The sequence below is a fragment of the Gymnodraco acuticeps genome, unplaced genomic scaffold, assembly GCF_902827175.1.
Source record: "Gymnodraco acuticeps unplaced genomic scaffold, fGymAcu1.1, whole genome shotgun sequence".
NCBI lineage: Eukaryota > Metazoa > Chordata > Actinopteri > Perciformes > Bathydraconidae > Gymnodraco > Gymnodraco acuticeps.
Genome location: NW_022990014.1, coordinates 70,087 through 191,982, shown reverse-complemented (window position 1 = coordinate 191,982; position 121,896 = coordinate 70,087). Strand labels below are relative to the sequence as shown.

Genomic DNA, 121,896 nt, shown 5'->3' with positions numbered 1-121,896 from the left:
TCACACACCCATCAATCATTTTACACCAAATGTTAGAGCCTTCCACAAGCCTTTGAGGTGAGATGAGACAAATGGCCTACAACACAGGGCTGTTAAACAGAGGAGAGAGCTTACCAATGGAACATGGCTGCATTTTACAGCAGGACACAGTGTTGAACCCACAAGAACATAATAGTTATATTTTCAACTTGATGAGACAAACAGAAAATCAAGACAATAACTAAATACATTTGGAAAGAAAAAACCTAGAGGCCGCTTTAGAGGAACTTCCACTTTGGCCTTCAAAGTAAACATAAAACCCTAAAACATAAACTTTCATGACAAAGCTGACAATAAATAAGGCGGTTCTCTCGACAAAAGATAAGACCATGCACTCTGCTTTTTGAGAAGAACCAGCTCATGGGAATATGATCAGGAAGAAGGGCTAAATGTACACTAGGGTACACTAAATGCCTCATGATTGACGCTAATGGAAGAGCAGAGTTGATAATGTTTCCCAGGACAGTAAGTCATAAACACCTCTACATCTGTGCTGAGTCACGTTCTCACTTCTTACAGTCATTACATCTCACTTGTGATGAATAAAACAGGCCAAGGATGTTGAAGGGAAGCAGAAATCTGCAAGTTGATTAAGCTATTCGTTTAAACCTCTTTAAGCCTTCCTGGAGCTTTAACTGAGCCGCCCTTTGTGAGAAAGTAAACTGTGCTGCCGTGTATTCTCACACGCTGCCATGACGTGCAGGCACTCACACTTTTCCAGACGTGCATGCACGGCTTCACGCGGCACATGTAGGTAGAGCCTCACATATGCAGAGAGCAGCGCACACATGTGTACAGACACATCTGTGAAACATGTCTTGATTAATGTGTGTGGATTCAAAAGAAGGGGATTGACCCTTTGATATCTGTATATCTGTGTTTCCATTACAAGGCCACCTACTCAGCACTATTTATACTCCGTACAGCAAACATAATCCTCATAGCGGGAGAAACAGGAGGAGGGGAAGAGTCTGGTGAGAAAATAGGGGAAAAAATGTCTGAGAATTTAATTAAAAATGTGGATTAAGGACGGAGAATAATTACACAGTGTTGTGAAAGAGTGAGTTGAAGTGTTTTTTAAAGCTTGCAGCAATGTAAAAGGGCACCTGTGTGCGCTTGTACAGTAGGTGACCTGTGTTTTATGAGTGTTTGTATTTGTCCACCCCCAGAGGAAGGTCTGTGTGTGACCACTCTGTGGCCTGGTGTGGATCAGGTTCGCTGCCTGTGTGTGTCCCTGCCATGGACCCCCTCTGGTGGGCCAGGGTGATGGATGGTGCCTGGAAGCTCTGGAGCCGCTGAGTGTTCGTATGAGTGCCTGTCTTAGCTTTTACCTGACAGTTATAGATGATAGATGCTTTTTAGTTGGTGTGCATGTGTGGATAAGTTTGGGTGTGAATGAGTGACAGGTTACTGATGGCTGTTGTGTTTCGGGTGTTATTCTAGCGTTATTGATTACAAGGTGACAGGTATGTGAAGGAAAGCTATTTAATACTGTAGCAGAGAGTGGTGAAACACACACCTACGCATGCCTCCTCCCTTAAACTTGTGTTTGTTCAAACCCCCAACTTCTCCTATAGAATTACAAACCATATACCAAGGTGGAAAGCCCAGTTTGGGTTACTTGTGACATATCAGCCATAATGAAAAAGTCCATTCATCAATCTACAGTGCGGAAAAGTGTTACTTGACTAAGGTACTAGAAAACGTACCACATTTCACATGGAGAAATGTTTGATGAGAGGAAGGTGATTCTTGGCAAAACCATCTATCTAGCTCAACAATGAGCCTTTGTTTTTACAGGTAAGTGCTCAAGCATGTATCTTAAAAGTCTCTACAGCCACGCAGCAGCTCTGTGAGGTTGAGATAAATGCTAACAAGTGAGAATTGACAATGCTAACAGGTTTTAACAACAGATTAGTGATGAGTAGCTAATGGTGAGTTTTCAAATGTCTTACATGTATGTAAGTGTTAGTGTAAGCTTTGGTTTGTCCGGTGTAGGGTTGGTGTGCCTGTGATAAGAAGCAAATCAAAAGGCCTCAAAATAAAAGTGCACCAAAAACACATTTTGTTCCTCAGTAATTTTTCATCCTTTTTCGTGTTTCTTGTCTTCAAAGGGTCTCCATTTTAATTAAGGGATTTTCCACATAAATAAGAAAAATCGGACACAAAAGACTTACATTCCATCTATTGCTTACTCCCTCCGTCTCTCCTGTCATCTTTCTGGCATTTTTTGGCCCCGAGCCCTCCATTAGTGCCGTTTGATGTCCCATGTTACTATAGTAACTTAATTGGAAAGCACTGTAAATCATCAAGATCCTTCATTTTGTTTTAACGAGATGAGATGCTGAACAAGGCTGTTGATGCCAATTTTCTTTTCTTTTTTTAAGCTAAAAAACCCTGTACTAGCTGATCCATGGCATCCCAAACTGTAAATTAAAGTTACAATAAAGAGAAAAAAAGTTCTGTTGACTGTACATCATATATTCTCGTCTCAACACTAATGGCCTCGTGCAGGGTTGCTAGGTGGTGCAAAAATATTGAAGTGCTTTGGTAGCTGAGCCTGAGTCACATTGCATTTCCAATAATTACAACATCCCAGTTTCGCTTCTTGCCTTGGGTCTTTTGTTGCTAGTTATCCCCCTCTCATCCTGCCCAATTACTATACTCTGTCAAGATCTTTTTTCTAGATTCAGCTGTGACAAAGTGTATGCCTTGATGCTAATCAAAATAGTTATAAATACATGAGGGTGAATGCATGGTAGAGAAAGGGACAGAAGGGGATCAACTCTGAATTTAGACTTGGAAAATGTTCTATTCATAACCAAAGGTCAAACGGGAAATACAATCTGTGACATGTTTTCATTCGGTCAATTGTGTGGGTGAATGCTGAGATTTGGTGTCACACACACAGTCTTTGGGCGTGTCAGCTCTCGGCCACCCCACCCAGACCCCCCTCACCCCACCAGGAACCTACAACTTCCTCCTCTATTCATCTTGCTACGATTTTGTTTTATTTCTCAGGAGTTGTTTTACAAACTCATTTGTCAAGCAGCACAAACGTTTATCGAGCCCCATGAAACCAAGCTTAGGAAAACAGTGGCGGGGAAACTCTCCTTTTTGTACAAAGAGAGGGATTACAGAAACCTCGATCAGGTTTTGAAGTCATTGTATCGAGGCCAACTGCAGCAAACCTCATCCACAATGAGGAACAGAAGTCTCAGTTTCAGGATCAAAGTTGGTTTATAGTGAAAACAGTCCAATGCTGTTCATCTTGTTTGTGTGGGTGTGTGTTTGTGCATTGTCATTATGAATTCCTTTTTATCGCAGCGGGGTGTATGACGTGCTTGTGGTGTAGCTTGAGTGGACGCACAACCTGTCGGAGGAAGAGTTAGAGGAGTTCCAGGGGAGCAGTGGGGGTTTCACTCCCGCCGGGGGAGTAACTGGGGTGTTATGGAGGATGACGAGTACCTCTTGTTAAAGCCAAGATGCTCAGAGGTGGTTGTTGAAAGACATGCAGACATTCGTTTTCACCTCAGGGTGTGAATTGTGTGTGTGTTTCATGGTGAGAGAAACTCCCTGTAAACTGATACCATGCAGAGGTCTATCTGTCTTGCTATCGAGAAAAGAAGAAAATAAGAAGAGCGAGACAGATGTTTTTTTTCTTTTCAGTGACAGACATAAAATAAACACTGATACATTATCAGTGACACGAATAGTTGAACCAACATTTAGTATACAATAGAGGGTCTGTTATGAACAAGGTGAATGCTAATGGGTAATGATGCAGAAATGCAGTGTAACCACAACTGCTGTTGTCTATGACTAAACACGAAACCTTAAAGGTGTCAAAGTCGATTGGTGACGTCATATTTAATTTGTCATCCCTATACAATCTGCTCTTGTGATGCAATATCTAATTATCACAACTTAAACATGAATCAACCTGTTCATTATATTTCATTTCATTTAGCTGAGACGTTTATCCAGTGAGTGCAATAAACCAAGGTGTATGGTTATGCTTAGGCACTCACAGCTTGGTTAATGTTAGGGAATGAGCATGTTAAATAATGAAAAACTCAAATGATGAGACGTCAATTGTTTAGCCTTTTTTACGAGCCCCCAGTCTTCTAACTGTGACAAAAGTGCTTCTACTATGGCTTCCTACACCAGAGAAAGAAAAGTGTCTTGGCAGAAATCAGGTTTTCCTACAAAACTTAATAGAGCAAACAAATCCAGACCATATAAATGTATTAATTTCTAGGAGATTGTTAACAGGGGAGACCAGGGTTTGAATTTGGATCTTTTGTATGAACTGTGAAAATGGTCAAACTCTTTCCCTAAGCCTTATACAGGATTAATGTTTGTTCACCCCCATGACCCTGTAATGGAGTTAGCAGGTGTGGACAATGTGCATACAGTCACATTACAATTATAAATTCAGTTTCCCCTATGATTTAGTTGGGGGAACGCTGACTTGGGGATATTGTTTTACACGGCTTATGTTTGAGCATTCAGATGTTCTAATAACATCTAATAATTTCTAGACGAATCTCAAATATGATGAATTACATCTTTGGCAACATGTAGTATGCTCTGTATAGATTGTAATATGTGGTCAAAAAAGTGGGTGTTGGTCTGTGTTCAAATTGTACATTGCAGTGATTGTGCTGGGAATATCAAAATGTGGAAAAACAAGTGTGAGCTGCATTCATTTTTAAGGCAAAGTCTCTGCTATCAATAGTTTGGGGGATTTCCATGTTTTTACCAGATGGATGGTTAGTTTATTCTACAGAGTTGAAAAAAACAAAACAACCCAGATCTTATTGAACATATATCAATAACATGGGGATGTCATAATGTGAGTTTAGAACAGCCACAATAAAGACCATAGGCGGTGTACTATTACAAAGTCTCACAAACCCCTTTTTTTAGGGAAAAGCCCATGAATGTTGCATGTCTTGAAAAGAAAAAGGACTGAAAAGGCAATTGCAAGTTTATGAAGCTTATTAAATGTGGTTCTGTGGCAGTGATGTCATGTTGACTTGACTGGGACGCCCTGTTTTTGTTTGAATAAACAAGCGTGTTTTTCAGCCACATGCCAGAGTCTGACCCCAGACAGGAACCATAGGAAGACATTTGTCTGCTCAAACACCATCACAGACAAAACATCAGACGCAGCCAAAGATGTGTTGTTTTTTTTTTGTCAGAGAAGCTTAGATTTGAGCTGTCAGACTCTCTGTCAGTTGAGATTAAAGTGTGTCAACACCTTCATTCTACATCATTTTGTTCAAGAAAGGAAAATAAGCTATTATTACCTGCAGTCAGACTGGAAGTGCTCTGAGAAAGTCATTCATTATCCATCTAGGAGAAGTATTTGACAGAGTGAAACACTGTCATCAAAATAACCAAAGTGTGACCTAAAGCAATGTTTTAGCTTAGCTTCTTGTAGATGTTTGAGTGCAGCAAAAGTTATTTATGTTGTGATGTTATGTCTTATAATTAGGGCCGGGACTTTAACGCGTTAATTAAGATTAATTAATTACACAAAAATTAACGCGTTAAAAAAATTAACGCATTTTAATCGCACTTATTTTTGCACCGCGGAACGTTTCTCACTGGATGAGTTTCAGGCGTACCGATTATACTGGAGCACCAACTAACGTTCATGACTTCAGACAACAATAAACCACAGTGAACAACAGTGGGAAATGTTGTTTTAAAAAACGGACGGATGGAAGCGTCGATAAGAGCACGGTTGTGTGCAAATTATGCAAAAAGGAATTCGCATATCACCGCAGCACATCAAGCCTCAAGTATCACCTCAATGCAAAAACATATAGCAGCTAGCGTGGACGTTAGCCTCTTTTATCGCGTTCACACCAAAAAGAGCCGGTACTAAAATTAGTTCATGAGAACCTTTTTACCCCCACGAAAGTGGGGGTACAGAGAGAACAGAGAGAACAGAGAGCTGCTAGAGAGCAGGGACTTTCGTACGGCTCTCTTGTGAGAAAAGAGCTATATGTCTGATTGGCTGGGCGGATTGCAAACCACGCCCCGTAAAACTCCCAAAAAGTTTTGTGAAGCCGCCATTTTATTATCCTCGCATTAGCATTATTAGCATTAGCATTAGCCCAGCGCAGAAACGCAGAGAGACTAACTTATGGCAACACAAAATAAAACATGGGAGCGGTGGAGATGAGGAGGTGTTGGCGTTCTGGCGATTTACTCGGAAGGCTTCAGTAGAAGCTGGGAGTCCCAGCTCCCCAGCTGGGAGTCCCCAGCAGCTTCTACTGAAGCCAGTCCCCGGAGTTGGGAACTGGCTTCAGTACTAGCAGCTTCTACTGAAGCCAGTCCCCAACTCCGGGGACTTCCGGCCGGGGACTTTGGGCGGCAGTATACGCCGTGAAGTGGTTTGCGGCCTGCCAGTAAACCCAAAGCAGAAGAAGAAGAAGTGACGTCAGCGGCTTCATTTGCCTAATCCACCCCCAGGTTCAAAGAGTTCTCATGAACTAAATTCTCATGAACCTTTGTGGGAAAAGTACTGCGGTGTGAATGCGCCTAATGCCTGGTATACTAAAATCCATGTGAAAAAAATTGCTTCTCACTGTTCTCAGGTCAAATATTTATATGTGATTAAAAATGCGATTAATTTCGATTAATTAATTACAAAGCCTCTAATTAATTAGATTAATTTTTTTAATCGAGTCCCGGCCCTACTTATAATCCATTCTCATTAATCACGTACCAGAGACAAATAATACTAAATTCGAAAAGATGACAGATTAGTTATATAAGCAATGGTTGGATGTAAGTATTTATTTCACATGAGGTTATAATGAACCTTCTCCTAACTTCCAACACATTACTGGATGCGTATAAAATGTAGACAGATATCTGAATAACAACACAGGCTAATAGTCTGTATGAATTTGTGTGCCTCTTTAAGCCATAAAGCAGCTGGCTTCTCTTCTCTGACACCCCTCTGAAGTTTCATCAGCGCCTCTGACACGAGCGTGCCGCTGAGCTGATGGAGTGCAGGGTGAACTTAAAGTTGCACATCAGGCTGAGCTCTTAAAGACGACGGGATGGCGGATGAATTAGGTGATGTCTAAACACCGGATCTGTGGCTTGTGCACGGAGTGAGGTATAAATCAGACTCCCCGAATATCAAGCCTTCACAGCCATGTGTGTCCCGCCTATACAGTTACATTTGTGGATCTGGAAGAGATTAGAGCTTTCACACTGACAATAAGCCATGGGATGTTTTATGAGGAGTTGAGTATTATCAGGTATGGGATGGTAGGCATTTCTGCCCATTAGTCATGCTACATGTGAAGTGTATTTCAGAACTCTACATCTGATCTCTGTTTGGTGCATAAATAAGAACCAGTGAAAAAGCTCTAAAAACCCTCTGTACACTTCCTGCCCAGTACAAAACAGCAGACAGGTAGAATTAGCAATAAGCTGGTGAACACAATTGCCAACATCCGGGTCTGAAAAGTGAAGCCATAACAGAGTGCCTTAAACTTGCATTGTCTCTGATGTCTAGCATGAAGTCTGATTTTACAGATGTATACAAGAAAATGATCCAACTTTTCATTTGATGTAGTAGCTCAGTTTCAACTCCCTGTCAAGTTTATCGTAAATATTACTATTTTCAAGTCTTCTTCAATACAGCATGATGTCCATATTGCAAATGATGGTCCCATTTATAATGAAATAGACACTAAAGCAGCATATGCTTTCCGCTCACTAGTCATTGTGAGGTCGGCTGTTGGTCAGGAGCAGTGGCGCCTCAAGAGTCAAGACACTCTGGGGGCCCCAAGCAGAAGGGACATGACACCTCCGACACCCTTCTGGTCCGGGGCCCCAAGCAGCATGCCTGCCATGCCTGTCGGCAAACGGCGCCCCTGTTCAGGAGGAAGAGTTGTTATCCATCAATACAAAGGTTGGTGGTTCAATCCACAGCTCCTGTGGTCTAAGTTTCCTTGGCAAGATACTTTCACATGCAAAGGGTTTTGATTTGAAGAGATGTGTCCTACATGTTTTAAATACCTTGCTCTAAGTGTTCTGCTTGCACATCCAATAAAAACAATGCAAGGTACATTTTTAACAGTAACGTAAAAAATACATTGGAAAAATCTGTATTTGCAGAAACTATTTCCCTAAACCTTCACAGGGTTTCACTAATTCTTAAACAAGAAAATATAGTATGCATGGTTCACTCGGTATCAAAGAACCTCACAGTATCCTTATTAATCCTGAACACAACAACATCAATTCCAGTTCTGGATAGACCGCAGTTTATGTTGATGTATTCCAGTGCACCCAAAGAATCTGCCCTCAATAAAATGTTATCAGGCCTGCACTTGGAAGGTTAAATAAGCTGTGAATGTGTAAATTGACATGTGCCATTGGTGTTGTTTGATCCATATGCATGATAGTCTTTTAAATCTAATTTTTCATTTCCCCTTTGACTGAACATCTGTCTGACATCTGTCCGTACTACTTGTCCTCCTCTCCTGAGGAGAGGGTAGTCATGAAGTGCTAAACTATCCGTATCCTTTAACTTTTTTATATTCACACCAAAAACTTCTCATGAGCACAAGCAGCTGCTGCTTTCTTCCTCTACTTCGTTAATATTTCAAGACCCTTTAAGTCCTCATTTGAAATTCCTGCCAGCCAAACCGAGCGAAGCGAGCACAGGCTTCATTGGGAATTGAACATATTCTAAATGCTTGGAAATGGGCCAGAAGTAATGTAAGTTACTATTATAACAACACATGCATGCCAAGTATGTGTAGCCTAAATATAGTCCGCCATGCAATGTGAGTGTTCTGCTCCGGCAGAGAACATAAAAAAGAACAGTTGTTCTTAATTACTCTCCACCTCTGCACCTCCTTCCCTTTTCCATATTTCATTAGTGTTATCTCTACCAAGCATAAGGTATAGATTATCATCGTGCTGTAAAGCAACACTCCCTAAATCGACATCATCTCTTGCCTATTTCCTATAGTTTATAAATCAAACCAGAAAGATAGCCCCATTAAAAATGTACAGTAACTCATACACAAACCCAGCCATAAGAAAAGTGGTGAATTAGCTGCATAGGAGGATTTTATGTCTAGTTTTGGAACACTAAGCTTTTCGTATCTCACAATTGCTGTAAATCTATCCTCTGGTTTGGATTGGACAGATTGATATGACTGTATGCATTCCAGCTGGTTTCAACCGAAAACTACAAGCATAAAGTGTTATGAGGGGAACCTTTTTACTCCTGTGTTACCACTTTTACATTTTACACAGATTTGATTGTTTGGGTTTGCGTAGGAGACTGGCCCAGTAGTGTGTTTGACACATATTGTACAAGCAACTTATAATAGAAACAGAAGAAAGTCATAACTGGCAAACTGTAAAAGGAAACAAAGCACTTGGCAGCATATGTGCGTGCCAAGCAAAACAAAGGCTGTTCAGTCTTAGAGCAGCAGAAGTGTGTGATACGCTCTGTTCACACAGTATATGTATTGGACATCTATTTTTAGAGTGGAACAGTTTGGAATAAGGCTATGAGATTAAGTCTGATTTGAAATAATAAATACAAATGCTATTGACTTGCATTTAATAGTCTAGTTCAGTGTGTGCATGAGTGTATGTGCATGTGTCAATGTGTATTTGAATACCGCTTCAGGGTGTTATTAGCCTGCTGTAAAGAATACATTGAACAAGCTCTCTTGGAGTCTGGATTACCAACTGCCCCGAGGCCCCAGACTCTCATGAGAAAGCCCTCAGGTTGGCAATTAGGTATTTCGATGGATTGATTATTATAAACTGGAATTGGGTAGGTTTTAAAGGGGAACCTTATTGATTTTATACATTTAAGTCTGTTTACATGTCTAAGGGGCTACTACTACATGTGTGAGAAAATGTGTTTCTAGGCTTTCGTGGCCCCAGAGAGAGCTACACAAAGCTGATGACTTGGAGTCTGTTAGGGCTAAAGTTTGACAATGAAAAATATCTGGAGTTGGAGTGAAAAGAACTTAGCTGTAGCACACTCCTTATCTCTACTCAAGGTTAGCGGCTACATTAGCAGCAACAAGCATAACTCACCCAAATCTCTGACTGAACTGTCGGCAATGGTAAGAGTTGTTTCGTCCATATCATGTGAAATAAAACAGACTATATCTTTGTTTCTACCGCATTGATGTTAAAGGATTCATTCCCCCTTAAAATAACCTTTTGTATATCATAACTCATCGAATGTTATATTGAATTCTTAAAGGTTTTTTTCTCTACGCCTCCACACTGTACAAAGAAGCTCACAGCTGACCTTTTGCCAGAGGGCTAGTGTTAACCTGGCCCGTACTTTGTGAAAAACAAAACAATTGACATTCCAGTGACTACAAAGCCCTTTAATTTACACGTCATCTTGTTTAGTGAGTTACTTTGTGGAAGTTCACTGACCTGAAGCAAACCATCAGCAGGCTGCAACATCAGGAAGAGATTGACGGGGTTTAGGTCAGAGGAGTAGGTCTTGTGTGAGGAAAATCATTCATACAAGAAAAAGGAGCGGGGGGGCTCCTGGTTGCGACAGAGAAGACCACTGCACACCAGGAGCGCTGCAAGATCAAGGCAGTGTCACAGCGGAGAAGGACGGTATCGTCAGCAGATCAATCACTTGGTCTGACCTTTGGAAATCCCTGCACAACTTCCTCATCAGATTAACCTACGCTGTCCAACCAGGTGTTCAGCAAAGAGGGCAGAGCTGCAGGGCTCTTGGAAATACAAACCTTCAACAAACCCTGTTAGCAAGACAGACAAACTGTCTCAAGGGCACCACAGCTGGTGGCGTGACCCGATACTGAAAAGGGAGGCCCAAACACTGGAAATATAGGCAAGAGGTAAAAAAAACTAGAATGAAAAAGTAAAGAGTCACTTGGGACCCAGTTTAACTTTTTATATGTCTTCTTTAAATTGAGAACACAAACAACTCTCTTTAACAGAAAAGTATGTATCCATTTCCTCAGGACAGGAGGGAAGCTGCACCAACTACTCAGGCAAAAGTAAGTTGACCTTTGCAGGGAGATCTCCCAAGAAGATCACCACATCCCTCCGCCTGGACATAGTGGTGGGGTCCTTGGCCACAAAGATTGTCTTCCTCATTGAGCTCATCCTCCCAGAGGAGGAGGAGGAGGGAGAGGCTGCCTAAAGAAACTGAATCATTACTTAGAAATGGCAGCTGATTGCAAGCAGGCCGGCTGGAGGGTTGTCCCATATCCTGAAGATAACAGTAGCATGGTGTTATCCCTCCCACAGGTCAGTAGGTCAAGTACTGGGGTCAAAGGAGAAAATACTGATGAGTTGTTGTCCCTAAGAGACAATTCGTTTTGTGAAAGTGCAACCGACAGCAAAGCAACATTAGTATTACTAATCACTTGTGAATATTTTCTTCTCAGATGCTAGGGGGAAAAAAATACTTTTATGTGAAGCTAACGTATTTTATTCTTGTCTCACTTGATGAGGAATCACATTAATTTATCCTTTTTATACAAGATGTAAGAAAACAACTTAATTTAATGTTTTTCATTGGACCCTGAAAAGTCAGTCTGTGCCTTTAAATCAGCAGGAGTAATATGACAACCGTGACTTGCCTGGAGTACAGTACATGGATCCCATGACAGCTGGGACAAAACACACATGTTATGTTTCAGCTGGATGAGATTGTTTGTTATTTAGGGATTCAATGCAGCAAGTGGAGCAGTAAAAGCACATTCCATTTCAGCTTCTCCAATTCAAACACCTTTTTTGTAGGAAATTTAGGGCATGGAGGACAAAAGATTGTGGGATTAGTTTGACAAGTGCAAAAAAAACGAGGCCACGGGGCAAAACATTTTCTAAAATTTAATATATAACAAAACAGATGTTACACATTACAATACCAAAGGAATGTCTTCGTTCTTGTAGACACATGTTATGTGTCCCAGTCTTTTCTGATGACAAGATGAAATATTTTCAGAGTAAAAACATTAATGTGTAACCAATCTCATGTCAGCATAACAAAAGAACACGTTGCTTCCTACAACAGACAGTGAGTAAACTGTATAACTCCATTTTTATGACATACAACTTCTGGCTGTCAAGCACACACACACACACACACACACACACACACCACACACACACACACACACACACACACCACACACACACACACACACACACACACACACACACACACACACACACACACACACACACACCACACACACCAACAATAATGTAAAACAATGATTTTGTTGTTGCTTGACTGTTACACACCACAGCTGCTGCTTATATTAAAGTAGAGGAACTATTCATTCTGTTATTTGGTCATAAAAGGCCCTTGTGCTGATTTAGGAGGATTCATACATCATGGACATGTGCTCTCCACTATTAGCACTGATGTAAAGTATAGCAACAATATACTGCAGAATATTACGTCATTCTGTAGAAAACAAATAATGTATCTGCTCTTCAAGCTCATTAGTCCCAGCTGACCCCTCCAGACAATGCTTGGAAATATAATATAAGTGAATAATGTGCCGTGAGGACATTGTAAATCATTTGCAAGCACAACACCTCAGCTTTCTAGAAAGAAACAGTTGGACATTTTGGAAGTTTGCTTTTTTTGTTGCATTTTTGCAGAGAGTTACGGCACTATCATGTCTGTATGATAAATATATAACTAGAGCTGACATGTGATTATCTTTAGTTGGCTTGGCGCAAAGACTGGAAGACAACAGAAAGTCACTGCGCCCAAACAGAAATAGCTCAGCACGTTAAACTCTCCCCAAAAAAATCTGTCCTTTGTAAAGATTAACAAATAAATATGCAATGTCAATAAGTGAGCTTTCGAGTTGCCATTATAGATTTTTCTCCCCGTTTCCTGTTCTTATACAAAGCTAAACTTATCAGCAGCTAGTTGTAGCTTCCTATTGAGTGTCCAGGCATGAGAGTTGTATCTCAACATTTCACAAAAAGTAGAAATATTTTCACTATGGAAAAAAGAACGCATGTTTTCTTTTGTGTGAAGGGATCAACTGATATGACATGAGGTTATGGTTTACAATGAGACAGCAGGACTGAAACCCCGAGCCAGTCAGTGGCTCGACTAAATTGATGAAGCAGCTTTGTATGAAGTGAAACACTGAGCAGGCATCAGTGTGTGAAGACTTTCAACATGAAATATTTACAACATGAAAGAGGCCAAACAGTTTGAATGTAAATATATAAATACAAATTGATAAAAACAAAAGATTAACAATACTAATCTGTTCATACTATTGATATTCAATGCCTGTCAGATAAAGCACACCATACACGCAAACACACACAAACATACAGTACATTCCTACATACATATTACAAGCAATACTTTTAAACATTTACGGCTACTGTTTTGGCTTTACAAATGATATTTTTGTGAATTCAGTATCAGCTGTTTTTATAAGACTGCTTTCTAAGTGCTTTTAAATTGATCCATCCACGTTGATATTAGCCTGTCTTCAAGCTTCTCTACATGACTCAAGCAGATTTCTATACATAGGATCCTGTGTGTGGACTGATTATGATAAGAACAAATGAGTTGTAACACATGTTTATATTGCATTACAGTCATTCAGATTTAGAAACAGTGTTCAGGAAATGCTATTTTAGGTATTATATTTCAGATCTGTGGTGGGTTGTCTACAGCTACAGCAGAGTACTCAGTCTCAGACATGTTGGAAGCCTCGATGAGGCGAGCCAAGCCAGTCCTTGTGGAGTATTTAAAGATGAAGGCCTTCATGAGGTCATAGCGGTAGTTTCTGTTGATAAAGTTGTAGAGAATGGGGTTGAAACAGCAGTGGAGCAAGGACAGGCACTGGGTGAGGTGTAAGGCCACATAGATCACATTCTCCATTCCACAGGTCAGAAGCACCAGACCCATCTGAGACAGGGCATCAACCAGGAGGACGCCATGGTAGGGCCCCCAGCAGCCCAGAAACACCACTATGTACGCCAGGATCACCCTGCGGCTCACACGGCGCTCCTGCTCCACTGGGGAAGACGATGAAGAAGAAGAGGAGCGGGAGAAAGCTCTGGCTAGCAGGGCGTAAAACACTGCGATGACGGGGAAGGGGAGAGCGAAGCCCAGCAGGATGAAGCTCAGCTGCACCCCCACCATCCACTCCCTGGGGTTTCCCTCCGGGTACACAGGCCTGCACAGCATGGTGTCCCCATGTGTAGACTTCACAGTGCGTAGGAAGTAGGTGTCAGGCAGGGAGGCAACCAAAGCCAAAAGCCACACTCCCACACACGTTGCGCGGCGTATTAGCTTCCTGCGCGCTCCCCCCTCGTTGTCTCCACTCTTCGTCAAGCTCAGGTAGCGGTCCACACTCATGCAGGCCAGGAAGAAGATGCTGCCGAAGAGGTTGACGGCGAAAAGTAGGTGTGTGAGTTTACACGCCACCTCCCCAAAGGGCCAGTGGCCGTGCTGGGCCAGAGAGCTCACCCACACGGGCAGGGTGGCGCACACGCACAGGTCTGCGACTGCCAGGTGGGCGATGTACATGTGTGTCTCATGGCGAGGCGTGGAGTCTCTTTGTGCACGGATGTTTACCCAGAGGACCAGAGCGTTGGCAGCCAGACCGACAACGAAGATAAACGTGTAGAGGACACACATGGAGTACAGCAGAGCGTTGCGGTTGAAAGCCGAGGCGCACACCATTGTATCCACACTGGATATGTTGCTGAAGGCTTCAGAGAAGTTGAGGTCCCCCAACGACTCCCACAGGTCCTCCAGCTCACTGGTGCTCAGACTCATTTTTCAGCGCAGGGAGAAGACCACAGACCACTGGGAGGTAACACACACGACCTCTGACTGGGATAGAACCTGTAAAAACAAGATAGCACCTCATCATTTCTTGTGGCAAAATGTTATCTGGATAAGGATCCAACAACTACATGCATGCTGGTATCATATTTAAAAGCAATATTTGGTTCATAAAGCATGGCTTGTTTTACCCATGTGGACTCAGACTGCATGAACTAATAAAACAGAAAGCTACTTGTGGTATGCCACCAGATCCTGAAGAATCTTAATGCGGTTAACTTGTTAAAACATTGCTTTCATGAGTTAATAGAGGCTCTCTGTTGCCACGTCACAAACTCTGTGATTGATGTGCAGTCAGGAGCAGTACAATAAATGTTTATATTAGCTCGGCTAGCACAGAGTGCAGATTAGACATAAGGAAGTGGGATCGAGAAATCCAAACAGGGTGTATTTCCGGAACGTTCCGGGCATTCCGAGATAAAACTTGGGTCAGGGTGGGAAATCTGATGTCAATTTAAAATATGTTTTCTTTTAATATGCTTGTTATAGTACAACACAAACAAGAGAAAAACATGTTTCTCTTCTGCTCTTGATGGAGAGGGTGAGAGGGGAGCTGTCACCACCCAGATGATCAAAGAAGGGGCTGCTCATAACCTCAATACGTCATTTTACATCTGAATCTTATAACATAGCCACACATGCACACAATTTTAACTATAGAGTGCAAGAATGCTATGAGTAAGGGGAATGAAGCAATATGCCAGATCACAGAGGTGGTATTCTGGAGCAGAAAGGCATTCCAATAATCTGGCATCTGATGCTTTTGAGCCTAAAGGGCCATTGAAGCCATGCATGGCCTGCACTCCCAATTTCCTTTGCTGTGATGTCTTGCTTAGCTGCCCTAAATGACGGTATGCCACAGCGTGATAGATCAGAGGTGATAGGTAATAGATCAAAACCAGAGCACGAGTGGCTTAACCCCGCTATTGCCCCTCACTGACTTGTACGCCCACAGAGTGAATTGTGTGCAGTGATCAGCAGGAGGCTTGACGCCAGCAAAATGGTCCGACCAAGGTTAAAACGAGGGTCACCGACCACTGGGTGACACAGCACGCTGGAAAATAGTGAAATGTGACCCCGTCAGACATCTGTCTGTGAAGGAGACTTGTGCTGTACACTAATCGGTTAAAAAGTCACAGAGGATGATGAAAGAGTAAGGCAAAGTGAAAAAAAGGATAAACAAGGACACCTGGAACATATTTAGATGTGCAGCTGTCTTGTGTGTGTTATGTCTGGCTTTGTAATCTGTTATCTATTTTTCCAATTTGTATTCCTTTTTTTTCTTATAATTATTATTTGACAGCTACAATAACAGTTACTTAAAGTTTACAGCTTTAAGTATCTGGTTATACATTTAAAAGCATGTGGTTGCATCAATGTGATGTTTGCAGATATGTGTTTCATGGGATTTCAGTTGACTGAAATATAAAATCACACTATAATAGAAGATGTATTACATTTTCTTTGAATTCATCTTCTTGATACAACATGTTGAACGCAGGATCCTGCCTTGTTTTTTTTATCATCTAATACCTAAATAAGGTAATGTCCACCACCGCCTGTAAATAAACCTTCTTTTTTTTAAATCAGAAAACCTATCTTCAAGACAGTGGAAAGTGCTATTCATTGTAATAGGGTGATTTTCTATACTGAGATAATCCTTCACAATGGTCTCTGTCTAATTCCCTCATATTATATGGAAAATACCTGCCAGGTAGCCCCACAGGCTTCAAGCTAATTAACCTCTTAACACCCAAACCAACAGATAACAGAGACATAAGATGTATGTGTATCTCTCTCTCTCTCTCTCTCCTCTCTCTCTCTCTCTCTCTCTCTCTCTCTCTCTCTCTCTCTCTCTCTCTCTCTCTCTCTCTCTCTCTCTCTCTCTCTCTCTCTCTCTCTCTCTCTCTCTCTCTCTCTCCCCTTTTCACCTCGCAAGCATCCAGTTATTACAAATGAGCTGAAAACGTCTTTTGTTACTCAATACACACACAATAAAAGCGATTGAAGGCGATTTTCATGCTAATTACCTCGACAATAAGGTTGCAGGTGCATCGAGTGTGTTAGAAGTTTCTCCTGTCAGTCTCTATCTACAGGCTTAGGTTTGTCATAAAGACCTTTTAATACATAACATCAGGTTTCTTTATAAAGTAAAAGTGTTGCTTTGTGCGTCATTACGCACAAATAGCGAATCCAGCGAAAGAGCCCAGACTGCTGACGGCAAACACATACAATGTCATTGTTGTCATTGTTGATTTATATCAGCTGGGAACAAACTTCTCTTATCAGTCAGTTTGGTATACAGTAGCTTCACTGCGTGCTTGGACTGGGAGGCAAATAAACAGTGTGAAGGCACGCTGGGGAGATAGAGAACTTTTTAAAAAAATCACAAAAGATAATATTTTACTCCTATAAGAAGTTTCTGTTTCAGTAGCAATAGGCCTACTCAGCATGTGTTTTTTTTTATCCCGGTTTGGTATCTGTATTTAAAAAAAACAATACACTTTTAAATAATAATTACGTTATCTTTGTTTATAAAGATAATCAGCGTGGAAATAACTACATTACGTTGTGCAGTTTAGGCTTTTGACAATAACACAGCATTGAATCCTATATTCTTCATGTATCTACACAGTGACTATCGCAGGTATCGAGCATCTCTGGGATCAGTAAATTGTTGGAAAGCCGAGATACTAGCCCTCCATCCTACATTAAATCATACAAGCAGCTTACCTGTCTTTGCTTTCTGCTTCCTCGCTGAAGTATTCTCTTTAAAGGAACAGATGTATGTTTTTCGGTGCTGAAGAACACTTTAACTCCACTACGGTTAACTTGTGTGCGCCACTCTCCGCCTCCTTGAGTGAATCTGAGCCTATTCCTTGTTCTGCACTTGCTGATACTCTGCAGAGCTACGCCTCCGAGGCTGGTCCTAACAGCGCTTTCACATGGCATCGCCCAGGGCGTTCAATAAACAGGCCGGAGAGTTTCGGCTTGGAAAGAAGAACACGTTGAATTTCCGGTTTACGACGCTTGATGTATAATATATTATACAATATGTCCACATTGATGATGGTTTTTATCTGGCATGCAGGTTTATACATGTCCATAATTGTACATGCACAGCAGTGCAATTATATTCTGCTATTATCAAAGCATCATCCAAAGCATGCAAGGAATTAACATTTTAGTGACCATCATGCAAGAAGGCATTAAATAATAATGCAAATAGATATATTGTGTATAGTATTAAAAACGACTTAAGAAATTGAAAATAAAAGCCCTAAGCCTGTTTAGATGCTTTGTTTTACTGGCTGCTATAGTGTTATGGTTATAAATAAATAATTAAATCTAGCTATAAACTTTATGTTGCCAAAAGTTTAAATATGGTATTCGGGTCTGAAATCAGTATACGAGGGCCTGTAATATTGTAACGGCCCGTCCACACGGCTGCGTACGTCGCTTCCCATTCACTTTGAAGGGGGTGCGTCAGGCTTTGCCGAAGTGCATTGTGGTTCCGTTCAAGTTCAACTTTTCAAGCTTCGATGGAAGCGTCAGCCAATCAAATCATATGCCAGTACAAGCGCTACCCAATCAAACCGCATGCTTGTGTGTCCGGGGCGGGAGATTAATGTGATTGGTTGTTGGTCGCATGCCAGACACACCCACCGCCAAGCTTCAACGCACACTGCCGTGTGGACGTACCGTAGCGGTATGTCCACACGGCAGTGTCACTTGCTTCAACGGAGACGCTTCCCATTCACTTTGAATGGGGTGACGTCACGCTTTGCCGAACTGCATTGTGGTTCCGTCGCGTCGCTTTGCCTCCGTTGCTCGCTTCGAAAGTTGAGAAAAGTTCAACTTTTCAAGCGTTGACGGAAGCGCCAGCCAATCAAATCATATGCCAGTACAACCTCTAGCCAATCAAACCGCCTGCTTGTGTGTCCAGGCCGGAGATTAATGTGATTGGTTGTTGGTCGCACGACAGACACGCCCACCGGCAAGCTTCAACGCGACTCTGTCGTGTGGACGTACCGTATGAAAGAAAAAAACATGTATGACATATTGTGCAAACTTAAGAAAAATCTAATTTTTAAATGATTTAGTGACCAACCTTTAATTCACAATAGGACAAATGTAGAAGGAACACTATGCACAATACACATTAACCATATTACAAGGGCAATTCCTCGAGCCTCGCCCCAGACACCCAAATATGAAACCAGAGAGTCAGACAGTCAGTCAACCACATCTTCCACCCAAAACCAACAAACGGGTTAAACCCATCACCAAGTACCACAGGGCCAACTGAAAACACCCTCCGAATAACGAACCACTCCAAAAACCTTATTCCTGTTTCAACCTAAAAAAAACGTTATTAATGCGATGCTTATCTTGAAACTGTGAACAACAACATCAGCTGCAGACCTCTTGTTGTTTCATTGTTGTTTGAGCCTTATTCAGTCTCATTTCAGGCACATCCTCTGGAAGCAGCACAAAGCATGGGGACTCATGTGTTTACTGTAAGCCGTTGAATGCTCACCTGCAACTCTGGTGGCCTCACAGCTGCTCCCACCAGAGCCATTAACCTCAAGTTCAACCCAAAGACGCAGTCACAAAAAGAAGGAAGAAACTGTGGAATTTGTAATAGTATACACATTAATCATGTTTGAAATGTGAAATCATGATAATATACTGTGATAGAACTCAAAACTGAACACGATTATTTTGATGTCACGTCCAATGATTTAAGTATTTGACTTAACATGGTACAATATGTCCAGCATGTTTTTTTAGGAAAAATATATTGTTGACGCACAGGTCACCCCAGTGACGTTTATTATTACTATATGCCCTTTATTCAATGATGAGATGCAGCTAGCAAGGCTACACACTGACCTCATTAAAGAGCAAAGAAGTGAAGTCAGTTTCAATGAGGCTTTAAAGAGAGCTCCCACTATGCACGCATACCCATTGTCCTCCGTATCAGGAGCATCGGGGGGATTTGTAAGCCTTTCTGATAAGCATCCGTAGCTCTGCAGACTGCTGCCAACCTCTGTTTTGCAGTCCTCATTCACAGGGAGGCCGGACTGAGAACAGCAGGGGTGTGTGTGGGTGTATGTGTGTAGTGGAAAAAGGCCATCCAGCTAACATACACCTTCTGCAAGAAACATTTTCTGTGTAACAATCTAATTAGAATTGGATGAAAAAGGATTACTTAATATAAACTGTGTGAGCCATCCAATAGCCATGTAACAAACTTGAACATACTTAAACACAATAACACCAAACAAAGGGATTATACATGAGGGAAAAATGTGTGAAAGTTAAGTGAAATCAAATTCAAAGGAGATTTTCTCTGCACTTCTAAAAAAAAATCACTTGAATTTGCTCTTTATTTCTTTTAGTAAATATTATATCACATACCTTATTTACTTAACCACCAGAGAACTTGTTTAAGAGCCCCACAACTGTGGTTTAAAACAATACCAGTTAACTGCCATGGCTGTCATGCATATCCTAGAAGTAACAGGCAGCTGTTTTCAGTTTTTAAAAAGGCCCTGATAAAACCACTGTATGGTACTTGCCAAACACCAAGCGACAGACGGACAAAGTTAGCGCATGGCTAAAGAGCCAGATATATCACAAAGGTTGGTGGTTACCAGACAGATCTATAAACGAATGAATACTGGACTCATCAAGTGGCTCGAAAAATAACCCCAAACTAATGCTATTGTTGGCTCAGTTGGCTGAATGTGTAGGCAACTGTTTGCTTAGAAGTTCACCTCATAAAGGTGAAAGGTCACTATTGAGCTGAAAACTTGTTTACCAAAGTGACCAAAAGGCCATAGTCTGTCCAGGCTCCATGCAGCTATATGTTTGCATCAAAATGTTTCTGCTCAAATCACATCCAGCAGTTTATTTGTCCACTTGTCAAACAGTGTAGGTCCTTTCAAAGAGGCCTAGTTCATTGCAAACTTTTTCACACACAAGATAAACAGAGTGATCAACAGATAAGGATATGGAAAAGCGTTGGTGACTGCATAAGGGAAACAGGGTGATGATGACGTTACAAAATAAGGAGGGGGGATGGGCGCATGTGAGAAAAGTTGAGAAAAACAGAGGAAGAACGTTTGAGAGTTATTCCTAATGACCATTGCCATTTCTATTGTACTCTAGCCCTGCGTCACGGTGGGGGGTCTGACAGACACAATCTATTTTCGTGCAAATCTCCATTCAGAGGGTCCCCCTCAAACTCATTCTCAATCACATCTTTATCTTCAACAACCGTCCCTCCCGATCTGAGGCTCCCTCTAATTCCTCCTCATTCCCTGCTCTTCTAACCTCACTCATCTTATATTTAATCACCTTTTCATTTACAATTATCTTTAAAGGAGAATTAAGGGCCATGAGTGAAGCTGAAAGCAGTGCTCACAGTGGATGGAGCTTGTGAATTGAGTGTGTGAACACGTAGCAGCCTTCAACAACTCAGAGGACAAAAGGTTGGCGGCTATTTGTTCATGTGGGCTTTGTCTCCAGATTTCAAGCAAGTGTTTTTTTTTTTCTAATGCTGATGTTCTGCTAGTTTGTGATGAGGTGATCTTTTGTGTTTCCCAGGGATATATTCATGCAGGTGCCTGTTTGGCTAAAAGAGCGCGTCCCTGTCAGGGAATGTAGCAACTAAGGCATTCCTCACATTGACAGAGCATCTCTCACACCAGCCCCTCGAATGTCAGTGAAACCTGAGAACTGCTCAAATGTCAAACGTGCAAAAAAGAAGTGGGAAAATACTAAGAGGCTTTGTGTTGAACAGGAATGTCGAAACAATTATTTCTCAAACTAGATTGTTTTGGCCACTTGGGGACAGCATAAGCAAGATGTACAAAATTATCTTTTAAATTCCATCCATCCATCCATCTTCTCCCGCTTATCCGTGGTCGGGTCGCGGGGGTAGCAGTTCCAGCAGAGAGCCCCAAACTTTCTTTTCCCTGGCGACATCAACCAGCTCTGACTGGGGGATCCCAAGGCGCTCCCAGGCCAGCGAAGAGATATAATCCCTCCACCTGGTCCTAGGTCTACCCCTTGGTCTCTTCCCAGCAGTGGCGTTTTCTCCCGGAGGCCAAGGGAAGCCAGGCTTCCCCTGTTTTTTCGGATTGTAGTTATAATTTAAATAAATAAATAAAAACACTTTGTTTTGTTTCGATAATTCTCCTTTGCTGTGTGTTGCTGCCGGCCCGTCTCTCCCCCATTCTCATTGAGTATTTTACAAAGAGTGAAACAAACAGCGCCCCTGTAGATGTTATGGTGAAACAGTAGATTGCACTCACTGTTGCGAGAGGAGGCCAGCCGAATCTGGCTTCCCGTGGTGAAAAAAATTGAGGGATTGACCAATCAGATGAGGCTCACGTGATGCCCCTGCCAACCTGTGATTGGTCAGGGCCATGCCAAGGGAAGCCAGAGGCGGCTGGCTTCCCTTGCCTCACAATCCAATCAAATCGCATCAATTTAGTGTTGCAGTGACGCGTCCTAAAGTCCGGAAGTAAGCTGCGCTCGGTTTCCCTCGACAAAAAAGGAATTGGATTTCTCCATAGGATTTAGGAAAATAGCTCGAAATAAGGTCAGTGGAAAACGAACCTGTTAGATAAATGCACGGTTTGTTCAGTCGGATAATATCCACATGTCTACCCTACTTTTATAATTTTCGAATCATAAATCGAATCGATAGAAGATAGATAGCGTCCCTGCACCACTCTCACCGCCGTTAGAAAGTAGCAAGCAACTGAAGCAAGTGCAATTATGGAGGGTGGAGATTTGGAGTATTCCATCAAAAATAATTGTACTAAACTTCCGCTACAGCACGAACAACAAATACAATCTGATGACAGGCCAATGCCCAAACTGGAGCTGTGTACAGCGAGGAAAAAAGGAGCGAATTGAACGTAAAACGTTAAAGGTCTCCTGATTTAGTTTGTGAATGAATGCTTATTAGAGTTTGGGCTGGAGAGTGCGTGCGGACCTGTCGGTTAGATAACAGGCGTGTGTAAGTCCTGCATCTGATAAAAATGTGTGTAAAATGATACCGGGTGCTGTAATCATTCATCTGGTTACGTTATTACATTGACCACCACACCCCCGACCCAAAAGAAAGGACGTATTATTGGCTTCCCCTAATTGTTTTCCCACGCCACGCTACTGCTTCCCAGCTGGACGTGCCTGGAACACCTCCCTAGGGAGGCGCCCAGGTAGCATCCTAACTAGGTGCCCGAACCACCTCAACTGGCTCCTTTCGACGCGAAGGAGGAGCGGCTCAACTCCGATTCCCTCCCTGATGACCGAACTTCTCACCTTATCCCTAAGGGAGACACCAGCCACCCTGCGGAGAAAACCCATCTCGGACGCTTGTATCCGCGATCTCGTTCTTTCGGTCATGACCCATCCTTCATGACCATAGTTGAGGGTAGGAACGAAAATGGCCCGGTAGACAGAGAGCTTTGCCTTCTGGCTCAGCTCCCTTTTCGTCACAACGGTGCGGTAAAGCGACTCTTTTAAATTGATTTAGTGAACTTTGCTACACTTCCAGCAGCCACAGAGCAACATTAGCATTCATTTGGAGTTGGTTTTCTAGCCATCTGGCGTCAAATATTTACTCTCCTTTTAGTTTTGCATTGTTTGCTCTACCAACTGCTGTACGAATATACAACTGTGTAGCTGCCAACTGCTGCACAAAGTTCATCAGTTAGATGCTAACTGTTTGTCTGCCATTTGGTGTTCGGTAGGTAGCATAATGCTTTTCAGAGATCTGCAAAACCTTTGTATTGCAATGGTCCTTTGTTATTAAACACAATGAAGACGAGTCATGGATGTATTATAAGAACTGGATACCAGACTCAAAGATGATTAGCATTGCTCACCTAGCACAGAGGCCAAATAGTGTTGTAGCTTCTGGGTTTAGGTCCTAGTTACGTGGACCACTGAATATGCGCAGCAGTGTTTCTCTCCTGGCCTCACCTGCAAGTTCCTGCTCGGGCCAATACACTTTACATTGTTGTTACATCACAGATTTTAAGATTGCTTTTCTCGGCTCAAGGAACGTTTCACAAATACTAAACCTCCATGGAGGATTTTTGGGCTGCAATGGGATTTCTTTGTTGCAATGAACTGGAGCTTAATGCTAACATGCTCACAATTATAATGTTAGCTTGTTGATGTAAGGCAGGTATACAGTTAACCATGTCCACTGATGGTAAAACTTGATAAAGAGTCAGGCTATCACAATGTCCTCTGGGCAACATGAATGTCTTTCAATAAAGACCGAAAAAGTCGACCTCAAACTTAGTGGGATCAGCAAAGTAAGTAGGCTACATTGTTTGTCATTTTGTTTTGTCTCATCAATCTTTGTCCTGCCTGTGGCTCAGAGAAGTCACTTCAGCTGTCAAGATATTTCACAGGTAACCACAACTGTCAACCTCAAGGTGGTACTGGAGTAAACATTTATTAACAAGTTCAGTAGGATTCATTATATGGAAACTTTGAAAGCCTTGAAATCCACCAAATGTCATAGCATTTTAAGAAGCCCAGACTACAATTGGTGGATGGACACTGACATCCCTGAAGCTATATCACTAGCATGGCCTAAAAAGGCTGTTAATGGATCTTTATAATCTTGCCTTTTACATAGTCTTTCTCTGGGGGCTTTGTTAACCTATTTTTGTATTTATTCCTTCCTTTCTCTTTCTCTTTCTTTGACTTCTCTGAATCCATTATTGAATTCATGCTTGGCTGTCGACCATGACCGGCTGTGGCTCATACAGTCCATTGACTATGTCTATCATCTCTGCACGCAGCAGTTACTCACTCACAGGTTCCTGTTCACTCCCACTCGTCCTGCTTACAAATACACACCATGTTCATTAGTATGAGCCAGGTCATTGGGATCATGCTCATGCTGAAGAAATGTCTTGCTCCAGGGGACAGTCAGTGTCCACTATGGATTAGTAAATGACATAATCTGTCCACAGGCTGCATGACAAGGTGTCTGTCTCAGGTGTTCCCTTGGGGCTGTAGCTCTAATCTAGTAATCCTATCCAGACAGTCCTGATGTATGCTTCACAAGACAGTCTTTCCATGCCGTTGACATGGAGTTCACAGATAAGGTGGCTAACTTTCACCACTATTGTCCTGTCACGCTATACGTATGAAAAATGGACCCTCAGCACTGCTGGAATGCGCTAGTGTTTTGGAGGAATAGCTTCACGGGCAACAATACCTTTAGGTGTTGCCTTGCTAGCCGATGGCTGTTCAGAGAAAGCCTTCACAGGGATCAAGTTCATGGTTTGAATCGCGTTTTAAAATGTTTTGCATTAGTGGTAAACAGGCCGTTTTAACATAGACAAAGTGACGTTCAATTTACAAACATAAATGTCAAGTTTTGTAAGAGCGTGAGTACTGAAGGAAAACCAAACACGGCAGCCTTTATTGGATATAAAAAAGACTCTACTGCACTCAAACAGTATGATGGAATAAACAATTTAGATAAACATGCTTACAGAATGAAGCCTGTCTCGATTTAATGGAAAAATATCTAAATGGTGATAGCTGTAAATATCATGTCCTTTAAAAATGACCCTGCGGCACAAAATGATCAAAATCACTAGAGCAACATGCGATGGAAAATGACCTCAAGCCATTTTTATCTGTCCCAGGTGGTTTCCATTCATTGGTCTCCACACAAATCGCATGCACACAAGTGAAGACGGCACTGCAGGGGGATTACGGCCAGGATGTGGCAAACCAGGCAGCATCTGGAGCTGAGCGTCCTGTACGCCTAGAGCTTCACGTGAGCACTCCCATTCATCTAGTCTTTCCTTACAGTGTCATTTGTAACCCTGAGCTGCATTGTCATCTCTTAATCACAGACAAAAACACATGAGGCCATTTGTAGTCATTCATTGTTTATGCTGATGGTGTGACAGTGGGAAAAATATTGCAGGGAGATGCATGAAACTAAATCCAAAAAGAAGATTGAACCAGAGATATTTCCCCCCATCTCTCTGTGGTGCAGATAGTAGAGATCTGCTTTTCATTACAATATTGAAAAAGGATTTAGCAAGGGAGTATAATGGCTGACTTCAGTCTTAACCCTGTCACTCTGATGCCCCAAACCACCAAGAGCCTTCCCTGAAACCTCCCAGCTACACTCAAGCCTCGGCTCGTAAATAGGAAACAGCTTTGCTGCCTCACGTCAGCTTCCCAGTACGAGGCACTTCATACATCAGAGCTTGAATGGAGGCCAATAGCGTCATGTCCATCCATTCATCAAAACCATGGTGGCAGGCCTTCCGTGTAAGTGTTTCAAAGTTGCACAGTGCAGGCTGGCTTGGGCCCTATCACTGCCAGGGGAACTGAGTGAAGTGCATGTCAGGATCACGATTTGTGAAAGTGTTTGCTTATATGTGGTAGAAGTCAATTTCCCCAGAGAACTGTGCCTCCAGTGAGCGTTCAAATCCCTAATGAGCTAAAGATGTGTGAAACGTCCCATTGTGGTAAAAGTTTCCTGTGCATTTTCACACTGGTGAGAGGAGAAGACTAACACAAAAGAAGGATGGAGGTGGGGATGAAAAGAGCAAAGCATGAAAGACACATCCTGCTGGGGTTCATGAAAAGAGGAAGGAGGCAGTGATTGTTATTATTTTTTTACCCATGTTTTTATTTCCATTTTGGGACTTTGTATAAAGAGTACTTGGGCTCTATTTGTGATTGTGTTCCTCCACAGCTGTTTTAGTCCACTGTTTCTTATCATTTAATCTGACCAGCTGTTCAGGTTGTGATCACAAAGGGGCCCTGAGAAATGTATCTTTGTGCACATTTTTCAAGATAATGTTTAAAATGCTGAATTTATGAGAAAAAACACAACCATAAAAATACCTGAAACAGTTGTTCTAATGGTACGCAAGTTACTCCCTGAAGTGAAACTATTTAGAAAATGTCAGGGAAAGAGTTGTGTCTTTAACACAGACTGTGGAAACATATTTATTTGCTGCAAGAATACGTTGATTTAAGAGGCAATGTGTTGGTTTCATTTGGGGGATGATTGTGCTCAGATGTCAGAGTGAATTCCTCCATTTCAAAATGATGGGGAACATACAATGGACACTCTGTGGTACGAAGGTAAAGGGGGCAGTTAGAGCTTCAAAAGGGAAACGATAGTGTAGTTATTCATTACAAACCTTTCCTGCTGCCAATCTTAATTCAACTGCCTTGAACTGTGCCTCACTCTCATTACGTATATGTACACATGGACTCACTCTCTCACACCCTCACTCAGGCAAAGTTCAACATGCTGTGGTTTTCGTGGTGGTATAATTAATTGGATTTTAATATAGCCTCTGAAAGAGTGGGAGGATGGTTGGGAACAATAATTTGCTTTCTCTCCCTCTCTTTTTCTGCTCTCGGTTTTGGGTCATTGTGTTTAATGGCAGGCCTGTAGTTAACCTTATGACATCTGGTGCAAACACAGAGACCCTTTTACGGCCTAATCAAACCACCCTAAAGTCAACTCAGAACAATTAATCACATCTGGCTCAGCATCAGTCTTAACCGATCCTATCTTTATGAATATACTTCTCACATGAACATTTTAAAGTTTTTAATAAGCCTTTCAGGAACACTTTGACACTAAGTGGAAAAGATTGATGCTTGGATGAGAAAATCAATACCACTCTATCTGTACGGTAACCATTAATTAGATTTTGTTAGAGCAGGCTAGTTGTATCCACATTTCCAGTCTTTGCACTCAGACAAGCTAAAGGTCAGTGCTAATACAAATCTCCAGGTTCACTTAACCTTCTTCTGAACATTACATTGCTTTTTTATCTGAATGATTGTGTGTATTTGAGCTTCCAGTCAAGCAGCACATTTCCGGCGACTCTCTTCCATATCTGGTACAAAACGGTGCCCACTTCCTCCCATTGAACCAGCCAAAAATGGCCTTCCCTGCAGTCAGTGTGGGAGAACTGGGACAGACAATGGAAAAGCAGGATGGACACAGAGACTGTGGTATAACTCTTACATACACAAACACTCAATGCCCCCAAATCCAGCAATTCAAACAACAGCTTTTTGGTTCTCTGTCTCGGACAATGATGCATATATAAAGGAAAAAAACTCCAAAAGCTTGAGACTGAAAATGTTTGGATTTGTCCATGTTTCTGTTGGGACATACTGATGCAGATTAAGTTAATTGCATAATGATTCACACATTTTAAACACTCAACCCATGACAATGCTCTGTCATCTAAGGCTCCTTTTTATGTGGGAAGTGAGTGTTTAGCTGAGAAGTCTTAACACAATACAACTAGTACATGTGTGGATAAGTATTTCAAAGTGTCTTCTGTTTTGTGAGAACCAAATCAGGAAATTAACATTGTTCCGGCTGCAGAGACAGGTTATTATGAAACTGGACCTGACTGCACACAAACAAACATTGACCTTGGGAAACCTCAGCTGTGAAATATGCACACCGTTGAGTTCCTACATGTCACAAGCTGTGCTCTGGACATCAGAGTGCAATGCCATTTCCTCAAGTGTGGCCCCCCTGCCCCTCCCCCATCTCATTTCCTCCATACCCAAACAAAAGCTGCTTCTCTGGGAAAAGCGTCTGTGTGGAGCCCAAACCTGCTTGCAAGCAGTTTCTTTGGTCGTCAGCATGTCTGTATACACGGTAGAACACTTCAGCCAGACAGCATGCGAGACGATTGATTTGTTCAAAACAGTGCACACAATTCAGCCCACCCAAACATTTAAGTCAAAACTTCCCCAATAAAAAAAAAGTTGCATCCCTGTTACAGATCCACAAAGAATACCGCTCATCACAACCCTCCAGCTTTGATCTGTGGGGCATGAATGGCTTCCCCAGGTGCAAGTTCCCACTATCAGAGCAAATTCTTTGTTCAACAGGTTTCAAATGAGTTTCAGCTGGAAACGATTCTCCCCATAAAGAGGGAAGGAGCGGGGCGTTTCTCCCAAGAGGCCAGGCAGATCTGAAGGATCAGAATGAGGATACTATTCTAGAGATGGGACAAAAATGTGCAGAGCTAGAAAGGCATTATACGAAGACGCATATTTTGAAATTTGTAGGCAACTAAGATCAAAGCATAAAAGTAGTTTGGCGAAGGGAGAATTAGGTCAAAATCACATAGGGTGGACAGTGTTTAAATAAAGGGGTTACTGATTCATTTTGTCAAGGGTCATGACCACATAATTTATTTAGCTTGAAAGGGTCAACGTTAGGAAACTTCAGTGAATAGTTAACTTTGATCTAAGTTTAGTGTGTGTCAATCAGTAAAATCTTTCGCAACAGGAGCTTGATGGACATCATGTCGTTCAAGCAGTCCAAGGGAGTGAAAGCAAGTGGGTTTTCTCCCAGGAGGCCTTGCATGCGTGTGCGCCAGTCCTCCAGCATGGTACCGCGTGCCTCAGAGGGAACGTGAGACGGGGCCCAGAAGATCTGAGGAGCCAGGACCTGGAAGCCACAGTACTGCAGGATACCATTCTGGAGGAAACAGGGAAATAAAATAAGTATTGATGCAGTCACTAAAAAAATGTTTCCTCTGGAACAGCTTTATGATAATCATTCATCCTAATAAAATACCTGCAGTGGCCAAAGGGTGACATTCATGTCTCCATTGATGCCATTTGCACTGAACATGGACTCCTGAGACCCAGTGGTAAAGGAGAGCATGGCCTTCTTGTCCTGTGGAAAAATACCAGATGTAAGTAAGGAGAGATAGCTTAACAATAAGGCAAATCTCTTGATTTGCTTCGTTACCTTGAAGATTCCCTGGCTGTAGCGCTTCTCGTGGGTGAAGGCATAGCCCAATGTGAGCACCCGGTCCATCCAGCCCTTCATGATGGCAGGAACAGTGAACCAGTACATGGGGAACTGAGAAGTAGGGCTTAAGGTTAGTTCATAACAGAGGCATGGCTAAAAAGAATAACACATTTTCATTCTGGCTCTACCTGAAAAATGACGAGGTCAGCCTCAGTGAGTTTGCGTTGTTCTTCAGTGATATCAGCAGTAAGCTTTCCTGCCTCCCATGCCAGTTTGGTCTCCTCTCCGTAACAGAAGTAATCTGCATTCTTAACTTTTCCTGCAGGGAAAGTAAATGTTTGCTGCAAGTCTGAAGACCAAAGCTAAACTATTTATTTTCAGTGAGGTATTTACCAGTGATGTCCTCAGCTGTAGCAGTGGCCTTAAACTTCATGGCATACAGGTCAGATACTTCTACTGTGCAGCCCTTAGCAGTTAAAACTTCCACCGCAGCGTCTTTGGCTGCAGAGTTGAACGAGCCAGAGCTCTGGTGTGCATACACAATCAACACTTTCTTGGATGCTAAAACAACATTCAAATGAGAACATATCAGAACAGAAACATACCTATGAGATTCAACCTTAATCTGAACATGATCTATACACTCAAGCCCTCAGCAAATACAAGAACACAAAGTGAAAACCATACCCATTTTGAAGCAGGAAATTGTAAATGCTGGATTTTACAATTAGACTGTGTGTTGATGGAAAGAGTGGCTCATGCTAGAGCAAACTGAAGAAGCTGCTTTTATACTCCACACCACTCAAAACACTGCCTTCTGGCTAATTTCTCACAGGGAATGTCAATCAGCAATCAATGTCAGTGACCAATCAGCTGGCAACTACCATCAATCAATCAATCAATGTTTATTTATATAGCCCAATATTACAAATGTTACATTTGTCTCAGTGGTCTTCACAGTTTGTACAGAATATCAGTATGACAATACGACACCCTCTGTCCTTAGACCCTCACATCGTACAAGGAAAAACTTCCAGAGAAAACCCCACAGTTTAAAGGGAAAATGGGAGAAACCTCAGGGAGAGCAGCAGAGGAGGGATCCCTCTCCCAGGACGGACAGACGTGCAATAGATGCCGTATGTAAATCGAAAAGATAATACATTTACAACATAGGTAGTCCAAATGTTTGGAAATGCATGTGTCTATAATAAGAAGATGAATCCACGAGGAACACAGCAATCTTGTGGGAGCCATCAGTGAAGTAGTATGGTGAGAGTCTGGCAGGACCGCAGAGACAGGTTCAGCCACGACTCGAAGTCCAGGACTCAGATCCAGTGCTCAGGATAGAGGATCCAGGACACACGACCACAGCAACATGATTAGCCTCGACTCAGGATCCCGGCGTATATATGGACACAAAAAAGAGATTTGGGGGAAACTGGGTTAATCGGAACATGAGAGTACACAGGTACAAACAGCCAGAAAGACGGAGTAAGGTGCTCCCCTCAACAGTCCAAGCCTATAGCAGCTAAACTAACGTGTCTACATACATGCACTCCCTTAGGATAGGTTGAGGGAAAAGGGTAGCAAGTAAGAAGTAGGAAACAGAGGTGGAGAGGCACACACAGGGAAAAAGGTCCCCATTGGAACCTGAATTTGTCAGAGGTAGGAGTGGGTCAGTGACTACGTTCCACACTCCCCGGCCGGGCTAGGCGTTCTCTGCCACCTGTTACCCTCTAATAAACCTCGAGAGGTCATAGAGGGTAGAGGTTTGGATAAAGTTTTAAATATAAGATCTAAGTTTTTAGGATTTAAGTGAAAGAGTAAGAACTAAAGTGTATAGGTGAAGAGGCACAACGTATCTACATCAATGCACTCTTATTAGATTACCAGGACTACTTATTAGATTACCAGGACTCATCAATCTAGTATATCATCTACATGTATTATTCACTGAATTTGGGCAGCATTTCAAATAGGGAGAGGAACTTTTCTACCACTAAAAGCCAAGTATGTGTACATTTTTAATCCAGCTGCAGATTAGCCACTTTTTAACACAGGATACACTTACAATAGTACTCTTGCAAAAACACTCATGTTTGCTTTTTCCCCCCCATTTTAGCCAACCCAGAAAGAGACGCAGCGTAGGTTTTTCTTTATCTCCGTTTACGCGTCTTTTAATACAGAGGCCCTGCAGATCTGAAGGATCAGAACAGGGATACTATTCTAGAGATGGGACAAAAATGTGCAGAGCTACAAAAGGCATTATACGAAGATAAATATTTTGAAAGTTATAGGAAACCAAGATCAAAGCGTAAACGTAATTTGGTGAAGGGAGCATTAGATCAAAAATAACAGGGTTAACAGAAATTAAGTGTTACAGATTAATGTTGTCAAGTCTCCTGACCACAGAAGTTAACTTGAGAAACTTCCGTGAATAGTCAACTTGGCTCCAAGTTTAGCAATCAGTGAAATCTTTCCCTACAGGAGTTTGAGGACGTTGTGTCACAATACTTAACATTGGTAAGCCTAAAGAAAATTGCATACAACCGGTTGCCGTAGCAACATCTTGTGTGCATTTCCATCAAAGCTGAATGAATCAAACTACAGTGTTATATAAATAAATGTACAATGCTGAGAAGTACAGGAAGACCTTTACTTGATTTATTGGCTCCATTTATTGTATATGCAAACCCCAGCCATTTGAACTACAATACAGTTTCCAAGCATTCAACAGAAATTCATAACATATTAACCAGCTTTTATTTATCATCATAAAAAACAACAGTCAGTCACTCTTCAGACTCCAGCTTTCATCTGGTTGTTGGGTGGCAGGGCCTTGCCCAGGTGGATCCCCACAGTCAGTCCAAACTCCTTGGCGGCATGTTTCTCATGGACCTCAGGCTTCAGCTGGTAACCCTTCTCCCCATCAAAGCAGTCCAAGGGAGTGAAAGCAAGTGGGTTTTCTCCCAGGAGGCCTTGCATGCGTGTGCGCCAGCTCTCCAGCATGGTACTGCGTGCCTCAGAGGGAACGTGAGACGGGGCCCAGAAGATCTGAGGAGCCAGAACCTGGAAGCCACAGTAGTGCAGGATGCCATTCTGGAGGAAACAGGGAAATAAAATGAGTGTTGATGCAGTCACTAAAAAAATGTTTCCTCTGGAACAGCTTTTTGATAATCATTCATCTAAATAAAATACCTGCAGTGGCCAAAGAGTGACATTCATGTCTCCATTAATGCCATTTGCACTGAACATGGACTCCTGAGACCCAGTGGTGAAGGAGAGCATGGCCTTCTTGTCCTGTGGAAAAAGACAAGATATACCGTAAGCAAGGAGAGATAGCTTAACAATAAGGCAAACCTCTTGATTTGCTTTGTTACCTTGAAGATTCCCTGGCTGTAGCGCTTCTCGTGGGTGAAGGCAAAGCCCAGTGTGAGCACCCGGTCCATCCAGCCCTTCATGATGGCAGGAACAGTGAACCAGTACATGGGGAACTGAGAAGTAGGGCTTAAGGTTAGTTCATAACAGAGGCATAGCTTAAAAGGATAACACATTTTCATTCTGGCTCTACCTGAAAAATGACGAGGTCAGCCTCAGTGAGTTTGTGTTGTTCTTCAGTGATATCAGCAGTAAGCTTTCCTGCCTCCCATGCCAGTTTGGTCTCCTCTCCGTAACAGAAGTGATCTGCATTCTTAACTTTTCCTGCAGGGAAAGTAAATGTTTACTGCGAGTCTGAAGACCAAAGCTAAACTATTTCTTTTCAGTGAGGTATTTACCAGTGATGTCCTCAGCTGTAGCAGTGGCCTTAAACTTCATGGCATACAGGTCAGATACTTCTACTGTGCAGCCCTTAGCAGTTAAAACTTCCACCGCAGCGTCTTTGGCTGCAGAGTTGAACGAGCCAGAGCTCTGGTGTGCATACACAATCAACACTTTCTTGGATGCTAAAACAACATTCAAATGAGAACACATCAGAAACATACCTATGAGATTCAATCTTAATTTGAACATGATCTATACACTCAAGCCCTCAGCAAATACAAGAACACAAAGTGAAAACCATACCCATTTTGAAGCAGGAAATTGTAAATGCTGGATTTTACAATTCGACTGTGTGTTGATGGAAAGAGTGGCTCATGCTAGAGCAAACTGAAGAAGCTGCTTTTATACTCCACACCACTCAACACACTGCCTTCTGGCTCATTCCTCACAGGTGCTGTCAATCAGCAATTCAATGTCACTGACCAATCAGCTGGCAACTAACAGGACTCATCAATCTAATATCTAATCTACGTATTCACTGAATTTGGGCAGCATTTCAAATAGGGAGAGGAACTTTTCTACCACTAAAAGCCAAGTATGTGTACATTTTTAATACAGCTGCAGATTTAACCTGTTTTTAACACAGGATACACTTACAATAGTACTCTTGCAAAAACATTTTCTCATTTATTTTAATATTTGCTTTTTCCCCGGTTTAGCCAACCCAGAAAGAGAAACTGCGTAGGTTATTCTTTGTCTCCGTTTATGCGTCTAATACAGAGGCCATGCAGATCTGAAAGATCAGAACGAGGATACTATTCTAGAGATGGGACACCAATGTGCAGAGCTACAAAAGGCATTTTAAGAAGATGCATATTTGGAAAGTTATAGGCACCTAAGATCAAAGCATAATAGTTTGGTGATGTGAGGATTAGATCAAAATGACAGGGTTAACAGAAATGAAGTGTTTGAAATGAAGGGTTACAGATTAATGTTGTCAAGTCTCCTGACCACAGAAGTTAACTTGAGAAACTTCCGTGAATAGTCAACTTGGTTCCAAGTTTAGCAATCAGTGAAATCTTTCCCTACAGGAATTTGATGGACATCGTGTCACAATACTTAACATTGGTAAGCCTAAAGAAGATTGTATACTACGGGTTGCCATAGCGACATCTTGTGTGCATTGCCATTAAAGCTGAATGAGTCAAAGTGTTACATAAATAAATGTACAATGCTGAGAAGTACAAGAAGTCCCTTACTTGATTTATTGGCTCCATTTATTGTATATGCAAACCCCAGCCAGTTGAACTACAATACAGTTTCCAAGTATTCAACAGAAATTCAGAACATATTAACCAGCTTTTATTTATCATCATAAAAACACCAACAGTCATTCACTCTTCAGACTCCAGCTTTCATCTGGTTATTGGGTGGCAGGGCTTTGCCCAGGTGGATACCCACGGTCAGTCCAAACTCCTTGGCGGCATGTTTCTCATGGACCTCAGGCTTCAGCTGGTAACCCTTCTCCCCATCAAAGCAGTCCAAGGGAGTGAAAGCAAGTGGGTTTTCTCCCAGGAGGCCTTGCATGCGTGTGCGCCAGCCCTCCAGCATGGTACCACGTGCCTCAGAGGGAACGTGAGACGGGGCCCAGAAGATCTGAGGAGCCAGAACCTGGAAGCCACAGTAGTGCAGGATACCATTCTGGAGAAAAAGAAAAAAAAGGGTGTTGATGCACACAATAAATAAGTTTCCTCTGGAACAGCTTTTTGATAATCATTCGTCGAAATAAAATACCTGCAGTGGCCAAAGAGTGACATTCATGTCTCCATTAATGCCATTTGCACTGAACATGGACTCCTGAGACCCAGTGGTGAAGGAGAGCATGGCCTTCTTGTCCTGTGGAAAAAGACAAGATCTACCGTAAGCAAGGAGAGATAGCTTAACAATAAGGCAAACCTCTTGATTTGCTTTGTTACCTTGAAGATTCCCTGGCTGTAGCGCTTCTCGTGGGTGAAGGCAAAGCCCAGTGTGAGCACCCGGTCCATCCAGCCCTTCATGATGGCAGGAACAGTGAACCAGTACATGGGGAACTGAGAAGTAGGGCTTAAGGTTAGTTCATAACAGAGGCATAGCTTAGAAGAATAACACATTTTCATTCTGGCTCTACCTGAAAAATGACGAGGTCAGCCTCAGTGAGTTTGTGTTGTTCTTCAGTGATATCAGCAGTAAGCTTTCCTGCCTCCCATGCCAGTTTGGTCTCCTCTCCGTAACAGAAGTGATCTGCATTCTTAACTTTTCCTGCAGGGAAAGTAAATGTTTACTGCGAGTCTGAAGACCAAAGCTAAACTATTTCTTTTCAGTGAGGTATTTACCAGTGATGTCCTCAGCTGTAGCAGTGGCCTTAAACTTCATGGCATACAGGTCAGATACTTCTACTGTGCAGCCCTTAGCAGTTAAAACTTCCACCGCAGCGTCTTTGGCTGCAGAGTTGAACGAGCCAGAGCTCTGGTGTGCATACACAATCAACACTTTCTTGGATGCTAAAACAACATTCAAATGAGAACACATCAGAAACATACCTATGAGATTCAATCTTAATTTGAACATGATCTATACACTCAAGCCCTCAGCAAATACAAGAACACAAAGTGAAAACCATACCCATTTTGAAGCAGGAAATTGTAAATGCTGGATTTTACAATTCGACTGTGTGTTGATGGAAAGAGTGGCTCATGCTAGAGCAAACTGAAGAAGCTGCTTTTATACTCCACACCACTCAACACACTGCCTTCTGGCTCATTCCTCACAGGTGCTGTCAATCAGCAATCAATGTCACTGACCAATCAGCTGGCAACTAACAGGACTCATCAATCTAGTATCTAATCTACGTATTCACTGAATTTGGGCAGCATTTCAAATAGGGAGAGGAACTTTTCTACCACTAAAAGCCAAGTATGTGTACATTTTTAATACAGCTGCAGATTTAACCTGTTTTTAACACAGGATACACTTACAATAGTACTCTTGCAAAAACATTTTCTCATTTATTTTAATATTTGCTTTTTCCCCGGTTTAGCCAACCCAGAAAGAGAAACTGCGTAGGTTATTCTTTGTCTCCGTTTATGCGTCTAATACAGAGGCCATGCAGATCTGAAAGATCAGAACGAGGATACTATTCTAGAGATGGGACACCAATGTGCAGAGCTACAAAAGGCATTTTAAGAAGATGCATATTTGGAAAGTTATAGGCACCTAAGATCAAAGCATAATAGTTTGGTGATGTGAGGATTAGATCAAAATGACAGGGTTAACAGAAATGAAGTGTTTGAAATGAAGGGTTACAGATTAATGTTGTCAAGTCTCCTGACCACAGAAGTTAACTTGAGAAACTTCCGTGAATAGTCAACTTGGTTCCAAGTTTAGCAATCAGTGAAATCTTTCCCTACAGGAATTTGATGGACATCGTGTCACAATACTTAACATTGGTAAGCCTAAAGAAGATTGTATACTACGGGTTGCCATAGCGACATCTTGTGTGCATTGCCATTAAAGCTGAATGAGTCAAAGCTGTTATATAAATAAATGTACAATGCTGAGAAGTACAAGAAGTCCCTTACTTGATTATTGATTTATTGTATATGCAAACCCCAGCCAGTTGAACTACAATACAGTTTCCAAGTATTCATAACATATTAACCAGCTTTTATTTATCATCATAAAAACAACAGTCAGTCACTCTTCAGACTCCAGCTTTCATCTGGTTGTTGGGTGGCAGGGCCTTGCCCAGGTGGATTCCCACGGTCAGTCCAAACTCCTTGGAGGCATGTTTCTCATGGACCTCAGGCTTCAGCTGGTAACCCTTCTCCCCATCAAAGCAGTCCAAGGGAGTGAAAGCAAGTGGGTTTTCTCCCAGGAGGCCTTGCATGCGCGTGCGCCAGCCCTCCAGCATGGTACCACGTGCCTCAGAGGGAACGTGAGACGGGGCCCAGAAGATCTGAGGAGCCAGAACCTGGAAGCCACAGTAGTGCAGGATACCATTCTGGAGAAAAAAAGATAAAAAAAAGGGTGTTGATGCACACAATAAATAAGTTTCCTCTGGAACAGCTTTTTGATAATCATTCGTCGAAATAAAATACCTGCAGTGGCCAAAGAGTGACATTCATGTCTCCATTAATGCCATTTGCACTGAACATGGACTCCTGAGACCCAGTGGTGAAGGAGAGCATGGCCTTCTTGTCCTGTGGAAAAAGACAAGATCTACCGTAAGCAAGGAGAGATAGCTTAACAATAAGGCAAACCTCTTGATTTGCTTTGTTACCTTGAAGATTCCCTGGCTGTAGCGCTTCTCGTGGGTGAAGGCAAAGCCCAGTGTGAGCACCCGGTCCATCCAGCCCTTCATGATGGCAGGAACAGTGAACCAGTACATGGGGAACTGAGAAGTAGGGCTTAAGGTTAGTTCATAACAGAGGCATAGCTTAGAAGAATAAACACATTTTCATTCTGGCTCTACCTGAAAAATGACGAGGTCAGCCTCAGTGAGTTTGTGTTGTTCTTCAGTGATATCAGCAGTAAGCTTTCCTGCCTCCCATGCCAGTTTGGTCTCCTCTCCGTAACAGAAGTGATCTGCATTCTTAACTTTTCCTGCAGGGAAAGTAAATGTTTACTGCGAGTCTGAAGACCAAAGCTAAACTATTTCTTTTCAGTGAGGTATTTACCAGTGATGTCCTCAGCTGTAGCAGTGGCCTTAAACTTCATGGCATACAGGTCAGATACTTCTACTGTGCAGCCCTTAGCAGTTAAAACTTCCACCGCAGCGTCTTTGGCTGCAGAGTTGAACGAGCCAGAGCTCTGGTGTGCATACACAATCAACACTTTCTTGGATGCTAAAACAACATTCAAATGAGAACACATCAGAAACATACCTATGAGATTCAATCTTAATTTGAACATGATCTATACACTCAAGCCCTCAGCAAATACAAGAACACAAAGTGAAAACCATACCCATTTTGAAGCAGGAAATTGTAAATGCTGGATTTTACAATTCGACTGTGTGTTGATGGAAAGAGTGGCTCATGCTAGAGCAAACTGAAGAAGCTGCTTTTATACTCCACACCACTCAACACACTGCCTTCTGGCTCATTCCTCACAGGTGCTGTCAATCAGCAATCAATGTCACTGACCAATCAGCTGGCAACTACCAGGACTCATCAATCTAATATCTAATCTACGTATTCACTGAATTTGGGCAGCATTTCAAATAGGGAGAGGAACTTTTCTACCACTAAAAGCCAAGTATGTGTACATTTTTAATACAGCTGCAGATTTAACCTGTTTTTAACACAGGATACACTTACAATAGTACTCTTGCAAAAACATTTTCTCATACATCTTAATATTTGCTTTTTCCCCGGTTTAGCCAACCCAGAAAGAGAAACTGCGTAGGTTATTCTTTGTCTCCGTTTATGCGTCTAATACAGAGGCCATGCAGATCTGAAAGATCAGAACGAGGATACTATTCTAGAGATGGGACACCAATGTGCAGAGCTACAAAAGGCATTTTAAGAAGATGCATATTTGGAAAGTTATAGGCACCTAAGATCAAAGCATAATAGTTTGGTGATGTGAGGATTAGATCCAAATGACAGGGTTAACAGAAATGAAGGGTTACAGATTAATGTTGTCATGTCTCCTGACCACAGAAGTTAACTTGAGAAACTTCCGTGAATAGTCAACTTGGTTCCAAGTTTAGCAATCAGTGAAATCTTTCCCTACAGGAATTTGATTTGACTGTAACTCCACAGTTGCCTACACTCTTTTCGGGTTTGCTAACGGTAGCTACTTTAGCTTGATAGCTAGCCATGGCTCTTTCCCCACCCTCGGGTGCTATTTCCTGCTCTAACTGTCTCATGTTTGGTTACTTCCCTACCTCCTTTACTGGTACCGGTACATGTGTTAAATGTAGTATAGTTGTTAGGTTGGAGGCGGGAATCATAGCCATAGAAGCCCGGCTCCGCATCTTAGAAAGAAACTCAGCTACAGTAAAGCCCATGTTAGCCGGTGCGGACCGGCAAAAGGTAGCTCCTATTAGCCGTCCCCCGGCAACTCCCGAGCAGCAGGGAGACTGGGTGACTGTTCAGAAGGGGCATAACGCGAAACCCGCAGGTCCCCACCAACCCGTTCACGTATCTAACAGATATTCCCCACTCAGCGAGACACCCGCTGAGAAGCCAACTCTGGTTATTGGTAGCTCTATTATGAGACACGTGAAATTAGAGACCGAAGCCTCCACAGTCACATGCATTCCGGGGGCCAGAGCGGGCGACGTTGAGGCGCATCTTAAACTGCTGGCTAAAAATAAACGTAAATACAGTAGGATTGTTATTCACGTCGGTGGTAATGATGTTCGTATACGCCGATCAAAATGCACCAAACTTAATGTGGAGTCGGTGTGTAGTTATGCTAAAACAATGTCGGACACCGTAATCTTCTCTGGTCCCCTCCCCAATCTGATCAATGATGACATGTATAGCCGCATGTCATCATTTCAGCGCTGGTTGTCTTGGTGGTGCCCAGCAAACAATGTGGGCTTCGTAAATAATTGGACAGCCTTCTGGGGAAAACCTGGTCTGATTAAGAGAGACGGCATTCATCCTACTTTGGAAGGTGCCGATCTCATTTCGGCAAACATTTCAGGGCTTTGTGGACTTAATCCATGACAAACTGGAGTTGAGACCAGGAGGCGGAGTCGCAGTCTTACACGCTTCTCTGCGCTCTCTCCTAGGCAGTCATCCATAGGAATCCCGAACCCAATAAAATACCCAATATTAGCGGTGTGTGTGTGTCTGCCCAAGGACAAGTTAAGGTAAAACCTAATAGAGGTGTCATACATAATAACCTAATCAAAGTAAATGTAACAACTACTACAGTGCAACAAAACAGGAATATTAAATGTGGTCTCTTAAACATAAGATCTCTAGCATCTAAAGCAATATTGGTAAATGATTTAATATCAGATTATAATATTGATATATGCTGTCTCACTGACACTTGGTTGAGACATGAAGAATATGTCAGCATAAATGAGGCCACTCCACCCAGCCATATCAATACTCATATTGCCCGAGGCATGGGCCGAGGAGGTGGAGTTGCAGCCATCTTTGACTCAAGTTTACTTATCAATACTAAACCAAAATTAAATTATACCTCCTTTGAAAGTCTCGTTTTTAGTCTTACGCATCCGACCTGGAAAACTTTGCAGCCAATCTTATTTGTTACAGTGTACCGTGCACCAGGTCCTTATTCAGAATTCTTATCTGAATTCTCTGAGTTTTTATCAACTTTGGTTCTTAAAACAGATAAAGTAATTGTCGTAGGTGACTTTAATATTCATGTTGACGATGATAAAAATAGCCTTACTGTTGCATTTAACTCTATATTAGATTCTGTTGGTTTTTGTCAGAGTGTAAATAAACCAACCCACTGCTATAATCACACTCTCGACCTTGTTCTGACTTATGGTATTGAAATTGAGCAACTATTAGTCGAACCGCATAATCCTGCTTTATCCGACCATTTCTTAGTAACTTTTGAAGTACTGTTACTAGACTACAAAGCATTAGTCAAAAGCTCCTGCAGCAGAAACCTATCTGTTAGTGCTATAGCCAAATTTAAGGAAGAGATTCCACCAATACTTAACTCGATAGCATGTCTGCATGTAAGGGAGGAAACTTATACAAAATGTACACCACCCCAAATTGATCATGTTGTTGATAGTGCTACAGATGCGCTGCGAATAAAATTAGACTCTGTTGCTCCTTTGAAAAAGAAGAAAATAAAACAACATAGACTAGCTCCATGGCATAATGCCGAAACCCGCAAAAGTCGAGACAACTTGAAAGGATATGGCGTTCTACTAAACTTGAAGAATCTCGTTTAATTTGGCATATTACTCTCAATGAATATAAGAAAGCATTGCGTAAAGCGAGAGCAGCTTACTACTCTTCATTAATAGATGAGAATAAGAATAATGCAAGATTTGTTTTCAGCACTGTAGCCAGGCTGACAGAAAGCCACAGCTCGATTGAGCCTTCTATTCCCATAGCACTCAGTAGTAATGATTTTATGTGCTTTTTTAACGATAAAATTGTTACTCTTAGAAACAAAATTAATGACCTCTTGCCTTTGACCAGTATAGTGTTATCAACAGCTCCCGGAAACGTAAGTTCTAATATTACACTAGATAGTAAACTAGAATGCTTTTCAGCCATAAACCTTGAACAATTAAATTCAATGATTCTCTCTTCTAAACCATCCACGTGCATGTTAGACCCAATTCCAACTAAGCTGTTGAAGGAAGTTTTTCCATTAATTAGCACTTATTTATTAAATATTATGAATATGTCTTTATTATCAGGCTATGTTCCACAATCATTCAAAGTAGCAGTGATAAAACCGCTTCTTAAAAAGCACAACCTCGATCCAGAGGTTTTAGCCAACTATAGACCTATTTCTAATCTTCCGTTCCTCTCAAAAATTCTTGAGAAAGCGGTCGCAAAACAGTTGTGTGATTACTTAAAAAACAATGATTTATTTGAAGCTTTTCAGTCTGGCTTTAGAACACATCATAGCACAGAGACAGCTCTGGTTAAAGTCACAAATGACATTCTAATAGCCTCTGACAAGGGACGTGTCTCTATTCTTGTTTTGCTCGATCTCAGTGCTGCATTTGATACTATCGACCATGATATCTTATTGCAAAGACTAGAGCACTTAGTTGGCATACAGGGAACTGCTTTAGACTGGTTTAGGTCCTATCTATCTGAACGCTCTCAGTTTGTACGTGTCAATGATGAATCTTCCAAGCAAACCAAAGTTAGCCATGGAGTGCCACAGGGCTCAGTGCTCGGACCTATTTTGTTCACATTATATATGCTTCCGTTAGGCAATATTATAAGGAATCATTCTGTAAACTTTCATTGTTATGCGGATGATACTCAACTATATTTATCAATCAAGCCTGATGAAATTAATCATCTAAATAAAATTCAAGACTGCCTTAAGGACTTAAAAACGTGGATGACCTTAAACTTTTTGATGTTAAACACGACCAAAACTGAAGTTATTGTACTTGGCCCGAAGAATCTACGAAACAAATTATCTAAGGATATACTAACTATGGATGGCATTAATTTGGCCTCCAGTGAGACTGTAAGGAATCTTGGTGTTATATTTGATCAGGATTTATCCTTTAACGCCCACATAAAATCAATTTCAAGGACCGCCTACTTCCATCTACGTAACATTGCAAAAATCAGGCATATCTTGCCTCAAAACGATGCAGAGAAACTAGTCCATGCATTTGTTACTTCAAGGCTGGATTATTGTAACTCTTTATTATCAGGGTGTACCAAGAAGTCAGTCAAGTCGCTTCAGCTGATTCAAAATGCTGCGGCTCGTGTACTAACCAGAGTTAGGAAAAGGGACCACATTACTCCTGTTCTGGCTGCCTTACACTGGCTCCCTATAGAACACAGGATAGAATTTAAAATTCTTCTTCTCGCCTACAAAGCCCTTAATGGGCAGGCGCCATCTTACCTTAAAGAACTCATTATACCCTACTGTCCTACTAGGGCATTGCGTTCCAAGAATGCAGGGTTGTTGGTTGTTCCTAGAGTCTCTAAAAGTACAATGGGAGCCAGAGCCTTTTCTTATCAAGCTCTACATTTGTGGAATCAGCTTCCAGTTTGTGTTCGGGCGGCAGACACCCTATCCGTTTTTAAGAGTGCGCTTAAGACCTTCCTTTTTGATAAAGCTTATAGTTAGGGCTGATTAGATCCAGCCCCTAGTTTTGCTGATATAGGCTTAGTTTGTCGGGGGACATCTTACTTCTTCCTTCTCTCTGTCTATACCTGTGTACTCTCATGTTCCGATTAACCCAGCTTCCCCAAATGTCTTTCTTTTTGGTGTCTATATACGCCGGGATCCGGAGTCATGGATGATCCTGCGCTCCTCTGTCCTGGATCGCGAGCCCTGGATCTTGAGTCGTGGCTGTGGTCCTGGATCATAGGTCCTGGATGGATATCCTCATGGATTCATCTTCCTATTATACACACATGCATTTCCAAACATTTGGACTACCTATGTTGCAAATGTATTATCTTTTCAATTTACACACGGCATCTATTGCACGTCTGTCCGTCCTGGGAGAGGGATCCCTCCTCTGTTGCTCTCCCTGAGGTTTCTCCCATTTTTCCCTTTAAACTGTGGGTTTTCTCCGGAAGTTTTTCCTTGTACGATGTGAGGGTCTAAGGACAGAGGGTGTCGTATTGTCATACTGATATTTTGTACAAACTGTAAAGTCCACTGAGACAAATGTAACATTTGTGATATTGGGCTATATAAATAAACATTGATTGATTGATGGACATCGTGTCACAATACTTAACATTGGTAAGCCTAAAGAAGATTGTATACTACGGGTTGCCATAGCGACATCTTGTGTGCATTGCCATTAAAGCTGAATGAGTCAAAGTGTTACATAAATAAATGTACAATGCTGAGAAGTACAAGAAGTCCCTTACTTGATTTATTGGCTCCATTTATTGTATATGCAAACCCCAGCCAGTTGAACTACAATACAGTTTCCAAGTATTCAACAGAAATTCAGAACATATTAACCAGCTTTTATTTATCATCATAAAAACACCAACAGTCATTCACTCTTCAGACTCCAGCTTTCATCTGGTTGTTGGGTGGCAGGGCCTTGCCCAGGTGGATCCCCACGGTCAGTCCAAACTCCTTGGCAGCATGTTTCTCATGCACCTCAGGCTTCAGCTGGTAACCCTTCTCCCCATCAAAGCAGTCCAAGGGAGTGAAAGCAAGTGGGTTTTCTCCCAGGAGGCCTTGCATGCGCTGTGCGCCAGCCTCTCCAGCATGGTACCACGTGCCTCAGAGGGAACGTGAGACGGGGCCCAGAAGATCTGAGGAGCCAGAACCTGGAAGCCACAGTAGTGCAGGATACCATTCTGGAGAAAAGAAAAAAAAAAGGGTGTTGATGCACACAATAAATAAGTTTCCTCTGGAACAGCTTATTGATAATCATTAGTCGAAATAAAATACCTGCAGTGGCCAAAGAGTGACATTCATGTCTCCATTAATGCCATTTGCACTGAACATGGACTCCTGAGACCCAGTGGTGAAGGAGAGCATGGCCTTCTTGTCCTGTGGAAAAAGACAAGATCTACCGTAAGCAAGGAGAGATAGCTTAACAATAAGGCAAACCTCTTGATTTGCTTTGTTACCTTGAAGATTCCCTGGCTGTAGCGCTTCTCGTGGGTGAAGGCAAAGCCCAGTGTGAGCACCCGGTCCATCCAGCCCTTCATGATGGCAGGAACAGTGAACCAGTACATGGGGAACTGAGAAGTAGGGCTTAAGGTTAGTTCATAACAGAGGCATAGCTTAAAAGGATAACACATTTTCATTCTGGCTCTACCTGAAAAATGACGAGGTCAGCCTCAGTGAGTTTGCTTTGTTCTTCAGTGATATCAGCAGTAAGCTTTCCTGCCTCCCATGCCAGTTTGGTCTCCTCTCCGTAACAGAAGTGATCTGCATTCTTAACTTTTCCTGCAGGGAAAGTAAATGTTTACTGCGAGTCTGAAGACCAAAGCTAAACTATTTCTTTTCAGTGAGGTATTTACCAGTGATGTCCTCAGCTGTAGCAGTGGCCTTAAACTTCATGGCATACAGGTCAGATACTTCTACTGTGCAGCCCTTAGCAGTTAAAACTTCCACCGCAGCGTCTTTGGCTGCAGAGTTGAACGAGCCAGAGCTCTGGTGTGCATACACAATCAACACTTTCTTGGATGCTAAAACAACATTCAAATGAGAACACATCAGAAACATACCTATGAGATTCAATCTTAATTTGAACATGATCTATACACTCAAGCCCTCAGCAAATACAAGAACACAAAGTGAAAACCATACCCATTTTGAAGCAGGAAATTGTAAATGCTGGATTTTACAATTCGACTGTGTGTTGATGGAAAGAGTGGCTCATGCTAGAGCAAACTGAAGAAGCTGCTTTTATACTCCACACCACTCAACACACTGCCTTCTGGCTCATTCCTCACAGGTGCTGTCAATCAGCAATCAATGTCACTGACCAATCAGCTGGCAACTACCAGGACTCATCAATCTAATATCTAATCTACGTATTCACTGAATTTGGGCAGCATTTCAAATAGGGAGAGGAACTTTTCTACCACTAAAAGCCAAGTATGTGTACATTTTTAATACAGCTGCAGATTTAACCTGTTTTTAACACAGGATACACTAACAATAGTACTCTTGCAAAAACATTCTCATTTATTTTAATATTTGCTTTTTCCCCGGTTTAGCCAACCCAGAAAGAGAAACTGCGTAGGTTATTCTTTGTCTCCGTTTATGCGTCTAATACAGAGGCCATGCAGATCTGAAAGATCAGAACGAGGATACTATTCTAGAGATGGGACACCAATGTGCAGAGCTACAAAAGGCATTTTAAGAAGATGCATATTTGGAAAGTTATAGGCACCTAAGATCAAAGCATAATAGATTGGTGATGTGAGGATTAGATCAAAATGACAGGGTTAACAGAAATGAAGTGTTTGAAATGAAGGGTTACAGATTAATGTTGTCAAGTCTCCTGACCACAGAAGTTAACTTGAGAAACTTCCGTGAATAGTCAACTTGGTTCCAAGTTTAGCAATCAGTGAAATCTTTCCCTACAGGAATTTGATGGACATCGTGTCACAATACTTAACATTGGTAAGCCTAAAGAAGATTGTATACTACGGGTTGCCATAGCGACATCTTGTGTGCATTGCCATTAAAGCTGAATGAGTCAAAGTGTTACATAAATAAATGTACAATGCTGAGAAGTACAAGAAGTCCTTTACTTGATTTATTGGCTCCATTTATTGTATATGCAAACCCCAGCCAGTTGAACTACAATACAGTTTCCAAGTATTCATAACATATTAACCAGCTTTTATTTATCATCATAAAAACAACAGTCAGTCACTCTTCAGACTCCAGCTTTCATCTGGTTGTTGGGTGGCAGGGCCTTGCCCAGGTGGATACCCACGGTCAGTCCAAACTCCTTGGAGGCATGTTTCTCATGGACCTCAGGCTTCAGCTGGTAACCCTTCTCCCCATCAAAGCAGTCCAAGGGAGTGAAAGCAAGTGGGTTTTCTCCCAGGAGGCCTTGCATGCGCGTGCGCCAGCCCTCCAGCATGGTACCACGTGCCTCAGAGGGAACGTGAGACGGGGCCCAGAAGATCTGAGGAGCCAGAACCTGGAAGCCACAGTAGTGCAGGATACCATTCTGGAGAAAAAAAGAAAAAAAAAAGGGTGTTGATGCACACAATAAATAAGTTTCCTCTGGAACAGCTTTTTGATAATCATTCGTCGAAATAAAATACCTGCAGTGGCCAAAGAGTGACATTCATGTCTCCATTAATGCCATTTGCACTGAACATGGACTCCTGAGACCCAGTGGTGAAGGAGAGCATGGCCTTCTTGTCCTGTGGAAAAAGACAAGATATACTTTAAGTAAGCAGAGATAGCTTAACAATAAGGCAAACCACTTGATTTGCTTTGTTACCTTGAAGATTCCCTGGCTGTAGCGCTTCTCGTGGGTGAAGGCAAAGCCCAGTGTGAGCACCCGGTCCATCCAGCCCTTCATGATGGCAGGAACAGTGAACCAGTACATGGGGAACTGAGAAGTAGGGCTTAAGGTTAGTTCATAACAGAGGCATGGCTTAGAAGAATAAACACATTTTCATTCTGGCTCTACCTGAAAAATGACGAGGTCAGCCTCACTGAGTTTGCTGTTGTTCTTCAGTGATATCAGCAGTAAGCTTTCCTGCCTCCCATGCCAGTTTGGTCTCCTCTCCGTAACAGAAGTGATCTGCATTCTTAACTTTTCCTGCAGGGAAAGTAAATGTTTACTGCGAGTCTGAAGACCAAAGCTAAACTATTTCTTTTCAGTGAGGTATTTACCTGTGATGTCCTCAGCTGTAGCAGTGGCCTTAAACTTCATGGCATATAGGTCAGATACTTCTACTGTGCAGCCCTTAGCAGTTAAAACTTCCACCGCAGCGTCTTTGGCTGCAGAGTTGAACGAGCCAGAGCTCTGGTGTGCATACACAATCAACACTTTCTTGGATGCTAAAACAACATTCAAATGAGAACACATCAGAAACATACCTATGAGATTCAATCTTAATTTGAACATGATCTATACACTCAAGCCCTCAGCAAATACAAGAACACAAAGTGAAAACCATACCCATTTTGAAGCAGGAAATTGTAAATGCTGGATTTTACAATTCGACTGTGTGTTGATGGAAAGAGTGGCTCATGCTAGAGCAAACTGAAGAAGCTGCTTTTATACTCCACACCACTCAACACACTGCCTTCTGGCTCATTCCTCACAGGTGCTGTCAATCAGCAATCAATGTCACTGACCAATCAGCTGGCAACTACCAGGACTCATCAATCTAATATCTAATCTACGTATTCACTGAATTTGGGCAGCATTTCAAATAGGGAGAGGAACTTTTCTACCACTAAAAGCCAAGTATGTGTACATTTTTAATACAGCTGCAGATTTAACATGTTTTTAACACAGGATACACTTACAAAAACATTTTCTCATACATTTTAATATTTGCTTTTTCCCCGGTTTAGCCAACCCAGAAAGAGAAACTGCGTAGGTTATTCTTTGTCTCCGTTTATGCGTCTAATACAGAGGCCATGCAGATCTGAAAGATCAGAACGAGGATACTATTCTAGAGATGGGACACCAATGTGCAGAGCTACAAAAGGCATTTTAAGAAGATGCATATTTGGAAAGTTATAGGCACCTAAGATCAAAGCATAATAGTTTGGTGATGTGAGGATTAGATCAAAATGACAGGGTTAACAGAAATGAAGTGTTTGAAATGAAGGGTTACAGATTAATGTTGTCAAGTCTCCTGACCACAGAAGTTAACTTGAGAAACTTCCGTGAATAGTCAACTTGGTTCCAAGTTTAGCAATCAGTGAAATCTTTCCCTACAGGAATTTGATGGACATCGTGTCACAATACTTAACATTGGTAAGCCTAAAGAAGATTGTATACTACGGGTTGCCATAGCGACATCTTGTGTGCATTGCCATTAAAGCTGAATGAGTCAAAGTGTTACATAAATAAATGTACAATGCTGAGAAGTACAAGAAGTCCTTTACTTGATTTATTGGCTCCATTTATTGTATATGCAAACCCCAGCCCTTTGAACTACAATACAGTTACCAAGTATTCAACAGAAATTCAGAACATATTAACCAGCTTTTATTTATCATCATAAAAACACCAACAGTCATTCACTCTTCAGACTCCAGCTTTCATCTGGTTATTGGGTGGCAGGGCCTTGCCCAGGTGGATCCCCACGGTCAGTCCAAACTCCTTGGCGGCATGTTTCTCATGGACCTCAGGCTTCAGCTGGTAACCCTTCTCCCCATCAAAGCAGTCCAAGGGAGTGAAAGCAAGTGGGTGTTCTCCCAGGAGGCCTTGCATGCGCGTGCGCCAGCCCTCCAGCATGGTACCACGTGCCTCAGAGGGAACGTGAGACGGGGCCCAGAAGATCTGAGGAGCCAGAACCTGGAAGCCACAGTAGTGCAGGATACCATTCTGGAGAAAAAAAAGAAAAAAAAAGGGTGTTAACGCACACAATAAATAAGTTTCCTCTGGAACAGCTTTTTGATAATCATTCGTCGAAATAAAATACCTGCAGTGGCCAAAGAGTGACATTCATGTCTCCATTAATGCCATTTGCACTGAACATGGACTCCTGAGACCCAGTGGTGAAGGAGAGCATGGCCTTCTTGTCCTGTGGAAAAAGACAAGATCTACCGTAAGCAAGGAGATATAGCTTAACAATAAGGCAAACCTCTTGATTTGCTTTGTTACCTTGAAGATTCCCTGGCTGTAGCGCTTCTCGTGGGTGAAGGCAAAGCCCAGTGTGAGCACCCGGTCCATCCAGCCCTTCATGATGGCAGGAACAGTGAACCAGTACATGGGGAACTGAGAAGTAGGGCTTAAGGTTAGTTCATAACAGAGGCATGGATTAAAAGGATAACACATTTTCATTCTGGCTCTACCTGAAAAATGACAAGGTCAGCCTCAGTGAGTTTGCTTTGTTCTTCAGTGATATCAGCAGTAAGCTTTCCTGCCTCCCATGCCAGTTTGGTCTCCTCTCCGTAACAGAAGTGATCTGCATTCTTAACTTTTCCTGCAGGGAAGGTAATTATTTACCGCGAGTCTGAAGACCAATTTGAAAGCTAAACTATTTATTTTCAGTGAGGTATTTACCAGTGATGTCCTCAGCTGTAGCAGTGGCCTTAAACTTCATGGCATACAGGTCAGATACTTCTACTGTGCAGCCCTTAGCAGTTAAAACTTCCACCGCAGCGTCTTTGGCTGCAGAGTTGAACGAGCCAGAGCTCTGGTGTGCATACACAATCAACACTTTCTTTGATGCTAAATCAAGAACAAGAAATGAGAACACATTAGTATAGAAAGATACCTATGACATTCAATCTTAAATTTGAACATAATCTATACACTCAAGCCCTCAGTAAATACAAGAACACAAAGTGAAAAACATACCCATTTTGAAGAAGGAAATTGTAAATGCTGGATTTTACAATTCGACTGTGTGTTGATGGAAAGAGATGGGACACCAATGTGCAGAGCTACAAAAGGCATTTTAAGAAGATGCATATTTGGAAAGTTATAGGCACCTAAGATCAAAGCATAATAGATTGGTGATGTGAGGATTAGATCAAAATGACAGGGTTAACAGAAATGAAGTGTTTGAAATGAAGGGTTACAGATTAATGTTGTCAAGTCTCCTGACCACAGAAGTTAACTTGAGAAACTTCCGTGAATAGTCAACTTGGTTCCAAGTTTAGCAATCAGTGAAATCTTTCCCTACAGGAATTTGATGGACATCGTGTCACAATACTTAACATTGGTAAGCCTAAAGAAGATTGTATACTACGGGTTGCCATAGCGACATCTTGTGTGCATTGCCATTAAAGCTGAATGAGTCAAAGCGTTATATAAATAAATGTACAATGCTGAGAAGTACAAGAAGTCCTTTAATTGATTTATTGTATATGCAAACCCCAGCCAGTTGAACTACAATACAGTTTCCAAGTATTCATAACATATTAACCAGCTTTTATTTATCATCATAAAAACAACAGTCAGTCACTCTTCAGACTCCAGCTTTCATCTGGTTGTTGGGTGGCAGGGCCTTGCCCAGGTGGATCCCCACGGTCAGTCCAAACTCCTTGGTGGCATGTTTCTCATGGACGTCAGGCTTCAGCTGGTAACCCTTCTCCCCATCAAAGCAGTCCAAGGGAGTGAAAGCAAGTGGGTTTTCTCCCAGGAGGCCTTGCATGCGTGTGCGCCAGCCCTCCAGCATGGTACCACGTGCCTCAGAGGGAACGTGAGACGGGGCCCAGAAGATCTGAGGAGCCAGAACCTGGAAGCCACAGTAGTGCAGGATACCATTCTGGAGAAGAAAAAAAAAAAGGGTATTAATGCACACAATAAATAAGTTTCCTCTGGAACAGCTTTTTGATAATCATTGGTCAAAATAAAATACCTGCAGTGGCCAAAGAGTGACATTCATGTCTCCATTAATGCCATTTGCACTGAACATGGACTCCTGAGACCCAGTGGTGAAGGAGAGCATGGCCTTCTTGTCCTGTGGAAAAAGACAAGATCTACCGTAAGCAAGGAGAGATAGCTTAACAATAAGGCAAACCTCTTGATTTGCTTTGTTACCTTGAAGATTCCCTGGCTGTAGCGCTTCTCGTGGGTGAAGGCAAAGCCCAGTGTGAGCACCCGGTCCATCCAGCCCTTCATGATGGCAGGAACAGTGAACCAGTACATGGGGAACTGAGAAGTAGGGCTTAAGGTTAGTTCATAACAGAGGCATGGCTTAAAAGGATAACACATTTTCATTCTGGCTCTACCTGAAAAATGACGAGGTCAGCCTCAGTGAGTTTGCTTTGTTATTCAGTGATATCAGCAGTAAGCTTTCCTGCCTCCCATGCCAGTTTGGTCTCCTCTCCGTAACAGAAGTGATCTGCATAATTAACTTTTCCTGCAGGGAAAGTAAATATTTACTGCGAGTCTGAAGACCAATTTGAAAGCTAAACTATTTCTTTTCAGTGAGGTATTTACCAGTGATGTCCTCAGCTGTAGCAGTGGCCTTAAACTTCATGGCATACAGGTCAGATACTTCTACTGTGCAGCCCTTAGCAGTTAAAACTTCCACCGCAGCGTCTTTGGCTGCAGAGTTGAACGAGCCAGAGCTCTGGTGTGCATACACAATCAACACTTTCTTTGATGCTAAATCAAGAACAAGAAATGAGAACACATTAGTATAGAAAGATACCTATGACATTCAATCGTAAATTTGAACATAATCTATACACTCAAGCCATTAGAAAATACAAGAACACAAAGTGAAAACCATACCCATTTTGAAGAAGGAAATTGTAAATGCTGGATTTTACAATTCGACTGTGTGTTGATGGAAAGAGTGGCTCATGCTAGAGCAAACTGAAGAAGCTGCTTTTATACTCCACACCTCTCAACACACTGCCTTCCGGCTCATTTCTCACAGGTGCTGTCAATCAGCAATCAATGTCACTGACCAATCAGCTGGCAACTAACAGGACTCATCAATCTAGTATCTAATCTACATGTATTCACTGAATTTCAGCAGCATTTCAAATGGGGAGAAGAACTTTTCTACCACTAAAAGCCATGTAGGTGTACATTTTTAATACAGCTGCAGATTTAACCTGTTTTTAACACAGGATACACTTACAAAAACATTTTCTCATTCATTTTAATATTTGCTTTTTCCCCGGTTTAGCCAACCCAGAAAGAGAAACTGCGTAGGTTATTCTTTGTCTCCGTTTATGCGTCTAATACAGAGGCCATGCAGATCTGAAAGATCAGAACGAGGATACTATTCTAGAGATGGGACACCAATGTGCAGAGCTACAAAAGGCATTTTAAGAAGATGCATATTTGGAAAGTTATAGGCACCTAAGATCAAAGCATAATAGTTTGGTGATGTGAGGATTAGATCAAAATGACAGGGTTAACAGAAATGAAGGGTTAGAGATGAATGTTGTCAAGTCTCCTGACCACAGAAGTTAACTTGAGAAACTTCCGTGAATAGTCAACTTGGTTCCAAGTTTAGCAATCAGTGAAATCTTTCCCTACAGGAAATTGATGGACATCGTGTCACAATACTTAACATTGGTAAGCCTAAAGAAGATTGTATACTACGGGTTGCCATAGCGACATCTTGTGTGCATTGCCATTAAAGCTGAATGAGTCAAAGTGTTATATAAATAAATGTACAATGCTGAGAAGTACAAGAAGTCCTTTACTTGATTTATTGTATATGCAAACCCCAGCCAGTTGAACTACAATACAGTTTCCAAGTATTCATAACATATTAACCAGCTTTTATTTATCATCATAAAAACACCAACAGTCATTCACTCTTCAGACTCCAGCTTTCATCTGGTTGTTGGGTGGCAGGGCCTTGCCCAGGTGGATACCCACGGTCAGTCCAAACTCCTTGGCAGCATGTTTCTCATGCACCTCAGGCTTCAGCTGGTAACCCTTCTCCCCCTCAAAGCAGTCCAAGGGAGTGAAAGCAAGTGGGTTTTCTCCCAGGAGACATTACATTGCATTTAGCTGACGCTTTTATCCAAAGCGACTTACAATAAGTACATTCGACCAGGAAGACACAACCTTGAAGAAAACAGAATCATATAAATACATCAGGTTTCATAGAGCCAAACATTTCAAGTGCTACTCAACTGGCTTTAGGTAAGCCAGTCCTTTATTAGTATAAAAGTGCTTCGTTAATAGTTCTAACGCTCGAAGTGGAGTCGAAAGAGATGCGTTTTCAGTTTGCGCCGGAAGATGTGCAAGCTATCTGCCGTCCTGATGTCAATGGGGAGCTCATTCCACCATCTTGGAGCCAGGACAGCAAACCCACGTGTTTTCGCCGATGGGAACTTGGGTCCCCCTCGCAGCGAGGGCGCAACGAGTCGTTTGGCTGATGCAGCGCGTAGTGCACGCGCTGGGGTGTACGGTTTAACCATGTCCTGGATGTAGGAAGGGCCAGATCCATTCGCAGCATGGTAAGCAAGTACCAGTGTCTTGAAGTGGATTCTAGCAGTTACCGGAAGCCAGTGAAGGGAGCGGAGTGGTGTGGGAGAATTTAGGAAGGTTGAAGACCAGACAAGCCGCTGCATTCTGGATGAGCTGCAGAGGTCGGATGGCACATGCAGGTAGACCAGCCAGGAGGGAGTTGCAGTAGTCTAGGCGTGAGATGACGAGAGCCTGGACCAGAACCTGAGTCGCTTTCTGAGTCAGCTGGGGACGTAACTTCCTGATGTTGTAAAGCGTGTATCTGCAGCAACGGGTTGTAGCAGCGATGTTTGCAGTGAAGGACAGGTTGTTATCTAGGGTCACACCCAGATTCCTTGCAGTCTGAGTCGGGGAAACAACTGAGGTGCCGATGTTGATTGTTAGGTCAAGAGTGGGACAATCTTTTCCCGGGAGGAAGAGCAGCTCAGTCTTGTCAAGGTTGAGCTTGAGGTGGTGAGCAGACATCCACTGAGAGATGTCAGCTAGACAAGCAGAGATGCGTGCAACGACCTGGGTCTCTGAGCGGGGAAAGGACAGAATTAATTGGGTGTCATCAGCGTAGCAGTGGTAAGAAAAACCATGCGGGCTAATGACTGATCCGAGCGAGTTTGTGTACAGGGAGAAGAGGAGGGGACCAAGAACAGAGCCCTGAGGGACCCCCGTAGTTCATTGACAAGGGTCTGACTCAGACCCTCTCCAAGTCACCCTGTAGGTACGGTCTTTCAGGTATGAGGTGAGGAGGGAAAGTGCAGAGCCTGAAACTCCAAGTTTTTGGAGAGTGCGAAGGAGGATCTGATGATTCACCGTGTCGAATGCAGCAGACAGGTCCAATAGGATGATGACAGAGGAGAGGGATGCAGTTTTGGCAGTGTGCAGTTCCTCCGTGACAGCAATGAGAGCAGTTTCTGTGGAGTGACCTGCCTTGAAACCAGACTGGTGCGGATCCATAAGGTTGTTCTGATTGAGATAACAGGAGAGTTGTTTAAAGACAGCGCGTTCAAGTGATTTAGACAGGAACGGGAGGAGAGAGACAGGCCTGTAGTTTATAACATCAGACGGGTTGAGAGTGGGTTTCTTTAGGAGAGGGTTTACTCTTGCCTCCTTGAGACTGTTTGGAAAGTGACCAGAAGTTAGAGAAGTGTTGATGAAATGGGTGAGAAACGGTAGAATATCAGGAGCGATAGTCTGAAGGAGGTTTGAAGGGATAGGGTCCAGAGGACAGGTGGTAGGGCAGGCAGAGGTAATGAGGGTAAGAACCTCACTTGGAGAGAGCGGGGAAAAGGAGGTAAGTGTGTTGGTGGAAGGAGGGTCTGGTGACCCAGCGGTGAGTAAAGGTGAGTCAGAAAAAGAAGAGCGAATATCATCAACCTTTTTTTCAAAGTGGGTAACAAAGTCACTTGACAGAAGTGAGGAGGGGGGAGGAGCTTTTGGAGGGCCCAAGAGGGTGGAGAAGATGGAAAATAGTTTTTTAGGATTGGAATAGGAAGACTGGATCTTATCTTGAAAGAAAGTGCTTTTTGCCTGAGAGATCGAAGCAGAGAAAGAGGAGAGGAGAGCCTGATAGGTTAGGAGGTCGTCACGGTGCTTGGATTTCCACAATTTCCGCTCTGCTGCCCTAAGGACGGTTCTATTAGCACACAGTGCATCATTTAGCCAGGGAGCAGGAGGGGACTGACGAGCCTGCCGAGATGTGAGAGGACAGAGCGAGTCCAGAGTGGATGAGAGAGTAGAGAGGAGAGTTTCTGCAGCAGAGTTTGGAGGCAGGAGATGGAACGAATCAGAGGAAGGGAGGGCTGAGAGCACCGACGAGGCAAAGCTAGAGGGGGAGAGGGAGCGAAGGTTACGGCGGACAAGTGCAGGATGAGAAGAGATTAGTTTGTTATGTTTGGAAAGGGATAGAGAGAATGAAATGAAGAAGTGATCGGATGTGTGGAGCGGGTTTACAGAGAGGTTAGAAGTAGCGCAGTTCCTTGAGAATATGAGATCAAGGACATTGCCAGCTTTATGAGTCGGTGGGGACGGAGACAGTGAGAAAGCAAAGGCGGTTAACAGAGATGTTAGTTTGTCTATCTTCCCCGTCTGGAGGTTGAAGTCTCCGAGAAGTACAGCGGGAGGGCCAGTTTCAGGGATGAGTGAGAGGAGATTATCTAATTCCTCCAAGAAGTCCCCCAAGGCGCCTGGTGGACGGTAGAGAACAACAATGGTTAACTGTATAGGATGGGTTACTGTGACGGCATGGAATTCAAAGGTGGAAGGAGTGAAGTTAGGTAGCTTGAAGAGGGAAAAGCTCCATTTGGGAGAGAGCAGGAGACCAGTGCCACCTCCTCTGCCAGTGGGTCTGGGTGTATGGGAGAAGGAATATGCAGTGGAGAGAGCTGCTGGGGTGGATGTGTTGGATGGAGTAATCCACGTCTCAGTGAGAGCAAGGAAATCCAGAGACTGCAGGGAGGCGTAGCCGGAGATGAAGTCAGCCTTAGGAACAGCTGACTGGCAATTCCACAGGCCACCAGAAACTAGATGTTGGATCTCAGTGGAGCACGTGGGATAGACGAGAGCAGGCCGGTTATATCGATTAGGAGATACACGGGGCCAGTGATAATTGCGAGAAGACACATGAACAGGAATAGAGAAAATACACATGATTATAGCATGCGGGGCTAGAAAACTAAAGAAAAGAGAAATAAGACACCAGCTCGATCAGAGTAGGATTTGCCTACTCTTTGCCTCCCTCGTGACTCCCGCAGGACTCCAATGTCTTTGTCAGTCTTTGACTCCCGCAGGACTCCAATGTCTTTGTCAGTCTTCGGCTGTCTGACGCTGAAGCTGACGCTCCAGGAAAGAGCTACCCGAAATGGACGCCTGAATGCTCAGTTCTCACAGCTGTAGGGCCACGGCCCTCTAATTAGTTAACTATCTACAGCTGATGGGCGACAATATACTGGCCGTGCCTATATTAATGCAGGCTTGAGTGCTGAGACCTGTAAAGCAGGTTTCGCCTGAGCAGATCTGAGATTTAAAATCTCTCAAACGCGATTTAGCCATTTACGCTACAATAACAATTTATACAGAGTCGAATAAATTAAACAGAGAAGTCTAATTAAACAAGAATATAACTTACAGTGGTTGCTGCGTCAATAGGTAATGTCGTCACCGGGTCCAGATGCACACTGCATGAGAGACCTTGCATGCGTGTGCGCCAGCCCTCCAGCATGGTACCACGTGCCTCAGAGGGAACGTGAGACGGGGCCCAGAAGATCTGAGGAGCCAGAACCTGGAAGCCACAGTAGTGCAGGATACCATTCTGGAGAAGAAAAAAAAAAGGGTGTTGATGCACACAATAAATAAGTTTCCTCTGGAACAGCTTTTTGATAATCATTCGTCGAAATAAAATACCTGCAGTGGCCAAAGAGTGACATTCATGTCTCCATTAATGCCATTTGCACTGAACATGGACTCCTGAGACCCAGTGGTGAAGGAGAGCATGGCCTTCTTGTCCTGTGGAAAAAGACAAAATATACTGTAAGTAATATAAAAGAGATAGCTTAACAATAAGGCAAACCTCTTGATTTGCTTCGTTACCTTGAAGATTCCCTGGCTGTAGTGCTTCTCGTGGGTGAAGGCAAAGCCCAGTGTGAGCACCCGGTCCATCCAGCCCTTCATGATGGCAGGAACAGTGAACCAGTACATGGGGAACTGAGAAGTAGGGCTTAAGGTTAGTTCATAACAGAGGCATGGCTTAAAAGAATAAACACATTTTCATTCTGGCTCTACCTGAAAAATGACGAGGTCAGCCTCAGTGAGTTTGCTTTGTTCTTCAGTGATATCAGCAGTAAGCTTTCCTGCCTCCCATGCCAGTTTGGTCTCCTCTCCGTAACAGAAGTGATCTGCATTCTTAACTTTTCCTGCAGGGAAAGTAAATGTTTGCTGCAAGTCTGAAGACCAAAGCTAAACTATTTCTTTTCAGTGAGGTATTTACCAGTGATGTCCTCAGCTGTAGCAGTGGCCTTAAACTTCATGGCATACAGGTCAGATACTTCTACTGTGCAGCCCTTAGCAGTTAAAACTTCCACCGCAGCGTCTTTGGCTGCAGAGTTGAACGAGCCAGAGCTCTGGTGTGCATACACAATCAACACTTTCTTGGATGCTAAAACAACATTCAAATGAGAACACATCAGAAACATACCTATGAGATTCAACCTTAATCTGAACATGAGCTATACACTCAAGCCCTCAGCAAATACAAGAACACAAAGTGAAAAACATACCCATTTTGAAGCAGGAAATTGTAAATGCTGGATTTTACAATTCGACTGTGTGTTGATGGAAAGAGTGGCTCATGCTAGAGCAAACTGAAGAAGCTGCTTTTATACTCCACACCACTCAACACACTGCCTTCTGGCTCATTCCTCACAGGTGCTGTCAATCAGCAATCAATGTCACTGACCAATCAGCTGGCAACTACCAGGACTCATCAATCTAATATCTAATCTACGTATTCACTGAATTTGACAGCATTTCAAATAGGGAGAGGAACTTTTCTACCACTAAAAGCCAAGTATGTGTACATTTTTAATACAGCTGCAGATTTAACCTGTTTTTAACACAGGATACACTTACAATAGTACTCTTGCAAAAACATTTTCTCATTCATTTTAATATTTGCTTTTTTCCCGGTTTAGCCAACCCAGAAAGAGAAACTGCGTAGGTTATTCTTTGTCTCCGTTTATGCGTCTAATACAGAGGCCATGCAGATCTGAAAGATCAGAACGAGGATACTATTCTAGAGATGGGACACCAATGTGCAGAGCTACAAAAGGCATTTTAAGAAGATGCATATTTGGAAAGTTATAGGCACCTAAGATCAAAGCATAATAGTTTGGTGATGTGAGGATTAGATCAAAATGACAGGGTTAACAGAAATGAAGTGTTTGAAATGAAGGGTTACAGATTAATGTTGTCAAGTCTCCTGACCACAGAAGTTAACTTGAGAAACTTCAGTGAATAGTCAACTTGACTCCAAGTTTAGCAATCAGTGAAATCTTTCCCAACAGGAGTTTGATGGACCTTATGTCACAATACTTAACACTGGTAAGCCCAAAGAAAATGGTATACAACCGGTTGCCATGGCGACATCTTGTGTGCATTGCCATTAAAGCTGAATGAGTCAAACGACAGTGTTATATAAATAAATGTACAATGCTGAGAAGTACAAGTGCTTTACTTTATTGGCTCTAATTATTGTATAAACCCCAGCCATTTGAACTACAATACAGTTTCCAAGTATTCAACAGAAATTCAGAACATATTAACCAGCTTTTATTTATCATCATAAAAACACCAACAGTCATTCACTCTTCAGACTCCAGCTTTCATCTGGTTGTTGGGTGGCAGGGCCTTGCCCAGGTGGATCCCCACGGTCAGTCCAAACTCCTTGGCAGCATGTTTCTCATGCACCTCAGGCTTCAGCTGGTAACCTTTCTCCCCATCAAAGCAGTCCAAGGGAGTGAAAGCAAGTGGGTTTTCTCCCAGGAGGCCTTGCATGCGTGTGCGCCAGCCCTCCAGCATGGTACCACGTGCCTCAGAGGGAACGTGAGACGGGGCCCAGAAGATCTGAGGAGCCAGAACCTGGAAGCCACAGTAGTGCAGGATACCATTCTGGAGACAAGAAAAAAAAAGGGTGTTGATGCACACAATAAATAAGTTTCCTCTGGAACAGCTTTTTGATAATCATTCGTCGAAATAAAATACCTGCAGTGGCCAAAGAGTGACATTCATGTCTCCATTAATGCCATTTGTACTGAACATGGACTCCTGAGACCCAGTGGTAAAGGAGAGCATGGCCTTCTTGTCCTGTGGAAAAAGACAAGATCTACCGTAAGTAAGGAGATATAGCGTAACAATAAGGCAAACCTCTTGATTTGCTTTGTTACCTTGAAGATTCCCTGGCTGTAGCGCTTCTCGTGGGTGAAGGCAAAGCCCAGTGTGAGCACCCGGTCCATCCAGCCCTTCATGATGGCAGGAACAGTGAACCAGTACATGGGGAACTGAGAAGTAGGGCTTAAGGTTAGTTCATAACAGAGGCATGGCTTAAAAGGATCATACATTTTCATTCTGGCTCTACCTGAAAAATGACGAGGTCAGCCTCAGTGAGTTTGCGTTGTTCTTCAGTGATATCAGCAGTAAGCTTTCCTGCCTCCCATGCCAGTTTGGTCTCCTCTCCGTAACAGAAGTGATCTGCATTCTTAACTTTTCCTGCAGGGAAAGTAAATGTTTGCTGCAAGTCTGAAGACCAAAGCTAAACTATTTCTTTTCAGTGAGGTATTTACCAGTGATGTCCTCAGCTGTAGCAGTGGCCTTAAACTTCATGGCATACAGGTCAGATACTTCTACTGTGCAGCCCTTAGCAGTTAAAACTTCCACCGCAGCGTCTTTGGCTGCAGAGTTGAACGAGCCAGAGCTCTGGTGTGCATACACAATCAATACTTTCTTTGACACTAAAACAAAAAATACAAGATTCCAATGAGAACACATCAGAACAGAAACACATGTATTAGATTCAATCTGAACATGAGCTATACACTCAAGTCCTCAGCAAATACAAGAGCACAAAGTTAAAAACATACCCATTTTGTAAATGCTGGATTTTACAATTAGACTGTGTGTTGATGGAATGAGTGGCTTATACTAGAGGAAACTGAAGAAGCTGCTTTTATACTTCACAACACTTAATACACTGCCATTTCTCACAGGGGCTGTCAATCAGCAATCAAGGTCACTGACCAATCAGCTGGCAACTACCAGGTCTCATCAATCTACTATCTAATCTACATGTATTCACTGAATTTGGACAGCATTTTAAATAGGGAGAGGAACTCTTCTACCACTAAAGCCAAGTACATTTGTATCCATCTGCAGATTCAGCCAGTTTTGAACACAGGATACACTCACAATAGTACCCTTGCAACAAAAAAAATCCCATTCATGGTAATGTATGCTTTTCCCAGAAAGTGACGCAGCGTAGGTTTTTCCTTGTCTCTGTTTATGCGTCTTTCATACAGTCACGATTTGGATATTTGAGAGCATGCATGTCTGTCTGTGTACAAGATGTTTAAAAATTGTGTGCCACTCCTCATGTCATCGAACCACATGAAACAGATGTGGCTCGGTGATCCTCTCACTCGAGTGTTACTGGTTTCCAGCACTGTTTTCCTTTACATTACTTTCCTCAGCTGCCTGCGGTCGAACCCACTCACGAAGGTTGCCCTGTAAAAAATGAAAAAAAGGCTCAGCAATGGACATCAAAGGCATGAGACATGAGCTGGAACACATCTGGGACCAAAACCAGCCCTAATTCCCATCTATCCAGCCACTGTGAGGAGGAGGGATCAATAAACAACTGCTACATATTAGCACATAGGCTCACATTCATGCAAACACAACATGTGACTGAGACATATGGATACATTTTTTAAGCTATCTTTCTCCCCATTGTCTCCTTTTGCTTATAGAAAACATTGCATTTTCTTTGAAGGGTATTTGTAAATCATGGTTGAAATTCAAAATGGTGTTGCCTTCTGGTGTTTTATGGTGCAGCCTTTTCACATCTGCGGCCTATGTTTTCTACATCATTCACACATAAGTGCTTCCTATTGAGACTCTGGCTGCATTCCCTCTGTTGTGACGGGATGAGATCATGGGTTTTGCTACGAGGTGTGTTTTCATAGTTTGTGATGTAATTACTTATTTATTGCAGCATAGTATGAAGTTCTCATAAGTATGTTTCACACTACTACTACGTGTCAGATATTTTTGGTGTGTGCACTCAAGGCTTGACAGAACATCTGCAGCCCACCTTTAGGAGCTTCAAAACCACAACCATGCCGTTATAGAGTACATGTGGGCATTAAGAGGGCACATATTAAAAGAGGCTTTTTGCTTGCTTCTCATTATAATAAATGCTGGTTAATGAGATGAAAATGTAGCCTAGAGTGCCATCACTTGGCCATTGTGAGGAACTACAGCTTATTGGTCCTTGGCCAAACATTGAATAAAATGCTTATGATATCTGTTCCTAAGCAAACTTTGAAACAGTATGCAAATGCTAGAAGATTGGAATAGTAAAATGTGTTTATGTATATGTTCTTGTACAGGGTGTTGCGTATGAGCGGTAGAGCCAAAAAAAATCAAGGTAAAGGAGTTAGTAAAAAAAGGTGGTCAGCATTTGCCCAATATTTCAGTCTTAGTATAAATCTTTTTATATTTTATTAGAGAAAAAGGATGGTGCACATAAAAAAACACATGATATTAAATAAACTAAACGTCTATTGTATATAGCTGTAGTCACTGGCAATAGCGTTACATAAAGAACATCTGAATACTAGTTGTTGATGTGCACTTTTAGTTTGTTAGCCTCAAAACAAAATCAATGAAAAGAGACAAGATGTTTTGCCTCTATGCCCAGGAGCCAAATTCCCCATTCATCCATTTTACTATACTTCTACCTTTTACCACTAGGTGGTGGCATTGCCCGGTTTCTATACGAGGGAAGAGATTGATATGTTGTCGTTTATGGTTTAATCACAGATTGTGAATATCTGCCAGCGCCTGAGGAGGTTAAGACCAAAGCTAGTAATAGCCATCCAGATGGTGAGTCATGAATTGTGGCAGTATACTGGCAGAACAGAATCATTATAAAGTATGCAAACTGCAACCTTTAACAGATTAATGTCACTGATCTAATCACTCTCAAGACGTAAGTAAACAAACATCAGGGATATTTACTGCGATACTTCTGGCATTCTCTCAGCTCTGCTGCCTGACAGGATTACACATTAAAAGTCATTCAAGTTGTTTTAGGTGGAGGATGTTTTAGTCTTTCAGAGGCCTCTAATAAACAGTATCTTCAAAACATTTGCTGTCCTGTTTCACTATTATATATCTATCACCAGCCCAGGATTTATTATGCCCAATAATACTACATGAAACGTAGTACTTTTACCTCTTAGTACTATATCCTCTTAACAGTTAGTGAATTTAACCTCAGAAATTGACAAGCTAAGGTAGTTTATGCTATAGTCCACTAGAGCAATCAGCACTAAGCGCCATGTCGCATCACCTGCAGTGAGGAAATCACTATTTATTCTGACTTTAACATGGTAGCAGCCATAGTTTAATGTTTATAGATCGGTTGGTGTTTGAAAGTGTAATAAAAGTGTGTTATTCTCTGTGACGTCACGTACAAAATTAATAGACAGTGGATGGAGACAATGGCTGGAGTGTGATCCCAATCCCTGCTAGATTAATTTAATGTTTCCAATTGAATTAATCCAATCATTCCCCACAGTTAATTGTGTATAAAATAACAAAAGTGAGCTGATTAATCTGTGCTTTCGACCTTATTGGATTTATCACATCTGGCCTGACTCTCGACCAGGTGTTTTAATATGTTTGCACTTCTGTTTGTTCTTATATCAGACCAATAAACTGACCTCAGTTCAGTTGTAAAAGGCAATAGGGGTCTGCTGACAGCTGTGGCTGAGAGTTTCCTGGCAACGGATGGAACAAAATAAAGGGAGATACATGCCAACAAAAAGGGAAATGCTATTATGCTACTAATGATATCTTCCATTGGACCAGTCAATGCAACATCATCTCAGTGTACACTCGCCTTTTCTTCTCTTCTGTCCTTACTTAGGATAAAAAGTCACTTATTATGTTTTGTGAGCCAAGTAGCATTTTCCTGCGCCACAGTCCCTGAAGGCACCAGGATAAAGTGATGTTCACTGAGCTGTGACAGCGTCTCGCAGCAAAACGCTGAGTTACATTGTTAATAGAGTGGATGACAGATTGATTTGATGTTACTGCACATGCATGTGCTGAGCTAAGAGGCACTGCTTCCAATGTAAATTCTCTGAAAAGTCTCCATATTTATATTTAGTGTGCCTGAAGTCCCTCCACTGTCCATTAACTGCCCCTGATGAGTTGGAAACAGGTGTTCTCTGTAATGTCTTTCTCACTGAATTGGCAAAAGTAGAAAACACTCACATAAAACCACAGTCCCCTGTGTTATTCTAAGGTGTACAACAAATCCATCTGCTCCGCTTTCCCATTTAAACTTCTCTTCATTCAATTACATTTTGTAAATGGTGTGTTTACTGCCTCATCGCGCTCCTCTGGGTGCTCTTCTTCATACTTCACAGTTGGGAACGTTGGGCCCAGGCATGAAAACAAAACAGAACTAAATGCCAGATTGTAAGTGAAATTGTTTAAAAAGGTAGCTGATACAACTCTGTTCAATTAGATTAAATCACAGCTCTTAACTTTTCACTACTTTGCATTATATATGCATGGCACAACATTGATACCATTCAACAGCTCAATTTAAATCAAGTAAACATTTGTTATTCATTACTGTATAATAAGAAACGTTGTTCTTCATATGTTTGTATTTGTGAGTTTGTGAAATAGGGTTTTGTCAGTAACTATATTATTTATTTTACCTATTTACTTACTTCTCTTCCTCCACATCGCTGTAGACATGGTGACAAAGCTGATCGATTAGATGTCACCCTAATCCAAATCAGCAGAAACCATATGACAGCAGATGGTTAGCAGACGTAGAGCAGAGCTGAGGGAGGGCTGGGCAAAATAAGAACTCAATTAAACTCATTCGGCTCATTTGCATTAACAGTGTGTGATGTTAGGTAAACCTGATTGTAACAGGAACTGCTAAAGGGACTTGACAGAAGGTAAAAGTTATAGAAATTAAGAAAAAGTACATTTGATCCAAAAAAAAAAGAAATTCAGAAAAAGTTAGAAGTACAGGCAACAAGTTTAAGTGAATCTTGCAGCAATTTAGGAAACAACAAACTTTTCCCCCTCTTAAATACAGATTTTGCTCTTCCCTTCACATAAAGTTTGAACTTGGAATCGTACGGGAAATTAATTTGCTTTACTGTTTGTTCACATGGATGTCATTAACATACTTGCATGCACGAGCAGATGAGGAGGAGGGGATGAAAATGTGAAGTTGGTGGCTCCGACCTTTAAACAGATGGTGTCCAGACAGACGAGGAGTTATTAAACCAGGAGAGCTGGTGTAGAAAAAGAAGGGAGGGGACATTGGAGAGACAGAACCTACAGTAAAAGTCCTATATGATGTTCAGTAATGACAGTATATATTCTGTATTCATTTGAAGAAATAAATAGTTTGTTAAAGATGTCTAGCTGGGTTTTTTTTAAATCTTCATGGCATTGAACCATGAATTATACAAAGATCGTTGTCATTGGATTAGAACATTATGTCTCTATTTTATTGGATTAGAACATATTTCTCTATTTTATTGGATTAGAACATATTTCTCTATTTTATTACATGCATTGATTTACCTGGAAATCCTACAACCTCATCTAACCTTACCACATCCTGTGTATTCTGCATACACATATATTCTGACATTGATCCACACTATATACTTGTGGAAATCCAAACATCCCATATTTGGCATTTATACATCCCTAAATAACGATGTGGCCTTTGTTCATCAAGGCTGTTGTCACTTTTTAAAAACATATAATGATTATAGTTTAGGTGGTCCAGAGTAAATTGAACACAAATGGTTCAATTTATACTCTGTAAACCTTAATAAATAACACAACAAAATCCTCTCCGAAACAGCTGCATTAAATCCACACTGACGATATGCAAAATAGAGGATGCACTTTCTGCCCTCAAAGCAACCAGGGGCCTATACTACGAAGCTGGTTCAACCTAATCTGGATATGTTTGAGTTAGCCGGTTGGCCTAATCCAAAACATACGCGCTCTCGCTAAACTGTACTACGACGCTGGTTATCAAGTGGATCGCTCAAACCAGCCGTGTCCTATCTAGTTAGGTGCGCGTTCACATGAAAGGGGTGGTATTTGAAGCATTCGACCAATCACAAACATGGAGAAGCGTACTGACAGCGCAGCGTCATACTTCCTGAATGAAAAGTCAACTAGTCAAAACTAGTCAAAAATGAAGAAGTTAAACTTTAAACATCCATGACTTAAACACTTTATCCAGGATAAAAGCCACATAGCTGCACCTGCAAGGTGAATACAGCTTGTAAAAGAAAAAGTGTTTGAATGCGTACATTAACAGGTTTATGATATCACTGCCCCGTCCAAGACACGATCTGACTTTAATTACATTTGACTCGAGTGTTTCGTCAACTTAATGTGTTGCTTAAAATAATACTTCTGCATATAGGCTAGTATGTGACACTGTGAGTGTTGGACGGCCAGATACGGCTCAGCTGACTCAGATAAGAAAATATATGATAGCCTACATTATGAAGTGATATGCCGCGGACTGTATAATGTTACTCTGATCCGGTTACTTATGTTGTGGCAGATATTTAAGTAACCTTTCTTAACGCTAATGTTATAATAGTCAGATTGCTCTGAAGATGGGAGGTGATATTCTATTAATGTTCACGTTCACACAGTCGGTGATTTTTTGCCGGCCGTCTTTCCTGCAACGGCAGCTTTTCTGTATTTCCTTTCTCCTGTAATATGACTTGATCGCTTTAAACTCCGCACACTGAGCTCTGATTGGTCAGCAGGCAGTGCTTTCACTGAGTTGAGCTCTCAGACCCCGGCCACACGAGGACGAAAACGGCTAAACGCATAAGATTAACGCAAACGCAATCGCAAACAAGCTTCCGTCCACACGCAATAGTTATCTGGATAGTGTCTGCCCACACGAGACCGCTCCGTTTAGCTCCAACCGCTGGAGAAGCTGCAGTACATATGCAGGAGCCTGTACGTGGCGCTGTAACTTCCTCCACAAAAGCAGCGAAGAAGCATGGTTGTCATGGTTGCCCTTCTGTTTATTCTCAGCGGTGGGGGCCGAGGGAACCGGGCAGAGTTTTTCGCCAGTCAACGTGTATTATTGAGCTTTACAACAAATGAATAACGACTCTATATAATATAATAATAAAATACACGGAGCCTTTCTTTTTCCTCCCTCTCTTCGGACAGCGTCAGTGTCTGTTTCATGCAGCAGCTGATCCAGTAATGAGTGACCCGGCCGACAGTAAAAATAAACATATTTATATCTAGTTTAGGTAGTTTGAGAGGTAATTAAAATAGCTAAGGGTGATGATCGGACTTGAAGTGTGTGTTTTACTCCGTTCACCGCCGCATCACAGCGGCAGGAGCTGCAGGTGAGCAGAGCTGCGTGTCTCCGTCCTGTCAGATTAGACTTCACTCGCGTTTATGTCCATATCGAGAGAAAGATAAATAATCTGAATTCAGTGTGCAGTTTACTTTGACGCGGGGGTGAGCAGCAGAGGTGGGGAGAGGCGGGGCTATTGCCTCATCATTATCAGAAAATGATCGTATAGGGCAGAGGTCGGCAACTGGCGGACCGCGGTCCGGATACGGACCCAGACGCCGACCTATACGGACCCGGAGCTATAATCAATACATTAATACGGGATTTTTCGGCGCCTCCCGGCTGATTTGGGTGACTTGTGTAATTCGTGGAGAACCGAAGAGTTTTCGTTTTGGGGGTGGGGGGAGGGAGTCCGTCCGTCAGTCCGACTGACGGACAACTTCTCACTTCAAAAAAGAAGAGAAAATCTAGACCGCCAACATAATTAAACAAGCGAGTACCTGTTTTTCCTGGCCAAGGACAGGTTCCGTGAACACAACACGAGCGTAACGTGTCTTCACGTGGTATGTCTCCTCTGAAAGGAGTGCTGAGCACCGGAACGCCGCTCCAGCCCTTAAAATATTGCAATACCCATAAGGAGCCGTACACATACCGCAGTGTTTGCGTGGCTGTGTCTTTAGTTGTAAGCACAGTGGCGATCTGTTGTTATTAGCATCTGGTTAGCTAGCTATGCTAACGAATTTAAAGAGCTCAAATAACCTCAGCTCAGTGAGGTTAAGGCACACCTTGATATGATCATTAATGATCATATCAAGGTGTGCCTTAACCTCACTGAGCTGAGGTTATTTGAGCCTATCAGGAGATAGCTCTCTTCCACCTGGTTGTAGAAAAGCTCTTTAAATTCGTTAATGAGACTAAATTAAAAACAGGTATAAAATACTATATGACAGTAACAAAAAAGTTGTTAAAAATAACAAGAATAGAGTTTAAAAAGGGAGTGATTTGTAAAATATCCCAAAAGAAAAATATGCTTACAGTTCTGTTTCATATGGGTGTTGAGAGATGTATCCATAGATATCTTAATGTTGCTCTCAAAGTGCACCAGATTGATGCTTTTAACTTCAATATTTAAAAAAAATCTTCCCGGGGGAGCATGCCCCCGGACCCCCCTAGAGGAGATTAGGTCCCCCCCCCCACTTAAATCATGTTCACATGGATAGGATACTAAATACATTTGCACACATCTTGTGTCCATATCTTTCTGTTTTGGTGGTCACGCCACACCGTGCACATGCATGCATACGTGAGTCATGGTGAGATATCTGGATTGGTTGCTTTTTCTTTGCACAGAATGAAAGAAAGGCCAAATGAATGGGCTGTGATTTTAGTTTTTTTAAGCAGAGGTTGAGTTCAATAATTTGTACGGCCCTCGGAGGATGTTGTAAAAATTGAAAGGAAAAAGGTTCCCCACCCCTGCTGTAAATAATAATAAAAACCCTTGATTTATAACTTAACATCTCTGTCTCCTATTGATCTGAGTATATTATAAAGAACAGTTAATTGAAGCATTATAGCACAGGCCTTTGTCAGATGGTTTATTACGCTGTTTTTTTCTGCTTCGAATAGTTCTCTCTTTTTTTACCATACCTGTGTTTGCATCACTGTAACCAATGAGCACCTGCATGTGTGTGAGAATGGCCCTGACTCCATGTCAGCCCAGATTTACAAACGCCTGGCAGGACAAGCTCCAGCTCAATTCTCACACTGAATAAAACAAAGTGAGTGAGGGACTGCAATATAAGAGGGAAAGAAAGAGAAACTTTAAAACTGTTCAATTGTTGTGATGTGTAAAGACTGATATTGTTCTATAATCATCTGAAACTGTTAAGTCATGCTGTGAAACGGTTAACAAAGAAAAAGGGAAACTCAAGCTGCTGCTACACTTTATTTTATTTATCTAAAATTAAGCACTTTTAAGATGCACATATTTTCAAAAGCTATTTTATTTATTTTCTCTATTTTATTTGTAAATGCAGCCCGAGAGGAACATTACACATATCCACAGTATTTACTGTATATCTGTATAGTTCAATGTTAATTGACAATAAATATTGTTGTTTTTTAATTGTACTTTCTTTATTTGATTGGCAGTCAGTTGTTGATTACATGCAGACGTTGATAAAGCTACAGGCTACTTCAATATATATCACACTAATTCATAAAGCAACTTAGACATTTTGATGTTCCGGACCTTTGCATGGGGAGATTTTCTCTAACTGGACCTCGTTGAATTTTAGTTGAAGACCCCTGGTATAGGGCGTACACACGGAGCCGTTGGACCCCCCAGAGCGTTGCGTATGCCGTTCTATCCACCTTGGGACCCGTTATCGTTTACGCAGTCGTTTAGTGCCGTATTCGGTCGTCCTCGTGTGGCCGAACGGTCTATATGACACTAAACAGTAACGCAAACGACCGTTTTCGTCCTCGTGTGGCCGGGGCATTAGCCTGCAACCTAACCTGGTCCTGACCAGGTTAGCCGCTAAGCATAAGTTACCATGGAGATCTAGCCTGCTAAAAAGAGCACCAGCTTCGTAGGACCGGAAAGCCGGAGTGTTCCCTGAATTTAGCCGGCTAAGCGAAAATCCTGCTTCGTAGTATACCCCCCAGGTCCTAACTGAGAAGGGTGTGCAAATACTTGTTTACTAACAACAATTCTGGGAAATCTACTCCACAATGGCGTGTCTCTCTTCCTGTGATGAGCAGCGTATCCAGGCAGGGTGGCATTTCCCAATCACCCAGACATGAAGTGGTCACATCTTGGACAGAATGATAATGGCCTGGCCATATGCCCAGGCCTTCTCCATTTTGATCCCCACTGAGTGTTTATGGTGCCATCTCTGAGTGTCTGAGGAAACATTTGCCACCATTGGCACAGAGGTGGAGGCCCATTGGTGATTAACTCACAATGATTATGCTAGTGATGATTAGCACTGACATTTCAAAGAAATCAAATGCCAAAACCCTAATACGATATAGTCTCTATATACAGTCTATAGTAGCCTGCCTCCAAATACAAACTAAACCACAATATATTTTATTCTGTATGTACTGGCAGGGGCGGCTGGTACTGTAGGGGAAGGCTAAGCCTTCCCAAATATTTGTGTCACTGCATCCTGGTAAAATAAAAATATAATGTAATGTTGTGTCTTTGACATTAGCGCTGCTATGCAGCCACCTGTGCCCTGTACGAAGCCAGTTCAACAGACCCTGGATATGCTTGAGTTATCTTAACTAACCCTAACAAACGAGATCTCGCTAAACGGTCCTACGACGCTGGTTATCAACTCGGTAAATCAAGCCAGGGTTTCTCTCTCCAGCTGAGAGCGCGTTCACGTGAAAGGGGCGGGGTTAGCTACATTTGACCAATCACAAACAGGGACAAGTGTTCTGACAGCGCAGCGTCATACTTCATTAATAAAAAGTAAACTAATATTAGACAAATATGAATTTTAAACATCCATGATTTAAACATATAATCCAGGATATAAACCCAGGGGCGGAGCTTCCTACAGGCGATATCTTTTTTTGTTGTTGCTTGGCGCAGTTTTGGCGCCCCCCTCTATATCTGCAACCATTATTCTTACATAAAATAAAATTCTAACATAAGGGAAAATGAGCCAAAAATCTAAAACGGTCGGTCGGTCTAAGAGCCTCGGCTTTAGGTGTTCACAGTCAGAACATGCTAGAGCGCTGTGCATTGATGGGTATCGGTCAAGTGTTTATAAAATTGAGCGTTGAGGAAAGAAAGACTAACGTTAGAGAACTATGATGAGGCAAAAGCCATCCGAGGTGCAGTATAAGAAGAAAAGAAGTATAAGTATAAAATAAGAATAAGAAGAAAAGAAGAAGAAGAGAAACGTGCCAAGGTGAAAGGTATGCAATTTTGATTGTATTGTCAACATTAGCGAATGGATCATGTCATCTTGCTAGTTAGCCAAGCCAACGTTAGCTAGCCATCGTTTGTTATTGCCATTCAGTCGAAACTGTCATAAGGCTATTTTCGTTGTGTCATGAAATAGAAATATTAGTAGGCCTAATAATAACAATGTTAGTTTTGGTGTAGCGAGCTAGCCAGTGTGGTGGAATGTTAGTTAGTTGGTAACGTTAGCTCTGAAGTTTACCTCAGAAAGCACATTGACTATCCAAGTCAAACATTTGCCAAATTCAACCCTGTCATAATGTGCGCTAACGTTAGCTAACTAGCTCAGTGGTTCTCAACTCCAGTCCTGTTGAATGTTTTCGTTCCAACCCAGAACTAACACACCTGATTCAACTGTTCTAATAAGATAGGCATAGCTCTTGATGAGTTGAATCAGACCTGTCAGGCTGTCCAAATGCTTACTAACTAAATAATAGCTACATTTAACAAATGGAAATTATTCAATGTTGATAATACACATTTTGTTATATCATTTTAGATTCACTTTTAAAATATCTGGGACCACCTGCTGCATCAGTTCACAAGGAACAGCCATGCAGCTCAGCTGTGCCGGCTTCCTCAGGTGAGTGCAATGTGTCAATAGATGTTCCTGATGATAAATAATTTAATGTGAAATCCAGTCAACATATTTGCTCTTGTGTGTTCTTTCTATTATTTATAGACCTAGAACCACATGAAGGAACGTCAGAACAGCCTGCTGCATCTCATCCTGATTGCACCACAGATTCCACCCATACACTCGTCTCAGGTGTGTGCCTGATGAATGTAAAGATGTTCAGCTATAAACCTAATTGTCCTCATGCTTTCAAATAATTGCTTTCTGTTTTTATTTACATTTTACACAGTGTGTGTGTGTGTGTGTGTGTGTGTGTGGTGTGTGGTGTGTGTGTGTGTGGTGTGTGTGTGTGTGTGTGTGTGTGTGTGTGTGTGTGTGTGTGTGTGTGTGTGTGTGTGTGGTGTGTGTGTGTGTGTGTGTGTGTGTGTGTGTGTGTGTGTGTGTGTGTGTGTGTGTGTGTGTGTGTGTGTGTGTGTGGTGTGTGTGTGATGAGGTGAGAAAATGTGCTCCAGATGCAGCAAAGACAGACGATCCACTACCAACCGATCCTGCTGACTGCTTCACATCTCACAGACACAATGAGGACAGAGTTTGTTCGGAGAGGACCATATCAGATAACACCTGATTTCATTTTCCCAAGGAGAGATGTTGGGAGAAGTTGCCACCACCAGTACTTCAGCAGGACCTTAGTAAATGGAGAAAGGATCAAAAGAAGTTGGGTGACATATTCAAAAAAGAAGAACTATAGGTTACTTACGTAACCCCAGTTCTCAGAGTAACATGAAGTGAGATGTCTCACTATGGGATGCGCCTCATCGCGGAGCAAACAGAAGCATCAATCTCATTACGCCAATCCTGATTGGCTGGAGATCTTGACGTCAGCGTCAGGGAAATCACCCCCCTATAAGTAGCTTGCGCCACAACGCATGCGCCATTCAAAATAAGCACCTCTTCTCGCTTCACCATAGCAAGGAGGGCCGTCTGGTGAGACATCTCACTTCATGTTACTCTGAGAACTGGGGTTACGTAAGTAACCTATAGTTCTCATTCATAACACTCCGTTCGATGTCTCACTATGGGAAATTGTAGCTCCCGTATTGCCAGACGAGCTTATCTCGAAAATCACCAAACCAACCAGAACTTAACAGGTAGAGCTCTGACTCAACCAGGTGCCCAGCACTGCTTGAGTCACACTGGGAGCAGAACGTCCAGCCTGTTAGGAGGCAGACAAAAGTGAGCGGCGAGGACCAGCTCGCCGCTGCACCAATGTCTTTGATGGGAGACATCCTGGACAGAGTCCAGAATGCAGCCAGACTCTGAGTCGAAAGAGCTCGCGGACCCGAGGGTGCCTGCGAACTCTGACTCGTATGAGCCCCAAAGCAATTGCTTCCACAGACCAGTGGGAGAGCCGTTGCTTAGTAACAGGCTTGCCCTTATAAGGGTTAGCCCAGGACACAAGGGGTTGGTCATTATGACAAAGCACCCTTGATCTGTCCCTGTACGTGCGTGAAGCACGGGCTGGACACGGCAAATCCGGCCGCTGTTCCCCGGAGGAATACAGTGGCGGGGAGGATGCCTCAATGTCAAATGTGGTACCCGAACCAACCGCCTTAAGATAAAGGTAGGGTCAGGCTTCAACCACACTCTGTTTGCCCTGGGGCAAACTGAGTGCATGAAAACTGTACAGATAGTGCATGAGTGCCACTGGCTCGCTTGGCAGCTGCCAGGGTCAGCGTCATGTCACACTGTATTTAGATTGTACAACTCACGGGCCAGGCCCATAGAGCCAAGCGCTCTGGGTGTGGGTGAAAGATCGCCCCCCCCGCTTGGGACAGTATGTCCCTGCGTAGTGGGAGCTGCCATGGCTGCCCGCACAGCAGCTGATATATCTCCGCTAGCCAGTACATAGCTGGCCAGTGCGGAGCTATCAGGATAAGTGTGTGGCGTTGCTCTCTCACTCTGGCCAGAGTTGGGGGTATCAGAGCCAGGGGTGGGAACGCGTACAGAAGGCCCGGGGGCCAATTGTGCGCGAGTGCATCCACGCCTAACGGTGCATTTAGATCGCGCATCGAAAAGAACAGCTGACACTGAGCATTGTCTTTCGATGCGAACAGATCCACCGCGGCTCTGCCGTAACGCACCCACAGCTGGCTCACAATCCTTGGATGTAGAGTCCAGTCTGCATAAAGTGGTATACCTCTGGACAGTAGATATGCCCCGAGGTTCCTCACTCCCGGTACGTGCGTCGCTCTCAGAGAGAGGAGACGCCTACCGCTCCATAGGATAAGTTTGCGCGCCAGTGTGTGTAACTGGAGAGAACGCAAACCCCCTTGGCGGTTAATATACGATATTGTGGTCGTATTGTCTGTCCTCACGAGGACGTGATGTCCCCTGAGGAAAGGCAGAAAGCGTTTTAGGGTGAGAAACACCGCTAAAAGCTCCAGGTAATTTATGTGCGCCCGCTGGAGGTCTCTGCTCCAGAGACCCCTCACCAGGCGACCTTCATAAATACCTCCCCAACCTGTCAGACATGCGTCCGTGGTGACCACTTTCCGTGAAAGGACAGCACCCATAGGCACACCTCGTACTAGAAAAGTCGGGTGCAGCCAGTGGCGCAGTGCCATTACGTATTTCACAGTAACCATCACTAGTTTAGTTTTAGGGCGGCCACCCAGCGCTGAAACTCCCTCATGTGTAAGCGTCCCAGTCGTACGACCAGGATGGCTGACGCCATGAGCCCCAGCAATCGCAGGCATGATCTGAAGAGAACATGTTTGCGCAGCCGGAAAAGAGCGAGACAAGCTCTGAAAGCTTTCACTCTATCCGCTGACAAGCGAGCTGAAAAGGGCACCGAGTTCAGGTGTAAACCCAGGAAGAGTATAGTCTGCGCGGGGCACAACATGCTCTTCTCTGTGTTTATTATGAAACCCAGGTTGAGCAGGTGCTTTACGAGGACATTTGTCTGCGTAACAGCCTCCTGCTCCGACTGTGCGAGAAGCAGCCAGTCGTCCAGGTAGGTCGCCAGGCGAATACCCTGTTGTCTTAACGGGGCTATCGCGGCTTCCGTACATCGTACAAACACCCTTGGACTGAGAGACAGACCGAAGGGGAGTACTCTGTATTCATAACAGATCCCCTGAAATGCGAATCTCAGATATTTCCTGTGTGGGTAATATACTGGGATGTGAAAATACGCATCTTTCAGGTCGACTGATGTGAACCAGTCGTCTTGTCGCACGAGCCGCAGCAGAGATGTGTGAGTGAGCATTCTGAACTTATATCTTCTTAGATATTTGTTCAGAGCCCTCAAATCAAGTATTGGCCGAATTCCGTTCCCTCCCCATTTGGGAACGAGGAAGTACTTGGAATAGAAGCCGCCCTGACTCTGCTCGGCGGGTACAATAGATATAGCCCTCTTTTCTAGGAGAGAGAGAATCTCTTTCTCCAGAATATGGGCTGACTCTCCTCGGGCCTGCGAATGCAGAATGCCCGAGAAGCGAGGGGGGGTGACAGCGAATTGGAGTCTGTAGCCCCGTGTTACTGTCTTGAAAACCCAAGCAGATGATGTGAGCATCTTCCACTGCATGCTCCTTAGAGCCAGTGGAGATGTCACATCTCTTCCCCTCTGAGTCTCTATTCGTTGTGTTATGGGGCCCTCTAGTGTCTGAACACAGTGGTGCCCCCTTTCGACAATCCCCACCGACACTGCGCATGCGCATGACGGTGGTGCCTTCATAACCCCAGCCGGCACTGCGCATGCGCGTGGTGGTGGTGCTTTTAAAACCCCAGCCGGCACTGCGCATGCGCGTGACGGTGGTGCCTTCACAGACCCGCCTGTAATCCGCCTTTTGAGAGATGCCGAAGCTGCTCTCAGAAGGGGAACAGTTGACGGGCTGTTTATTGGTTTTATTGTTTTTCTTATCATTTTTTTGAGCTGCGCCCTCGGCCTGAAGCCTGGATGCGTTAGCGGCAAATGTTTAATGACAGAGAAACAAACAGATTTGTGACATGTGTTTTTGCGGACTTGAGGATGGTGTTGAGGCATCTCTCGAGGCGGCGGGAACACATTTAGAGCTGGGGAACCGTGGACTTCCAGCTCTGTCACGGAGGGGAGAAGGAGGGGCTGTCACGCCGCTCGCTTCTTCTTCCTCGCCTGCTGGCCGAAATTCTGGGTTGGCTGCGCCCGAGCTGCAGCCGGAACCGGAGATTTTCTGGGCCAGCTCGCCCTCGTCTCCAGCCTGGGCTGGGAACTCGGGGCGGGCTGCGACCTCTGCGTTTTCGGTGTTTTAAACCGAGCAGGGTTCAAGGCAGCTTGGGCGAAGGACTGCTGCTGCGAAGGCAGCGGCTGGACCCTTCGAGGGAGGCAGAGGTGGAGTGCCTCGTCCTCCCTCTTTTTCGACTCACATCTCCTTTGCATGGAAGCAAGAGCGGAGCCGAAAATTCCCTCGGGAACGATGGGCATATCCAGCACATCCTCCTTTTCTCGGTCTGGTAGGTTGGTGAGGTTGAGCCATCTCGCTCTTTCTTGCACCACCATGATCCCCATTGCCTTACCCGTGGCCTGGACGGCGCAGCGTTGGACACGGAGACAGATGTCTGTGACCGCCGCCATCTCGTCCAGAGTGGCTGCACCCGGGTTACCCGACAGGTCCTCGCAGAGCTCCGCTTGGTAAGCGGTTAGCAGCGAGGCCACATTCAGGGCCCTGGCGGACAACGCTGCGGCTTTGTAGGACCGTTCAGTCATTGTCGACTGAAATCGGTCGGACTTTGCCGGCAGCGTGGGGTTCCTGCTTGGTGACGGGCCCATCCTCGGTAGGAGGTGGGCTGCTACCAGCGGTTCCATGGGCGGTATACGGAGCAGGCCGAGCTTCTCCATTCCGTCACAGTCTAGGGAGGAGGCACCCTGGATTGGGACCTTGTTGCTGAAGGGCCGGTCTCTCCACGAGACCGACACCTCATCCAACATCTCCGGGAAGACCGGAAGGAGTTGTCTCTTTGTCCGCGCTGCTTGGGGAAAATGTTTCCCTTCGTAGCGGGACCTGGAGGTCTCCTTGGCCATTTCAGGCCACGGGATGTCGAGTCTGGCCGCAGCGCGTTTGCACACGGCCTGCAGGTCCATACTCAGACAGGGCGAAGCTGGTATGCTATCGTCTGGGAGAGCAGCCCTCGCTCCAGGCTTTGCAGCCTGAGCCGATGACATGAAGATGTCCTCTTCATGTTCATCCGACTCTGACAGGAGGAACACCGAGGCGTCCTCTTCGTCCTCGTCGTAATTCAGCTCGAGGACATCCTCCGCGGGTAAGACCATGGTGAGGTCTAACTGGGAGCCCCAGCTCGGTAAAGCGTGGAGTCCCGTTCCCGCGTGTCTTTCCACCACCGGGTCCCGGCCTGCCAGGGCGCGGGAATCCGGTTCTGCGGCCATCGCAGATACTGAGCCCCAGACCGACATGGAGAGGGGTTCACTCTCTGTGGCAGATGCCCCCGCGTCTTGACTGCCGGCCGGCAGGTCAGAGGACATGGGGGGTTCCTGCTCCGACAGGCTAGCTTGGCGTGCTAGCCGTCGGCGGAGGCTCTTTACGATGAAGCGGACACAATGTCCGCACGAGCCGGGGTTGTCGATAGCGCCTCGGGCGTGTTCCAGCCCGAGGCAGGACGAGCAGACCTGGTGTGTGTCTGTGCCCGAGATCTTCAACCCGCAGCCGCAGAGTCGAGCCACCGAGTCCCTGACTCCTCTGGTGTGAGGGAGAGGGGCGTCCATCTTGTTTGCCTCGTGGCGTGGAGAGGGCCCGCTCTCAACAGGTAGGTTGGGAGAAAAAGAGGTAACCACCCTGTCCTTAATCCGGAGAAAAGGACGGTGTGGGTCTTTTATTCCCGGAGAATATTGACTGGTGTGGCAGTATGCTCCTTTTATTCCTTTCCTCCTCCGTGGGGAAGAGAAAAGAAAAGACTTCCTCGCTACCATGGTGTCGGTAGTGAGGGAGCAAGCTAACGCTAGCTTGAAAAAGTCAGACCTAGCTTACTTTCCGGGGAAAGAGAGCGGCGAGGTCGATTTCAACAATAACTAGCGTTAGTAATTACCGTCTTCCTGCGAAGCAGAAGGAGTAGCCGGCAAGCGCCCGTCGACCGAAATGGATATTTGGGTTCAGTCTGTGGACCGTGAAGCTTGTCCGGCTACCATAGAGATGTGCTCTGAAGCGAGAAGAGGTGTTTGAATGGCGCATGCGTTGTGGCGCAAGCTACTTATAGGGGGTGATTTCCCTGACGCTGACGTCAAGATCTCCAGCCAATCAGGATTGGCGTAATGAGATTGATGTTTCTGTTTGCTCCGCGATGAGGCGCATCCCATAGTGAGACATCGAACGGAGTGTTATGAATGAGAACAGTCTTTTTTGTTTTTGTTGTCAACTTTTCTCTCCAAAACAAATTCATTTAACAAATGCAGGACTGTCGGATTGGAAAAATGCAAGTGCTGCTTTGACCAGCCATGAAAATAGTCCTAAACACCTGAACAATTTGGCGTCATGGAAATAATTGGCAGTTCGATTAAAACAAGGTACAACAACAAACAAGAGCAAGCCCTCCTTGAGGCAGAGAAGAGTCGGTGGAGAGCGGTGCTGACACGACTGGTTGCTATTGTACAGTCTCTGGCAGGGCGAAATATGGCATTGAGAGGAAAGACAGAAATACTCCACTCTCCTTCAAATGGAAACTTTTTGAAAGAGGTTGAGCTTTTGGCGCAGTTTGACCCAGTGATGAAAGACCACATCAACAAGATTAAAAGTCAAACATCCCACCACAGCTACTTGGGCAAAACCATTCAGAATGAGTTGATTGAATGCATCAGTGGAAAGATTATATCAACAATAGTGCAAGAAATAAAGAAATGCAAGTACTTTTCCCTCATTTTAGATTGCACCCCAGATGTTAGCCACATTGAACAGCTGTCAGTAGTCATCAGAATTGTGACACTGGAAGAAGACCCCCAGAATAAAGAGCACTTCATGGGATTCCTAGTAGCAGAGGAGTCCACTGGTGAAAGTTTGTCCGCCCTGATTTTGAAGAGGCTGGAGGAGTTGCAGATTGCCTTTGATGACTGCAGAGGACAGTCATATGACAACGGCGCAAATATGAGAGGGGAGTACAGGCCAGGCTACTGCGGTTGAACCCAAGAGCTTTGTTTGTGCCTTGTGGGGTACATACACTCAATTTGGTCATTGCTGATGCTGCCAAAAGCTCCAAAGATGCCATATAATTTTTTGGCATTGTGCAGAAGCTATACTACCTGTTTTCTGCCTCTACACAGAGATGGGCCATCCTCAAGAAACACATCAACCTTTCACCAAGACTTCTCCACGCTGCTTTCAAACTGTGAGTAAACACTGTGTGCTTCACTTGGAGGCTGTCTGAAGGTATACACAGATGGACTTGGACATTAACAACGATATTCCGTAATAAGTCTGGCAACAATAGCTGGTTTAAATGATTTATTCGAGCAACTCGTTTGTCTTGTTGTAGTCCTCGCTGTTCGCGTCCGGATATCGCCATCGTAATCACAACCTCACACACTGGTACTGGATGTGCATCAACGTGTTCCTAAGAAGCCAAATATACCAAAAGATGTATGTAAACGACAGAAGAAAGCGATCGAAATGTGTATTTCAGTCGAAAGCCACGCACCCCACGGAAACGAGTTGATCGGGAAACAAGTTGATCGGGAAACAAGTTAATCCAGAACACCGGTCATTGGTGGGGTTAAGTCCCCCTCACTGTTTGCTGTGGTGAAGAGCACTGGACTCACGAGTGAGTTGTTTGCGGTGTGGTTTGGTGTGACTGCATTTGATAGCACCCCAGTTTCACTTAAAGTAGCCTGGCACCCTGTCATCAGCCCACTTTATTTTTGGTGTCTTTTTCCTATACACACACTTTCAATATAAGGTTTTTAATACATTTGTAATAAAGATATGTATAAGTTAATATTGATTGTTCTTACATTTCTATCTTGCAGCAACTATTTCTTGAGTTTCCAAATGTTTTGATTGCATTTTAATAAAAACATGTTTTGAAATGCGTCTCTGTCTTTCAGTTAGCAAACCAGTTGCCGGTCCTTTGTCTCCTTTATAACATCCATCCATCCATCCATCTTCTCCCGCTTATCCGTGGTCGGGTCGCGGGGGTAGCAGTTCCAGCAGAGAGCCCCAAACTTTATTTTCCCTGGCGACATCAACCAGCTCTGACTGGGGGATCCCAAGGCGCTCCCAGGCCAGCGAAGAGATATAATCCCTCCACCTGGTCCTAGGTCTACCCCTTGGTCTCTTCCCAGCTGGACGTGCCTGGAACACCTCCCTAGGGAGGCGCCCAGGTGGCATCCTAACTAGGTGCCCGAACCACCTCAACTGGCTCCTTTCGACGCGAAGGAGGAGCGGCTCAACTCCGAGTCCCTCCCTGATGACCGAACTTCTCACCTTATCCCTAAGGGAGACACCAGCCACCCTGCGGAGAAAACCCATCTCGGCCGCTTGTATCCGCGATCTCGTTCTTTCGGTCTTTATAACATCGCATTGAGTGTAAATAATTGTACACCACATGTAGATAACATAGTTATAATAAAGTAGTTTGAGTCCCTTAAACTTCGTTTACATTTCTCTTGTCTTTTGAAAGGATAATTGGATGTTTTTCAGTCTCTCTTACACTAAGGTGACCAGATTTTCAAAATTAAAACCGGGGACATTTTGAGTTTTGCGGTCAATATATAATTAACATATCCAATTTTCTTCACTATTAAAGAAAAAAGGGGGACAAATCTGGTTCAATGTAATTTTAACTGTTGGATACAAACAGAAGGATAGCTCATATGTGAGACTTCAAAGGTATTTTATTTTGAAATTCTACATCAGATTGTCCTGATTTTCTCTGATTGACTAGATGGGGTCTCCTGCTATCACCCTGAAGTGAAATAAGTATTTTATTGAATTTGAATGACTCTTTGATTATGGATGGTTTCCATTAAATAATAATCAAAATATAGATGGACAATAGATCTAATTTGAGATTTTTAAACAGCATATATTTTAAATTGTACTTCAGAAAGTAATGTTGTTTTAGGAGTGTTGTGAGATGGTGTCAACATCAATTGAAATTAGTCACCCAGTGGAAATGTCAGATATGTCTTCATAACTGTATACTTACATTTGACATTCACTCAGTTATAATGTGGTAGTTATACGTAGTTTGTTTTAAATTATTATTGATCACATTATATAGCACATATTTCTTCATTTAAGCTCCAGTATATGAATATGTTTGGTGTGTTCTTTAGGTATATTTGTTATTGACCGAGTAAACGCTTTTATTTTGAAGGCAGTTTTTTCAGGCCTCTACTGTAATGCATATTCGAGCACCGCAATACAACGTGCGGGCTGGCTTGAGTGTGTTTTCCGAAGTGGGGGCTGGCTTGACCACAGTCTGTTTACCCAGTGTTACCTGACATGAAACGTTTTATTTCACCTTGCTATGTGTTTTTAACGTATTAAAAAACGGCGACATTTCCGGGGACAGGCCAATACAAACGGGGACGGCCCCCGGAAAACGGGGACGTCACGTCTGGTCACCCTATCTTACACTACCCCTTCTCCTAACTACCCCTCCCCTGAACCTCCATCAACCAAGGGCCCATCTTTAGTGCTGCAAACGGCAAAGCATGTGCTCTGAAACTAACAACAAATGTTGTGCACTGTTTATAGATTCACAGCTATCGAACGGGCTATATCATGTATCACAATATCAGTCTCTTCAGAAAAAATGCTCAGTGAGCTTTCCGTTTTTGGGTTTTTAAAAACTGGGGGGCTTTTTTTCTTTTGGCAATGACACTGTAAAACACATTTCACGATTGCTTTAATTTAGACACAGGTGCTCACTTGACCTTATGCAGGATCCGGGAAGATGTGGCGTCATTGGAAGTAGTTTCGCGTCTAGTAGACTGTAATCAAGTTAGGTTCATCGACAACTAATCTGCTAATAAATTCACCGGGTTGTAACCTTTATGAAGACATGTCTGAAACTCTTAACTGCCATGCACGTACGTATACAGGCACATGTCCTCTACTGAGAATGAAAGTGAAAGCAACAAACACTCATCTCGCTGTTTGTGTCGTCACTTCGCTCCAGTTTTACGAGGAGATAGGGGAGTGTTGTTTTGCGCACAAGGCGAATTTGGGATTGAAAAACCAGCAGAGCACAAGCCAGATTTTGCCTCGCTGAATGATGTGATGTGCACCTGAAACAATGACGGACAGATCACAGGACGGTACTGAAAGGACTCGAGAGTTTTTTTTCACCCTCGTCTTGTTTTCAGCAATTTAATTCGACTCAACTGTAAACAAAACAAGACTGCATGGAGACAACTTTACTCGCGGATACCTGCCCTGACTGTTTTTAGGACTGAATGCAGCTTTAATGTGAGAATCTTCAATCGTACAGCTCTATTCTTTGTAGAAGGTAAGTGACAAACAATGTGTTTGCACTTCTTGCAGTCCAGTTATTGCATATTGTGATGTTTTTATGACCTGGGCTGGTCAATTAAAACAAATTGATTCTATAAACAAATATAAAATTCAAACGCAACATTAAATGCAATATAAAGAACCAGCTATTCTGATGCTGTAAAAAGCGTTTTTCTTTAACAAATATTGGGAAATGCCAGACAAGTGTTACAATACATTTTCATTGGAATTTATGTTTTGTTTTCTGAATTGTTTTGAAAAAGTGTTTTAAATTATCCTAAATCAACTAATCTGCATTCGTTTTATTGTCTTGATCTTGTTTCAGCACCTCGGACAGCGTAGTGCTCTGCGAAATTAAAATATATGTAGATCATCCACTGGGTGGCAGCATCAGTCACTTTTATTTTAGGGTCCTTTGTTTCACAAATGTACTGACCAAATGTAATACATCTGACTATTCAGAGCAGCAACCAAAGATGCAATTAACACAACCAAACAGTTATCATAATGGCATACAACAACTCGGTGTTAAACAGGTAGAGCATTTTTTATATGATTTGCTTCTAATTTATTTTAAGTACTGCATTTTTAGAATGTATAAGCTGTTTGAACCGTGAGATATTCTATGTAATAAGATACATTTTGGTGGAGAAAGAAGCACTCACAACTTGTACTTTAGTACAAAAATATCACCTATACTAGGCTAATGTATTACCCAAAGTAAAGGTACTAATTTTGCAAAATGGCCCATTTCAGAACAGTATAATCATCATTAAATCATTCTTATATTCAAGTAAATAAATTACTCTAATATCGAAGCTAGTAAATGTTGGGGTAACTTGTACTGATTTTGTCAGGATCATGATGCTCTGTCCGGACCTGCCTGAGTCCGACCTGCCTTGGGGAGAATCGGACACGGAGACCCTTCTGGACACTTTCAATGTGCAGTGTGGGTCCATGCCAGCTGAACCTAAGGAGGTAGATGGCCAGGCGCACTCAGTTCATTTGCCCACTCTCAGCAGGGAGGAGAAGAGGCGGAGGAGGCGTGCCACAGCCAAATATCGATGTGCGCACGCCACCAGGGAGAGGGTCCGTGTGGTGTCCTTCCACAGGGCCTTCTCAGAGCTGAGAAAACTGCTCCCAACTCTCCCACCAGACAAGAAGTTGTCCAAAATTGAGATCCTGAGACTTGCAATTTGTTACATCTCCTACCTCAACCATGTGCTGGATGTTTAGACTTTTAGGAACCAATAGGAGGATGGTGACTGAGGCAGGATGATTGTTTGTATCCTTGACAGCTGAATGATTTCTCAATGAAACACTCAAACTCACTCACAAAAGATTTTGTAGCACAATATTTGAAGAATGCCATTTCATATCTGGGGTTTATTTTCTACATATCAGTATTTATGTTAAACAGTTGAAGGACTACATTCATACTGTTATAAGAATGAAAACAGATGTTTAATATAATATTTGTGTAGAAAATATACTAAAATATTGATATGCTTGATGTTAAATTTGCTGCCTTGTCTTGCCTTGACAAACTTGGTTTCCTGTTTGCACACATTTGTAAATATATTTGTTTAAATTACTCAAAAATGTTCCATTAACTGTTGTGATAGTTTCAGTTGCAGCTAAATCCATATGTTGAAAATAAAATGTGGAAAACATTTTTCTTTTTTTATCCTATTGTAGCAATAATAGCAACATCTGATCCGTCTGCCTTATTATATATCATTTAAACATACCTCTTCTGCAAGCATTTGATATTCCTTGTTTTAATTTAAGTAAAGCCTGGAAGCTACTACATAAGCTGTTCTTCTGCCACATGGGTGAGGTATTGGGGTTTCTCTCCCTCTGGATGGGGCAGGTGTTTCTCCAGATGAACCAAAGCAACCATGTTGGAGCCACCCGTCTGCTGCCTCTCTGGGGACACACACAAAAGTATATACACACAAATGAGACAGTAATATCAACATATACAAAAACAGTCAGTCGCATCTTTTTCATAACAATACATGGGATTTCCATTTAAAAAGCTAAAAAAAGTAGTGCATTTGGCTCGGTGTTTGAGTAAATACCAACATGATTTGAATAAAATTGTGATAATGTTAAATGTAATTTATCAAATCAAATCAAGTTTTATTTATATAGCACATTAATAAATGATTTTTGGTCGAGCCAAAGTGCTGTACATATAATACAAATAGCCTACAGTAGAGACACTTTACAGCAAATACAACAGCACAGATCGTTCAGAATATCAGTATGAGAAAAACGAAAAAACGTCCTTTATAAGCAAAACAGTCCCAGGACTATATTTTCAAATGGAATTTGCTGTAACATTTTCCCGGGTGGATAAATATTTGCTAACATCAGTAGAGTCTGTAAAGCTGCACGTGGTCTTTTTTGTGATTTTAGTCAAATGGGTATATAAATCATTTATGTTCACATTGAACCATTAAGTTGTTTTCAGTGTTTTGACATACTACCCAGGCTTTGGCCATTACCAAGAGACAGCTTTAATATTTTGGTCTGAGATCAGGCAGAGGATACAAACTCCTGCGTGTCCCTTTGATTTCTCTCTCCATTAGTCAGAGCTGTCTGTGCTCCCTCGCTCGTCCCTTTATGCAAGTCTCTGCGGTGTAATGTGGCCCAAGGGGCTCGTCGTATTGTTCATGTCCACTCCAGCAGCAAGAGTGACAGCCTTTTGTCTATACATCACACACACTACACACTCGGTCTACACACTGCATACAATAGGTATGTTGGGGACTCGAGGGAGAGAGGCCAGCCTTAGCATCAGATTTTAAGATTAATGGGGCAGGGAATGCTGTAGAGGCAATACATTGAGGATTATTAATATCCTGTATAGTTTCAGCCAATGTGGGTCAAATACTAAAACTAAGTAAGATCTGAAGGCTATTTAAGTCTGAATACGACTCTGTCACACTCCGCTGTGAAAGGAGCAACACTGCCCTCTGATGGAGCCTCATATAGTGAGATGAAACTGTAAAAAATCCACATTCACTTATTTATGTGAATAGATATTTTAAATAGAATTCTGCATCTTTTTGTTTTAAAAATAACTTTCCTAAAATGTAGTTGAGACAATTGTATGGACGCGTGTTTCTGTACCATTGATGCCTGCATGCATGCATTATTGTGCCTGATCTACTTGAGCTCACGTGGTGTTTCAAGTGTAAGATCACTAAGGAATAAATTGAAGTGGGTTACTTATGTTTTTTTTTTAATCACCTCCCTTCCTGAGTTATAGGTCGAGAGGTTGTTGCTGTTCAGAAGATATCCAAGGTAATAGCTACATGTTCTGTATGTTTCTTGGACCACTGAAAATTGATTTATTGGCTTCATTGGCTGTCAGCAGCGTGCATTTGGTCAAAACAGGAACAGGAAATATGTTTTTTCCACAAAAACACCCCCAACATGGCTTCTGCTTTCCTCAGTGCAGAAAGGACCATTTTCATTATAGTTAGAAAAAAGGCCCTTTTTCCCTATAATTTATCTTAAGAGAGAGAGATGGACTGCCTCAAATTAGAGAGTGAAATCAGGATTTTGTGGCAGATGTATGCCTCCAAAAGTCCAGAGGTAAAAATGTCTCAAATGCACTGCTGCTGCTGTAAATCCTGAGGCCCTTTCAAGACAAGATACACCTCAACGCCGTTTTTACGTTTCTCTTCTGAAAAATGTATGGAAACCTAGAGAATACACCTTTCAGAAGGCTTCCATATCACAGTAGTTTGAATTTGATGATAGACTGTACAACCTAGTGTCACTTAGTGTCTCTGCACATACACTATGCAGTCTATACAATGACTGTCAACATCAAAGTGAAAAATAATAACCAAACACATTTTTGAATGGAGGGGGGGTTTCACACACTGATTCACAGAGAAAATAGAAGACCTTCCTGCCTTTAGCAAGTCTATATCTGACGTAAATAACGCCCTCTTGTGGGCAACAGCTGAAACACTAGTTTTAGTGCACTTGAAGTGTATTGTACCTCCATGCTGCCTCTCTCTCTGGTACCGCTAACCACAATGGCCAGGCTCTTGTGAGGGAGCTGCCCGTGTCAGTGCAGAACGGCGTGCCTCAGCAGCAGATCCAACCAAACACTGACACCCAGACGCAAGTGGAGGAATATGACACACTTCTGAGAAAAGAAAGGTAGGTAAATGAATTGATTGTCGCGATGCTGCGTTCATTACACCGGGTTTATGTTTCCAAACGCCTGAGACTCAACCTCTCGCAGGAATTACTGATGAAGTTCAATGCTGCCGTCGTGGAAAATGGTTTCCTTCTCTTCAGACAGATGTAGCATTTAGTGCTCCTATCCGATATTTATAAGCAGGTAACCTTGCCGATTTGTATTATTGCTATATGGGCAGTGTTCTTTTTTAAACACTGCCCCTGTGCCTATTACTGTAGTAGTAGTAGTAGTAGTGTGTATAAATAGATAGAACCAGAATATGCACGCATAATTTGAGGTGATAACCTGCTGTGGTTAATGGTGTTCAGGATGTGACTGAAACCAGATATATTGTAACCGAAACTGCAGCTGAGTAACAGAGAAGTAACATCACATCCCTAGCTTTATCTCAGACCCTGGAGCGAGCCTCTGAAATAAAGGGCGTAATATGCAAACGGCTGCTGCAGGGTGATGGTGTGTGTCGCCATCATCAGCAGCTGTCTGGAGAGCACACCACTGGGCACAGCTGGATGAGGTGTTACTATGACTGAAGCCTCTTCATGTGCCTCCTCTGGCACTATATGTGCTGTATTCTTCATTATCTCAGAGTCCTGATGCTGCAGTGTAACTGTTCGTCACCTACAGACATGTATTATTGATTAGTGCTGAAAGGTCCTGTGCACAGAGGTTTAGGGTATGGGACCCCCTTGGATAGATGAACCACCCCCTGGAATAATGGAGGCTATTTTCGCCATGAATGATCAAAAGAAAGGAGTGTCAGCACTGCTTTTGTCATTTTTTTCTTTTAAACCGTGTATTTTTTCTGGCTGGCAGTGCATCGAGTTTAATGAGAAGTGGAGCTACCTTTCAGCTACCTTTAGGCTACTGAGGAGCATTAGGATCCTGCAAAGCTTGGATGCACACTGTAATGCGTGATGCATTGTAGAGTAGTGTACAGCACGGCATAAAAGCACTGCTCTTAAAGTAGGAATGTAGTGAGTTATCTCTCTCACCACTTCTCTCCCTCTACTGTACTTTTATTTAGTTCCACATGAGCGGATCAGGGAGGGAACAAGTTTGCATTCCAGAGAACTGTGTCAGGTCTTAACTTTCTCCTTTTACTCTGTGTGTGGTGTGGTGTGGTGTGTGTGTGTGTGTGTGTGTGTGTGTGTGTGTGTGTGTGTGTGTGTGTGTGTGTGTGTGTGTGTGGTGTGTGTGTGTGTGTGTGTGTGTGTGTGTGTGTGTTGTGTGTGTGTGTGTGTGTGTGTGTTGTGTGTGTGTGTGTGTGTGTGTGTGTGTGTGTGTGTGTGTGTGTGTGTGTGTGTGTGTGTGTGTGTGTGTGTGTGTGTGTGTGTGTGTGTGTGTGTGTGTGTGTGTGTGTGTGTGTGTGTGTGTGTGTGAAAAAGCATCAGGGTGGGAGTGGCTGAGACTCTCACAAGTCACTCAAAGGTCAAAGGTTTTCTCTCCACACATATCTGACAAATACCTTTGCACAAGGCATCAAATGTCACAGCAAACAATGAAAGAAAGCACACAGGAAAATGACATCATATACCCCGTTGGCGAGGTCCAAGAAATAATTTCCATGGGTGTTACATGCCGCCATGTCTTAAGCTCCATTGGGTGTTTTTTCGTCAGTTAACAGCGTTGTTATAACGCAGTTAGGCAGCAGCTGTTCCTCTGGGTTATCTGAAGCCCATGTAGGGATTGGACTTACACTGGCACACACTGTGTCAGCCATTGTTTGATTTCAAAGAGGTCCTACATAGCCTACTGACCCGTGTTACTTACGTGTCTGTTCATGTCTTATATGCCAGAACAGGTGTCATTACACTACAAATAATATACAGATGAAACAATTTGTCGGTAATTATTATACAATTTGTGCATTGTCTTTGGAAGTTATTTATAAAAAAAATAGCTAAAATTTAGTGGTCATTCACTGAGACTATTTTCTTTGATAGTATATCGACTACTGTTGGCATTTGAACTGTTGTTTGGTCTAAACTAGCAATTTGAGGATGACCCCTTGCGCTCAGGAAAGTTAACGGTTAATCAGTTAATAAAGAAAATTATGTAGAAGGGACTTTGCAGATTGTAGATTGCTTTGACATTGTGAAAAACGATAGAGAAAATAAACTCACCCAGCAAACTGCCAGCTGCTGCATCTGGCAGATTATGGCATGATGCCACCAGGGCAGGGCGCACATGAAGGAAGCCAGGCACGAGGGCTAATGGGTGTGAGGGTGGGCACAGATGCCATGGTAACCAGGCCTCAGCATGTGCTCTGGATGAGCTACGAGGCTGATCTGTGCCATTTAGGGTGCCAACATTACATTGAGCACTTTATGGAATCTGAAATTCCACACCTCTCTTTCTCTGCCCGGATTGGAGGCCAAAATGTGAAGCCAAGGACATTTAACTAAAACCCAACATTCTTATGTGTTATTATTAATTCATGCGTTGAATCAGCGGGGAAAAATGCTGCAAATAGCCTAACCTATCAGATGTTAAAGATGATGAAACAATGAGTCCATCATAACGCATGTATGTACCCCTGAGCCTTCCAGTAGCTCCCACAGTGCACTAAACAAACACACTAATGACTGTTTGTTTTACATTAGTGTCACTTTCTGCCCTCGTGCATCTCATGTCAGTGCAGCCAACCAGAACGGTCTGCAGCTACGTCTCACTAGAGAATCCCTTTTTCCTCCCAGGGTTCCTCACAGACGACTACTGAATTTTTTGGATGGACGGACTCCGAATAAGCATGCAGCGGCTCGTCTCTGATGCACCTTGTTATGCTTTATTCATAGTTATCCGATGGTTTGTAACTGATAGTTTTCTTTACCCCCTGGCTGCGATTTTCCACATGGCCTGGTTCACTATGCCTCTTCATGCTCGTCTCGTGGATGAGTGGCTTCCCAGGGGAATCATCTTGGCCCACATACCACGGCCACGCGTTCAGAGATCAGCACTCAGGGGGTTAACAGCTTTCATTCAAATAATTGGCTCATTCATTTAACCATGCGGGCGATGGGTGTGATGAGAGACCATTGTTTGCTCTTTGTGCCCTCAAAGTGTGCCACCCCCCACCTTTACTCTCACATACACACACACACACACACACACACACACACACACACACACACGTACAAACACACCAACACACCCATTACACAAATTTACTCTCAGCAGGGGTAATTGATTATTGCTCCTGGATGGAGCCTCCTGTGTTGCCAAGGAAACAGTGGACGCTCCAGATGTGTGTTAGGGATGAGAGATGTGACCCTCCTCTGTCAAAACTCGGGTTCATGTTTAAAAATGTATGCTGTGACACTAGCTTTGATGCTGTGAGTGGTATATTCAAGTACAATATTTATGGAAGTCCCAAACATATATGCAGCTCTGCCTTGTTCAGCATATGTTCCCCTGCTTTTAATAGCAAGAGTTGATTCTGACTTCTTATTCACGTTCGATCCACTCTGCATTTTGTCACAACACTGTTGTTTGCAAATTATTTTGTCTGACATCTGTCCTCCTGCCAGTGGTGACGTTTTTACATAATTTATATGCGTTGTATGACAATCCTAAATGGAAAAACTGTGGTTTCTTATTTGCACTGTCCACATTTCCCATGATGGGTAATGAAGAGAGAGAGTAACATTCAACCCCAACTGCATCATCTTTATGGAAATCAGATACATTACAGTTCTCCCTCTAACCATCATTCTCACAGCATGATCTCCAGGCAGCTGCGTGCATTCACATCCTAATGTGCTGAATTGGCTGTTTTTCTGTTTATATGCATCACTGGCTACAGAGATAACATTATAGTCTGAAAATGACGGGAAGGAAAATAAACGGGTTAGTAAAATGAGACTGGGCTGGGGATGGTGATTGGCAGGTGGTTGTCAAGACAACAGCAGGGAGACAGACAGAGTGTAGATTGAGGTCTAAATGAATGGTCATGCATGGTGAAGCCTGGAGATGTCCTAATTCATCACACAGCAGACATTAGGGCCCAGGAAGTGAGTCTGTCAAACCGCATAATGAAAAGATAGAGAGGGTCTTAACATACAATGGGGGATTCTTTTATTTTATTATTCAAATTGTGAATAGAGTGGATATTCAAGAAATAATTGGCAATATGGCCAAAATCTTCCATCAAGATATAGGTCATTTTATATATCAACATGTTATATAACACTATATATAGCTATATATAGCCCCACAATACTTGACAAAGCCTTTTTTGTATACTATTGTGTGAAATAACCCTGCAATAAATAAAAAGTGCTATACATACTAATTTTAAGAACTTCAGTGCAAAATGAAAAAGAAATACACAGCCAAAGTCTATATTGTGATAGAAACAATATAGAAAAATATATACTATAGACATTTGTATATTGTTTTGACAATAATGTCATATTGCCTGACCCTAGATTGCAGTATTTTTTATTTGGCTTGATTATTTGTCTTTCTGCTCTTATTATTTTTTCAAATATGACATTGAAACTATTTTCTTACTATGTATATCCGTGGTGCTAGTAGAAACTGGTTAAACTGACCTCCATTTTCTTCCCTAAACCTCATGTCTCTAGGACTATGAAGTAATTCTTTATTTAAACTTAATTTAACCAGGAAGTCTCCTGAGACACATTACTTTTTTTACAAGAGAAACCGGGACAAAATGGGGGGAATTAGACAGTTTGACTTTATTACAGCCTTCATGAAACATGCTATGAATGTGGGCCTAGTTTTAGGGTATTGTTTCTAATTAAAATGTGTCTCTTGAATATCATTCCAAGCCCAGTGTGCAGAGTATAGCAATGTGGCTTTTCAAATAGACTCTTAAGATTATCAATCCTTTATTTTATAGAGGTACAGCAGACAAAGCATGGTCCAAACATTCATGAAAGACAATCTTATTAAGTACCTGCCCCTTCTGTCCCAAAGCACAGATAATGAAAATGGATGTTGTCTCTAATATTTTGATTATTAATCATGCTGTAATTAAAAACAATTATAAACAGCAACATGTGCAGAAATATGTTGCATGACTAACATAAACAATACATCATTTGTTCTGAATTACAAACTGTTGACGCCTGATATTCTTCCTCTCCATCTCTCAGGTCAATGTGGACACTACAGCAGCTCTCTGGGGTAGTTGTCGGTCGTCGTGGATTCCTGAGGCCCGTCTCTATAGCAACCCATTCCTCCTCCTGAGTACTGCTGCCAACTTACCCTCTCCACCACACAACAAATCTCTCCTCATCCCCCTGGCCAATCGCCAGCCCTGCACATTGTTGAAATGGACACTGAGTCAACCCACTCGGGCTACTCCTATCACTCCAGCCGCTCGGGGAGATCAAACCGACATGGGTATGTTTCCTGTCTGCCCGCCTTCCCATCTGACTGTCTGCTCCTCCACTGTGTCTGTCTCTCCCCCCCATGACAGGGCTTTCTGCTACATCCCTCGCAGCATCTTTTATATCTTTCATCTTTTTTCATTTTCAGTCTTTATTTCGAACAGATTAAAAAATAACAAATAAAAAATAACAAATGTGAAAAACAGAATACCGTATTGTTATAATAAATCATAATAAATCATATGTGTCCGAAAGGGAGTAGGAGGAAGCAAATGCTTATTAATTCCCACCCCTTACTTGATCAATGATTGTCCTTTAAATCATTATGCAAGTTATTCCTACATACATTTACATTTATACATACATATACAATAATTTCTCGTCTTCAATCACCTTTCTTCATTCTCATATTTTTCCAAAAAAGTGTTTCAGTCTGTACATCCTTTTAAACTGAATTATGCTTGTGCTTTGTTTTAACTCCTATATAGTATGTCATGTAATCACAGCGGTGCTCATTGTGTTTGTTGTGTTTTTATTCAGTTTGTGCGGCTCACGTGTTGGTTGCATCTAAATAAATCAGCTGAGAGAGAGACAGTAGAGAGAACCGGCTAGAGATTGAGAGCAACAGAGTTTGTGGATTAGGGTCGTCACAGCTGAGTGACTCTAACCTATTTCAGTGATTCACTCGGCCTATCCGGCCAATGAGAGAATAGTTGTATTCCCATCCTATACATTCCTCGATATCCACCCCCATTTCCACCAGCTATTTACAAAATAGGAATGCAACTAGCAAATATTTTCCACATTGAATCATCTGTTCTGGGTCAATTCATCAAGTGTCAGAATTATTATATATATATATATTTGACAAAGAAAATGGCAATTACACATTCCCCAATGTCAACGGTCTTCAGAGGTTTTGATTTCTCAGACAAAAGATATTGTGCCCCCAGGTAACTCACCTAGTTCTTACTGAAGTGACCCCGGTTTAAGTCCAACCCATGGCCCTTTGCTGTATGTCTTCTCCCTCTCTCCCTCTTTCCATTCCAAATCTAAATAAACACAAAGATATTTGGTTTATTTATCATAAAAGACAAAGAAAAGCAGCCAATGTTATGCACATTTCGAGAAGCTTGCACCATTTAAGTAATACACTAATGAAACTGATTGTTAGGGTTTTGTCAATCAATCAAATCAAACAATTAGAATACATCAACACATCAACAAGGCTGTCAAATTGTGAATTGCGATTTTAACTATTTTCCTCAAATGTTATAGACGAAACAATAAGGAAAACCCTCCAGATTAATCAGAAACAACTATGTAGGCACATGGTGTATATGTTTTTGATCTTATCTGATGTCTCCTCTGCTGACATTCCTAATCTTCATCGTGTGTTTCTCTAGCGATCGGAGCCGTGAGCGGCACAAGGCAAGCAGTAAAGACAGCGTTCGCTCTGAGAGGTCCGTCGTCATCAACCCCCCCGACACGCCCTCCCAGGAGTCCCCCGTTACCAATGGAGAGCCCCTGCCAGGAGAACCCACACCAGCAGAAGATCAGGGAGATGATGCCCAGGTATTTTCCATGAAAGTGTACAAAAAACTGTGAAGGAATGAAGGCTGTTTTTTAGAAAAGTCATTTAGTCCTTCAGAATCTCAATCTGCAGTAATCCATCTACAGTATGAACCATGACCTTTTTTAAACCCGTCCTCTCGTCGGCTGGCTGCCCATTGCCTCAGCGCCTGACACATAATAACAATAGTGACGAGGGATCAAATAGGTCAGAGGATTTGCATCCCACTTCTAGGCCTGGACGGATTTGTACGGATTTGTACGGACAATGCTGTGTGTGTGTGTGTGTGTGTGTGTGTGTGTGTGTGTGTGTGTGTGTGTGTGTGTGTGTGTGTGTGTGTGTGTGTGTGTGTGTGTGTGTGTGTGTGTGTGTGTGTGGTGTGTGTGTGTGTGTTGTGTGTGTGTGTGTGTGTGTGTGTGGTGTGTGTGTGTGTGTGTGTGTTGTGTGTGTGTGTGTGTGTGTGTGTAAGACTGGGTATAACGGTCATACAGCCTGATCGCTTTGAAAGCACATTTGTACCAGTTTTTCTATAGAGCTGATTTTTCTGAGCTCTGCAAGCAAGATAAGTAGAAACAGGGAAGTGCAATGCTGTGATAATGCAGCTCAAAGACAGAATGGGTATTTAGCTAGGTCAACGCAGCTGGGATTAAAGATGGTTTTATGCCGTGATCATTATTTAAAATACTTTAAAATGAGGAGATCAATCACAGTCATCGGTTTGTCAGCTGTAACCAGCAGTTGGTTCGCTTAGCTTGGTATAAAGGCTAGAAACAGGGGGAATAATGGCTAGCCTCGCTCTGTTATAGCTCTGTTTTTGTATTCTACTTACCAGCAACCCTTAAATTCTCTAATTTACTGGCCATATACCCTGGTAATCTGTAAAATAACTAAACTGTAAAAACAGCCAGTTGAGGTTTTACATGGCGTTATGTGCCAGACTATTTCTTTTGGCACGAGCAGGACTTCCTGTAAACTATCATCATGATATCACCAGGCATAACCGCTCATAAAACAGCAAATTGTTGTCTTTATAGACGTTTTTTTTAAAGCTATTTAACACACAAATGAATTTACATTGTTGATTAGTGAGCTTGAGAAGTGGTGGTATGCATTTTTGTGCAATATTTCCATAATTTATGCTGAACTTAATACAGTAGCTTCGGCTTAATATTCAGCAGGCAGAGATTTATGTTCTCATCTAACTCTAAACAAGAAAGCAAATAAGCGTATTTTCCAAGATATCAGACTATTCCTTTTATTGCAGAGGTTCAGGTAAAATTCAAATGAAAGTTAAGAAAGCTGAGGTAGAAGCAGTAAGACAACCTAAGAAAGAGAAACAAGAGTCATGTTTATGTCTCTTTAGACAAAACTCTGCCTAGGGCTGCATTCACAGGCTCTCTGACCTACTTGAAATCTATAATAAAAAAATAAGGTTTTGTCATTGTGTATGTATTGTTGGTTTGAGAAAAAGGAGACAAGCTGTGTATGTACAGTGGCTGAAAACAATCTGCATTTTAAAAAATTACTCTAGAGTATAATTAGATAAAATAAGACTTTAAACATGTCTTCAGTTAGATTTATCGACTCAATTTTGTAGGTATGAACTATTGTGTAGTCTCCGCTCAGAATCCCCTTCTGGCTGGGCAGACACATTCCACAATGTCATGTGACTGTCAGCTCGTAGCATACGTCCGTCGTCCATTGTCCACAATGTAAGGTAATCTGCTATTGTATTGCATTAGCCCTCCAGATATGTGTCCAAATGGCACAGCAGCAGCAGCACCATCATTACCACCACAGTCCACCCCTGACTGGGCTCTTCTGGACTTGTAACACTAACAGGCTCCGCTGCAAAGAGACATTCTCACAGGCTGAGATTAGCCTCAGTGTCCAGCCAAATGCCACTTTGAGAGAAAACTGATATGAATAATCCGCCATGTTTACACGCATGCCCATGACATAAGGATACGGTCTTGGTGGTGGTGTGTGTGTGGTGTGTGTGTGTGTGTGGTGTGTGTGTGTGTGTGGTGTGTGTGTGTGTGTGTGTGTGTGTGTGTGTGTGGTGTGTGTGTGTGTGTGTGTGTGTGTGTGGTGTGTGTGTGTGTGTGTGTGTGTGTGTGTGTGTGTGTGTGTGTGTGTGTGTGTGTGTGTGTGTGTGTGTGTGTGTGTGTGTGTGAGTCCTACAGAGGGCGCCAAGTCTGTTATTGAGACTGTCCATGCTGCTTTGTGAGACTTGATGCTGTGACTTTGTGCCAGAAGGCAAAAGCTTCAATTCACAATGTTAGCTTTAGCAGCGCCAAAGCGTATGGGGGAAAAACACATTCTCCTGTTTTGGCACTTCACACATTGCTTTTGCACCTTTTTTTTTATTTAAATAGATGTTCCTACACACCTATTAATTGCTGTTACCCTCACATCTTGTATGTAATGTTAAATTAATCACCACAATTAAAAGAATGAAGTTAATTATAGGAAATCTGTCAAGCATTTATATTAATGTTATTGGTTTTTGCTCCAATGACTTATGCACAATGACACTACACGCTGCCAAACATACCAAAGTGTAAATGTCCTCCACCCAGGCCAGAGGGGCTTAGCTATTGTGTTTTGTAGCTGGCAGACTGTTGGTGTGTGTATGTGTGAGTCTGTGTGAACAGTGCTAATCAGTATGTTGTTGTGTTGTTGTGCTTTGTGAGGGTGGAACAGGCCTAACAATAATCCATGTTCACCCTTTGCCAGATGAAACAACTGCCAAGCAAGCAGCAGCACTCATGCTCCCCCCCCTTCTTTCCCGTAAACCTTCTCCGTTACATCCTCTCTCAGTGACTTCCTCTTCCTCCTCACTGTACTGTATGTAGAGATCAGGCCTGATTAGTAAGGCATTAATCTGTAAGGATTAATCCACTGAGGTTTAATGGCTGGTTTTATCAGCTCAGTGAATGATACACTGTTTCTTTCGCTATAGACGTTAGCATGAACGCTTGTCTACATAAAGGAAAAAGCTGATTTAGAAGATAAGGGTGCATCCTTTACCTGAGCTTACTGAAATGTCTGTTTTATTTGTCTTTTTCACAGCAGACATTTTGATTTATCAGTAGGAAAAGCACAGTGGTTACTAATAAAATGTAAGGTGGATCAGTTCTATTAAATGTTTCAGTAAGCAGTGACAGTGAGGCAACACACGCAATACCAGGAAATTCATTTCATCATTGACACCTGTGCCTTTTCTTTAGTGACATGTCAAAATGTCTTCCTTGAAAAATACCCAAGACACCAAACCAGGTGCCAATCTTGTTCATGTTTGTAAAATACAGGGAAAACATTAAGCTATATTTACTCTTCTTCCTCTTTCATCTGACAAAACAGTGCCTTAGAGCTCACATCTGGTGTGTCTCTGAGTGACACAAATAGTCTCAGCTTCTCATGAGCGCATTATCACCACTACTTTAGGTATAGCCAAACTGGAGATTTAGTCATTCTCGTTTGCATATGTTTCTGCTTCTTTTGTCAGACATCTGAACAAGTATACAATACTGATCTGATATTGGCTGATACAATAAACAAACAGCATTTTAAGCACCAAGTAGAAAAAGTCAATTAAATATTTTATGATGGCGAAAATCTACATTGTCCACATTATTCCAAGCAGCAGGAGTTTTTATACGTCTACTCTGAAGGACATTTATTGTTTGAGATAAACAGAAGCTTCATGTGAATAGAGGGACAAAAGTGAGAGAAAAATAAACACTAGCCCACTATGACTTCACCTCCCGCTTGGATTATTGTAATGCACTATATATGGGGATAAGTGTGTCCTCCCTTGCTCGCCTGCAGATGGTGCAAAATGCAGCAGCACGGCTACTAACTGGCACATGCAAACACGAGCACATTTCCCCCATTTTATCTTCACTCCACTGGCTGCCCGTTCATTCGAGGATTCATTTTAAAACTCTTTTATTTACTTTTAAAGCCCTCAATGGCCTGGCCCCGCCCTACCTCTCTGAGCTGTTACACAGCTACACGCCCACGCCCACTCGCACTCTCAGGTCAGCTGATCAGTTGCTCCTGAGGGTGCGCAGAGGGGACCGTGCTTTCTCTGCTGCCGCCCCTAAACTGTGGAACGACCTGCCCTTGCTAATCAGACAGGCTCCCACACTGTCTGTTTTTAAATCCCGTCTTAAAACCCACCTTTTCTCCTTAGCATTCGTAAACAAGTAGATTGTTGCTTTTATTTGCTTTCAGTGGTCTATTGTTTTTATTATATGGCTGTTTTTATGTTTTTTATTTTGTAATTGTTACGTTTATTCTGGTTTGTTTTGTGTTTGTATCTTTTTTTTGTATGTATTTATTTATTTAATGTTTTGTGAGCTGAGCTGTGTGATTTTATATTGTATGTATCTCTCTGTACAGCACTTTGGTCTGGAGGTTTTAAAGTGCTATATAAATAAAGTTGGATTGGATTGGATTAGATTAAAGGCAGGATATATCCGCAAGTAACAACTGGGCAAACTTTATCTGCTGATGAAAACTGTGTAATGCTGTCAAACGCTTCAGAACAGGTAAATAAGTGGACCTTAACTGGATATTATTGTTTAGTCAACTACAGTTAAGAATAAACTGTCAAGCTTAATAGGATATTGTTTTTGTATCCCCATTTGTTCTGCTCTTTGTCCAAAGTCTGGAATGACGTTGATTGTTCACAGAGCCTGTCTTGGTATCCTCTTAAAAGAGTGGGCTTGAGACAAGAGGGAGACAAAGAGGAGAGATGTGAGAGGAATTGAAATGAGACACTAAATGGAGTCGACAATGCACTTACTGACCTCTGGCCTTACACATTACTCTGGAAGACAGATACCTTGAATTAAATGCTGATTCTGCATACCCTCGTCTCCTTTCTTATATCTATACCACACCTTAAACCACGTCTACCTTCCCTCTCTCACTTTCCCTCCCTCTCCTCTTCTATGCTCATTCATCTTCTGGCTCCTGATGGCTTCCCCTCCTCCACCATGGCTGACTTAATTAGCTGTGAACAGTAATGGAGGGCAGCATTCATATTTATGCACCGTATTCTTGAGGCATTTTCCTGATTGGAAATATGCAAAATACAATGTCAATTTCACATTCCACAAATAGCAGTAGGATTAATTTAACGTAATCTGCTAATGTTATATTAACTTCTTAATAGGCACAGTTTAGATACACACGCTCCAGACAGGTGAGAGTACATATGGCTGTCGCCTGTCTGTGTTACCCACAGCCTGTCTGGTTTCCCAGCAGCTCCATCAGGCCCGGGTGGTGCGAGTTTGGGGCTTTACTGGCTGTTTGATGTGCTTACGTGTGTGTGTGTGTGTGTGTGTGTGTGTGTGTGTGTGTGTGTGTGTGTGTGTGTGTGTGTGTGTGTGTGTGTGTGTGTGTGTGTGTGTGTGTGTGTGTGTGTGTGTGTGTGTGTGTGTGCACGTGTGTGTGCACATGTGTGTGGTGTGCACATGTGTGTGAAGCCACGAAAGCTTATCTGCTCAGCTTGTCTCTTTATCTAGCCTCCATCCCTCTCTCTGCAGCTGCTCCTCCTGTGATTGGTTGTAGTCGGAGGAATACACAATGCAGTGACACTCTGGGGAACAATGAACAGATAATTATCTGAATTCATGACAGGCACACAATAAAATAAATACTCCCTGTCTTTCTTTTTGGGAAAGATTTATGCTTAAAATGACCCTGCCCGGCTAGGAGAAAACAACCTGGACTCTAATTTGCAATGACGGGCCTGGAAAGCCTTCTTTTTTGTTGTTGTGAATCACTGTATGTGTGTGTGTGTGACTTTGAAGGCCTGTCATAATGAGGCAAAACTCCAAGAAACCCAAACATCTCTTAACGACATGGAGGATCTGCTGTGTGCACGGGGCATAACATTGAGAACATGGAGGCATTGTTCCCTCTCAGATTCAGGACTACATTTATGAGTTGATTTGCCAGTTTCTCATGAATTTTACTCTGATTTGCCAATTTAGTCAGCTATTTTATAATGACAAAGAAAGACATCTCTCTTACGTTTTGTGGTATTTAGGAATGTAGATAATGATAGTTTTCCTGGCCAGGGTTTTAAGATATTTTTCAGTGAGATGTTTACCTCGACACCAAGACGATAGAGGTGAAGGAATTTATTTTCTGCTCACAGTTGCTGGCCCATAATGGATCAAATATCTATGGATAGTATGAAAAAGGGCTCACTCATACATGCTTTTATTACTCACATCTGTACCACTTAACTCTAGGAAGACCTCCAGCTCATTCTTTATTCCCAAAGCAATGAACTCATTCACTTGTAGCAGTTTTTAGTAAAAATAAATAAATAAGAAAATAAAAACAGTGGCACAGTTTTCAATCGTGTCGTATCATATTGTACCGTATCGCTTCGACCTGTTGGTGAACATAGTGTAACAATTATGATACTCACAAGACCAGAAGCTTCAATGGATGGAGAAACAGTATTTTGAGTAATGTGGGTGAATCAACATGGACACATAGACAATTAAACCAATGAATCCCTTGAAGTCTTGTAAGATACCTTTCCTTCACCTTTCTTTCTTTCTTTCCTCTCATAGGATGATAACTGGGGGGAGACCACCACCGCAGTGACAGGCACCTCAGAGCTGAGTATTTCCCAGGAGGAAGTGGTTGGACTGGGGAAGGGATTGCACGACCGGACTGAAGATTTCCGCCGTTATCTTCCCCTGGCTGTTGGCTCGTTGGTGGGGCTGCTGGTGCTGGCCACGCCCCTGGCCTTCCTGCTTCTTCCGGTTTTTATGTGGCCAGACAGGCTGCAGGCTTGTGGCACAGCCTGTGAGGGCCTCTTCCTCTCCCTCGCCTTCAAGCTCCTCATCCTCCTGATGGCCATGTGGGCCTTGTTTCTCAAGCCGGGCCGGGCAAGCCTGCCCCGAGTGTGTGTGTACCGTGCCTTCCTCACCACCCTCACACTCCTGCTCACCATGTCTTATTGGCTCTTCTTTGGGGTCCGGATCCTTGAAGCACAGGTGGGTTTGAGAGCGAGCCACAGCAATAACGTTTTTTTTATGGCTTTCAAGATAACACGTACTCTGATTTTTTACAAAGTTATTGATTTATATTGCTGTTATTTAAGCTTTTACATTATATATTTTTTAATTAAAGTAAACAATCAAGAGTTTAATGTTCTTATTTTCACAGAGTTTAGATTAATACACGTTGTATTGTTTGAAAATATTGAACAATTAAATATCATAAGCCATTCTCTATAGCAATTGTAAAGTGTGTTATTGCCACCTATTTTGGCCTAAGAAATGACTTATTTGTCTTATAACTTGGCTACCAATTCAAGAAAAAAAAATGTCTTTCAATTGTTCAATTTAAAATAAGATAATCATTCTCAATGACACGTATCTAGTTAAGTATTTAAATGCGGAAAAAAAGTTGTTCATCCAGCAGTGAGTGTTTTTAGAAAATAAAGTATTCACAAAGCATACATAACAAAATAAACACATCTAGGTACATACGTTAACTACATAACAATTGCGAAATCCAAAATGAAATAATATAGTAATAATAATAATACAAATACAAGAATGGATACAATATTAATACTCAGGTATACATTAATTGGTCACAACCATTTTTTTAATGGATTAATCTACAGATTATTTTAAAGTTGTTTGTTTTACCCTCGATTTACGAATCAAAGGAAAAGGCAAGAATAAACTTGAAATGAAAGCAGCCCATGAGGTCAAATCTTACCTCATGTTCCTTATAAGTCTTCTTTATAGTGTTCTATACTCTACCCATTTTTCCCATCTTTCCTCAAAGATATGCATTTGGTTTCTAATTCTCATAGTTGTTTTATCCATTCCATCCATTCCATTTACTCCAAGTTATTATCTTTTAGCCAATTCCTTGTAATTTTTGTAATGAGCAGTGAGTGTTTTAATTAAACCTGTGATGTGTTCTGAGCAGGATGAGGACTACCATGGGATTGTCCAGTTTGCAGTGTCCCTGGTGGACTCCCAGCTGTTCGTCCACTACCTGGCGGTGGTGCTGCTGGAGCTCCGTCACCTCCAGCCCTGCTACAGCGTGTGTGTCATCCGCTCCACTGACGGAGAGACACGTCACTACAACATAGGACAGCTTAGGTACACAAACACTATTTTTACCTTCCAATGTGCTTTAAATAGTTTCTAATGAAAAAGGAAAGATAAAGAACAAACTCTAAATACGAGCATGTTCTAATTTACATGTGAGTGACCTTTCTGTACAGTACACACTGAGGCACACACACACTAGCACTTGGTCACACTCATTATGCTGTTGAAGTATGCATGTAATTGGAGGCCAATGTCCACAGGGAGGACTGACTGGCATTGGCGGTAATTGAGTTACTCATCGGCCTCTTCGTCTAGTTTGCCCAAGGCGAGCTATTCTAGGAGTTTGGGGGGGAGGGATGACGAAGGGCCGGACACAGGCACTCGTCCTTTGGCTGTCTTACTCTGTTACTGCGCTGATTGAGTGTGTGAATAAGACAGGACTAGGGGACAACTGTGGTAACTAGAAAATGTTTGTGTAATAAAAGAATAGTGTGTGAAATAAAAAAGACAATATGATTGGTTCTGCTGCATTTCATTAGGACCTTTTTTAGTTGTGTTCCGCAATATAATTAAGGTAAAATGCTAATTGGAGAGGTACACCTTATGTTGCTTTTGGTTGGGTACTCTAATTGAGCCAACATTTTAATTCAGTTTCTGTATGTATGTTGTCTCTGTATTTACTCCCTACATTTCTTTCTTTTCTCACACAGCGTTCAAAAGGCCGCTCTAACCATTTTGGAGTATTACTACAGAGATTTCCCTCTCCATAACCCAGCCCTTCTCTCTGCCTCAAAGCATCGGGCTGCCAAACACCTGGCTGGGTTGAAGGTCTACAACGTGGATGGTTAGTCCCAATTATGACCTCCTATAATTTGCATTATTTCTGAAGCTGTCCATCTCAGTATTTCATTGGCTCCAGGGACCAATTAACTGAGAGTTTTAACATCTCACTTATTTCAAACATTAGCCACACCACAAGGCTCAGTTTGAAATGAGATCCAAAATCTATGGCAACAATCAGTGACACATGCTGACCAGTTCCTTTGCTAACAATTCTATGGAATGATTAATGAGAAAAGGGAACATTTTAGAGACTTTAATATACAGCAGTGAACTAACTGAACAATATCTTTATGTTCTTCAGTAAAAGGAGCTGAACAGTGTTATGTGGCTTCTCTACATTTCAAGTCATACTTAAAATAGACAGATTTGTGCAGAAATTAATCAACATCTATCTGAAGTCTGATTATTTGATGGAGCTGTTCTCTGTTATACTATGTCAAAAATAGTCAAATTCTATTTTTGACATAGTATAACAGAGACCTGTTTTTTTATTCTGACGCCCCTTCTAAATACTGGTTGTGATGTTTTCTATTTTCATCTCCATCTCCTCCCTGAGCAGCTTTTAAAAACAAACTGAGAACATACCTTTTGGACAGTAAGTACAGTTAAAAGTCCCCAAGATCACTCTACCCAGCACTTTATCACAGGAAGCCACTAATTTCACGGTTCAGTTCCCGGCATCTTTACTGCACCCTGAAGCTTTCGTCTTTGACACACACACTCAGACTCACACAAACCCAACTGTGGCGCTACAAAGCTTGTGATAGGTTCACTGTAACCACATACATCCTGCCTGTAATAACACTTATTGCACTACTCCTGCTGTTTAAAGGGACCTCCACTCACCACCAGTAAATGCCCCACCCGCTTCACAGCACAGTGCATTTGATGATGTATGGCAGAGAGGCAGTATGGGATATGGTGTCCTTATAGCACCTCCCACCCGCCCCACCCCCTTCCCTATCAAAGTGCAGCGGAGAGGCCTCCCGGGGGCCGTGGAATATCAAGCCTTAAATAATTCATCAGAGTAACTCTCATTCCTCACATTCTCCCACATCTCTCATTCCTCCCGCTCGGCTCACTCTCGCTTCCCTTTTTTCTCCCTCATCTTTCTTTTCATTTTTCACTCACTTCCACCACCCCCCCTCCCTCTTCCTCATTCACCGTCATTCAAAGACACTCCTCTTATAGCATGAATATGTAGGCCAGGAAGTCAAAGAGACCGGTGTTTACCCATGTTTTCTGTGGAAAATATTTACAATGCTCCCTGTGTAAATGATCTTCTCTCTACAGTATTCACAAGCATGGTTTTTCACCTATGTTTTATTGCTACATTCGGATTCCCATCTCACCTGCTCACACACATAAATGCATATATGCAGATCAGATAATAAAGGATTTATATCCTTACCTGACCTGCAGCGTTTACTTTCTATAACCTCCCCCAAACTGTACTGACCTTCATTAATATGGACCATGCAATACTCCCCCACAATAAAACCCCAGGAACTCTAATATACTGCCGTACAAGCTCCATTAGCTTTATGGGTTTGTCAGACTAACCAATACATTCACAGATCAGACAGCAACCATGGCCTTTGAAGTGTGAAATTATGAATATTCAATTTACCCAGCAGGTTTCTGTATCAGAGAAAGATTGACGCTTCAAGTGGAAATTGCCTCTTTGCTCATTGCTAAAATGAACATTCTCTGTGACTGAGACACATGATCTGGAAGGATGCCCCAGATAAGTAACACGGATTTACAAACTTCCGTCTCAAATCTTTCTAAAACCTAACACTGGAAATAATACTGTCGAAAAAGATTGATTCATAGCAGTTTTTCACCTCCAGTGATTTGTGCGGTCTGAGCTACCATCTGACCTTTCCTGTCCACGATTGAGTGTGAGATACAGTCCATTAATCAGAGTTAGACCCTGGCTGGGGCTCCTGCTCACAATGATATAACCAATTTGCTTCTGTCCTCTCCTTTTGGTGCAGCCCCGGGGAACACAGCAGGAGCGCAGCCTGGTAATGGGAATCAGTCCCGGGCCATGGTTACAGCTGCCGCCAAACGCAAAGACAGCGCCCACAATGAGCTGTACTACGAAGAGGCCGATTACGAGAGAAGAGTCCGTAAACGTAGAGCAAGGTGAGTCAAGGGAACAAAAAGTCCCTATGTCTGAGGGCAACTAACTGATCTATAGACTATTTCAGACATGCCCCTCTGCATGTGATTGGAATTGTGCATGTCCGTCTGAATCCACATCTTGTTTCTCCTCATAGAATGGGTTCACACATTTGTTTAATGTGTCTTAAAACAGTAGTTAGGGAAAATCCATGAAACATTGTGAACTGTCAACCTTAGGATACTGTGGACATCCTTCCTCTGTTTGATTAATATACAAAAACTACCTCATCACCACTCTGTATCCAGTCTTTTCTCATCATTCTATGCTCATGCACGGTCTTTAGATTCACAATTTCATTAGACTAAGAGAGAGTCAAGGATTACTCTATACTATAGTATTACTTACTGTATTAAACACCAGTGCCTAGAGAGCTGACATTAAGCCCCCTGTTAATCTATGTTTGTCCCCTCTCTGTCAGGCTGGTGGTGGCTGTGGAGGAGGCCTTCACACATATCCGGCGGATGAAGAAAGAGGATGAGCAGGCAACACCGTCTGACATCATGGATGTGCGTGAAGCAGCTCTGGCTATATTTCCCTCTATGGCGCGTGCCCTGCAAAAGTACCTCCGCACCACCAGGAGGCAGCACTGCCACAGCATGGAGAGCATCCAGAAGCACCTTGCTTTCTGTCTGGTCAACAACATGAGCCCAAAGGTGGGTTCTGCTTTTGATTTGTAAAGCACCCGTTCGTTTGAACCTTTCTGAGGATTGTGCCAAGTGATTTTCTGGGTAAACATGTTGTATAATTGTCTGTTTCTGTGTTTTCAGGCCTTTCTTGAGGGCTACCTGGCTCCTGGACCGACCCTGCAGTACGGGCCTGAGCGCTGGATGGCTGACCAGTGGACTTTGGTCAGCGAGGCTTCTGTCACCAGTGGTTTAAAGGAAGGGTCAGATTTCCTGCTGAGATGTCTTGACTTTAACTTAGCTGTGACTGTCAAGGGCATCCCTTACATCCGTCTGACTGAGGAGTTCATCGACCCCAAGTCTCACAAGTTTATACTTCTGCTCCAATCAGAAACCTCAGTTTAACACAGTGCTGGATTTACAGGACAATTTTTCCAAAAATAACTTTTTGTACTGTTTTTTTGTACTTTATGCTTGTGTAATTTTCCACATTGAGTAACTTTGTGTCCCTGTCTTTGTCCTGGTCGACATAAAAGACGATAAATGACAGGAGACGGTAGAGATGCTTGGATTTCTCTGTCCTGATAAGTCCAGAACACAGTCTGGTTTTCCTATATGCAGTACAGACGACCCTCACAAATGTACATCTTCCTTTTACTTGCATGTGCCAGGGTGTGCCTGCGTGGGGGAGTTCATGATTTAGGTGGAGTGTGTTTTCACACCTTTAGGGGTGTAGATACCACACCAAATCGGTCTCGACCTGTCTCTTCTTTCTCCTTACCATACTGACCAGGATATTTGATAAAAACCTAAACCCTTTTCACCAAAACTTCTCATTTTGAGTCTAAGCCACGATTATTTAACTGTCCTGTATTACAGATTTATGTACAGTATTTATATGTGAATATTTGTTATCCCTCCAGACTTTTTATATCAAAATTGTGCATTGCTTGAATGATTTCTTTTTTTTAACCTTGTCAAACATTGTCTTTTATTTTGTATCTGAGCTGTATTTGTGAAGATAAACTGGACTGTGAACAGAAGATGAAGAAATGTTTGTAAATGTCAAAATCACTGGAATCTCCTGGACTGAATGCCAACCGAAGTACAGCTGAATATAGATGGTGCAGCCAATAGACACTTGCTATGTGTGGACAGTTAAGTGTGTGCAGTGCACACTGATCTTTTTGTGGACTATCAGAGAGACTACATTTTTGGATGACTAAATTCATGTTCATATCTTGTATTTAACGTTACCATGTGCGCTGTTGAATTTCAGAACATATGTCCTTACATTTATATCTTAATTCACAGTAAGGAGGGTGTATATATCTGCATAATGCAAGTTCCTGGAGCATGAGATAATGTACAACTTAAAGGAATATTACTTCAGCAAATTCGAGGATTTGGAAACGTCTCACCAAAATATATAGTGAGTTATCTCATGCAGGAAAGTGCTTAACCAAGTGTTGAAATTGAATAATTTAGTCTAAATTAGCTCAACCGACTGTCAGTGTTTCTGCTTTCAGTATTTTGTCTCAGTGTCACACTACTGCCACCTTTCTACAGCTACTGGAACATCAACACTATCCTGAGCATCAATCAAACTGTTAAGTTGTATCAATATATATATCTGTATTCTGAAAACCCTTTGTATTTATGAGGCCTCTTATGTTGTAAATGTATATTTACACAAGTGTTTCTGGGGTCACTGGCGGTGTAGTTATGTTTAGGCTTTTGTGTGTTGATGGTTGTAAATAGCTGTAGACTACACGTGTGCCTCAGTCATACATATTTAGGATGCATTTTTTCAAGTGTGTGTGTGTGTGTGAGAGAGAGAGAGAGAGAGTGAAAAGGAAAAAGGGAACATAATGAAGAACATAAATTGTTAAACGCTGTCCCTGTTTCTTTTATACAACACAACATTCAAAATCACAGCAGCTGTGTCAAAGTCACATTTGTAAAAAAATAAATATTTGTATCAACCTTTTCAAAGGATTTTATTTTTTGTATCAATGATTGATAAGTGTTATTTCATCCTGTTAACCTTTGTTATGGATGTTCAGCTTTTAAAACCCCTTCACATTATTAGTTTTACTGTGAAAACGTTGCAGTGAGTACTTTTTTCTCTTGAAGTGTTATGGTTTAAAATACATATTGTATTAGATGACAGGGATAGTTGACATTTTCAGTGTATTTATAACCTTTGAATAAATATATTTTGTTTGCAATCTCAGGACCCATTCCAGGATTATTTACAATGTCATTTGTAATATATTTTTTTAACATTAAATATATTTATTTCTATTAGCAGGCACATTTTCACTACACATTTGATATTGTTTATTTGTTAAAAGTAATTATTCTGTACACTAGTTTGTAATAAATCCATGGTAAACTTAACCTGAGGGGAAAAAACTGAGCAGAAAAGTCAACATTCACAAGGATTAGACTATGAATTACTCATCATCATCATCATCATCATCATCATCATCATCATCATCGTCATCATCATCGTCATCGTCGTCCTCGTCGTCGTCATCATCATCATCATCATCATCCTCCTCATTATTATTGTCATCGTTATCTTCATCATCGTCGTCTTCATCATCATCGTCGTCGTCATCATCATCGTCATCATCGTCCTCAGTGTTGATTTTGCCAGAGAGCACATCCTCGATCCAGTCCTCCAGCTCCGGGGCGGTGGGCAGATCCTCCTCGTCGTCCATCTCCATCCACACGCTGTCAGCCTGCTCACAGACAGAAAGGTTAAATAATGTCGGGAGAAACTCAACAAAACATTTGTGTCACGTCACACATGTTGCCAGGGACTCACATCAGTAACGTTGATAACTCCCATCTGTGGTCTGAACAGATCCACCTTGAAGGTCTTCTCCCAGTAGGGGATCAGCTGAAAAGGGGTTAGCGAAAGAAATGACATCAGACCTGCAGCATGTAAGCTAATTCCCATCCACAAATGTACTTTTCTTGATTACTCACCAGGGGGAAATCATCAGGGTCAATCCAGATGATGCTGAGGTCAGGAAGGTGCGTGTTGTCTCTTGCAACCTCCTTCAGGATCTCCAAAAACTCAAAACCATCTGCAAGCAGATTCACACAACATCAATTAATTAAAAAACGTTGGTCTAAGAGAAAACACATGTTCACCCATTTAAAGAAACAGTTGACATGTTGGGGATAAAACCTACTCTTTTCTTTGTAAATTCAGAAGATTAACACCACTCACATGTCAACAGTTTACGTAAAAGGCTACAACTAGTGGGCAGTTGGTTAGCATGAAAACATCAAACAAGGGGGAACAGCTAGCAAGGCACCTTATGAAGATCACAAAATCCACCTAACAGCATCTCTAAAGCTAACTAAATAACACATTATACATCATGCTTGAAAGGTAAAAAACAAGATTAGGTCTAAACCCAACACGTTTACTTTGATTTAATAGTGACTTCCTGAAATATTTCCCCCTGCTTTCAGCCTAATGCAGCTTAGCATTATGCTACCTCTCTGCTGGAGTGACTGTCAGTGGTGGCATACACAAATGTTTTCACTTTTTGTATTGCTTTCTTGCTATAGTTAATTATCTGTTCTCTTTCTTTATTTATGAGTTTTATTGGATTTCTTATGAGAATTTTAGCATTTGTATTTTCCATGAAGAATTAACCTCAAACTGCCCATATTGTTTTGTTGTACTGTTTTATTATTAGCATGTCAGTCGTAAAGTGGTATGACAGGTGCTACACAATCACAGATTGAATACCAGGGCACTAGAGTCTCCAAACTTCTTGTTGACTAATTCCGTTGTGGATATTGAATGTATTTTACAACTCAGGTTTATCCCCTTGAATGTAAAAGATGCCCTTACCAGGGTCCTCCTCCTCTGCAAAAGCCACAATGTGGATGCCTTCAATGTCATCTTCCTGAGAAAAGCAAGATTTATAAATGTCATGTTACTAGTGTCAGTGTAAACTATATGAAACTAAATTAAAGTTGTTTGTCAATCATCCCTTACCCAGGTCTCAAACATATCTTCTGGACGCAGCTTTCTCAGAGTTGGTCTGATAGCACAGAGAATGTGAGTGTTAAACTGTTATTATAAACAATATTGGTTGGATACACATTTGTCTGATTATTTAGTTAAATATTCCGCTTTGTTTACCGTCTGTGTTCAGTTATAAATGTCACCAGCTCCTCCTCAGAGTGAGGCTTGCCGGGGATGGTGACTGGCTCCTCCATGAAGGGCTCGTAGAAATCCACCTCATTCATCTTCAGAGTCAGCTCTTTGGCAACCTGAAGCAACATACAATGATTCAAGAAAAATGATGCTTGCATGTTTACATTTTTGCTTGTGATTTATTACTTACAGATTTCGTAAATGTGGCAAAGAACTTGATGTATGGCTGAAACTGCTCTGCAGCTTCTTTAAATGCTTCATAGTCTGAGGATGAAAAAGTGCAGTGTGAAGGAAAGAGTTACGTATGTTTATTATTTATGTTGCAAGCAAATCTGTTTTTTTTTGCAGTCTTGTTTTTCTGGTCATGCATCTGTTTGTGCTTCCTCTGGCTGTTACATGACATTTGCACATTAGGGATCGGAAATAGATGAACTTTGACCTCCAACTAATATTCCCACAGTTAGTCAAATGGGATGTAGCTGCAGCTCAGCACCACAACTAAACTACTCAGCCTGTGAAATGGGACCAAGCAAGGGCAGCTGTGTGGGCAGCAGATGTAAAAATGGATCTGTAAATCCATGGAGATGACGGAGTTAAATTATGTTATAATGAAGGTCATGGGCCAAAGAAAGCCCCACACAGACCCAGCTAATGAGAGCGTTGTTTTGGTAAGCGGAAAAGCAAACATTATTTATATATATATTCATGCCTCACACACTCACGCTCAGATTCCTCGCTTTTGAAGTAGCCAATGAGGCGGATGTCTTCCTCCATCCTATCAAAAGCTCTCAGCTCCAGAGCATTTTCTAAAACCTCCACTGGGTCGTCCAACAGCTAGAGACATACATACAGAGAGAGTATGGGGTATGCCTGTAACATTGGCTAAACTGGTGTTGATTTGTGCTAGCAGCTGAGAATCTGCTTTTATACCAGTCTACTTACGTCCAACAAGAACTCCACCAGAATGTTAGCTGAGAGTAAGCCGTCAAACTCAATCATCCGATCGGCCTTGAAAACATACACACTGCCCTCCTCCTCCAGGCCTGTCATTGAGGTAAATCATGTTGTTAGATGGATTTATATTGTTTACTCAAGTTATTTGACTCTTGATTAAATCTGTGATTACGGCCAATCGTTTATCAGGAATTGCAAGCATCGATCTAAAATAGCTTGTGCTGTATCCATATACTCACCCAGTTTCTTTGCTACCTTTGCATCTTTGTGGGAGTCTACCATTCCAAACCCAATGTCTTTCTCCTCCATAACCTGAGCTACAAGCTGCAGCCACAAGAAAAACATCATTGTAAAAACAGGACTGAACACATAGCATTGAAGAAATCAAGGCAGTTCATAAATCCTTTCAACTCTGTGTTCTGAGAAGAAGCATAGTAGTTTAGTTAACCCATAATATTCATTTTGGCAGCTGTTGTGAATAAATTACGTGATGGGAGCCTAACTGCTGTGTATGGTCTTAATAATATGATAATAATACCAAAGTGGGCAATAGAGGTGCTCAGGCTACCCAGGGGCCATGGAGACACAGTTACATCATCACCCAGGCTGCCATGAGCTAAATATAGCCAGAGCTACAGTATATAATTGTTCTGGCAATTGTTCAGAAGTATAGTAGGTGAAAGTGAGACTGTCTTGATAGAAATTATCCATACACCAAGGTAACAAACATATTCAAAGTGCAATCAATGTACTATATTCAATAAACAGTGAAAAGCTCAATATATATATACAGCTGCATATACTGTATGGCGCTATGCAGCAATGTTCATTGTGCACAAGGCACGCATGTGAGCATGCAGGCCATACAATTCATATCCTGCCATCAGTTTCAACAGCTGACAGTTGGTGTTGATTGCTAATAAACATATTAATGCACAAATGGCAGTGAGGCAGTAGTTAGTAAGAAAACATGGCTTTAAACAATGCTATATTTTGCGTGTTTACAAGACAACTTTAGGGGATGTTTTTATGTAAATTACTCTTAGCTTTGTTCATCTCGCCTGACTGATAGTAACAGGGCCCACCTGTGCTGTTTTAAATAGGTGAAGCTAATATCAGTACTGCATGACTCAGCTCAGATTACCTTCAGAAATCAGAGAGCAACTCACCCTTAGCCATTTGTAACATGAGACAGAGCACAATGTTTCCTACAGTATGAGGTTCAAATAAAGCAATGTATTCCAATTATCAGACAAGAACTCTTTAACTGAGCCTCATTAAAAAAAATACTTCAAGTATACCAATCAAAACAAAATATATGGAGTTTTTTATTAATCCCTCGTGGGGAAATTGTTTCTCTGCATTTGACCCATCCTAGTGTTAGGAGCAGTGTGCTGCCATTTTGAACGGCGCCCGGGGAGCAGTGTGGGGAACGGTGCCTTGCTCAGGGACACCTCGGTAGCACTTGGTCTTGCCGGGACTTGAACTGGTGACCTTCCAGTTGCCAAGCCAAGTCCCTATCGACTTCGCCACCACCGCACACACTGCATTAAACGAGAATGTATTTGTGCCCTTCAGAAATCATTGCTCTAAAACATAATTCACATGAGCTCTTGAGCTAGTGCTGCCATCAGGAGATGCACAGGGAAGGTTACAGTGATATATTTCTGGGGGATAAAAGCACACATTGAATTAAGGTGATATACAGGTAACCTTAAGTGTCAGTACTGCATCCCACTGGACTAAATGTGCTCAGAGAGATACACATTGACCTTGACAAAGCACACATACGAACATAAGGACAGAGTTGAATTCCTCACCAGTTGGCCCTTTTATTATTCGGGCACTTTTGTTGATTTATTACACATTAAACATGTTACAAGGTTCTGTTAAATAGACAACTACTATCCTTTCAGTCAAACCCCTGCCACCAAAATCAACTGTGTCCTTTCCATTTCAAATATATTTGTGTCCTACATCTCCTCTAGTAACAGCTTTCTTAACATGTTTATCTTACACACTTTAAATACTTTACCTCCAGCACCAACTCTTTCATCTGGAGTTGTTTTTGAAGCTCCTTGCTGTCTGACATGGGCCCATGGTAGAACATGCATACCATGCTGTGATTTTTCAAGGCTTTCTTGTAGTTCCTGTCATTGATGTCTAGGACACGGTCTTTCCCGTCATACTGGGGGAACTCCAGGCCCTTTGCAGCCGGGGCCAAAGGCAGGAAGCTCAGGCAAGGAAGCAGGAACAAGCACAGGGAAAGCATGTTCCGGAGAAACCTCACACCAAAGTCAGATTTCGGTTTCGAAGTATAAAACTACGCAAATCACTCCTAGCCCTGTGAAAGGGTAGGGAAATGTGGACGTTTTTGAGGTAAAAGTTGGTCCTTCAGAGGCAGTTCTCAAGCATCCCAAGCTGTGCAGAGAAATCCAAATCCTACAAGCATCTTTAAGACCTGTAGCAACTGTTTCTCCCCCCTTGATCACTCCTTGACACCTCTCTCTGCAGACACAAAGATGAAAGAGGAATACAGTCGAGCCTGTGAGGTGCTGGGGGGTGGATACCATACATAGCAGCACTCCTCTCCCACTACTAGTGCAGGACAGGCCCATTTTTAGGAGACCAGTTGTTTGGATGCTAAAAATAAAGCTGCAAGTGAGAAAGAGAGAGAGCACGTGGGGTTTAATGAGTCGCCCCTGTGATGTCTCTTTGAGCAACTCAACAGGGTGGAAAGAGAGAGCCTCGGAGATTTGAGAGGTTCAGTTATTTTGAGCTTTTAAGTCTTGGGGACCAAAAACACAGACTATGTTTGGTTTTGTGGAAGAGTAAAAAATGGTGGTGTATTTAGAGTGATCACATATGAGACAATCCATCAACAGGTGTTCAAAGGGCAACTCACAATATCAATGTGTTTGTCCTACAGATGTGTCTCATTCAGTTTGGCATGCGCAGTGAGCTTTCTGACCATGAATTGAATATGTTATTATTTGTAATTATTTGTTATATGTAACTATTTATTTTTGGTTTGGTTTGAAGTGTCAGAATTTATGGTGCTTTTCTCTATTTCTCACAATGTTTCTCGATGCCTACTGGGCCCTGCCGTGGTGCCCTTGAGCAAGGCACCGGACAAATCTGCACGAATTGCAGCAGGTTTCATTATAAGAAGCTGCAGCCATGATACACCTCCCTCTTTATTCTTCTTCATATCCACTGCAGTGCTTTGAGGAGCCTCTTCTGCCCCCTGTGGGTTAAACAGAGTATGACCTACTGAATTACGAGGGTTGTGTACTTTAACATAACTCCTAAAAGTTTAAGATCCTTATGCAGTGATTCTAAAAATGATCTCAGCTTTTGCATAAATAATATTAAACACACAGATAGGTTTAGAATCAGGGTGAGGCTGATCTTAAATACATTTATTTTGAATAACCCTTTTTTACAGCAGACATGGTACTAGTCTATAGCATTTAAGTGTCACAGTAAATCATGACAAAATGACACCAGCATGAAGGACAAGAAGACCCTGTAACTGAAGCAGCTAAATAGAAAGAAAAAAAATCATATTTAATATATTAATACTTTTCATTCATTTCTAATTATTGTAATACTAATTATTTCAAATAAATTACTACTACTCTATAGTCCTGCTGCTGCTGCCCCTGATAGTGATGATCTGCTGTAAGTAATGTGTCTTTAATTGCATTATCCAGCACCAAAGTTAGTGTAGACGTCATCCTGTTGTAACTGGGCAGTCCAGTCCTCTTTGATGTATTGGTGGTAGGGGTCATTAGAGTGCTCTCTCCTCTTGGATTTGACTGTGCTCACCAGCATGGCCACGACAACGAAGGCGAACATGCCGATCATCACCGCCAGATACGAGATGACGTTCTTGAAGTTCTCATCAGCCAGAGTCTTGTCCAAAGCGCTGCTTGCAGCCGTCATGTTACGCCGCCAGTTGTCCAGGTACTGACCCAGAGCACTAGTCAGAGAGCCCTCCAGGTGGAGGGTCAGGTTGGACAACTCAGATGCACCCATCTAGTTGGAGAGAAAAGACAATGTTTGCAGTAGTTTAAGACAATCCACTTGTCTATTAGGTAAATTGAGTGTATTGTATCCTAATTCTGAACATAGACTTGTGGAAACTCATTTTAGGCATAAGAGAAGAAAAAGTAGTGCCAAAGTAACGCACTGACTAAACTAATAATATGCATATTTGACCGGAAGAAATCTTAAAGCCTTTGAAAACTAAGTTTTACATTTTCTGTGTTTTATAAAACATAGAACAGTCATGATAATATAAAAAAAAAATTTGTGAAAAAAATAAAAAGCCATCCTTCGGTGTTATATATTCATGAAATACAAAACAAAGACTATCGTCAGGAAATCTGTATTGTATTATGCAAATCTAATCTAATCTAAAAATATTGTTCTGAAAATGCTAAATCATCATTATCTATACTGTATATTACTGTACGTTTTTCTATCACATGTAACCTTACTAAGTCCCAACTCTAGAGCAAAACATATAGGTCAAGAGCAGCTTAAAATAATATCATTTAATGAACAGAAATATATACATTTTTTAAGCTTTACTGCACCAACCTCTTTCAAGTTTTCCGACGGCCGCATCATGAAATTGGGGACAACTTTGAAAACAGAACAAAGTAAAGAGTCAGAGGAAAAGTCATCTGCTCCCAGGAACACCTCTGCTGGTACGTTGTTTACTTTCTTAATCTGAACAATGGGTTTTGAGTTTTTGTGTGTGGTGGGGGTTGAAGATAAACCAAAGTGGAGCATGACCTTGAAAATGTCAGGCATGCAAAATCCTATTTATTCAGCTGTTAAAGAAACGTTAAGAGCTGGGAGTCAATATAACCTGACACACAAGTAATAATATGCATGAATATCCAAATACCAGCAACAAATACAGGTCTGGCAATTGAATATTTAAAGACTAGTGTTTCTCAATTGTATTTCTTCATCTGCCCCACAGAGGGAGTACACTGCAAGGGGAAGCAGCCAGTCTAAATTATTCAGCTTTCCCTAGATGGCAGCAAAAGCTACACATTTGAGACCCACATTCACATGCACGTACAAGATGTGCTTGATGATTAATATACAATTATTTTATTTATCTCTCTGTTCAGTAAAAAAGCAAATGTGTATTTTGGTAATTACGCACTTCATTTGAGGTCGAATGAGGTTTCAGAGTCGAAAGGCATCACCCTGATCTCATTAAAGATATTTTGTGTTGCTCAAGGACACTTCAGGGTAGTATCAGCTTGCTGAGAAGAATGCTTGAAAATAAATCCTGCATTAAATTGACAGTGTTTCCCAACCCTTTAGAACAACACTGCTAGAGCAGATTACTCCCACCACCTCTGATCGTTCCCAGATTATTTATGTTTTGCTCTGGAGTTCCAACGGGAGGATGCTTAGCTGACTTTCTGCTCTGTAAAGTGAAACAAGAGTGGAAATAGTGTAGACAAAGAGGAACAACACAATTAAAGGCACAGTGAGACCATAGTAAAGGTCCAATAGGCCTATTCCATAACAGTTTTTTGCTACAAAGATTGTATGCTCTGCTAAGTATATCCAAATCTCCATGATTTCATGACCCTGGTTTGTTTCCTATTCTCTCTCAATCTCTGGTCAGTTTTCAGCATCTGCACATCTTATGAGCAATAGATAGGCTGATCTTTGAGAAGCTTTTCTCTCACTGATTGGTGGTTAAATGTTTGTTGTTTGTGTTTCATGTATTTGTGTCTGGATATTTGTCTGTTGATGTTGGACATGGAGCTGCTGTGACGCAAGTCAAATTTCAGACCTGATCTGACAAATAAAGTAATATCGTATCGTATCGTATATTTCACAACTTCATGTTTTTTTTAATCGTCAGTGACTCTGTTGGCTCAGTATGTTGAAAGAACACATTGTGTGTGTTGAAATTAAATGACAACAGGGGGCCATATCATCTCATGTTTTTCAAAATAAAGGGTGGAGATATTGTATCAGCCTAAACAGCTTTATTATCTTTCCCACATTATGTACGAAGTCCAATCCCTGAAAGCCTTTCACTGACTTTATTTTGTTTATTTTCACACAGTTCAGAACAGTTAACACAGGTATTAGAATGAAAAAGAGTTATTTGTCTTGGAGTTACCCTGGTCGTTGGGGAGGTTCCTTCCTTGTTCAGAAAAACAAGTGGCTGAGGGCTGAGGACTCATGCTGTAAATACTGCAAGAAGACAATTGGGTCAACATTCTCGCATGTTAAAGGGGGACATTTTAAAATATTCTATTTGGTTTGGCCAAGTCATTATGTTCCATTGTGTGTTGTTGTGAAAGGTTGGTTTGTTCAGTTAACACATTATTTGAGTTATTTTCTGTGGACTTCTTTTAAATAGCTGTAGACTACACATGTGCATAGTTATTAAAAATGCATGGTTTATAATGTGTTTTTTTAATTTTTGGATAAATAAAAAACCCAGTTTCTTTAAACAACTCCTGTGTCCTGTTGCCTTACTGCTTTGTCCCTAACATATGCATTCATTGCAACCCCCTTTCATGTTGAGGGTAAACTTATTACAGCTTCAAAACATTATTCTGCACAATTTTTTGAGAAATGTCACTAAGCACCTTTAAAGGACACTATGGTCCAAGTAAATGGTTCTATCCCACGGAGTGTTGATTTAATAATGTTAAACTAGTTCATTATCACTAACCAATAAGTTACCATATATAAACCTTTTATATAAAAGAGTACTATACTGTACATACATTAAAGGCATTTCTTGACCTTCATATATTAATGCTGCCAATCTTTCTGTTTTGGTTGTACTGCTTCAGCTGGTTTTCTAACTCACTTGACATCATCATAATACAGTATTAGCAGGTAATTGAATTTGTTTGTTTTTGATTATTTTGTCGAAAAAACTACATATTTTACATACATATAATGGAATAGGTTGTTCAATAACAGTATGTGATCAAGGAAAATAAAGGATTCAAAATATCCTGCGAGATGTTTCTGCGTGTAAACAGGCTAAAGACAGCAAGCTATGACTGAAATTACCAAAGGTCATCAGATATCATCACAAGCATGGCTGGATTAAACATCAGAGATCAGAGACGGACACACAAACCTAAGGCACGACTGAAATTCAAAAAGGAGGGAGCAATGCCACTTAAGCCACCAGTGAACCATAAATCCCCTGATAGGCTCAAATATTACATAAACTCATGTTTTACCACACATTGTGCCTACTTATTTCTGCGCACATAAAGTGGGCAGGAACAAACTCACATTGTGAATGACTATTTTGGGGTTATGCCATTTAAAAAGCGTACACATAAACTGGTGTTCTATGAGTCACAGGAGTCAGCATAAATATTATATAAACAGGTGAATATATAACATGATGATTGGTTAAAAGATAGAATTAAAATTGTCTTTCAGTTTGATCGCAATATTGTGTTTCTGTAAAGGTCTTGTAAGCCTGTAAAATCATCTATTGATTGGGTGGTGTCCTGGTGTAGCTATGGAAGAAAATAACATGGATTTATTTTTATTTTTTTTCTATAGTAAAGTTAAAATGTCTAATAACTGTTTTGCATTAAGTAGGATCAGTTTGATAAACTTGCAGCATCAGGGTTGAGCCTTTCAATGAGAATACAGGTCTTGTAGGAGTTACCAAAGAGAACAAGAAGGATGGACATTTTACACACTTTTAGTCACCACTGAGACATGATGATAATATTTGCTTTTTACTTAATCTAATATTTTTCTGCATTATAAAATAAGCCACTTTTCCCCATAGAAAAACTCTTTATCAGATGTTCACACCTTAAACTTAAGCAGCCGTGCTATAATGTGTCATTTATCAAGAATGTTGTTATCATTGGTCAGTTTGACCCTGGCGGGAAAGGGCCTCATGGATGTATGCCTCATTGATTCTCTGTCATTATGTCACGGCCACTATACTTTCAACTGATATTACTAAAGGTGGTAAATATTTCCTTTTGTGATTGAAGACCTATTCCATGGAATAATGCCAGAATAACAGGCATGCAGCTATAGTTAAGTCAGGGCTGTGCATGGGGAATGACAGGAATGTGTTGTGGTTTATTTGAAAGGTCACTCCACATTCCCATCATGGCTGATTCTGTTGTCATCCTAATAAGAAGGAATAACAGAGACATTGCTTTGAAATTTGCTAACAAACAGCAAAGCAAACATATGTTTACATGTAGTATACTGTGTTACAACTTGTCCCTTATTTCAGGTGCAGTATGGTCTCAATAACCATACTTCCATCCTTTAATTGCAATTGTATTCTTGATACAACTCATGATTAAAATCATAGTAGTACTCTGTCATTCTATGTCTTGGGACCTTTGTTGCATGCAAAAAAGAAAAACTGTCTTTTGAAATATACATCCACAGATACTGACCAGATAATCCTGGTAGGAGAGATGGTAAAAGATGCATTGCTCTATGAAGGATTGGACGGCTGTGGCTCAGTGAGCTTGTGCATTGATCTTCGGATCAGGGGAGCGCTGGTTCCATCTCCACTGCAGTCAGCATGTCGTTGTGTCCCTGGGCATGACACATCACCCCAAAATTGCTCCTGTATTGAATGTATGTAAGTCGCTTTGGATAAAACCGTCAAACAAGTGACATGTAAAAAGATAGGTCAGTAGGCCTGATAAACAAGAGTCCAACCCTGAACCGCCTAGCTGCCACTTATCCCTGTTGACCAGCTGCTCCATGAATGGGACTTGCTTTTTTCTTGTCAGAGACATGTAGTTAAATGCATGACGCATGTGCCTTGTTAACCCAGCATGCACATTTGCCTCACCATCTTAACTATATGCAATTGTATTTGTTATGTCTACTGTAGTTTGTTTTTATGTCTTTTACTGGTATCTGTATTCTGTGTGATATACATTTTCAGTGAAATGTCTATGTGAAGCACTTTGGACTGCACTTGTTGTATGAAAGGTGCTATACAAATAAAGATTATTATTATTATTATTATATGCAATGTGCACAACGATAAATGCAGCATTACAACTGCAACCTGCAAACCTGACAAAAATAACCCATGCTGAGTCATACAAACTAATTAGCCCATCTTCACAAGCTCCATTACAAGGGATTATGTTAACACTTGAATAATTTAAACCTTGAGGAAATTGTGTTTCGGCTTTACTAGAAAAACTAAAATGTGCGTTACACATTGAAAGACTGTCATGCATGTAGATTAAATAATCCTAATCTAATAATATCTTCGTTCCCTCGCCGTGAGGCCATTCAGAGCATTTGCTTCAGGCTATTGTTCCTGTTTGCACTCTCCAAAATAGACAATGAACAAAGCAAGGCCCGGTTGCCAGTACTTTTCCACAAGGACAGTATCATGACTTTCCTCCAATAAAGAGGGAGGGTTCAAGTCTGGTGGGGGTAAGTGGAGGAGTAAGCAAAGCATTTGTGACACAAATGCTTCAAGCTAGTTTGAATTACAGCACAGTTCAACTCAAAAAGTGTTGTTGCTTTTAGCAGTGATGTAAAATAACACCAACACATGAGAGCTGAGGACCTGGCCTGCAGCTTCAATATAATCAGAGGGGAGACACGAGCACAGGTTATTGTGCACAGGTGTCAATTAGATGAGTGCTAAAACCTGAGAGCAACAGTGGTGGAAAAGTTAAACAGGTCAGTAGTTTGTGTTGCCTTTTATTAAAATATACATAAACAACTATTGTATTAACTGAATTGAAAGACAACAAGTCGAAGTTTTTACTTATCCTGTGAACTAGTTCAACATCTTCTGTAAGGATTAGCACAATCTGTTAGGCAAAATGTCATGTTCCCCAGAGGATGTATATTAATTACTTTGGACTTTTCCATTAGTACAACCAGCAGTTTCACATTTACAGCTTTGAAACATCTTTTTGCTATGAAATGGTGTACAGATATTCATGTTACCCCTCTGAATAAATTGTAAACACTTTGTTGATACCCTGTGTTTTTCTCCAGCATACCATTAAATCCAATTCATTAGGTTGTGACCAAAAACTGGAGAAAACGATCACATTTTCCATCATCTTTATCTGTGTTTGTGTTAAGTGATTCATTTAAAGTGTTTAACTTTCCACCACTGAAAATACTTACTACAGTAGATATACAATGTAAGGGAGAAAGTGTCTGATCATCACAGAAACAACATAGAGATGCATTTAATTGCTATTTATTTGACACATGCCTGAAGCACATACTTTTATTTCAGCAGAGGTGAATTTATCCATGAACATGTTAAAACATTAAATGTCAGTTATGTTCATTGTTGGCTGAATCACACAGACATTAATCACAACTTCTGCATTCGCTTTGAGTCAACCTAACCAAGGAGGAGCTGAAGATTAGGCATGTGCTGTCAGGACAAGCAGGTCATTTTCTCAATATGTTCCCAACTACAGTACTTCCCACACAATCACTTTAGAATGGGTGTATGTGTCACGATCTGTCTGTGTTGTGTTTTGTCTTGTCTTTTTCTGTCTTTGGTTTCATGTTTTATTTTGAAAAGTCTTCACCCCCTGTCTTGCCTGTTGCTGTTTAGTTTAGTTTAGTTTATTTATGACTCGCTGCGCCCTCGCTGCGAGGGGGACCCAAGTTCCCATCGGCGAAAACACGTGGGTTTGCTATCCTGGCTCCAAGATGGTGGAATGAGCTCCCCATTGACATCAGGACGGCAGATAGCTTGCACATCTTCCGGCGCAAACTGAAAACTCATCTCTTTCGACTCCACTTCGAGCGTTAGAACGATTAACGAAGCACTTTTATACTAATAAAGGACTGGATTACCTAAAGCCAGTTGAGTAGCACTTGAAATGTTTGGCTCTATGAAACCTGATATACTTATATGATTCTGTTTTCTTCAAGGTTGTGTCTTCCTGGTCGAATGTACTTATTGTAAGTCGCTTTGGACAAAAGCGTCAGCTAAATGCAATGTAATGTAATGTAATGTAATATTAGGATCCCCATTAGCTGGTGCATAACAACAGCTAATCTTCCTGGGGTCCACAAATAACATAAAACATAACATTCGACAGTACATTACAAGACAATGATACAAATCGTGTACGGCGTAAATTTTCCCTTCAAACAGTGACTTTCATATCAACCATCACATACAGCTTTTTTTCTGATTCCCCATTTCCTTGGAAAGAAAAAAATTAAATTAAAAAATTAAAAATAATAATAGTGATTTTACAAATGTCTCCCTTCGCTTCTTTTAGAGTAAAAACAAACTAAACAAATACAATCCTCATCATAACTGTGAAAGGCTGTGTGTGTGTCTATGTTAGCGATAGTACCATATTCCTGCATGTGTTTAAAAAACCTATATGAATCGGTGTGCTGCTGTATGTTTACCATAACCTGTCTGCTGCTTGTGTAATTTACAATCTTTGGGCTTCTAGATGCCTCTTCAATCGTCTTTTGAAGCTTGCTTTAGTTGTTTCTTTAGAAATCTGATCTGGCAGTGTGTTCCATGCAGCCATGGCTCTATACAGCACTGTGCTCTTCATAGACTCTGTTTTGGCTTTAGGGATTTGATAGCAAACTCTTGTGGCATGTCTCGTTTTATATGTATGGATTTTAGAGCTAGGTGTAAGTTGCTTACAGTATATAGACAGGTTGGATGTTTCAGCTCATTTATGTTTCTCAAAAAGACAAGGAGTGATACCATCAGCCTCTCCGTGACTAATGTCA

General features: G+C 42.1%; 12 protein-coding genes and 3 pseudogenes across 13 annotated transcripts; 2 read left to right on the top strand and 13 right to left on the bottom strand.

The window, feature by feature from the left end:
* Positions 1-11,923: 11,923 nt before the first annotated feature.
* LOC117544310 (atypical chemokine receptor 3-like) lies at positions 11,924-17,835 on the bottom strand. Its single transcript, XM_034213241.1, has 2 exons — positions 17,681-17,835; positions 11,924-14,947 (listed from the first exon to the last, which is right to left on the bottom strand). The coding sequence occupies exon 2, from the start codon at positions 14,876-14,878 to the stop codon at positions 13,742-13,744; it is 1,137 nt and encodes a 378-aa protein (XP_034069132.1). The 5' UTR covers positions 14,879-14,947; positions 17,681-17,835; the 3' UTR covers positions 11,924-13,741.
* A 10,525-nt stretch (positions 17,836-28,360) lies between these two features.
* Positions 28,361-30,590, bottom strand: LOC117544412 (ribosyldihydronicotinamide dehydrogenase [quinone]-like). Its single transcript, XM_034213417.1, has 6 exons — positions 30,462-30,590; positions 30,168-30,335; positions 29,963-30,093; positions 29,772-29,885; positions 29,595-29,696; positions 28,361-29,495 (listed from the first exon to the last, which is right to left on the bottom strand). The coding sequence occupies exons 1-6, from the start codon at positions 30,463-30,465 to the stop codon at positions 29,268-29,270; spliced, it is 747 nt and encodes a 248-aa protein (XP_034069308.1). The 5' UTR covers positions 30,466-30,590; the 3' UTR covers positions 28,361-29,267.
* A 1,924-nt stretch (positions 30,591-32,514) lies between these two features.
* On the bottom strand, positions 32,515-33,974 carry LOC117544413 (ribosyldihydronicotinamide dehydrogenase [quinone]-like). Its single transcript, XM_034213418.1, has 6 exons — positions 33,840-33,974; positions 33,551-33,718; positions 33,346-33,476; positions 33,155-33,268; positions 32,973-33,074; positions 32,515-32,873 (listed from the first exon to the last, which is right to left on the bottom strand). The coding sequence occupies exons 1-6, from the start codon at positions 33,841-33,843 to the stop codon at positions 32,574-32,576; spliced, it is 819 nt and encodes a 272-aa protein (XP_034069309.1). The 5' UTR covers positions 33,844-33,974; the 3' UTR covers positions 32,515-32,573.
* Positions 33,975-34,876: 902 nt separating this feature from the next.
* Positions 34,877-36,351, bottom strand: LOC117544406 (ribosyldihydronicotinamide dehydrogenase [quinone]-like). Its single transcript, XM_034213409.1, has 6 exons — positions 36,198-36,351; positions 35,909-36,076; positions 35,704-35,834; positions 35,513-35,626; positions 35,331-35,432; positions 34,877-35,237 (listed from the first exon to the last, which is right to left on the bottom strand). The coding sequence occupies exons 1-6, from the start codon at positions 36,199-36,201 to the stop codon at positions 34,938-34,940; spliced, it is 819 nt and encodes a 272-aa protein (XP_034069300.1). The 5' UTR covers positions 36,202-36,351; the 3' UTR covers positions 34,877-34,937.
* Positions 36,352-37,164: 813 nt separating this feature from the next.
* On the bottom strand, positions 37,165-38,694 carry LOC117544320 (ribosyldihydronicotinamide dehydrogenase [quinone]-like). The gene is made up of 6 exons (XM_034213255.1): positions 38,541-38,694; positions 38,252-38,419; positions 38,047-38,177; positions 37,855-37,968; positions 37,673-37,774; positions 37,165-37,575 (listed from the first exon to the last, which is right to left on the bottom strand). The coding sequence occupies exons 1-6, from the start codon at positions 38,542-38,544 to the stop codon at positions 37,276-37,278; spliced, it is 819 nt and encodes a 272-aa protein (XP_034069146.1). The 5' UTR covers positions 38,545-38,694; the 3' UTR covers positions 37,165-37,275.
* Positions 38,695-44,119: 5,425 nt separating this feature from the next.
* LOC117544321 lies at positions 44,120-45,678 on the bottom strand (annotated as a pseudogene).
* Positions 45,679-46,485: 807 nt separating this feature from the next.
* LOC117544395 lies at positions 46,486-48,025 on the bottom strand (annotated as a pseudogene).
* A 702-nt stretch (positions 48,026-48,727) lies between these two features.
* On the bottom strand, positions 48,728-50,303 carry LOC117544397 (ribosyldihydronicotinamide dehydrogenase [quinone]-like). Its single transcript, XM_034213395.1, has 6 exons — positions 50,233-50,303; positions 49,936-50,103; positions 49,725-49,855; positions 49,534-49,647; positions 49,352-49,453; positions 48,728-49,254 (listed from the first exon to the last, which is right to left on the bottom strand). Exons 1-6 carry the CDS (start codon positions 50,234-50,236, stop codon positions 48,955-48,957), a joined length of 819 nt encoding a protein of 272 aa, XP_034069286.1. The 5' UTR covers positions 50,237-50,303; the 3' UTR covers positions 48,728-48,954.
* Positions 50,304-50,706: 403 nt separating this feature from the next.
* Positions 50,707-52,229, bottom strand: LOC117544399 (annotated as a pseudogene).
* Positions 52,230-53,105: 876 nt separating this feature from the next.
* On the bottom strand, positions 53,106-58,242 carry LOC117544396 (ribosyldihydronicotinamide dehydrogenase [quinone]-like). The gene is made up of 7 exons (XM_034213394.1): positions 58,089-58,242; positions 57,800-57,967; positions 57,595-57,725; positions 57,403-57,516; positions 57,217-57,318; positions 57,004-57,124; positions 53,106-53,345 (listed from the first exon to the last, which is right to left on the bottom strand). Exons 1-7 carry the CDS (start codon positions 58,090-58,092, stop codon positions 53,167-53,169), a joined length of 819 nt encoding a protein of 272 aa, XP_034069285.1. The 5' UTR covers positions 58,093-58,242; the 3' UTR covers positions 53,106-53,166.
* Positions 58,243-59,117: 875 nt separating this feature from the next.
* On the bottom strand, positions 59,118-60,505 carry LOC117544398 (ribosyldihydronicotinamide dehydrogenase [quinone]-like). Its single transcript, XM_034213396.1, has 6 exons — positions 60,447-60,505; positions 60,150-60,317; positions 59,945-60,075; positions 59,754-59,867; positions 59,572-59,673; positions 59,118-59,478 (listed from the first exon to the last, which is right to left on the bottom strand). Exons 1-6 carry the CDS (start codon positions 60,448-60,450, stop codon positions 59,179-59,181), a joined length of 819 nt encoding a protein of 272 aa, XP_034069287.1. The 5' UTR covers positions 60,451-60,505; the 3' UTR covers positions 59,118-59,178.
* A 22,396-nt stretch (positions 60,506-82,901) lies between these two features.
* LOC117544319 (helix-loop-helix protein 2-like) lies at positions 82,902-83,276 on the top strand. The gene has a single exon (XM_034213254.1). It carries the CDS (start codon positions 82,902-82,904, stop codon positions 83,274-83,276), a length of 375 nt encoding a protein of 124 aa, XP_034069145.1.
* A 2,819-nt stretch (positions 83,277-86,095) lies between these two features.
* LOC117544407 (vang-like protein 1) lies at positions 86,096-106,015 on the top strand. Its single transcript, XM_034213411.1, has 9 exons — positions 86,096-86,228; positions 91,392-91,641; positions 93,035-93,203; positions 99,807-100,235; positions 101,188-101,363; positions 102,026-102,159; positions 104,159-104,309; positions 104,768-105,002; positions 105,117-106,015. The coding sequence occupies exons 2-9, from the start codon at positions 91,571-91,573 to the stop codon at positions 105,375-105,377; spliced, it is 1,626 nt and encodes a 541-aa protein (XP_034069302.1). The 5' UTR covers positions 86,096-86,228; positions 91,392-91,570; the 3' UTR covers positions 105,378-106,015.
* Positions 106,016-106,953: 938 nt separating this feature from the next.
* casq2 (calsequestrin 2) lies at positions 106,954-112,667 on the bottom strand. Its single transcript, XM_034213412.1, has 11 exons — positions 112,154-112,667; positions 110,358-110,442; positions 110,107-110,207; positions 109,887-109,998; positions 109,355-109,428; positions 109,150-109,280; positions 109,003-109,048; positions 108,856-108,910; positions 107,973-108,073; positions 107,809-107,883; positions 106,954-107,722 (listed from the first exon to the last, which is right to left on the bottom strand). The coding sequence occupies exons 1-11, from the start codon at positions 112,388-112,390 to the stop codon at positions 107,432-107,434; spliced, it is 1,308 nt and encodes a 435-aa protein (XP_034069303.1). The 5' UTR covers positions 112,391-112,667; the 3' UTR covers positions 106,954-107,431.
* A 966-nt stretch (positions 112,668-113,633) lies between these two features.
* Positions 113,634-116,346, bottom strand: LOC117544409 (potassium voltage-gated channel subfamily E member 2-like). Of its 2 annotated transcripts, XM_034213414.1 has the most exons (3): positions 116,288-116,346; positions 114,727-114,770; positions 113,634-114,159 (listed from the first exon to the last, which is right to left on the bottom strand). In XM_034213414.1, the coding sequence occupies exons 2-3, from the start codon at positions 114,754-114,756 to the stop codon at positions 113,827-113,829; spliced, it is 363 nt and encodes a 120-aa protein (XP_034069305.1). In that variant the 5' UTR covers positions 114,757-114,770; positions 116,288-116,346; the 3' UTR covers positions 113,634-113,826. The 2 variants fall into 2 exon arrangements, with proteins under 2 accessions (XP_034069305.1, XP_034069304.1); XM_034213413.1 differs by lacking the exon at positions 116,288-116,346 and having other exon boundaries at positions 114,727-114,959.
* Between the last annotated feature and the right edge of the window lie 5,550 nt (positions 116,347-121,896).

Excerpts from the sequence above, each read along its gene's own strand:
- LOC117544310 (XM_034213241.1), bottom strand. The coding sequence starts at position 14,878 with ATGAGTCTGAGCACCAGTGAGCTGGAGGACCTGTGGGAGTCGTTGGGG.
- LOC117544412 (XM_034213417.1), bottom strand. Across the intron at positions 29,697-29,771 it reads ACAGCCAGGGAATCTTCAAG|GACAAGAAGGCCATGCTCTC; the intron begins GTAACGAAGCAA and ends ATTTTTCCACAG. Across the intron at positions 29,496-29,594 it reads TCACCCTTTGGCCACTGCAG|AATGGTATCCTGCAGTACTG; the intron begins GTATTTTATTAG and ends TGTTTCCTCCAG.
- LOC117544409 (XM_034213413.1), bottom strand. The coding sequence starts at position 114,942 with ATGCCTGACATTTTCAAGGTCATGCTCCACTTTGGTTTATCTTCAACC. Across the intron at positions 114,160-114,726 it reads CGTCGGAAAACTTGAAAGAG|ATGGGTGCATCTGAGTTGTC; the intron begins GTTGGTGCAGTA and ends CTCTCCAACTAG.
- LOC117544320 (XM_034213255.1), bottom strand. Across the intron at positions 37,969-38,046 it reads CTGACCTCGTCATTTTTCAG|TTCCCCATGTACTGGTTCAC; the intron begins GTAGAGCCAGAA and ends CCTACTTCTCAG. Across the intron at positions 37,775-37,854 it reads ACAGCCAGGGAATCTTCAAG|GACAAGAAGGCCATGCTCTC; the intron begins GTAACAAAGCAA and ends CTTTTTCCACAG.
- LOC117544413 (XM_034213418.1), bottom strand. Across the intron at positions 33,075-33,154 it reads ACAGCCAGGGAATCTTCAAG|GACAAGAAGGCCATGCTCTC; the intron begins GTAACAAAGCAA and ends CTTTTTCCACAG. Across the intron at positions 32,874-32,972 it reads TCACTCTTTGGCCACTGCAG|AATGGCATCCTGCACTACTG; the intron begins GTATTTTATTTA and ends TGTTTCCTCCAG.
- LOC117544396 (XM_034213394.1), bottom strand. Across the intron at positions 57,319-57,402 it reads ACAGCCAGGGAATCTTCAAG|GACAAGAAGGCCATGCTCTC; the intron begins GTAACGAAGCAA and ends CTTTTTCCACAG. Across the intron at positions 53,346-57,003 it reads CTGGCGCACACGCATGCAAG|GTCTCCTGGGAGAAAACCCA; the intron begins GTCTCTCATGCA and ends ATGCAATGTAAT.
- LOC117544397 (XM_034213395.1), bottom strand. Across the intron at positions 49,856-49,935 it reads TACAGCTGAGGACATCACTG|GAAAAGTTAAGAATGCAGAT; the intron begins GTAAATACCTCA and ends CCTTCCCTGCAG. Across the intron at positions 49,648-49,724 it reads CTGACCTTGTCATTTTTCAG|TTCCCCATGTACTGGTTCAC; the intron begins GTAGAGCCAGAA and ends CCTACTTCTCAG.
- LOC117544406 (XM_034213409.1), bottom strand. Across the intron at positions 35,627-35,703 it reads CTGACCTCGTCATTTTTCAG|TTCCCCATGTACTGGTTCAC; the intron begins GTAGAGCCAGAA and ends CCTACTTCTCAG. Across the intron at positions 35,433-35,512 it reads ACAGCCAGGGAATCTTCAAG|GACAAGAAGGCCATGCTCTC; the intron begins GTAACAAAGCAA and ends CTTTTTCCACAG.
- LOC117544398 (XM_034213396.1), bottom strand. Across the intron at positions 59,868-59,944 it reads CTGACCTCGTCATTTTTCAG|TTCCCCATGTACTGGTTCAC; the intron begins GTAGAGCCAGAA and ends CCTACTTCTCAG. Across the intron at positions 59,479-59,571 it reads TCACTCTTTGGCCACTGCAG|AATGGTATCCTGCACTACTG; the intron begins GTATTTTATTTC and ends TCTTGTCTCCAG.
- LOC117544407 (XM_034213411.1), top strand. The coding sequence starts at position 91,571 with ATGGACACTGAGTCAACCCACTCGGGCTACTCCTATCACTCCAGCCGC. Across the intron at positions 93,204-99,806 it reads ATCAGGGAGATGATGCCCAG|GATGATAACTGGGGGGAGAC; the intron begins GTATTTTCCATG and ends TTCCTCTCATAG. Across the intron at positions 105,003-105,116 it reads TCAACAACATGAGCCCAAAG|GCCTTTCTTGAGGGCTACCT; the intron begins GTGGGTTCTGCT and ends CTGTGTTTTCAG.
- LOC117544319 (XM_034213254.1), top strand. The coding sequence starts at position 82,902 with ATGATGCTCTGTCCGGACCTGCCTGAGTCCGACCTGCCTTGGGGAGAA.
- casq2 (XM_034213412.1), bottom strand. The coding sequence starts at position 112,390 with ATGCTTTCCCTGTGCTTGTTCCTGCTTCCTTGCCTGAGCTTCCTGCCT. Across the intron at positions 109,281-109,354 it reads TTGCCACATTTACGAAATCT|GTTGCCAAAGAGCTGACTCT; the intron begins GTAAGTAATAAA and ends ATGTTGCTTCAG. Across the intron at positions 108,074-108,855 it reads TGCAGAGGAGGAGGACCCTG|ATGGTTTTGAGTTTTTGGAG; the intron begins GTAAGGGCATCT and ends ATCTGCTTGCAG.